The 144179-nt window shown below is 36.4% G+C and overlaps 2 protein-coding genes across 2 annotated transcripts; one reads left to right on the top strand and one right to left on the bottom strand.

Moving 5' to 3' along the window:
• The first annotated feature begins 32623 nt into the window (after nt 1-32623).
• On the top strand, nt 32624-111484 carry LOC131860195 (uncharacterized). The gene is made up of 4 exons (XM_059214573.1): nt 32624-33012; nt 110407-110803; nt 110936-111133; nt 111221-111484. The coding sequence occupies exons 1-4, from the start codon at nt 32624-32626 to the stop codon at nt 111482-111484; spliced, it is 1248 nt and encodes a 415-aa protein (XP_059070556.1).
• A 6888-nt stretch (nt 111485-118372) lies between these two features.
• LOC131065046 (ethylene-responsive transcription factor ERF024) lies at nt 118373-120104 on the bottom strand. The gene has a single exon (XM_057999417.2). The coding sequence runs from the start codon at nt 119765-119767 to the stop codon at nt 118919-118921; it is 849 nt and encodes a 282-aa protein (XP_057855400.2). The 5' UTR covers nt 119768-120104; the 3' UTR covers nt 118373-118918.
• Nucleotides 120105-144179: the final 24075 nt, after the last annotated feature.

The following is a 144179-nucleotide window of genomic DNA, read 5'->3' on the forward strand; positions in this document are numbered from 1 at the left end:
GTTCAGGAAGAGGGCAGTATGCAAAGGCAGGCCTCACCAATTCCAATTCCCTAAAGACCTTATCAGAAATGAGTTTGATTTGGATGAGAAGGAGCTAAGGAAAGAGAAATGGGTGGCCTATAACAAGGCTCTAGATTTTGTGCATCAATTTGACACCAGCTATGACCCTTTGTCTAGTTTTCACCCTTTTCAGGAAAAAACAAAATTCTTAATTCTTTCTTTTGAAGATGTAATGCAAACATTATAAGAGAAGAGGGAAGTAGTGATTAAAAATAACCCTGAGAAGGAAAGACTAGTTTTATCTAGGTCTACGTCTGCTAAAGAAATCCCTCCTGGTGACTATGTGCTACATAGAAAATCCAAGTATAGTGTGTTGGTGCCAACAATAGGGGAACCTTTTACTTTAAAAGGAAAGAGGAAAATACAAGATTTCATTGACATTAAGGAATCCCCAAAGAAGCAAATGGTGGGAAAGGAAGTGAAATCTAATGAGCCCTTGTATTCCCCATCTCAATCCCCTATTCATATAGGAGATGAGCAGGCAACAACTAAGCAATTGTTACAGTTAGGGAGTCTTGGGGAGATAGCATATACCTATCATGAAATAGAAGATGGAATGCCTCAAGAGCTAGAAGAGGTCGAGATGAACATAACCACCAATGAGTTCAAAAACCAAGAACTGGATCCTACCATTAAATAGGCCAATGAGGAATTCTTAGCTGATAGCAACTTTGTTACCTTAGGAGATTTCATGCAATTTGTGTGGAAGCAGAATATTGATAAGTTTAATGCCAGATGTGAGAAGAGGAAAAGTCAGCAGCCCCACAAGGATGCAGCTGTGGTGGAGGAAGAAATAAAGCAAGAAATGGTCACTGAATTTGAAACCATCACTCCTAAGCAAGGAAGGGAGATGGTAGCAAAGGCTGGTGTACTCATTCTCCCTGAATGGGATATAGTAGATGCCTTGGCTCTAGAGGTAGCCAAGAAAGAAACCAAGCCTATGGAAGGAGTAACCTTCAGCAAGGATAATACTGCTTTGGTCATGTGGTCCCTGAAAAGAGATGAAAATAAAAAGAAAAAGGATACCCCAGAGTCAAGTTACCTTGGAGGTATGATAGTGAAGAGAGTGCAAAATACTGGAGTGGTGGAGGCTGCTAGCATAGTCTTAGAGACTGCAAAGTTCAGTGTTGCAGTGGCAGAGAAAGAAGCAATGGAAAAGGTAGTTCTGCAAACTAAGTTAGAAACTTTCCTAAAAGCTTACAATGATGCCAAAGGAGAGGTAATGAGCCGAGACACTATTATTACTAATTTGAAAAGCCAATTGGTGGGTCAATACCATCAAGGTGAGTCCTCAACATTGATGATTTATTCTTCTCCTACACAGCCTCCCTCTACTAGCCCTATCATTGAATTTCCACCTTCTCCTGCACCTTCTAGTTCCCAATCAGTTGAGATCACTCCCCAGGAGTTGGAGAAGCTAAAACAAGCTCAAACCCTATTTGCAAATAAATATGAAGAGAGAGTCAGGGCCACAATTTTGAGTTTTGTTGACACTATAGGATCATCATTTGTGTACAATAATACGAGTAATGTTTTGGATATGTGGAATGAGCTAAATGGAGACAAGGCTGTTCTAATGCCTATTTTGGACAAGTGGAAGCCTAGGGAGGAGGACCTATAACTCATATGTGTATCTTATGATGAGGCAGGGGTTGACCCCATTATCAAATCCACTTGTGACATGACAAAGGATCTGGCAAAGTTAGCAGAAGGAGTAGATAATGCAGAGAGGAAGATCAACTTGTATAAGAAAGAGTACACTGAGCAAGTATTTGAATTATTCCCAGGGGATTTTGCCAGTCCAACTCAATTGAAGGAAAAACAAATATGGCTTAATTAATTAGGAGCCAACCTATCATTAAGGATAAGGGAATCATTAATATAGATGATACTTCCCCATTTGTCAGAACGGTTGAGGAGATAGAGAAAATTAAATCACACTATGGTTTCCTAAATTCAGAGGTTAATAAAATGAGGAACTCTTGGAAGAGATTAGCCAAGACAAAAGGGAAAGTTTTTAACTTCTCATGGCCTACTGATAACATGTACCAGGAGTGGAAAAGAAAGTATACTGTGCTGGATGCAAAGTTTCAAGAAGAAGCCGCAGAATGACAACCGCGGGAAAGGGGCCGTTAGAAAGTGGAAAAGATTTGATACTTATTGTTCAAACAAGAAGTTTGTTGTAACAAACCATTTGAAAAGGTCTGAAGCTTGTATGCATCCATGCTATTATAAATGGATACTAGGACTAGTAAAAAATGATCGCAAGAATTTGTAAAGAAACTCTGCAGAAATTTATCTAGGTTTTTTCTAAGATCATAGAGAATATTTTTGAGTTTTGTAAGATTTTTATTCAAAATGAATATCAATATACAGACCATAAACTTTCAAGCCTAGAATTTGTGTTGTCTTCTGGTGTTCTTTCAAATATTTACTAGTTTCATTTGGGTAATCTAGGGTTATTCAACTGAACATGGATTGTAATGCAGTCTTTATAGATATGTTTCCTAGCTTTCTTCTTTAGGAGAGGAATTAAATACGTGAGGAATATCTCTATCAGTATGTTATTTTGTTTGAGACTTTGAATCTGATGAACACTGTCTAGTCTAATAAGGAAAGACTCTTATATATGTCAGGCATGTATGGGGTTGATAGAAGCTGAAGTGATGATATGTATGGAGATGTTTAATTGTGAAATCCTTGTTTAATTTAGATGACTCTATGGCCTGGATTAGGCACTGGTATCAGTTGTAGTTCTCTTGCTATATTTCTTGTAGATCAATACTGAACATGAGCATAAGCTTTCTTTCATTATTTCAGTTTGTGTTTGAGGTGATAAGATTCACTAGTTTTGGACTGGTTTACTGTGGATCTATTTAAAAAGTGTAAAATTATTCACAAAAGGTATACCCGCCTGAACTTGGGATAAGTTCAAAGTGTAGAAGGTTCTTGAAACCTTGTCATATGTTGCTCTGAGGTTCTTTTTCTCTGATCTTTTCATTTGCAGACAGAGTTGTTATTTTTCTTATAAGGGATAAGAGGGGAATCAAAATTTGGGAACAATAGGACTTATTAATCCTAACAATTGGTATCAGAGTGTGGTCCTCTATATTCAAAAGCCTAATAGCTTCAAGAAGATTCTAACACTGGTACAGATGGAGAACTTAAGAAAACAATTGGAAGGAGCTCTTGTAGACTATGATGCAGAGAAGTTGAAGAATATCAAACTTGAAGATGATCTAAGGACTACACAGGAATTCATTCAAGGACTTCAGAAGAATCTTACTATAGCTCAAAATAAAAGAAAAGAACTTCATGAGAAGATGCAAAATGATAATGATGAAAAGGAAACTCTTAATGAACTCGTGAACAAGTTGAGACAAGAAAATAGTAATATGAAAAATGAAATGCAAGATATGACTATGAGGTTTTGTAAAGACATTGAAGACAGAAAGAAGAATGAAGATGACTTGACTAGGAGACTCAATGATGCTAGAAATGAAAATCTAAGACTCAGTCATGAAAATGATATGTTGAAGACAGATTTGATTCACATGCAACATGATAAAACTGAACTTATGAGACAAAAGGGAATTCTAGAAAATGAGTTGGCTACTGCAAATCAACACAAAGAGAAATTCAAGAAATGCTCAGAAGAATTTGATAACATGCTGAAAAGTTAGAAACCTAATGGAGATACTAATGGACTTAGATTTGAAGTTGGAGAAAGTTCTAGTATTGCAAACAATCATGATCATAGTAAACCGGTAAGACAACCTAGTGCTTATAAATTTAATGGGAAATGCTTTACCTGTAACAAGTATGGTCATAGAGAAAATCAGTAGATTCGGAAACAATCAGAACATCAATGCACCCACCGGTCAATGTTCCAAATGCAACAAAGTTGGTCATATTAAGAAAATTGCAGAATGAATGTGAGATGTTATGTTTATGGAAGATTTGGGAAATTATCTAATCAATGCATAACACAAACCGACATAGGATTTGGAAAGGCTATTTAGAAGAATAATGTAATTTGTTATGCTTGTAACAAAATTGGACAAATTGCAAAATTTTGTAGAAGCAAGACTTTACCGGCAAATAATAAAGGACCCAGTCTGAAAGGCAAAGAAAAGGTAGATGACGTAAAGCACGAATTTTCAAAACAATGGATTAGGAAGATAGATCAGAATGTTGATGAGACTATTTCTTCACCGGTAGAATAGAGTATTACTCCACCGGCAAGAGATTCTTCATCCAACTGAGAAGTAACCCTCTGGGGGTATTGCAGCAAATTGAATATCATGCAGATTACCCTTGGTCAATGGTGAGAAGATAAATTTGTTCTCTACCAGTAGATGTGTTAATTTTTCACTTAACCAGTGAGCATTTAATGTAGTTGTTGAAGGAAAAGTCATTATAAATCATCGGTTTTCCCTCATTTTTGATTCACCAAGCATTCAAATTAGAAAAGAGCACAAAATTTGAGCAAAGGCATTCAAGGCAAAGGTGTGAAGCAATTTCTTTCAAGCATTTAGACATTATTAGGCAGCTAAAGGTATTTTTCAAATGGCTTCTTCTTCTGCTCCCAAATTTATTGCAAACCCTTTTATCGTGGAAAATGTAAAACACCCTAGGCTCGTGTTCAAAATTATTCCTGAAGTAGCTAAGCAAGATGATTCCATAGGCGCATTTTCAAAGATTCCTAAAGGTGTAGCTTATGTTGAAGACCCTAGGATATATATTCACTGCAACATTGAAGAATTAGGTTCTAAGGAATTGTTAAAAATGTTTAGAACCGTAATTTGTGATGAAAATGGCACTGTTAAACTCAAGCACAAGATTGTGGAGACTTTTGGTTTTGTTGAAATATTGAACATCCCTGAATTTCTAGAAGAAGTAGTGAGAATTGTCCTAAGTAGGGCACATGGAGAATTTCTTTGGTTAGACTCTGTCTGCAAATTCACCTAGCAAGAAATTAGGGTAGTAACAGGCTTACCCTCAACCGGCAGCAGATGAGACAAAATAAAGAAGGTTCCTAACAACAAAGTCATCACCCTAACTAGAGCAACATCTGATAGTAGATCTCTAAGAGTAAATGACATCAAGGACATCAATGTGATATTCATAAGTATGGTTTTAGGTTACAAAACTACTCATGCAAATAGACTTAATTCAGTTTCTAGTATTTGCATTAATAGTGCTTATGAAATGGTGAACAACAATGCAAAAATAGATGTGTGTGAATGGCTGAAGGATGAACTCATAGATAATTTAAAGAAGATTAAAGGTGATAAGAAAGGGACATTTTGCTTTGGTAATCTCTTAGTATTCTTAATGTTGTATTTCACAAAGGAAATCCCCGGTATAGGACAGAAAGACTTTGGATATGAAATACCAGTAGGTAAACAATTACAGGAAGCTTTCACCGACATTGGTACTGCTAAGGAAAACAATATAACTGAATATTTTAAATCTTTTCAAGCCAAAATGAAAACTAGAGAAAGACTACAACAGAGTGTAGTGGATAAATATGATAAAGAAATATGTTTTGTAATCAAGAAGGATGAAACATGGATGGAAGTTGTACTACCTAGGACTGTATGGGTAACAAAAATGGGTTATGAGGTAGATCTCAACATAATTGAGACTTATGCAAAATCCTTGTTAGATGCACCTAGAGAACCAATAGAAGAAGTTTTTGGTAGTGCTGAAACAATTGAAAGCAATGTGAAGACAATGAAACAAAGGAAGAAAAGAGAAAAATACATAAGAGATGCATCGAAGTAGGTAAAGGAAATCAAAGAAAATGTTATGAACATTACTGGTATATGAGCTAGTGAGCTGGAAGGACTACAACCAGAGGAACACATTTCATCGGTTGGCACATCTTCTGATAGTGAGATACTAGCTGAATTCAAAAGAGTTGAAAGGAAGAGAAAACCTTCACTAGTACCCTCTCCTCTACCCAAAAGAACAAGGAGCTTAAGGAAGAAACAATAGGCAGTAAGGCAACTGGCTACGAAACTGATTCCCAAGAAGAAACAGAAACCGGTTATACCACCATTGGATAATTTGCTAAATGAAATAACTAATGATGGTAATTTGGCTAATGTGAGCAAATTGTATAACACATTCAAGGATTTAGAAAAGGAAAGCATTGAAAATAGTATAATCTTACATCTACATATATACAAGAAAGTTCTAATTGAAATTGTGGATGACTTGCCTAACGAACTATATAGAAGATTAGATGCAAAGAGGATTGCAGTAATGGAATTGGACAAGAAACTTAAGGTTGAAAAACTTCTAGTTGTACATCCAGTTAACTCAAATGAAGAGATTGATGACCTAATTTGTGAGGCTAATAGATCTGTTTTTGCTAGTGGTCACCGGAAAGTAAGTTTGATGGCAAGTAGAGTAAATGAGATTGCAGAGGAAACTGCTGATAAATGGGATATCTTTTTAGTGGAAAAAGAAAAACAAGAGGAATTGAACCGACCAAAGAAAAAATTCAAATTTTATCAAAAGGATAAGGACAAAGGGAAAGGTAAAGTTGGTGGAATACCGAACATCAAGATAACTGATAACTTGCCACCACCTTTGGATACTGCACCGGTACATTCTATTGATCCACCGGTTACTGAAACTGAAGGTGTCACACATGATAACACTAATCTTGAATCAGAAATTCTATTCACCATGAATGTAGATACTTAGGAAGTCAACATTGTTGTGGATAAGGACAATACAAAGGTTAATGATGATATTGCTGGTAGTGGAAACATTGTTGAGCAATCGACAGAAATTGTAGAGATTGAGATCCAAATAGAGAAAACTGAGCAAAATTTACAAGTTGAGCAACCATTGGATATTGGAATAAATACTAAAGGTACAGATGCTAACATAGAGAAACCTACTAAGACAAAGATACCGATAGTTAAGCACACAGAGAAACCGATAGAGAAACCTATAGAGGCATAGGTACATACTGAGGTAGTGAAATTGGTAATCACTGAGATACCTAAACAATCAGACATACCTTTACTGGTTGAAATGCAAACTAAGACTGATCTACTAGAGGATAATACAAGAAAAATGGTTATAAATGTTGGAAGCATAGAGGTAATCAAGGTAGTTGGTCAGACATCTGGTACTTCATCAAGTGAATTCAAGCCTACTAATGTGATAGAGGTAATCCTGGACTCTATCAAGAAGATAACTTATTGTAATGCATTGGCTTACAAATAAATTGATGACACAATACCAATAATTAAGTTGATTGCACCAAAATGTAATATAGATCATGTAAAGGATTCTTTAGGTAAGTTGGACACATTGACTAAATTCATTACTGACAATGTAATAACAGTTGATAAGGTGAATGAGGACACCTTCAAAGAGAAATTGAAAAGGAAAAGGATAAATTATTTGAGGACAAAATAAAGAAATGCACAGAACACATAAATACACTTTTACTGGCACTCAATACTACAATTGTGGAATATAAAGAGTTGTACAGAGAAACATGCAAGCCACATCTTTTGACAAAGGACATAGAAAAAGAAATATGCAGAGTACAAACGAAAATAGATGACATAGCTGATAATATAATTGGTTCAGCTGAACCTATATCAGTTATTGAGCAAGAAATAGTAGGTTTTGAGGAGAAACTGGAGAAATTTGAGAAAGAGAAGGCAAGGATTAAGGCTAATTCCAGAGAACTTAAGTATAAACTTGGTCCTAAGTTGGACAACCTTATCTCTCCGAGAAATGAGATCTCTAAGGCATTACTTCAAGGAGAAAGATCATCGAAAGAGCACATGCATCATCTCGCCGACATGATCCAACAGACTGAGGCAACCTTAAATGATAGCAACAAATTCATGTAGAGTTTAAATTTGGTTTTGGCAGACATATTTCAGATTGTAACCAACCGGTTACAAACCTTGAGGTGAAATTTTTGCACTCGTTTGACAATTTTGACAACCTTTATCATTGATGTCAAAGGAGGATTAGTGGACAAAGAAAAATGATTAATCAGAGGAGATCATCTACTCAGGGGGAGCATATCTTTTTGGTGACTTTTTGGACTTCGCTTTTTGAAAATAGTTTTTGGATTTTTCTCATGAGTGTTGCCATCAATGCCAAAGGGGGAGATTGTTGGCATTCTACACTCTTATGAGAATAGTGGTATTGTCATTGATGCCAACCATCTGGAAACCTTCTAGCACTCATCTGGTAAAGCCACCAGCAGACACCGACACCGGCATATACATCTACATACACCAGCAGATACTTCACCGGTAGTGGCAACAGTGCATACCGGCACCCCAGCCGACAGGGAATAAAATTTTTCTTATTGTGTTTAAATGTAATTATCTTTTGTAAAGTCGACAAGGCATATTGTAAAAGACTCATATATATATATATATATATGAGATCTTATAGGTCATTTTTTAGTAGAGTTGTGTATTAAGGAAGTATGCATGGATGATATTTTGATATAGTTGACAACGAAGGTTTTGGTTATAGAATGAGCTTAAACTAGTACTAAACCTGGCATAGTTGATGCGGATTTGAAGCAATACATCGTATTGGATTTCATAATCCACTTTTGTCGTTAGTGTGACTCTTATTAGGCAGTGAGCTCTAGGCAGTTGGCCTCCCTGCTGCATGTGTCGGCCCCTCATTGTAAGTAATATTTATTCATTGGCCAGTGAGTGAATATTGTGGGTCACAAATCCCACCAAGTTTTTTACCACACTGGGTTTCCTCGTTAAACATATTGTATTATGGTGTGTTTTATATGTTGTCTTTATTGTTCATGTTTACTGCATTAATTCTTATTTACTGGTACATTGTTTTGAAATGCAAAGTTCTTAATCAGGTTAAATATTTTTCTAACCTATTAGATACTGATTCACTCCCCCCTCTTAGTATCTTTGGGACTATCATTAATCCAAACAACTTGGTTATGTCAAAGACATGGTTTGGACACTTGTTTTGGTGATTTGGTTATTGGTCTAATCGAGCTGGCATATTTTCTATTACCGGCAAATTGGTCTAGGTTATGGACCGGCATGCGTTATCTATTCTAGATCAGTATGACACATTATGGAAATGATTTATTGATTGCTTATTATTGTAAATGCATTGAGCCGACATGATGCATCACATATTGATTCATTTGTAATTGATTTAATTAGAATATTCTTAATGAGTTGACCTACACATTTGGTCTTAGGTTTTGGTATATATGTAAGATCTCATTTGTGAGATTATGTGAGGAATGGAATGTAACATGGTATGGTAAGGTTGTGATATTTGGTATATGCAAATATAAGTAGAGATACTCACGTAGACATCATTGAAGATTCAAGGAAGGTTTGAAGAAGATAATCAAAGCTTAACCGGTACTAAATCTAGCATTGGAGATGCTATTTTGAGCAGTACATTATCTAGGATCTAACCATCCTATTGTAGTCATTGCGACTCCCATTTGAGCAGTGAGCTCTAGGCAGTTGGCTTTTCTGCATGTGCAGACCCCATTTGTACACACATACTATCTATAGTAGTATCTTCTAATTGTGGGTAAGGTTTCCCACTGTGGTTTTTCTCCTTACAGGGTTTCCATGTACAAATATATGTGTTATTTGTTGTGGATGTTGTTTCTCTTTATGTTTCATGCATTAAGCTTCACCGGTATTGTTATTATCTATTAATATGTTTACCAGCATTAAGTTTGGTTTACTAGTATTAAGCATTAAGTTTTATTAAGTTATGTTTGGGTTGAAATTAATAGACAACTGATTCACCCCCCCCCCTCCCAGTTGCCTCCAGGTCCTAACAGTACGTGGAAAACCATGGTGGGAAGCCTACCCATAGTCAGATGATACTTCTATAGAAAGTATGTGACACAATAAGGGGCATGCACATGTAGGAAGGCACACTTCCTAGAGCGTATTGCTCATTACAAAGGAGTCTCACTGACTACAGAGAGGTTATAACCACCTCAAGATAATTGGACAACAATCTAGAAGAGTGAACCGCCAAAGATAGCATCTACCATGCCTAATTACAGTCCTGGTTAAGCTCAATACCAGAGGCCTTTGACCTCTTACTTAAATCCAATTAGATCACCTATGATCAACCAAATCTCCTTCGCATATGATATTTCATTCCATGACCATGATACACAATCTACAATGAGATCTTACATCAATTTATACAAACCCTAAGGCCTAAACCAATTAGGTTAGCCACCTAAAAGATATTACAATAAGATCATTACATACATCCATATTAAATTGAAATTCCATGTCGGCTTAAGACTAAAACAACATTAACCAATCCATAAAACATCCCGGTAATGTGTAGAGAACATGTTAACATGATACCGGTCCATAACCTAGATAGGTGCCAGATGTGTCCACCATGCCAAAGTGATGTCTCCAATCAGTCAAGGCATGATCAAAGATCACCTTCTGCATTCTAAATTCCATCTAGAAGGCGCACCAACACCACTTGCATTCTGTTAAAGTTCTTAGTAAAAGCTCTGCCGGTAAAACCTTAAACCCTTATCGGTAACAAAATATCTTCTACCAAGTAACCAAAACCTATTTGCTGGTAACCAACCATAACAACTAGTGTTAACATCAATGACAAAACATAAATGCAACACATAATCAATTCCTCCATATTGCCAACAATCTCCCCCTTTGGCATTTATGGCAACACTAGATGTGAAAAAGAAAACATCTAAGTGCCAAGAAGTGCCAAACATTTCTCATAGAAGATATAACAATGAAAAACTAAAAAATCCCAACAACTCCCCTTGAGGAGTGTAGTCTAATATGAAACTGATCTAAATCTTTCTCCCATAAACATTATTTATCACATATAACTCTCCCCCTTTGACATCAATGCCAAAGATATGACATAGATATCAAAATTTTATGAATCTCAAAGTTGACTACTCCCCCTAAGTAGTAGCACCACTACATCAACCCAGAGCAAAGGATAAAGCTGATGATGCATACCAGACTGATGGTCTGCTCCATCAATTAAGTTTCTGCAAGAGGGGTAGATACCCCTAGCTTGTCTCTCAAATACTCAAATTATTCCTTAGACAGTGGTTTAGTGATTATATCTGCAATCTATTCTTTAGTGTTCACATAAACCAATTTGACTTCCTTTTCTTCCACCTTGTCCTTCAGAAAGTTATATTTTATTGATATGTGTTTAGTCTTGGAGTGAAATACCAGATTCTTAGACATGTCAATAGCTACAGAGTTATCACAATAAATAACTACCATTTCACTATAATTTACCTTGATATCCTTCAACATTTGCTTCATCCACAACACTTGAGTGCAATTAGTTGTTGCTGCAACATATTCAACTTCTACAGTAGATAAAGAAATGCATGACCAATTTTTGTTGATCCATGAAACCAATTTCTTTCCAAGAAAGAAAGCTCCACCAGAAGTGTTCTTGTCATCAGTATCTCTTACCCAATCTAAATTTGTATTTGCACATAAAGTGAAGTTATCAACTCTAGAATACCATAAGACATATTCCATTGTTCCTTGCAAATACCGGAATATCCTCTTTACTGCACATTCATGATTTTCTTTAGGATTACTTTGATATCTTGAAACAATACTTACTGCATTCATAATATCTGGTCTAGTCTGAGTTAGCTATAACAAGCCACCAATCATAGACTTATACCTTGTCGGATTTATCGGTACAAATGTATCTTTGATAGATAATGTTTCACTTGTCACCATAGGAGAGCTTACCGGTTTGGAATTATCCATACCAAATTTATTCAATAATTCCCTTAGATACTTAGCTTGACAAATAAAGATGCCTTTTTCAGTTTGAGTAATCTGCAAACCTAAGAAAAATCTCATCTCACCAATCATTGACATTTCAAATTCATTCTTCATATTATTAGAGAATTCCATGCACAATTTATCTTCAACTCCAAAAATGATATCATCAACAAATACTTCAATAATCAGAATATCATCATTAGTGATTTTATAATATAAATTACTATCAGCACTACCTTTAGTAAAACCAAGCTTCAAAAGATATTTATCCAACCTTGCATACCAAGCTCTAGGAGCTTATTTCAATCCATATAAAGTTTTCCTTAACCTGCAAATGATATCTTTATCATCTGTCAGTGAAAATCCATCAGGTTGTTCAATGTATACCTCTTCCTCAAGTTCACCATTCAAAAATGCACATTTAACATCCATTTGATAGACCTTATAGTTCTTATAAGCTACATAGGAAAGAAATAGTCTAACAACTTCAATTCTAGCTACACGTGCAAATGTCTCACCATAATCAATTCCTTCTATTTGAGAATATCCTTTACAAACTAGTCTAGCCTTATTTCTTACAACTTGACCATCCTCATTTAGTTTTTTCCTAAAAACCCATTTAGTTCCAATAACATTCTTATTTTTAGGCTGGGGAACTAAAGTCCAAGTCTCATTGTTCTCTATCTGATCTAATTCATCTTCCATAGCCTTTAACCAATGTTTATCTTTACAAGGTTCAATAACAGATGCCAGTTCAATTTGAGAAATAAGACATACCTCTTCATTTGCTAGTCTTCTTCTTGTCATAACTCCCTTGTTCGTATCTCCAATGATTTGATCTTCAGATTGATTTAACCTTACATACCTTGGTGTCTTCTTAACTTCAAGTTCACTGTTATGATCATCATTCATAGTTGAATTTTTTGATTGTACTAGTGTAACTATCTCAGTGTCTTGTACTGGTTAAGGCATTGTCGGTTCAGTTATGATCATTTCTACTGTCGGTTCCCTATCATATGATATAGATTGATTTTTTTATTTCTCATCCACTTTCACATTAGCACTCTCCACAATTTTCTGCAATCATTTTTAATAACATCTATATGCTTTGCTTTGATTGAATATCCAAGAAATATCCCTTCATCACATCTAGGATCAAATTTCCCAATTGAATCATCCCTTTTGATATAACATTTACTTCCAAAAATTCTAAAATATTTAACAGTAGGTGTATGTCCAAACCATAATTCATAAGGGGTCTTAGTGGTTTCACCTTTGATGTGAACTTTGTTGAATGTGTAGACTTTTGTACTCACTGCTTCTCTCCAGTAGATGTGAGGCAATTTGGCTTCCATCATCATAGTTCTTATTGCATCCAAAATGGTTCTATTCTTTCTTTCCACTACTCCATTCTGCTGAGGAGTCAGGGGTGCAGATAATTGTCTCCTAATTCCATTTGTCTCACAATAACTGTTAAATTCATGAGAAGTGAACTCACCACCTTGATCTGATCTCAGACATTTGATTTTCAATCCAGTTTCTATTTCCACCTTTGCTTTAAAGATCTTGAATTTTGTTCATTATTTTAAGCAATGCTCAATGTAAAAAAAGCGTAGGCAAGATGTCATCTTGGTGTTGTCCCTGATGGCCCACTTTTTTGTTTGAAGTTAGGGGGAACGCATATTTTCCAAGTGGCTCAAGTTTTAATGACCAAGCATTTCTTTGGCCCCAACCCCATATCGTGCGAAGATAGGGACACTTGGCACTTCTGCATTTCCTATTCTATTTATGTTTCTACACTCTTTTGTGGATGAACCTGGAGCTGCCACGTATTTTCCATGGTGACTTGTCCCTCATGTTGTGGTTCATATCAAGGATTTCTATTTGGGTAGGTATCAAGATCACCATGATAAGGTGGAAGTAACAATCTTAGAGGCAGTTTTGCTGGGTGCATTCCTGTAGGATGCCACGATAGTTTTTCTGGTCAGAAGCGATTGTGGGAGGATGGCTAATGCTTTGAACTATTAGCTAAGTCAAGGGCTCTATTTAAGCTTTTGTTTTTCCTGTTTTAAGGGTTCAAAACTTTTATGAAAAGAGACAATTAAGTATTCTAGATAGGAATTAAACCTTGGAGCTATTGTTGTTTTCTGAGGAAAGGATAATCAAATTGTGTTTGTGGCCTCTGTGATGCCTATCTTTCAGTATATTGTGATAGTTTTCTGTGCATTCTTGTGATTCTGATAACTTTGCAAATATATGCATAATACTCCGTCGATTAAACTATGTTTTGCACTTGTTATCTGGTGGATGCATGATGTATGTTTCTTTATGTTAAAATAAATCTTGGTTGTATCTTGATTGCGGTTCTATTCAGATATTAAGATTGTTGAATGGGCTTTAAAACCGAATGTTTCTAGGTTTTATATGTTGTTTATGCTTTTCCAAAATGTTATGGTGCATCGCCTAAATAGTTTAGATCATTTTGTTTTAAGTTTCTTCTTCCTCTTTTCTCCCAATCACAAGGAAGAGATAGCTTCTTAAATCCAGAGGTCATTCAGTGAGTGTTGCACAATAGGTCCCCCATCACTAAATTTCCCATAAGGTTGTTCGCTTTCAAGGTAAAATTTAGAGTCAACAATTCTTTTTTTGGCACGCCCGATGGGACCATAATTTCAAAAAATCCTGAGCTATTTTATGAGTCATAGGCCCGTTACTAGGAGTCAAATAGCCCTGAATCCCAGTTTACTCCTTTCACCCCTGGTAAATGTTTATTCAGCTACAGCCTCTTCTTTATAGAGTTTACCTATCTTCCCCACAGTCGCCCTTGTAGCAATAACACATGTCCCTCCTAGAAATTTTGTGACATGGAATAATGGAAGCCCTCTCATTTCCCCCACTCCACCTATAGTATGGGGGCCAATTCCCTTTCCTGCACTAAAATCCATCCCTAAATTTACTGGAGAATGGCACAAGACTCCCAGGGAACATCTACAAGATATAGCCAATGTTTGCACCGTCCATGGTATCACCGAGAAACATATAGCCTTAAGATTTCTCATAGCCTCTTTCAAAGAAAGGTCTCTAAATTGGTACAAATCCCTGGGTCTGAATACTATAGCGGATTGGGATTAGCTGGGTGACCGCTTCTCTCAAAGATTCTCTGACAAGGCCGATAGATCATCGTTGATGCACCAGTTGATTACGATAAAGAGGGCCCCTCAGGAAGCACTAACGGAATTCAACTTAAGATTCCAAAGAACCTGGAAAAGAATACCCCTATCTGCCTACCCTCCTACGGATATGGAATTCATTTTTTATCTAAAAGCCTTCAATTCTGACATATCAGTAATGATCCAGTCTCTAGGAGGCAATACCCTCCCGCAAGCATTCAAAATAGCAGTCCAAGCAAAAAATAACCTGATTGATGTAGAGAAGCTCACGCCACACCCCCTCATTCCAGTCTTTCCTGAGCTATCTAACCAAGCCTCTGAAGAGGCCATGCCCAGTACATCTACTCCTCAATCCATGTATATGTACCCCAGCCCCCAGCAAGCATATGCCCCTCCACAATCGTCTTTGGCCACAGACGTCAATGACATGAAGAATTTTTTGAGAAATTTTTCCAATGAGATTGTTAATCTAAAAAGGGCCCAAATATCACCGCTAGACCCCCTTTTCAATGAAATTTCCAAGGGAATACATCAACATACTAGTAAAACCAGTATGCAAATAACCATGCTAATAAATCCACCCAGCCAAACAGTCAAATAGTCTCGGTCCCCAATCCTTTGCAGATCGTTTACCCCAACAGTAGTAAGGAGTTAACAGTGGGGCAAAATAATCTAGCAGATAATACTAACTCTTGGTGTTTTCCATGCAATAATGCTCCCACTCCCAGAAATTGTTCAAGAGGTAATTTGCAGAAAAAAATCATAGAGCAACGGAGTCTAGGCATGATACCAGATGAGTCAGTCTATGTGTCTCTTGGCATGGATAATGCATCTCTCATTGACCAAATGCAAGGTATGTCAATGCAACAAGAGGAAGAGATAGCTTCAGACCATACACTATTCTCTTGGATGGAGGACGAAGATGTCATTCTCACTAATGGCACAACTACCTCAAAGGAAGGGCCCCCCCTTGTGCAATCAAATTACAACCTCCACTCAAAAAGGCACTTCACTAGGGAGAATACCAACACACCGGGGATAATGTCCACAGATAAAGCTCCTAAAAAACCCGCGGTTTCTCCCACATACCCAGGGAAGGAGTTTATCCCCTATAAACCAAGATAGCCAAAAGCGTCGGTGCCAACAATACTAGACGTGGTGGAACAATTGAAGAAAGATCTGGCCAACGTCTCCTTGTGGGATCTAATTAGTATCCTGTAACAAAAGAATCGACTAAAAGAGGCCTTGTCCAACATCAGAAAAAATGCAAGCGGAAATGCCACCAAAGCTCTACAGATCAATGAAGAAAGGTTTCAGCCCTCTATGAACAGATCATGCTCTCCAACTGTGTTAACTAATGAAGCCATGCCTCCTAAGTCTCAACTGGAAGGTAGGCACAAACCAAATCCTTTCTACTTGACCCTCATAGTTGGGGATAAACTCTTGCATAATTCTATGATAGATTCTGGTGCCAACACTACTATCATGCCTAAGAAAATTGCTGAGGTTTTGAATATCAAATACGATCATTTAAATAGATGTGTTATGCAATTAGATGGGAATAAAGTCTAGATCGTAGGTCTTATCAAGAACCTTCTACTGACATTGTTTGCATGTACTAGTGTCACCATGCCCCAAGAAGTGGTTGTCATCGACATCTCGCCTATTTTTGGGCTTTGCCTTTCCTAAGAATTTACAGCTAAAATAGGAGGTTACTTGTCCTTAGACTGGTCCCACCTTATCCTGCGCACTCAGTGCGGTACCAAACTCAAAATCATTTCAGAGCCCCTTCATGCTGAACACGTAGTAGATTAGGCCATGCTCAATTTTGAACCCACTAATACTTCCATCTCAAACAAAGAAAGGAAACTTGTAGAGCTCCTGGAGGATGAAGAAATGATGGGGGATATTCCACCCAATTAGGAGATTTTCCTAAATGAATTCATAGACTCTGATCCATACTCCAACTACCATACCACCAGCTTAAATACTTACTACATTTTTTATTTAAACCAGGTCATCCCAAAACTTACCAAGGAACCATTTTCTGAAGAAGAGTTATCCTCTGCACTCTGGACCCTACACTTTGATGTTGCAAGATGCAAATTAGGTTTAGGAGCCAGGATTTGCCTCACTTCACCTTCAGGTGAATGAATCTTGAAATATTTTCATCTACAATTAGCATGCTCAAGCAATGAAGCAGAGTATGAAGCACTGATCCAGGGCTTGAGCTTAGCGGAGAGGATGGGTATTAAGCAATTAAAATGTATGGGTGATTCTGAGCTGGTGGTGTACCAGGTTCGAGGAGTCTCTAGCACCAAGCATGTCTGTATGAGGTCCTACCATCAGAGAACATGGGATCTAATTGAAATCTTCAATGCTTTCAATATCCAGAGAGTTCCTCGAAAAACAAATGTTATTGCTGATCAGATGGCTACAATTGGATCGCAATTTGACCCTGCAGCGGACCTGCTCGCCAACTCCCAGACGGTCTGTGTGGTTGTTCGGCTAGCTATTCCTAACAATGACACCCACTAGAAAGTCTTTGAAAGTGATGAGAAGATTGCCTTGTTCATTCAAAACTCAGGGTTGTTTGCAGATCAACTGCAACCTAAAGTGAAAGAGGCTTATGGGGACCAAATCATCTAGCTGAGATCCAACAAGCTTCCTAACGGGTTGATCACCTTGGAAAAAAATTTTGACCATGATAAGCGAAAGCTTACAGCTGATAAAGGAGACTATACCAAAATATTGGTAGGAGGTGGGAGAATGCTCAAAGTTGGAAAGGAGGTTCCTCCATAGGACCGAAAAAGATTGACTCGATATTGTGATGAATATGTGGGTGTACTGGCATGGTCCTATGAATATTTGAAAGGTTAAAATCCCAATATCATTCAGCACACCATCGAGCTCACTGATGGAGCCAAACCAGTCCCACAGAAGTAGAGACCAGTCAATCCGAAGATTGAGTCCCTCATGGTCCAAGATTTGAAAAAGCTGATAGAATCCAGAATCATCTACCCCATCAAGCATAGTACCTAGGTATCCAACCTAGTGCAAATCAGGAAAAAGAACGGGGAAATACAGCTTTGCTTGGACTTCAAAGACTTAAACCAAGCATCTCTAAAAGATCACTACACTTTGGCACCATTGGAGAAATTACTAAGCATGATGGTGGGATCACAAATGTTCTCAATGCTAGACAGTTTCTCGGGCTATAATCAAGTCTTGGTGAAGCCAGAGGATCAACATAAGACCACCTTCACAACCAAATGGGGAACATTTGCCTATCAAAAAATGTCATTTGGGTTGTCAAATGTCGGTGCAACTTTTCAAAGAGATATGGACCTAGCCTTCAAGGATCTTATAAAAAAAAACACCCTTATATATTTGGATGACTTAACAGTGTTTTCAAAGCGCAAAGAAGATCATTTCGATCATCTTGAGCTAGTGTTCCAAAAGTGTCTAAAATTTGGGATATCTGTGAACCCAAAAAAATGTATCTTTGGAGTCCTCAAGGAAAATTACTAGGGAACGTAATGTCAAAGGAAGGGGTCTTTATTGACCCTAATCTAATTAAGGCAATAAAAGATCTCCCCTTCCTGTCAATAAAAAGGGGATCCAGTCTTTCCTAGGTAAGGTTAACTTCGTTAGCTACTTTATTTCTGATTTTGCAAGAATGGTAAGGCCTATCACCCTGATGCTCAAGAAAGAAACACATTTCAAATGGACTCTCAAAGCTAAAGAATCTTTTGAGAACATCAAAGATGTTATCTGCTCAGTCCTCATGCTATCCAACCTGGATATATCGAAAGACTTCATAATGTATGTTTACTCAAGCCACTATAGCATTGTTATGGTCCTGACCTAGAAGGATGCAGAAAAAGGGAGTGAGCACCCTATAGCCTTCCATTCAAAAACTCTAAAAGAATATGAGGCTAAGTATAATTTCATTGAAAAGAAAGCTTTGGCCATAGTTAAGGGCCTGAAAAAATTTAGGCACTTCATCGCCTGTAATAAGACTATCATGTATGCTACCCATCCTTCAGTCAAAGAATACATCATGGAAGGCGACATCACCGAGAAAAGGGTGAACTGGATTACTAAAATCTTGGAGTACAACATTGATGTTAGGCCCACCAAAATAATCCATGGCAAAGGCTTGTGCGAATATATAACCCAATAATTTTAGCCCCGAGAAACGAAGATGGTCGTAGAAGAAGCTATGATGGTTACCTCTGAACCATCAGAGACATGCTGGATGGAGGCTCAAAAACATTTCATGAAGATGGGAAGTTTTCCTGAAGGTCTCCCCCCTAAAAAGAAGAGATTCTATAGACTTCAGAACAGTGGCTTCCTCTTGGTGGATGACATACTTTTCAAAAGAAATTTTGATGGAATCCTACTCCACTACGTGAACCAATCCCAGGGTGGCAAGGTTTTACATGAATTCCATTATGGTTCATTAGGAGGTCACTTTTCAGCACAAACAACCATCATCTAGATCACTCATGCCAGATACTTCCGACCCTCTATGTTCAAAGACGTGCACACCTTGGTAAGGGAGTGCAAAGAATGCTAGTATTACAATGGCATGAGTAGAAAAGCAGCGATGCCACTCAGGCCTATAATTGTAGAGGAACCTTTTTCTCAATGGGGACTCAATTTCAGAGGGATGATCAATCCCCCAAGCTCGGCTAGACATAAGTGGACCCTAACCACTACCAACTACTTCACCAGATGGTTTGAAGTTGTTCCCCTAAAGAATTCATTAGAGACCCAAGTGTTGATGTTCCTGGAGGACCTAGTGTGCCGATATGGTCTACCAAAGACCATAATCTCAGACAATGTGCATGCATTTGTAGGTTCATGAATCACCCAAATTTCCCTTAGCAGAGGTATTTACCTCAAAACCTCCTCAAACTACTATCCGCAAGGAAATGGGCTCATCGAGTCCACTAATAAGAATCTCATCAGACTCTTAAAAAAGATAGGCTCAGAGTACAAGAGGGAGTGGCACCACCACTTGATGAGCACATTATGGGCCAACTGGATAACACCCAAGCAGGTCTTAAAGAACTCCCCTTATAAGCTGGTCTATGGTAACGATGCAGTGTTTCCTGTGTCTCTAGAAATCCCAACCTTGCAATTACTTAAGTCTGTCGAAATAGCAGAGAATGGTCCTATGGATGTAAGGTTGGAAGAGATTATGGAACTAGAAGAGGCCAGGGAGGCAACATTTGCATCTCTCTAGAACCATCATCAAACCGTCAAGAGGTGGTTTGATAGTAAAAAGAGTTTTGACCCAAAATTCAAACAAGGCGATCTTGTTTTGAAATACAATGAAAGAGCATCCAAGCCCGGTCAACATGCCAAGTTTTATGGGTTATGGGAGGGACCCTTCTGCATCATAGGTTGAAAAGGCTTCAATTCATTTGACCTCAAATATATGCAAGGGGACTCTCTCAGGATCCCAGTCAACGGGTTCCACCTCAAGCCTTTTCATTAAGCGTTTTTTCTCTTAATGTATATAATGTAAATAAGTGCTTTTGTGTGCCTTATTTATTTAATTATTCTTGATCATTTTCTCAAGCAGGAAAAGTAAAACCACATGATGCACCATAATTAAACAAAAAAAAAACCATTATATTACGGGTGGTTTTTATAATTTTTGGGTAGGCCTCTGGCCTTTTTTTTTTACCAAAAGAAGAAAGATGAAGCCCTCAAAGCCAAGGCTTCCGTTTCCTTAAAAATCCTCTCCATCTTCATCATCCTCCATTTGGAAATTAGGGTCTCCACTATCATCTAAAGTATCATCCCCTTCTGACCACTCATAGTCAACAAAGCCACCAGGCGCCCTGGCCATGGAAATAACAACCAGATTTGGTTGAATGTGCGACATCAAGACCCTTGGAAAAATGTAATCCCTGAAATCAGTGTACCATTAAGTACCATCCGGGATAGGGACTATCAGATGGACCTGAAGGAGAAACTCTGCAGCAAGCTCTGCTCGAAAATGATGGGATGACAGTGTCATCTTCCTCAGACCATCGATAAGCGGGTGCCAAGTCACCTCCTAGCTAGAAGTAATGAAGCCCCTCAAGTCAGACACTAGAGGGAGGCCCCTATAAGGGATGTGGTATGCCACTACATCTTCCAGCCCCCCTAGATAATCTTGGGAGAAGAGTACCTTGGTGACTTCTAAGGTCAATAGCCCAGCCATTTTGGAATCTAGCAGCAAAGCCACAAAACATGAACAAATGTATGTGTTGACATAGTATTGGTCCATGTTATCTATAAAGTCCTCACCAACCACCCATTTGATAGCAACAATAATCGAGGGATTCTTCTGCCTTGTCATCATCTGTAGCCTCCAGTCAAAAATATTCCCAAGGAAAGTGACCTGAGCCTTGTTGGGACCTATAAAATTTTGATGAATTTGGGAGGCCCATTTCTAATTTTTGCATCTGCTATCAAAGGACTACCTAATGGGTTAGATTGATAAGGATTCATTTCAAGGAAGGACAAAACATAACCCAGTTTGCATCCTCCCCTCACGCAAAAAATCCAAGTAAATGCCATTGGCTGGTGTATTGCCAGTGCCCCTGCGTGGTTCTTGAAGAGGCTTATAAAACTTCAAGAAAAAGAAAATAGCAGGAGTCACGTGATAGAGGAAAAGGAGCCAGAGGGTTTTCAAGCAAAGGGCTAGGCATAAACCATTTATCCCACATTGGTGGTGGGGAGGAGAATTTTAGTATTTAAATGAAGAGCCACACACATTCATAGTGTCAAAGCTTAAGGGATTTTGACAAGGAGTTAGCTCAGCGACCCGGTGGACCCCACATGCACGCACACATCTGGAGGCAACCAAATTTTGTAAGAAGAAAGGCAAAATAACCAGTGGGCAAGTCAAGGAAGATCAATAGAGATCGCAATTGATCCATTGGTGGTCGCTAGGTCACGATGGGAAGTTTCTTGTTAGCATATCCATTGCCCAGGTTCAGCGGAGGGTCTGGCCTAAAGTGACGTGGTGGTTAAGGTGGCACCTAGTTGGATCCAAAGATGAACCAGTGGATGACACATGGTGGGCCTAACAAAAGGGGTGAGCAACAAAGACCAATTTGAGACCTCATGAGCAAGTAGATCTGCAGTTGATCCAATGATGGTTGCTAGGTCATGATGAGAAATTGCTAGTTGGCATATCCCTCGCGACCCTGCGACAAAGAAGAGCTCCATTCCAGCAGTGAACCATCGTTGATAGTTAATTCAAGTGGTTAAGGTAGATGATTCATTTTGGTAGTTAGTGGAGGTTGTCCTAAGGTGTCAAAGTGGAGAGCCCAGAATGAATACCCTTGCAACAGGTGGCACCCAGTTGTGAACTCCAGAGCCAATCAAAGGGTGCCACATGGTGACACCATGGCATAAGAGAGAGACACTTAGAAAGAGATAAGGATCGAGTAGGTTGAGAAAGATCCAATAGTCAGCCAAGTTGATTGAATGGTGGTCACTATATTGTGATCAGGAGACGTATGATGTTTATTCGTAGTGACTTGGTGACCGAGTGCTAGGGCTCGCTAAGAGAGCAGATCATGGTTGATCGGACGGTCGTGGTTTCATATCAGCCATGAGTCTAGGGCATGCTAAGGTGGCAGGACTGGGACCCCAGAGCCAATCAGGGGATGCCATGTGTTAGGCACGTCAAAAGAGAAAGTAATAGAGGGGCTAAGGGTCGAGCATATCAACAAAGATTAACAGTGTTCCGAAGGGGATCAACAGTCATCGCCAAGTTGCAACAAAAACTTTCTCAGTGGATAATAGTTGTGACTTGGTGACTAAAGGAAAAATTTACTCAGAGAGAAGGCCTCCTGATCCGTTGGTGCCAAAGAATTTTAAATATTCAAAAGAAATATCGGCAGAGCTATGCAAGTTGCATATGACATTGCTTCAAGATGAAAATGGGTTGGTGAGAGGTACCCAAGAGATCTACAAGGAGATATACAAAGAACATAATGGTGCATCGCTTTGTGATAAGAACTCATGAATGCTCTGGTACAAGATGATCCACTGACATTATGAAGCTTTCGGTTGTTGCAACCAATTTTTGGTAATAGGAGCCTACCCTTTCGGCCATTTTCCAAGTGAATGCCCAGTGAATTAATGAGGCATGCATCCCAGAAGGAATGTTAGGTTTCTCCCTCAACTGCAATGGCACAAAAATATAACTTTTGCAATAAATGACTGTTAGGGAAAGATTTTTCTTCGAGGTGGTCCAAAGCTTTTTGCATCCTGATTTCAATAAAAGGATACCAAGGCTACCTAGAAAAGGGGACACAATTTTTGTAGCTAAACTCTGGCAAAATTAATACAGGCCTTTGTCTTAGCAATTTCTGGGTCAAATATGAAGTACTTGTAACCTTTTGACAGAGGAATGAAATATATAGTCTAGAGAATTTAAACTCAGACTTATATTGACTCTGTATCATTGTACTAGTATCTATTCCATTTAAGAAATCAAGGATCACTTATTTGAAATGATTTGCTAGGCATTTAATGAAGTTGTTTTTAGTCTTTATCTCTAGGAGGAAAATATAAATATACTTTAAACAAAGTCATTGATATCAGTACTTTTGTAGTCGATTTGATGATGAAGTCTGGTGCAGATTAGGACTCTGTGTATGTCAGGCATATTCAGAGTTGATAGATCAGGAACTTGTGATTTGTGTACTAGTTTCTCTTGTCAGGTTCTGTTATAGATGACTCTGTTTCCTGGATAAGGCACTAGTTAATCTGTTGGTTTTTTGTTACATTTTATGATCCTTCTTTTCAAAAGTCAAATCAATATCCATTTACTTTTATGTTGTAGGTTTAGTTTGTTCCACCTATGTAATGCTCCAATCTAGTTGAGATATCAATATAGATCTAGCCCATCTATAGTAACCTCCTTGTTGTTGAGCCCTTGTGAGATTTATCTGCTTTCTATTAATGTTGTTATGTGTGTAAAGGTTCTGATTTAATGCATCAAAGGTACACCCACCTAAGTTTTGTAGAGTCTGAAGAGTATAAGGATTGTTATCCTTGCTATGTTGTCCAAGCTCTGAAGCTTTTCATTGATTGAGACTGGCTTTCTCATAGATAGATTGCAAGTGAACTTGGGTGTCTCTTTTTGAGACCAACAAAATGGTGACTCTGCTAGGGAAATATGAAATTTATTAAAGATACTTTCCTTTGTGAAGGAGGTGGAGACTATGTATGAAAATCAATGTATAATGTTAGAAGGTCTGAGAAAGATATCACCAAATATCAAAACAACAACTGCAATATCCAGGTATTTGCCAAACTTGGTATTTAAAGATTGTAAGAATTTTTGTTCCTTACCAAGTGAGTTTCAGCACTAAGAAGGAAAAGGAATAAGTTAGGTTGCATTCTCCTATCAGCTTAAAAGAATGGTTGAAGCATTTTGAATAATAGGGAAGATAGACTCTAGCTACAATAATTCTTATTGGTTGAAAATAGTGAATGTATTTAAGTAAGGTCGCAACTAGTAATGGATTGCTGTAGAAATTTCTCTATTAAAGGTTATGTGCCATTTTGTTTTGATGGCATACCTGGTTACCCGAATTGGATTCCAAGTGACATTAGGAAGCACTTACCATTGTTTAATGGGAACCAGAAACAATCAACAAGAATGCATGTGCAAAACTTTGTTGATTTAATGAATGACTATGATATCTACCATGAGGATATTTGCATGAAGCTGTTTGTGCAGAGCTTGAAAGGGGATGTCAAGATTTTGTTCTCATTTTTGTAGGAAGCTTCTATTCCCTCATGGGAAGAATTAGTTGCATATTTTCTCAAGAAATTTGCTAAGAGAGTGAACTTTAATGATATGTTGAGGAAGCTGATGGAGATTAGAGTTGAGGAAGGTGAATTAGTGTCAGCCTTCAATGTCAGATTTTCCAAAGCACTGGTTGAGATCCCACAAGGGTATAGATTAAATGATGAAGTGTATTTAGTGATTTATTTGGATGCCTTTGGAAGTAAGATGAGTTACAGGTTGAGGGATAAAGAGCCAAAGACATTACATCAGGCTTTTATGACAGCCATGGACATAGAGAAAAACTTAAAATATGGTATTCCTAAAGGATTTCTACCTATCAGTGTCTGCTATCATGATATTGGAAATTCTAGTTGTGTTGAAGATGAAGTGAGAGAGTTTTTAGATTTCACTTCTTGTAATCATGTTGATGATTATTCTGATATGAAAGTTGAGCACAAAATTATTTCAGAAGATTTTAATGGTACACATGATTGCAATGAAAATACATCCCACATTGATGAACAAATTTATGAAGAATGTCACATTGAATGACATCATGCAACTCTTCTTGAAAGGATTGAACAACTGAATGCATCAATTAATGATGACATGAAGGAAATTGAAAATACTCACCATTTTTAGCAGAGGCTGAAGAGAAGTCTTATGACAAGGATTATCAACAAAAGAATGTGAGAACCACAGTCATGAAGATATAGCTGAAGACAGTAGTAATTCTTTTGTTGATATAAATATTGATGTGCATGATCCTGAAAATATTTCTACATATGCTGATGAAGAGCTTATTGTTTGTGAAGATCTGGATAATTGTTGATATGCCAGGAGCAATGATGGAACTGTTGAAGTTCATTGTTACCCTGATATACATGTTGATATTCCTTTCCAAGATGTTTCCAATGAAAATGATGGTCATAGTGTCAATCCTTGTGATTGTGACAGATGGAATGTTGAAGACAATTTTTTTTCTTCCTTTTTAGATGAAGATGATTGTGACAACATAATGGATGATGTTTGCAATAGGCAAATTTCTAATGATTTATTTGATGTTGATATAGATCATATCCAGCCGTGGCTTTGCCATAATGTTCACACAAGGGGTTTGCATTTTATTTCTAACCCCTTGTATGAAGAGGTGTTGGATATGCCAGATGTTGTAAATGATGCACCTATTCATGAGGCTGACACCATTCCATGCAACAAAAACATGTTTCAGGATGAAGATTTTTGTAATGAGCTACCTGCTAGTATGTTTGGACCCCATCTTGAAGTTTTTCATGCAAAGATGAGTGAATGTTCAAATCTTATTTCAGATTATATGTTTTGAGCCTGAGGTATATTCATTTTTTCAAAATGGGATATCAAAGATGTTGATTTATTGCATGTAGTATATGATGAAAAGAATGGATATGTTTCAGTAGTTGATCATGAAAGTAAGGTCCAAAATTATTTTCATGATGAGTAAGCATATAATGCTGACTGGAAAAGCATGTTGAAAGATGTGTGTCACAACACAAACACATCTCTCATGATTAGTATTTGCTTCAGATTGCATACATTACCAAGTGATGAGAATCATATTTTTGATAAGCGAAAGAGTTGGCTTCAACTTTGATGGCCCAGGGCCATTTTATAAATAATTTCTTTGCTATACAATTTCTTTGTTTTTTGTTGTGGTTTTCAATAAGGAACCCCTATTTTGGAGAGTGAAACTCATTGAAGATTCTAAAAGAGGAAGAAGTGTCCTATTTTTTTTGGGTGGTCTGCTCTGCCAAAGATTTTGAATTCTTGTGTTGATCTTGCAATCAACCATCCCCAGTCAGAGCCACTATTGGGACCTATAAAATTTTGATGAATTTGGGAGGCCCATTTCTAATTTTTGCATTTGCTACCAAAGGACTACCTAATGGGTCAGATCGATAAGGATTCATTTCAAGGAAGAAAAAAACATAACCCAGTTTGCATCCTTCCCTCGTGCAAAAATTCCAAGTAAATGCAATTGGTTGGTGCATTACCAATGCCCCTATGTTGTTCTTGAAGAGGCTTAGAAACCTTCAGGCAAAAGAAAATGGCAAGAGTCATGTGACAGAGGAAAAGGACCTAGAGGGTTTTCAAGAAAAGGGCCAAGTGTAAACCATTTTTCCCACATTGGAGGTGGGGAGGAGCATTTTAGTATTTAAATGTAAAGTCACACACATTCATAGTGTCAAAGCTTAACAACTTTTGACAAGGAGCTACCTCAGTGACCAGATGGACCCCATTCACACGCACACATCCTAAGGCAACCAAATTATGCAAGCAAAAAGGAAAAATAACTAGCGGACAAGTCAATAAATAATAACGAAGATCACAGCTAATCCAACGGTGGTCGCTAGGTCACGATGTGAAGCTGCTCGTTAGAGTATCCATCGCGACTAGGTGACAAGGCGGGCCTGGGTCTAGTGGAGGGTCCGTCCTAAAGTGACGTGGTGGTTAAGGTGGCGCCCAATTGGATCCAAAGGTGAACCAATGGATGACACGTGGTGGGCTTGACAAAAGGAGTGAGCAGCAAAGACCAATTCGAGATCGAGCGAGTGAGAAAATTTGCATTTGATCCAATGGTGGTCTCTAGGTCGCGATGAGAAACTGCTAGTTGGCATATCCCTCGCCACCGCACGACAAAGAAGAGCTCCATTCAAATGGTGAACCATGGCTGGCAGTTAATTCAAGTGGTTAAGGTAGGTGGTTCATTATAGCAGTTAGTGGAGGTCGTGCTAAGGTGTCAGAGTGGAGAGCCCAAAATGAATACCCTTGCTATAGGTGGCACCCAGTTGTGAACTCCAAAGCCAATCAAAGGGTGCCACAAGGAGATATGCAAAGAACATAATGGTGCGCCGCTTTGTGATAAGAACTCATCAATGCTCTGGTACAAGATGATCACCGATATTATGAAGCTTCCAGTTGTTGCAACCAATTTTTTGTAATAGGAGACTGCCCTTTCGGCCATTTTCCAAGTGAATGCCCAGTGAATTAATGAGGCATGCATCCCAGAAGGAATCTTAGGTTTCTCCCTCAACTGCAATGGCACAGAAATATAACTTTTGCAATAAATGACTGTTAGGGCAAGAATTTTCTTTGAGGTGGTCCGAAGCTTGTTATATCCTGATTTCTATAAAAGGATACTAGGGCTACCTAGAAAAGGGGACACAATTTATGTAGCTAAACTCTGGCAAAATTAATACAAGCCTTTGTCTTAGCAATTTTTGGGTCAAACATGAAGTACTTGTAGCCTTCTGATAGAGGAATGAAATATACAATATAGATATTTAAACTTAGACTTGTATTGTCTCTGTCTCATTGTACTGGTGTTTATTCCATTTAAGCAATCAAGGATCACTTATTTGAAATGATTTGCTAGGCATCTAATGAAGTTGTTTTCAATCTTTTTCTTGAGGAAAATATAAATATACTTTAAACAAAGTCATTGATATCAGTATTTTTGGTGTGGATTTGATGATGAAGTCTAGTGTAGATTAGGACTCTGTGTATGTCAGGCATATTCAAAGTTGATAGATCAGGAACTTGTGATTTGTGTACTAGTTTCTCTTGTCAGGGTGCATTCTGTTATAGATGACTTTCTTGCCCAGATAAGGCACTAGTTAATCTGTTGGTTTTTTGTTACATTTTGTGATCCTCTTTTCAAAAGTCAAATCAATATCCATTTACTTTTTTCTTGTCGGTTCAGTTTGTTCCTCCTATCTCATTCTCCAATCTAGTTGAGATATCAATATAGATCTAGCCCATCTACAGTAACCTCCTTGTTGTTGAGCCCTTGTGAGATTTATCTACTTTCTATTGATGTTGTTATGTGTGTAAAGGGTTTGATTTAATGCATCAAAGGTACACCCACCTAGGTTTTGCAGAGCCTGAAGAGTAGAAGGATTGTTATCCTTATTATGTTGTCCAAGCCTTGAAGATTTTCATTGATTGAGATTGGCTTTCTCATAGATAGATTGCAGGTAAACTTGGGTGTCTCTTTTTGAGACCAACAAGCCTTACTGCTGACAAGTCTAATAGGAGTATCCATTTCCTAAAAGAAGCTTTGTCTTTGAAGTTGATACTTTGTAAAAGAATGTTTGAAAAGACATATTTACAATGAATTCTCAGCTCAAGGTGGCAAGTGGTAAAGATGCCAGTACTCCTAAACTCTAATTCTCCTGTCATTCCTCATCAATTCGCACAAGTAGGCGAGATCTGATTCAAAGTTGGCAAACATCTTGCCTGGTTACTTGAAGAAAGAGATGATGTAGATAGATGCCACGTGTATGTGTAACTACATTGTGTTTTAAACCATAAATCCTGCAGGACTGTCTTAACTTGTGTGAACCCTGCTGGCTATTGATTTCCTTCATAAAGGAGGGGATCTATCTGGATAAGTAAATTTCCTCAAGTGGCTTTGATTAACGGCAGGCTAAATATTTTTTCTCTTATAAATCATAGATAGCAACGCTCATCCCCTTCATGGTTAATTGCGATTGCAAAATGAATTGGCATACGTGCAAATGGACGCTTGTCATTAAGCGTCCCCTTTCGCAAAAATCTAGGCATGCAATGCATGAAATGAAGGAGGCCACAAGATATTCATCTTATTGCTCTTTTTGTAACCGAAGTGCCCAAGACTTTGAAAGATTGATAGAGTGGAGCTCTCTTACAGAAAATGGAAATAGAAGCTACTTCCTCAAGTGTTGCTTAGGGAGGATTGTGGGTAGATGTTTTTGGGGAGCTCTCTTATTCTTCCCACACTATTCCGCCTAGGTTGGAATATCCAAGAACCAAGGCCAGTTCCAAGATGGTTACCTGCAACATGTCCGCAGTAATAGATTCTTATGAAAATATTGTCAAGCTTGAGCTCCACAAGCAGTCCAACAACCTTAGAGAGGTTGCATGCAGTAGAGTGCTTCATCACAGAGCCGAGCCACAATCCATGGCAGCTCATTTCTAGAATAGTGGTGCCCCCCAGTTCATGGTCCCTATTGTTCCTTATTGCCTAGAGTTTGTGGTTGTGTGCGCTAACAGGTTTGACCATGCTTCCTGCTCAATTAGCGGCTCTTTCTTAAAAGTAGTGATCTCCCTGAAAGCCATAAGGGATATGATGTGTTGCCCCATTTTTGAGGGGACAAAGGTGTTCTGTGAGACTACTATGGAATAATTTTGGAACACCAGAAGAGATGCCCTCTCTTTTTTCCATAGTGCCCTCAATCAAAGTATGCCTTCAAGACTCCCAAGGCTTCCTCTATCTTATAGTGACCTAAAGCATGATGATGTAAAAGATATCTTATCCACTATTGCATGGCTATGCGGTCACAAAAATGACTAGGAAATCACAGCTCCTATGATGGGTTTCCTTTTCAAATGCTGGAAGTAGAAGGGGTCTTTCCATTTTAACTTCTCTGTCTTCATAGCCAAAGCAATGGTAAAGCAACTATCAGGTTTTAGTAGTTGCGGCACTTCAAATTCACCTCGGTCCTTGTCCATCTACTCCTACACCAAAATGGAGTCTTCTTCAGCCAATATATGCAATTAGCTATCTGTGACGAGTTGGGGAACAAGATGTTGGTGTCAGCTTGGATGCCCAATCTATTAGCTTCTTACGATGCCTATCGATTCTCTAACTATTTCTTAACTCCAGTCCTTAAGGATTTCAAGTTAATCCTAAATGAACCACTTTCCTGCTTCTCTTAGATTCAAATGAACTAGATGTACAATGAAATCCCTCCCTACAACTATTTCCTAGCTAGCAATTTTTCTTTTATCTAAGTGCATGGGTTCTTGGAAGAACCCTTCCACCTACCTACTTATGTCATGAAAAGGACCCTCTCCCTTGAAATTGTATGACAATTGGTAAGAATCGAAAGGGCCATCAAGGCGGGAAAGCATGACACCTCCATCACTGAAGACCGCAAGGCAATTGGCCCCATCACTCTGGTCCAGAGGAACATTGCGGAGGAAGTCCTAACATCCAAGATGGTGCAACTCGACTTAGTGGAGATTGATTATTCTTGGAGTTATGACCCAGATGGGTGTCTTTGTAGAAGGAAGAATGCAGTAAAGCACGAGCCGTGAAGCTCATGGGAAGGATGCACAAATCCATAGGTGGATGACCCAAATCTATATGTGGGTCTCAATGGTTTTCCCATCGTAAAGTGGTCCCTATGGTTGAGCTTCTATTCAGTCATGTAAAAGTATAACCCCACAAATCCCATTCCCCAAGAAATGCTAGAAGTCATGACTTTAGATTCCTGGCCTAGAAAGAAGAGGGAGGTTTTTTGGATCTACCAGTAGGAAGTGAGTCAATCTAGGGCTAATATCAGGAATGCCCCCTTGGACTAGTGTTTCGAGCTAGAATGGCACCAGTGCAATAAATCTGATGAAGAGATGGGTGATAGTTCTCCACATGAGTACTCATCTCCTGAGGTGGCCCAACGACAAGATGTAGAGGTTATAAGTATCGAAAAGCAAGATACCGAGCCTCATATTCTTATTCCTCTCACTAGTTCTACTCGTAGACCTCATTCCTAGGCAAGTAAGAGACAAGCTAAGAAATAGGCGCTCGACGCTCCTTCTCGTAAGAAGAAAAATCTGGATTTGGCAAACAAAAGCTCATCTTCTCAAGCCCCAGAGGTCCCCTCAGTTCCTCAGAGGCTGGTGACTTCCATGGTTCAGGTATGCCCTTCTATGCCTTTTCCTTCTACTCATGTTTTTCCTTCTACAGCTACCCATTTTGTTACAATGTAGACCCAAATTCCCACCGCCCTTACACTAGCACCTGCCAGAATACCGATTGACCCTTAAGAAGTGTTCCGTAGGTCTCCATTTCATTCCTGGCCCCCATTGTTATTCCCATGGCATTTTCCTCATAGATTCCTGAAACAGCTACCGTCTTACATAGGCTTGGCTTTGGAGTATCCACTCCTCCCTCAAATGTTGGGGTAGCGTCCACTGATCCGTTCCCCTCAGGAGTCTCTCCCTTCATCCCATTGTTTTCTGCAACCATGCTTGCATGCCCTATTCAGACCACTTTTGGTGGTCCTATTTCTCGATTCCCCTTTGCAATTCCTCCTAGCGTAGCATTTGTAGGCCAAGCCATTGCCAACCCTGATGATTTCTAGTAGCAAGTTACTTATTAAAAGACCACCCGTATTGGTAAGACTGGTAAATGAAAAGAAAAAGATGGTGCTAGGCCATCCCATCAGCACTTGTAGATGCATTTCAGCAAGGAAAAGGATAGTGTTTTCTTTGCAACCATGTTCCCTAAGGTTGACAAGCCGAAAGCCCAAATGAGACCCAACGATTGAACTCTACATGCTATTGGTATCAACCTCCTAAATGCTACAACATTTGACAAGGTTGAAATGATGGAAGAAACTTCAAAGGTCATTTCTTCGAACTTCATTAAAAAGAGTCATCACCTGGAGAAGATGCAAGTGGAGAATGTGAACCTCTAAGAATCTCTGGCCCAACAAAGAAAATAAGACAAAGCTCAGACTATCGAGATCAATTGCTTGTAGGGATTGCTGATGCAGGCTAACTTGGAGAAAGGAATGTTGCAGTCTACCCTTAATAATGTGAGTTCTTAGCTGAGAGGTCAGGAGACAACAACGAATGTAGCCTTAAAGGAATTGCAGGAGAAAGACCAACAAATCCAACAGCTAAAGGAAGCTTCTAGAGATGTCACCCAAATGCAAGCACAGTTGTGTGAAGAGATCCATCTGAAAGAAGAATACGCTCGGCAACTAAGTGACATCCAAGTCATTCTTTCAGAGGAGAAAGCAAGGTTTAAAACAGAGCTGCATGGAAAAGAAGATAGTCTAGAGAAATTTGAGAGTAAATTTCTAGACATGGAGGTTTTATTGCAGCGGGAACGAGATCTCGTGTCTCAACTCCAACAAACTCTACAGCATGGAAGTGCCAAAATCCTTTCTCTGGAGGATCAAGTGGTTCTTGAGCAAGATAGGTGCAAAATGATTCAACAAAAAATAACAACAAAGAGCAAGGAGGTCTCTCAGTTGTTAAATATTCCTTCTACCATAGAGGTCTCCCAATATTTTTCTCTGATCCTGGCAGAATTGTATGTTTCCCATTGGGAAAGAATTAAGCAGTACATCCCCTCATTGTAACCCATGTTCAGGTTCATCAAAGAAGCGAAATACCTCTACACCGAGGTGGGAGCCCTCATCAATAGCTCCACGGCTGTCATTGGTCCCAAAATCCTCATGGCATAGGACTTAATCCAGATGTTGTATGCCACTCAAGATGAAGAGTTGAGAGCAAAGGGAATAGCAAGCCATCATCAATTGATCAAGAAGACTAATGTCTTCATAAATCACCATAGAGTGATCATGCATGTATCAGTCGTGCTTGAGCCATTACATATCTTAGTCCCGAACATCAAGAAGCACATAGAGAGGTTTGTTTCATTTGGGCTTGCCTTCTTCATTCCCTGTGGATGGTTCTGTACTGGGGATTGAACAAGTGTTAAATCAGGTTGAGCATTTGCAGCAAGACAGGACCTCCCTATAGCACCTAAACAATCCTATCTCGGCAGAGGAAGTCGAGCATCTCCTGCACCCCCTAGCCCAACTCTACGCGCTCTTGAAACTGGTCCATTATGAACTAGTAGGCCTACCATTTGATGAGATAATGTGTTTGGATGAACATTATCAAAACCTAGAAGCATAGGTATTTCCCTCTGAGGAAGAATGGTCCCCATTACAGCAGGTCTTTGATTTGCTCTACCCTATTGTGACATAAAGTCTGGTCTCCGAACCAACAATTTTGGGTTCTATCATTCTACAAGTAGAATGCCCCCTTTTAGTCACCAAGAAATGTTAACATTATTTTAAGCAATGCTCAACATACAAAACATGCAAGCCAGATGTCATCTCAGTGTTGTCCCTGATGGCTCGCTTTTTCTATTTGAAGTTAGGGGGAACACGAATTTTCCAATTGGCTTGAGTTTTGATGACCAAGAATTTCTTTGGCCCCCATTCTATATTGTGCAAAGATAGGGACACTTGGTGCCTCCACGCTGCCCATTCTATTTCTATTTTTGTGCTCTTTTGTGGATGTCCCTGGAGCTGCCACGTGTTTTCCATGGTGACTTTTCCCTCTGGCTCCGATTCACATCAATGTTTTCTATTTGGGCAGGTATGGAGATCGCCACGATAAGGTGGAAGTAAAAATCTTGGAGGTGGTTTTGTTGGGTGCATTCCTGCAGAATGCCATGATATTTTTTCCAGTCAAAAGTGGTTGCAAGAGGATGGTTGATGCTTTGAACTGTTAGCTGAGCTAAGGGCTCTATTTATGCTTTGTTTTTTCTTGTTCTAGGGGTTCAGAACTTTTATGAAAAGAGACAATTAAGTATTCTAGATAGGAATTAAGCCTTGGAGCTATTGTTTTTTTCTGAGGAAAGGATAATCAAATTGTGCTTGTGGCCTTTGTGATGTCTGTCTTTCAGTATGTTGTGATAGTTTTCTGTGCATTCTTGGGATTCTGATAACTTTGGAAATATATGCCTAATACTCCACCGATTAAACTATGTTTTTCACTTGTTATATGGTGGATACATGATGTATGTTTCTTTATGTTAAAAGAAATCCTGGTTGTATCTTGATTGGAGTTCTGTTCAGATATATAGATTGTTGAATGTGCTTTAAAACTAGATGTTTCTAGGTTTTATGTGTTGTTTATGCTTTTCCAAAATGTTCTGGCGCATTGCCTAAATAGTTTAGATCATTTTGTTTTAAGTTTCTTCTTCCCCTTTTCTCCCAATCAAAATGAAGAGTCTTCTTAAATCCGGAGGTCATTCAGTGAGTTTTTTGCAATAGGTCCTCATCACTAAATTTCCCATAAGGCTGTTCACTTTCAAGGTAAAATTTAGAGTCAACAAATTTCTCAAAAGCTTCAGACTTCTCCCTAAGAAAAGTCACCCATATCATTCTAGAATAATCATCAATTATCAGGATGAAGTATCTATCACCTGGAAATCTTCTAGTCCTTGTTGGACCACATAAGTCAGTATGAATCAAATCAAGCACATCATTAGATTTATCATGTATGCTCTTAAAATAAATTCTAAGTTTCTTTCCCAATTGCCATTCCTTACATACCAGATTATGAGGCTTTATAATCTTAGGTATATCTCTAACTGCCTTTATTGAATTGATCTTAACAATAAAATCAAAATTAACATGACACAACCTTTTATGCCTTAACCAACTCTCATCAATATGAGCAATCAGACATGTCTTATTACCAGTGTTCAAGTGAAAGATATTACCTCCAGTCTAAGTAACAGTTACAATCTCTAAACCAGATTTGTTAATGATTTTGCATTTTCTATCTTTAAACTAAAGTTGGAATCCCTTGTCCACCAATTGACCAACACTTAAAATATTATGCTTTAAACCTTCTACATAATAGACATTATTAGTATTATGCTTGTCATCCAGAGAAATAATACCTCTACCTTTGATCATACATGCTTTGTCATCTCCAAATATGACTTGACCGCCATTGTATTCTTGCAAGGACAAAAAATTTCTTTTATCTCCAATCATATGATGTGAGCATCCACTATCAATTACCCATTCATCCTTGTCTTCAACTTTTTTTTGCCAGGGCCTTTTCTTCATTCTTGATAGTCGGTTCTGGTTCATCTTCTTTTAAAGCATAGAACACCCATTCCTTTCCATTATCAGATCCACTATCAGAGTCTGATGTTGGTTCATCCTTAGAGTCATCACTTACTCCTTCCTCATCTGCTATGTAGCATTGTTTTCTTTTCTTGAATCCATATCTGTTCTAATTAGGCCTAAATGATTTTTTGACTCTTTCTTCAAATCTTGCATTCTTTTCAGGACATCTAGATGCAAAATGACCAATCTTATTACATGCAAAACATTTAAAAGGTTCTTTTCCTTCATACTTACTTCATGTTGGTTCTTTAGGTACTCTTCTAGCAAATAAGGCTTCAAGTTTCTCAAATTCTTCATCCTCTTTCCTCATATCTTCCAATTCTTTTGCATATAAGGCTTTCCAGTCACTTTTGTTGGTAGATGATGATGCATGAAAAGCAAGTTCAAACTTTGCAGCTCCAGAAGGTCCAAATTCTTCAAGCTCAAAAGAAGATAATTTCCCAATCAGAATGTCTTTGTTAACTAAAGTGTTTGCAATTGTTCTCAATTCATTAATTGCAGTCGCCTTCATCTTGTAATCTGGTGGAAGGGCTCTCAATGCTTTGGAAACTATTTCATCTTCACTCAGAGATCCTCCACAACATTTAATTCACATGAAAATCTCATTTACTCTTTCCATAAATGTAGCAATTCTTTCATTATCTTCCATCTTCAAGTTCTCATATCTTACGCAGTAACCATTAAGTTTAGCAATTTTGACAGTAGGATCACCTTCATTCAGAGTTTGTCATTTATCCCACATAACCTTTGTGGATGATTTATTAGTCAATCCCATGATTTGTTGATTAGTAAGTGCACACAAGAGGGCTTCTCTAGCTCTGCAATCATTTTCAATATTTTTGTCCAATTCTACAAGAGAAGGATTGCCAGATGTCAGATCATAAGGTGTATATCCTTTCTTAGTGATCTCCCAAATATCCTTGCCAAGACATCTAAGATGAGTCTCCATTCAGATTTTCCATATCCCATAATTTTTTCCATCAAGCTTAGGGATTTCTCTTCTAAAAATAGTTGTCGGTGGATTTGAAGTATTAGTTGTCATAGGATCTACCTCAGGCGGTTAAGCTTCTGCAAAAGATGACCAAACCTCTGATACCAATTGTTAGGATAACCAGTTGACAACTGAGAGGTGGGGGGCTGAATCAATTATCAACAGATTATATTAATCAAACCACTTTATAACCTTTAACCAAAGCACATAAACATTGAATACCAAAATAACAAAAATAGATACCAGTAAGAAATTAAACTTAAGAATGAAACAAAGAATTAACACAATGCAACCATACCACATAACACCATGATTTGTATGTGGAAAACCCAATAAAGGGAAAAACCACGGTGGGAATCCTACCCATAGTTAGATGATACTTCTGTAGAAAGTATGTGATACAATAAAGGGCCTGCACATGCAGGAAGGCACACTACCTAGAGCGTACTACTCATTACAAAGGAGTCTCACTAACTATAGAGAGGTTATAACCACCTCAAGATAATTGGACAACAATCCAAAAGAATGAAGTACCAAAGATAGCATCTACCATGCCTGATTATAGTCCCGGTTAAGCTCAATACCGAAGGCCTTTGAACTCTTACTTAAACCCAATTCGATCACCTATGATCAACAAAATCTCCTTCGCATATGATATTTCATTCCATGATCACGACACATGATCTACAATGAGATCTTACATCAATTTATACAAACCCTAAGGCCTAAACCAATTAGGTTAGCCACCTAAAAGATCATTACATACATCCATATTACAATGATATGCCATGTTGTCTTACGACCAAAACAATATTAACCAATCCATAAAACATCTCGGTAACGTGTAGAGAACACGTTAACATGATACCAGTCCATAACCTAGATAGGTACCTGACCTAATCTGTGTCCACCATGCCAAAGCAATGTCTCCAGTCAGTCGAGGCATGATCAAGGATCACCTTGTGCATCTTGAATTCCATATAGAAGTTGCACCAACACCACTTGCATTCTGTCAAAGATTCTCAGTAAAAGCTTTGCCGATAAATCCTTAAACCCTTACCAGTAACACAAGATCTTCTACTAGTAACCAAAACCTATCTAGCGCTAACCACATAACAACTAGTGTTGACATCAATGACAAAACATCAATGCATCACATAATCAATTCCTCCATATTGCCAACAAATAGTTCTCTATATCCCTCATGAATGTATCTAACAACTAATATCAATATTCTTTGATGAATATATATATTAAATATTTCTCCAATTATACTGTATACATCCAATTAAACCTTTCAAGAGTTTAGGGATACACAACATGTATATATGACTTCCAAGGTTAATGAAAAATTAATCCTAACATCCTCCCACTTGACATTATATATTATAAATACATTTATAGGAAACATTAATGAAATTGTGTACAAGATCCATTCCCCATTTCCATCCTACACCAAGAGAACTTATTTATGGTCACTAACTTCATGAAGGAATATATAACATTTTATTCATTGTCAAACTTCTATAATATGACTTTATCATTCTCCACTATATCCTATATAAAGTGAAATTGAACATCAATATGATTAGTATCCACATGATACTTGGGTTTCCTAGCTAAAATAATTGTATTTTAACTATAACAACCAATTCTATTAACTCTACATTCAAAACCAAAACTTATAGAAAGTCTCTGTAACCAAACCATCTCCTTAGAAACATGTGCAATATTCATATACTCCACAATTTTGGGGAAAATAAACCATGTGATACCTCTTACTCAATTAACTTAATGTAATTCCAAATAAATAAAACCCATAGCCACTAATGGACCTTTGACTATCCAAGTCACCTACCAATCCACATTCAGAAAGCCATGTATGTACAATGAAATAAACATTATTAGTACCATGATAACACAAATAATAATATTTATTCCACATAAATATCTATAAACCTCTTAACATGATTTTAATACTCCTTACTAGGGCTAGACATAAACCTACTTAGAACTCCTAGTGCTTGGGTAATAACTAGTCTAGTACAAATATTGTGTATATTATGCTAACAATAAAACTGGAAAGTGGAATATTAGACATATCCTCAAAAGTATTATCCAATTTAGGATGCATATCAAAAGTAATATTAGTGATAATAGGAAATAGAATACTGTTTTATTTATAAATAATGTATACTAAGCCAATATGAAATTTTAGAAACATATTTACCCTAAACTAAGGAAAAATTTCCATGTACTTCATCCCTATTTATCTCCATGCCAAGAATGTATTTTGTGTTGGCAATAGTGACTATGTGTTGTCATTTATGTCAACACTGTGCTCCAATTGGATATGGTTCTTTCCCGGTTGGTTACTGCTATCCCGGTTGGTTCCTGGTCCCGGTTGCACTTGGTTTTGGCTAATTCTGATCGGGTATGATCATATCCTTGGATTTAGTTTTGGATGGTTACATGCTTGTCATTATTGGCATTTGGCATAACTGATGCAGATGCAAGTGATGCAGTTGAAGATGGATGACTGCATCGGTAAAGGATAGAAGTCTATTTGTGATGAAGAGATTGAGATTCTATCAATTAATGACACGATTAGTTATTTGTGTTATCATTGATGGCAAATAATGTCAAATGATGTTCTCGATGATCCTGATGCTTTGTTTTATCATCTAAGTGATTTGGTTTACCGGAAGATGGGGTTTACCAGAAGAGAACTAAAGTCTGTGAAATAGGACTTTAACCAGTAAAGTAGAGATGTTTTGATTGAATCAGTCGATCAATGATGATTGGTGATTTGGAGTTTGGATGGTGAACTTGTATCATGGAAAGGTGTATCTAACCAGAATCGGAACTTGTGAAGAATACCGGAAGGCATGTTTCAAATTTCTAATGAAGTTTGGCTAAGGCTTTAGTAGGGTTTAAGATTGGTGAAGAAATCATCAAACCAGTAATGATTTATGTTATGATGGTGATCGACAGTGAGTCTACATGAAGTTGGTAACACGAAACAACCTATGCGAAAGATTTAAGTGTTTTTTTGGCGCAATTCAAGGAAGAATTTCTTGGGAATCAATGAAATGCTTAGTAGAGTATTTTGAGGGTTTGACTTTGGTACAAATTGGATTTCCATGATGGGTTATGATCAACCAATGGATGATATTGCATTTTAATTTATTGTAATGATCTGTATATCAATCTATGATGATCTCTTATGATTTTAATTGTAAATTCATGATGTGATTAGGGTTTTGTGTTTGACCTAGTTGAGATGGCTATTTAGGATGGCATAGTTTATGATTATGATGTTGGTGGTCTTAGAGAATGTGTTAAGCTATCCAAGTGAAGTGTGAGATCTACAGAAGAGTTGGAGAGTGTTGTGTATAGCTAGATCTGATCAAACAAGTAGAGAAGTGCAAGTAACAGATCATTTTCTTACTGTTGTTCCCTAACAGTTATAGTAGGTTAAATCCCTTAACTGGGTAGGTCCTAAAAGACCTTAAACATTTAAGTCCCCTAACAAGGAATCTCTCAAAAGAGTGTTAAATCCTCTCATAAGGTTGATCCTAATAGATCATCAAGCTCCTAACCGGGCTGCTAGGCAAATCCTTTAACCAAGTGACTCCTAACAGGGTCTGCTCCTAACCGGGCATATTGTAAGCTCCTAGTAGGGCTAAGCTCCTAACAGGGCATACTTCAAAAGAGTACAAATAGTTGTGGGTGCCAACTCCCACCGTGTTTTTTCCCTATTTGGGTTTCCACATCAAAAAATTATGGTGTTCATATGTGGAATATTTTTCATGTGATGTTCTTGTTTATGTTTCATTTCATGCGTTATTTCTGAGACACCGGTTATGATGTTTTATTATAAGTTTATTAGAGGTTATCGGTACTGATAAGCATTGTTTGAGAAAGTATTTGATCTAATTGATAAGGTTAATGAGTTGGTAAATGATCAAGTTTATATGATTGCTTTGGTAGTGAAAGTATTGATAGTTGTGGTAAATGATTTGATATATGGGTTAAGAAAATTTGATAAAGAGGTTATTATATATGATTAAAGAAGTTGAGATATTTGTTAAATGGTTTCATATCTGAGATAAGTTTTTGTTTTAGCTAAAGTTTCAATTGGTCTTAATACTAATTCACCCCCCCCCCCTCTCGGTATTAATTAGATCCTCATAGGATTAATAGTCATTATCAGTTGGTTCATGATTTGGTGCTCCTGAAGCTATCGTTTATGTTCCCAGTTGATATTCTTGGTACTGGTTGGCGATATTTGATGATTTGGTTAAGTGATTTTGTTCTAGCTTACTGAATTGGTTCCTAACATGCTGAAGGTGCTTCTTGATTGTGTTCTAATTATTTGGTGGCTTCCAATTGGCTGGCATGATGATTTGGTGGTCCTATTTGGATCCGGTTGGTTATTCTGTGTTATTGCATAGAGAGTTTCTACCGATTGGTGAAACATGTTGGAGATTGGTCTTATGTGATTTCTAGTGGATATAATTATTTGGGAATTTGAATTCGGTCCATGTTATGTAATGTAAATCATAATATTGGTCTAACGGTATTGTTTGATGTAGTTTTTATAATTATAAGTTTATGAGTTTAGGGTTTATCCTACCTTGTTATCAAGGTTGATGATCTGTATTTATAGGTGACTTATTCATGTAATTTGGTATGTTATGGTTATGTCTGTATTATCAAAGAGAGGTAATTGTGTGAAGAAGGTTATATCATTTAGTGAGGGTTGTGAAGGTTTTGGTATTATAAGGAAGACATATGTACTTAACCAAAACTATATCAAGCATTAGTAGATGCTATTTTCATAGTTCATTTTCTCTAGATTGTAGTCCAATATTTATGTAAGTCAGTGAGACTTCTTTTTATGATGAGAAGTAAGCTCTAGGCATTTGGCCTAATTTCAAGTGCAATCCCCATTGTAATTATTTCACATACTACTATAGAAGTATTATCTTACTGTGGGTAGGGTTTCCCACCATGGTTTTTCCCTTTATCAGGTTTTCCACATAAAACATATTGGTGTTGTGTGTTCTATGCTTTCATGTTTTATCTTTCACTATGTTGTCCTTATCTTGCTCTGGTAAAAGGTTTATAATTTGCTTCAACTGTTATACTTGTGGAAAACTAATTCATCCCCCTACCAGTTTTCCTCCGGTATCAGAACATTCTAACAATTTGTATCAGAGCGAGGTCCTCTCTATAGAAGCTTAACCGCTTGAGGAGATCTGATGGCATCAACTTCTACATTTAATCCCTACCAGAAGGAGAACTTACTAGATTTGATGGTACAGATTATAAATTATGAAAAGAATGAATGAAGATTCATCTGAGATGTCTTGGAGCTGAAGTTTGGGAGATAGTAGAAAAAGGGTATACACCTCATGATCCTAATTCTATAACATTGACACCTCCTAATGAGAAGAAAAGAGTTGATAATTATGTTAGAGAGAAAGAAGTATTCTTAAGTGCCCTATCAAATGAGAAGCTATTGAATGTCATAGAATTGGAAAATTCAAAGAAGATCTGGTTGAAGCTTGAAACTCTTTATGAGGGTGACCAAGCAGTTAATATTACAAAAATTGAAGGTTTTTGGGTGAGCTATGAAACTTTGAAGATGGAAGAAGATGAGAAGATAGGTTATTTCATGGATAGAGTGAATGAGATTGTCATGGGAATCAAATGTTGTAGTGGAAATGTCACTGAGGATGAGGTTGGGTCAAATATTCTGAGAGTTCTACCTTCGGCTTACAAAATTAAGGCTACTACAATTAATGAACTTCGGACATCAAGTACCCCTATTATGAGAGATACATTACTTGGGAAGTTGACTCCTTTTGAACTTGAGGAACTTGGAGATCAGAGTGCTACTAAAACTGAGACTACATTTAAAGCATCTATCTCTAGTAAGCAAAAGATAGTCTGGAAGGAGTTATATGCTAAAGATTTGGAAGACATTGAGAGAGAAGACAAAGAACTTGAAGAGTTGGAAGCCCTAATTGCCTGAAGAATCCCTAAAGGTCTGGCTAGAAGTAAGTATGAAGGAAAAGTTCCTTTTAAATGTTTTTCATGGAATAAGATTGGTCATTTTGCTTCTAGATGTCCTGAAAGAGCTGCTAGGAATCAACAAAGATTTATGAGAAGTTATAAGCCTAATCTGGAATATCAAAGTAGGCCTAGATTTAGAAGGAATGAAGATAAATCATGTTACTAAGCTGGAGATGATGATGATGAGGAACCTATAAGTGGATCTGGTAATGGAAGCTCCGGTAAAGATTGGGTCTTTATTACTATAAAGGATGATTCTCTGGAACTTGTCATTGATACAACTCATACTGAGGAGAAGGCTCTAGATGCTAAAATTGAAGAGAAGGATGAATGGGTTATAGACAGTGGCTGCTCACATCACATGACAGGTGAAAAGAGGAAATTCCTAACTCTGCAAGAATTTGATGGTGGACTACTTAGATTTGGAGACAACAAGGCATGCAAGATCAAAGGCAAAGGAACTATATCCTTGGATGGTAAGACTAATACTGACAATGTTTATTATGTTGAAGGTTTGAAGCATAATACTTTGAGTGTAGGTCAGATGGTGGATAGAGGATTTCATTTACAATTCAAAGATGTAAAGTGCAAGATTACCAATAGATATGGATTGGAAATTGCCTCTGGAACTTAGAACAAAGGAAATATCTTTCATTTGAACTCCAGTGAGAAGGCTTCCTTCATTGCTCCGATTGATGAAAGTTGGTTATGGCATAAGAGGATGTATCACGTGAATTTTAATTGCATAGTAAAGATCAGTTCAACACAGGTTGTCAGAGATTTGCCCAAGATTATTAAACCTCATAATCTAGTATGTAGAGAATATCAAATGGGTAAGAAAGTTAGAACTTCTTTCACAAACATACATGATAGATCTAATGAAATTCTTGATCTTATTCATACTGATCTATGTGGACCGGAAAGGACTAAAAGTTTTCAAGGTGATAGATACTTTATGTTTCTTATTGATGATTATTCTAGAATGATGTGGGTTGCATTTTTGAAAGAAAAATCAAGCTCTTGACAAATTTGAAATTTTCAAAGCTATGGTTGAGATAGAAACAGGATTGAAGATAAAATGTTTAAGGTCGGATCAAGCAAGTGAATTTACATCTAGTGAGTTTAACAACTTTTGTGAGAAGCATGGAATCAGAAGGCAAATTTCTGCACCTAGAACCCCACATCAGAATGGAATAGTGGAAACGAAGAACAAAACTATCTTAGATGCTGCAAGGTCAATGATGATGGAAGCCAAATTGTTGATATCTATTGGACAAAAGTTAATACTATGGTATACACTTTCAATAGAGTACACATAAAAGGTGATACCGGTAAGGCTCCTTATGAATTATGGTTTGTTCATACTCCTACTGTCAGATATTTTAGAATTTTTGGAAGTAAATGCTATATTAGAAGAGATGATGCATTAAGGGAATTTGATCCTAGAAGTGATGAAGGAATATTTTTGGGTTATTCTACTAAGAGTAAAGCATATAGATGTTATAACAAAAGATGGAATAGGATAATGGAAAGAATAAATGTCAAGGTGGATGAGAAAGGAAACAATCATATCAAATCATATGACTACAGACCGGAAGATGAATTTGTCAGATCAAAACTGATAGTGAAAGAATCAGTTCAGAGCATTGATCCAGTTGCTCTAGTAACATAAGAAAATTCCACAGTGATTATTGATGAACAGAAAGAGTCAGAAAGTCAAGATAATCCAAAGACTCCCAGGTATGTGAAGTTGAATCATTCTGAAGATTTGATCATTGGAGACAAGAGGAAAGGTGTGATGACAAGAAGAAGGTTAGCTACTAAAAAGGTATGTTAAATTTGTCAAATTGAACCGAAATATTTTATTGAAGCAAGTAAAGATGAGAATTGGATGAAAGCAATGGAAGAGGAATTAAATCAGATAGAAAATAATAAAACATGGTAATTGGTTCCTAGGCTTAAAGATAAAAATCTTATTGAAACTAAATGGGTTTTCAGGAATAAATTAAATGAGGAAGGTCAGGTTGTAAGGAAAAAGGATAGATTGGTTTGCAAAGGATATTCATAGGAAGAAGGAATTGATTATGATGAGACTTATGCTCCGGTTGCAAGAATTGAAGCAGTAAGACTATTTATTGCCTATGTTGCACACAAGAACTACAAGGTATATCAGATGGATGTTAAATGTGAGTTTCTGAATCGAGATCTTGAAGAAGAAGTATACATTGAGCAATCTGATGGATTTTCTTTATTAGAGGACAAGGACATGGTATGCAGATTTGCTCTATATGGACTCAAACAAGCCCCTAGAGCATGGTATGCTAGATTAGTCAAATATCTTTTGAAACTCAGTTTTAGAAAAGGTAATGCTGATACTAAATTATATTATAAGATTGAGCATGATGAGATACCAATCATTGAAGTATTTGTTGATGATATCACTTTTGGAGGAGAAGAAAATTTATGCATAAAATTTGCTAATGATATGAAGAATGAATTTGAAATGTCTATGATTGGAGAGATGATTTTTTTCTTAGCTTTGTAGATCACGTAGACTGATAAAGGTATGTTCATTTGTCAAACTAAGTATGTGAAGGAATTGTTAAATAAATTTGGTCTTGAAAATTCAAAACCTATTGGTATTCCTAAGATAACTGATTGCAAATTGACTAAGGAAGATGAATCTCCTAGAGTGAATCCAAGTAGATAAAAATCAATGATTGGTGGATTTTTGTACTTAACTCAGACCAGACCTGATATAATTAATGATGTCTGAATTACTTCTAGATTTTAGTTTGATTCTAGATGAAGTCATGATATTGTTATTAAAAAAAAATTCAGATATTTGGCATGAACAACAGAGTATGGGTTATGGTATCTAAAGGATGATGATTTCAGATTATGTGCCCATACAGACTCAGATTGGGCATGTGATTTTGATGATAGGAAGAATGCTACAGGTGGTGCATTATTTCTTGGGAATAAATTGGTCTCATGGCTTAGTAAGAAACAATCATGCACTTCATTATCTACTGCCAAAGCCGAATATGCAGTTGTTGCAACAAATTATACTCAAATTTTATGGATGAAGTAGATGTTGAAGGATATAAGGGTAAGTTATGATGAGCCTATTGTTATTCAACTATGATAATACTACTACTATTGATATGTCATAGAATCTGGTATTTCATTCCAAGTCAAAACACATTTCTATAAGGTATAATTTCTTGAAGGAAAAGGTTGAAGCAAAGGAAGTCAGATTGGTTTATGTGCCTACTAAGGAAAAGATTGTAGATATTCTAATAAAATAATTGCCTAAAGATACCTTTGAATATCTCAGAGATCAGTTGGGGGTCACCACCCCTCCGGCAAAGACTTAGAGATGCAGGAATGCATCAATCTGGTGAGCTTACTAGACATATATTCTGATTCGGGTTGATGGGATGATGTTGCTGCTCAGGGTGTGTAGTCAGTTGTCTAGTTCAATATTTTGGTTTGGCATCATCCCTTTTTCATTGATGTCAAAGGGGGAGATACTATTCATGTGAAAAAAATAAAATCTTAGGGGGAGAGATATTTTGTTTGTTCTTGACTCTTTGGGGAGTTTGTTGGCATTCCTTGGCACTTGGATGTTTTTCACATTCAGTGTTTCCATCAATGAAAAAGGGGGAGATTGTTGGCAATAGTGACTATGTGTTGTCATTGATGTCAACATTGTGCTCTGGTTGGATATGGTTCTTTCTCAGTTGGTTATTGCTATCCTGGTTGGTTCCTAGTCCCGGTTGGACCTGGTTTTGACTGATTTTCATCTGGTATGATCAAATCCTTGGATTCAGTTATGTATGGTTATTCAGGATGGTTACATACTTTTCATATTCAGTTGGTTCATGATTTTGTGCTCCAAAATCTATCGTTTATTTCCCGATTGATATTCTTGGTATCGGTTAGCTTTACCGGTTGGCGATATTTGATGATTTGGTTAAGTGATTTTGGTCCGGCTTACTGAATTGGTTCCTAATGTGCTGAAGGTGCTTATTGATCGTGTCCAAATTTTTTTGTAGCTTCACATTGGCTGGCATGATGATTTGGTGGTCCTATTTGGATCTAGTTGGTTATTCTATGTTATTGCATTGAGGGTTTCTATTAGTTGGTGAAACGTGTTGGAGTTTGGTCTTAACGTGATTTCCGACGGATATAATTGTTTGGGAATTTGAATTAGGTCCATGTTATGTAATGTAAATCATAATATTGGTTTGGTGGTATCGTGTGATGTAATTTTTGTAATTAGAGGTTTATTGGTTTAGGGTTTAGCCGACCTTGTTATCAAGGTTGATGATCTGTATTTATAGGTGACATTTTCATGTAATTTGGTATGGTATGGTTATGTCTACATTATCAAAGAGAGGTAATTGTATGAACAAGTCTATATCATTCACCGAGGGTTGTGAAGGTTTTAGTATTGTGGAGCAGACATCTCTGCTTAACCGGAACTGTATCAAGCATTAATAGATGTTATTTTCACAGTTCATTTTCTTCCGAATTGTAGTCTGATGTTTATGTAAGTCAGTGAAACTTATTTTTTTCATGAGCAGTGAGCTCTAGATGATTGGCCTGATTGCAAGTGCAATCCCCATTATAATCATTTCACATAATATTGCAGAAGTTTATCTGACTATGGGTAGGGTTTCCCACCGTGGTTTTTCCCTTTACCAAGTTTTCCACATCAAAATTTTTGGTTTTGTGTGTTTTGTGCTTTCATTTTTTATCTTTCACTGTGTTGTTCTTATCTTGCTCCAGTAAAAGGTTTATAATTTTCTTTAATTGTTATACTTGTGGAAAACTGATTCACCCCTCCTCTCAGTTTTCCACTGGTATCAGAACATTCTAAAATTTTGCATTCCTTAAAAACTTCATATCAAATGTTCTAGAAAGATATTTTTTAATTCCCTTATCAGCACATTTTTTATTACTAATAATCCACATATAATATATTGATTCAAATCTAAGCATCAACAATTTTAACATAAACACAATGATCCTCCTCACTCATAGAAAAATATAAATACAATAATAAAGCATAAAAAAAATTGTGCTACATATTAGTAGACTATTTTAGACCATACAATGATATTTTTAATCTAAAAACCAAGTTTCCTTAACTCTTAACAATAAAACCATTAGGATACCACATATAACTATCCTCCTTAATATCCCCATACAAGAAAGCAACCTTAACATCCATTTATCAATCTCAAAATAAAGAGGCAACAAATATAATAAGAACGAAATAGAAGTTAGCCTTAAAAAAAAAAAAAAAATTTTACCAAAATCAACTTCCTCTATTTAGAGGTATCCTTTGGCCACCATCATGGCCTTTTACTCTAATCACCCATTTGCACCAATTTTTTAACCATAAATTCACTTGCATCCAATGGGTTATTTTTCTTTGGTCAAACTAACAGGATCTAAAGTGTCACAACTATCCAAGATCATCATTTCCTCCTACATGGCCTACATCCAAGACACACCATCCTTCAAAAAGATCCTCCCTAAAAGACCTAGGATCGTGATCAATACTCAGTAAATTATATAGACAATGAAAATATAATGGGCATTTTGTCAGATAGATTCCATTATCTCATGGACCTCCTCAAGGTAGGATTAAAGGGTTGTGAGTTTTATTTTGTATGCTTAGTCTCAGGGTAAAAGCACAAAGTTGTGTCACACTTTTATAAAGGAAATGGCTAGTGCTAATTCAACTTTTTAGATTGAATCAATAGAAAGTGAAATATAACTTTTGAATTTGCAAATGATGTAAACTAATCAAATGTATATTTTTTTGTGTATTTTACGTTTGTAATTTAAAAAAATAAATAAATAATTATTTGAATATACTTTATTATAAAGTACACACTATAATTGAGTTGTTGATAAAATGCTGAAATTGAAGTTATACGAGGCGTCAGACTTTATATAATAAATTTTACCTTTTTTCTTCAAATTTTTTGTGTATATTGATAACTTGAAACTTTAGTGCAAAAATATATATTTTTAACTATTTTTTATGTATATATATTTTTCAATAAATTTGGAAAGTTGCATGTACTGAAATATAACTCTTTCCATTTGGCATCACCTCTTTTCTTAATTATCTATCCAAATTAGAAAAGAATTATACTATCTTGACATGGACTCTTTTCTCTAGTGCATTTTAATTTTTTTAATTTTTAAATAAATTTTAGTATTTTTCCTTTACAAGATAATCAACCTTATAAATATTTTAGTGTTGATGACCTACTTTTAATGAAAATAAAATATAAAATATAAAAAATAATTAAAATATTTAAAGATATGTATTTTGGAAAATTCAATTATAGATCTATAAAAGGGTATTTTTTACATTTCAAAAAAACATTTTTTTATAAGAGTAGGAGTTTTTGAAATATCAAGGTTTCCAAAATAAATAAATAAATTGGTATTTAGACCCAAAGTGGTATAAAATATACATTTAGTAGACAAATCCAATTGGAAAAGTTGTGGCATGTATATAAGATAGCTATAATGAATCTCTATAGACTATATGTTTCACTAAAATTAATTTTTAGTTAGAATTACTTTAATTTACTTGTGTTGATAAGTTGGCCTGAAACGTTGCACGGTTTTGTGCTTTTACCTCTCAAAATATTTATTTGAACCCTATTCTTCATCTCCATGCTCTAACTAGTTAATATTTTCTTCCACATCTTGATCTTGATATTTCTCAACCTCGATCTGAAAATTCACTATTTTTTGTTCATCCTTTTTATTTGGTCTTTTATGACCTAATAAAGCTCTTAAATCCATTAAAATAACATTTATCAAATAAATATTTTCTTAGATTAGAATATGTTGGCAACAACAATACAAGAAAACTGAGAGGGGGGTGAATCGGTTTTCACCGAATTAAACAATTTAAACCCAATCTCCGCTTTGATCAGTTGTAGCAAAAATAAAGATAAATACAATAATGGCAACACATATAAAACCAAGATTTTGACATGGAAAACCTGGCTAAGGAAAAAACCACGGTGGGAACCTACCCACAATAAGATGATACTTTGTAGTAGTATGTGTAAATATTACAATGGGGAATGCACATGCATTCAGGCACACTGCCTAGAGCACACTGCTCAAAATATAATGACCCAGAAGGCTACAACCCTCAGGGAAGGTTCACTACCTTACAATAATATTTGAAATACAATCCGATTTAGATGAACTGAAAGAATAGCATCTCCAAATGCCTAATGACAGTTTCAGTTAAGCACAATTTTTTTCCCTTCAACACTCTCTGCTCACTACACCACACTGAAAGATGAATTCTCTTATTCACACATACACCACTCTCAAATAATGTAGAAACAACCACCATACATCACCTATTTCTAAATTACATGAGTATAACACCTATTTATACAAATCATCAACCTTGACTACAAGGTCGGCTCAACCCTTAACATGTAATTATAAAATTACATCACACGATACATTAATCAACCACCAGACCAATACAATACCATAGATGACATAGCATGGACCAAAACAAAATCCTCAAACATGAAACACCACCATAAATCTTGCCAAGATCATCTGCAACATGTTACACCACCGAAAAAATATCGCATAACACGAAGAATATCACTGGACCCATAAGATCTTCAATAACATGCACAATGATCAATGTGGACCAAAAAAAACAAATAGGACATGATTAGGAAACACAAACAAGCATATTAAAACCATCTGCAATAGCTGCTCCAACACCACTTAATCAAATCTTCATCGATCAACACAGTAACACTCAACAATAGCAACTCAGACTAGAAAGATAACTTGCAAAGTACCAAATCATCAACCATCTGAATTGAAGATACAAAAGAACATTCCAAACATTCTCCCAAATCCACAACCAAAGATATGATCATACCAAAGCTCAACAGATCAAATACCAGAAAACTGCAACATAGCCAACTCAACTCTTTGCAATCATCGGAGCACCAAAACATAGGAATATGTTGACATCAATGACAACAACATATCCTAGTAGTATTAATATTCAACAATGTCCCCCTTTAGCATTGATGGCAACATATGAATGTAAAAAACAATCAATTAAAAGGAATAAATCATCACCAACAATCTCCCCCTAAGGTCATGCACACAAAGCTTTAGAGATAAGATAGTTTTTCACATTCTTCTCTCCCCCTTTGACAACAATGTCAAAGACAAAATATAAATCATTATTCTCTCCCTCTGAGAAGGAAAATCTCTCCCCCTTAGGATAAACTCACAAATTTGAACAACTGAATCACTCACTGACTACTCCGGCTGAGTAGTAGCACCAACTCATCAATCTGGATAAGAAGATAAGACTCTGAAGTCCACCAAATTGATGCATCTCAATGCATTTAGTTCTTATCAGGAGGCGTAGATACCCCTAACTTGTCTCTCAAATATACAAATGTATCTACAAGCAAAGTTTTAGTAAAAATATCTGCAATATGATCCTTTGTAGATACATACTCCAATTTGACTTCTTCATCACTGACTTTCTCCCTCAAGAAATGATACTTTATTGATATATGCTTTGTTTTAGAATGTAGTACCGGATTCTTGGAAATATTAGTAGAACTTGAATTATCATATTATATAACAATAGACTCATCATACATAGCTCTAATGTCTTTCAACATCTACTTCAACCAAACTACCTGAGTACAGTTGCTAGCAGCAACAATGTATTCAACTTCTATAGTAGATAGAGATATAACATCTTGTTTCTTACTGGACCAAGAAACCAACTTCTTTCCTAGAAATAAATCTCCATCGGTAGTGCTCTTCCATTCATCAACATCACCTTCCCAATAAGCATCAGTATAAGCACATAACATAAAATCATCTGATGCAAAGCCAGGCAACAAACTAGTTGAAAACCTTCTCTCACCCACAACTACTATGTCCAAAACAAGTTTTTTTTTTTTTCAAGGTGTGAACAACACACCTACCAAATAATCAACTCACAAAACAATTTGTGTGACCGGATCCATACTGGTTTAGTATCTTTCAGTGTCGGTATGATGAAAACACTCTACCCTTGTGTGAATGACAGACAATCTTCCAATACCAGTGGGATGGAAACCTACTAGATTTTGTCTATTTCTGGTCCAACCAACACAAAACACCCATAAGATCTGGTTATCAGATGTGTTAGGGAATACTTATCTCACAACTTTCCTATTGTCTAATAGCCCTACCAGTTGAGTTCTCCAAACACAACTTAACATAATTCCAAAAGACAAGACAAAATAAAGGTATATTTAGATACCCTTTATCTAGTTACACAATTCCCCAAAGGCTTAGACTCTAACCACAAGTTAAAAGGTTTGTACCCTTACTATCCTTCCAGACCTAATTAAGCCAATTAAGCCTAATTTACAAAGCAAGTACCCCTTGTATTAGTCACCTTATTAAACCAACACTTCTAGAAGGTGGGGTAAGGTGTCAAACCACCAAATCTAAGGTTTCAAGACTTGGTCCCATCTTCTTTATCTTCTACAAGCAATTTCCACTTCTACAGTTCAGGCGGTCACATAGAGATGCCCGCCTAGGGTCAATTAAATCTCTTCGAGATTGGATCCTCCCTACAAAAAAAAACCAAAATATTACGATACAATGGCCCTTCTAACATTTTCCTCATGGTTTGTTTGGTCCTCTAGTGAAAATGTTAGATTAAGGGCATCTTTACAATGAAACCCTAGGTGTCAGCAGGGTTTGTGACTAGTCCAGTTGGATTTGGATGGATCCCTACAACTTGATTGTTAAAAAACCTCAAAATTGATTCAAATGAAAGGTAAGAGACTTACCTACATCATCCAATTGGTTTCACACATCCACCAATCCGTACTGATCAGAAATGAATAGCAAAAATGTAGAATTTCATAAAACTCCAAGTATATTGTATTGCTCCAAACTCCAAAACATCATTAAATTTCATCAACTTCTACAACTACACCAACAAAAACCTAGAATCAATCAAAGTTGGAATAATATAGCCTCCCTAATGGTTTCCAACTACTTTTCAAACTTTGCAACCGTTGGAGGATTAGTTATCTCTTTTTACAACATTTTGCAATGACAACAAAAGCTGTCAACTTGCACTTTTCAAATTTGGTGACTCCAAGGTGTATTCGACCTATTCCAAGGATTGGTCTGATGTTTCTAAGACCAATATTTATTTTCCTAACTCATGCCTAGACTCCTACTGACCCACATGGTCATTTATCCATGGTGGCTTATAAAATGCAACCATGGCAATGCCTTACATCAATTGGGTCTTATTGACTCACAAAACTATCAACCTATTACTGATGATTATTTTCACCTCATGGGTGATATTGGGCTATTTTAGACTTCATTTTTGTCTTTTGGTGCTCTTGCACCATACTACCCGAGTGATTGAATCTCAAGTCCACTTGAGATGAGTTCTTGCAATGCAGTCCCATGTTTCTTCATCTCGTCTTCATCCATCCATACTGCATCTGCCTTAGGGAGTCCTTGCCACTTGACAAGGTATTGTTTGTAGACCTTATTCCTTGTTTTTTTCACAATATTGGTGTCCAATATCATTTCAAGTATGTTCGCAACATCCTCCACTAGAAATGTACCATCTTCGTGCATCATACCTTTAAATGGCATCAAATCTGCAACATTAAAGATTGGCGATATCTATAGGTAATTAGATTTCATATGCATTGTTCCCAAACTTCTTAAGTATTGGACAAGGTCCAACCTTTCTTATCATGAGCTTTGTGTTATTCCCTTTTGGCAATCTCTCCTTTTTCAGATTTGCCCATACCATGTCTCCAACTTGGAACTGCACATATCTCTTTCTTCTATCAGTCTTCTCCTTGTACTTATATGTACTTCTCTACAATTGCATTCTGACTTGGTCATGAATCTCCTTTATTCCTTCAAAAAATTCTTCTCCACAAGAACTGATATGTTCAGTTGAGGGTAGATTTCTCAATTCCAGTACACCTCTTGGATTTAGTCCATAGACAATTTGGAAAGGGCTTCTTCCGGTACTCCTATTGACCAAATCATTATAGGAATATTCTACTTGGGAGATGATGGAATCCCACTTTTCACCATGCTTCTTGGTGAGGCACCTTAACAAATCTCCGAGTGGCCTATTGACCACTTCTATTTGGCCATTCATTTGGGGATGATAAGCTGAACTAAAAGAAAAGTTTGTGCCTAACTTCCTCCATCAAGTCCTCCAGAAGTGTCCTACAAATTTCACATCTCTGTCTGACACAATGTTCAAGGGTAAACCATGTATTCTCACAACTTCATTAAAAAAAAGGTTTGCAACATATGTAGTATCTCTTGTGCTCTTGCATGGAAAAAAATGTGTCATATTGCTAAACCTGTCAACAACCACAAAAACATTGTCAAAACCTTTTTAAGTTCTTGGCAAACCAATCACAAAATCCATGCTCACACTTTCCCAAGGTCTTGAAGGAATGGGAAATGGTTGGTATAGTCATGTGTTTGTTGTTGTCCCTTTGGCCTTTTGACACACAACACATGAATCCACAAATTTTCTAACATCTGTCTGCAATTTAGGCCAATGATAAAATCTTCTCACCAACTCAATAGTTTTGTCCAATCCAAAGTGTCCCCCCATACAACCATTATGCTTCTCCTAAATTATGTTATCCCTTATTGAACATTTAGGAATGCATAACTGCGATCCTTTGAAAAAAAGACCATCCTGAATCAAACAATTAGAATACTCTAAATGATACTGGATATCAAACTCAGTGCATGATGAATAATGATGAACAGCAAATACCCTAACTGGTACTAAGAGGGGGGGATGAATCAGTACATACAAAAACTTCTCAACAACTTATCAAGTTAAAACAATGATAACCGGTTGTCTTCATCACTGAACTTAACCATGGCAATACCGGTTAAACACAGTAAGACTTTAGACAGTTAAACCAGTAAAACTGAATACTTCAAATAACATTCAACACATGATAACTACATCACCAATATAATCATGCATGTGTTGTATCAGTAATACCATAACCATTAGCTTTGCATGCATATTCACCTACACAAAGACTGCTTAATCATCACATGAAAAATGCACAACTCATGACATACAGATTTTTCACGTGGAAACCCAAATGGGAAAAACCACTGTGGGGATGAATACCCACAAGATTATTTTTGAACTCTTTTGAATCTCGCTCTATTAGGAGCCTAGTCTGGTTAAAGACTTTACAATAAGGTTTTGTTAGGAACTGATCCTGTTAAAGATCACTTGGTTAAGGGATGGCTATATACCCTATTAAAGGTTGAAACCTTGTTAAAGGTTACCTTGCTAGAGGATTTGAAGAACTCAATGATCTTGAGTCACCTGGTTAGAGGATTTACAATAAGCCTATTAAAGCTGCCTGGTAAAGGGATTTTCCTACTGTTTAAATGGTTAGAAGACAACAGGTAAAGCTCTGATCTGATAATAGCACTACATGCTAAGGCAGATCCTTTTCAGTTCCTCTACTCTGCAATCACACTCTGCAGTTTTCCACTCACTGGTCTGGCAAGTATCTCATCACTCGGATACACAACACAACATTTGCCAACACTTACAATATCAAAACTCATCGACCTTATAGACAACAATTAGGTCAGTAGCATAAACCCTAAACCTTAAAAATTTTAGGTTTACAATTACAAGCGGTCCAATCCTAACTGTTCAAAACACTTTTGCATAGAATAAAACAATCTCAAATAGATCACAAGTCATTCTACATCATCCATTCTTCACCGCATATGGAATTTAGTAACCCATCACACTCTCTTCAAATACCGCTAAGAAGAATGTTCATTCCCAAGGTAGACATTTAATGTAATCGATCTTCACATGCAAGATCCTCAAGGAAATCTTTCATGTGCACAAAACTGACGTGGCATCTCAATCTCATCCTTATCTCTTAGTTAACTCATCACAGAATGTCACCGGTTGGATTGCACAAGCTAGATTGCCAAACTGGAAACCCTAGAGCTGAGACTACCAACCAGTAGTCACACTTAATGAAACCCTAACACCAGTCCACTTCATCCCTTCATACTAGTTCTCCTACTTGAACATCAATAACAACTTCTTACAATCTTTATACTGGTTCACCTTCACTTATTGACATCAATGACAACATACATTATCATCATATCATCATACCGGTTCATCATATGCCAACAATCTCTCCCTTTGGCATTGATGGCAATACTTAGTGTAGCATTGCAACTATATAAAAAAAACAAAGACCAATGAAACTATAACATATATCTTCATCATCAGATATCTTCTCCCTCTTTGACTAAAGTGGAAGCACAAGCTTCCAAGCTCCACTAGGCTACTCCCCCTATGGAGTAGCATCTTTCAACACATCAATCCTAAAAGATTTGACACTGCAGTACCTCACTAATGTGGAGCACAAAACTTTATTTTACTTCATGAAGGGGTAGAACCCCTAATTTACCTCTCAAATAGGTAAATGTAGTCTTCAGTAAGGGCTTAGTGAATATGTTTGCTAGCTGCTCCTTACTGGAAACATGTTCTAATACAACCTCATTTTTTTGAACCTTCTATCTCAAGAAATGATACTTGAGCTCAATGTGCTTAGTTCTACCATGCAATACTGGATTCTTGGAAATATTTATTGCACTTGTGTTGTCACAAAAAATACTCACCGGCTTAGATATAGGTATTTTGAAACCATCTAATACATGTTTCATCCAGATTGCTTGAGTGCAGCTCATAAATGCTGCCACATACTCCACTTCAGTTGTAGACTAGGAAATACAGCTCTACTTCTTACTCGTCCACGAGACTAGTTTTCCACCAAGAAAGAATGCTCCACCGGTTGTGCTCTTCCGATCCTCCACATTACCTGCCCAATCTGCATTGGTAAATACTTTGAGATTAAAATCACCATTGTATGGATACCACAATCCATAATCAATTGTTCCTTTCAAGTATCTAAGAATCCTCTTGACTGCTACCAAGTGGGATTCTCTTGGACTTTTTTGAAAATGGGCCACAATATCGATTGCATGAGCAATATCTAGTATGTTGTGTACCACATAGTGCAGCTTAACGATCATTGACTGATACTCCTTCTCATTCACCAATGTTGAATCATCTTCCTTAGTCAATTTGCAACCAGTGACCATTAGTGTACCAACCATTTTTCTCTCCTCCATGCCAAAGGTCTTTAATACCTCTTTGACATACTTGGACTGGGTAATAAATATACCCTCTTTCATCTATTGAATCTGTAGACCAATGAAGAACTTTATCTCTCCATTCAGAGACATCTCAAACTCTTTGTTCATTTCATCTGCAAATGCATGGCTCATTTCATCATCTCCTCCAAAGATTATGTCATCTATAAACACTTCACAGATCGAAATCTGATCACCTTCAGATTTTAGGTAGATGTTGTTGTCCTCACTTGTTCTCTAAAATCCTATCTTCACAAGATGAGAGTGTAATCATTCATACCATGTCCTTGGTGTTTCTTTCAATCCATGCAGGGCCTTGTGTAATCTACACACCATGTTACTATCTTCTGATAAGGAAAACCCATCTGGTTGCTCAATATACACTTCCTCTTCTAGGATTGCATTCAACAATTCAGACTTCACATCCATTCGGTATACCTTGAATCCCTTAAATGTTGCAAATACAAGTAGCATTCAAACACCTTCCAGTCTAGCCACTGGGGCAAAGGTTTCTCCATAGTCTTCTCCCTCTTCCTGAGCATATCCCTTGCATACAAGTCTTGCCTTATTCCTTACAACTATACCTTTGTCATTTAGCTTATTCCTAAAGACCCATTTGGTAGCTATGACATTCTTTTGTTCTGGTCTAGGTACCAAAGACCATGTTGCATTCTTTTCTATCTATTCCAACTCCTCTTCCATTGTATTAATCCAATATTCATCTATAAGTGCCTCTCTAGTGGTTTTAGGATCATATTCATAAATCATGCAAGAGTTTTCTTTCACCTTTCTTCTTGTGGGTATCCTTGCATCTTTATCTCCTATGATCTGCTTCGGATCATGATGTAGTTTCACATATCTAGGAATGACTATAGTTGGTTCTACTTTCTTTTCCTCTTCTTCTTCTTCTCCATCTTCTTCTTCACCTACTACAACTTCTACTGGTATAGGAACACTGAGGTCTTTGCTTGTTTCTTTCTTAACCGGTTCCCAGAAGGCTACACGCGATTCATCTTCCACTTGCTTGTTGCAGGTTTCCTCAGGCTCCTCAGGGGATTCATCAACCCTGACATTGATACTCTCAACAATTTTTTGAGTCCTATTGTTGTAGAACTTGAGATCTTTTCTCTTAGTGGGATATCCAAGAAATATTCCTTCATCACATTTAGCATCAAACTTGCTCAGATGCTCACCTCTCTTGATATAACACTTACTGCCAAATACTTTAAAATAACTCATAGTGGGAATCTTCCCAGTCTAGTAATCATAAGGGGTTTTATCTTTACCTTTCTTGATGTGTACCCGGTTCATAGTATAGACTGCAGTGCTCACCACTTCTCTCCAAAAAGTGTGAGCAACCTTTCCTTCGATCAGCATTGTTCTAGCCGCTTCAACTATAGTCCTGTTATTCTTTTCTGCAATGCCATTTTGTTGTGGTGTCCTTGGGGTAGACAACTACCACTTGATATAGTTCTCTTCACAGTACTTGTTGAATTCATCAGAAGTGAATTCACCTCCTTGATCAGTTCTTAGGAATTTTATCCTTTGACCACTTTCCTTCTCTACCAATGCTCTAAAGGTTTTGAACTTTCCAAATGCCTCAGACTTGTCTTTCAATAATGTGATCCACATCATGTTAGGATTAATGACAGTCCCAAAGATACTGAGAGGGGGAGTGAATCAGTATCTAACCGATTAGTAGAATATTTAGACTTATTGAGAACTTTGCATCTTAAAATAGTGTACCAGTAAATAAGAATTAATGCAGTAAACAAGAACAATAAAGACAACATAGAAAACACACCATAACACAAGATGTTTAATGAGGAAACCTGGTGTGGGAAAAACCTCGGTGGGATTTGTGACCCACAATATTCACTCACTGGCCAATGAATAAATATTCCTTACAATGAGGGGCTTGCACATGCAGGAAGGCCAACTACCTAGAGCTCACTACTCAATAAGAGTCACACTGACTACAAAAGTGGATTATGAAATCCAATACAATGTACTGCTTTAAATCAGCATCAACTATGCCAAGTTCAGTACCGGTTTAAGCTCATTTTATAACCAAAACCTTCGTTGTCAACTATATCTCTTTATACAAAATATCATCCATATATTCTCTCCATGCATATATCTTTCTACTCCAAATGACCTATAAGATCTCATACATATATATGAGTCTTTTATAATATGCCATGTTGGCTTTACGAAAGATAATTACATTTAAATACAATAAACAAAAGTTTATTCCCTCTCAGTCGGGGTGCCGGTATGCATTGTTGTCATTGTCAGTGAAGTGTCTGTTGATGTATGTAGATGTCTATTGCGGTGTCGATGCCTACCAGTGACTTTACCAGATGAGTTCCAGAAGGTTGCCAGATGGTTGCCAACAATGACAACACCACTATTCTCATAAGAGTGTAGAATTCCAACAATCTCCTCCTTTGGCATTGATGGCAACACTCATGAGAAAAATCCAAAAACTATTTCCAAAAAGTGAAGTCCAAAAAGTTACCAAAAAGATATGCTCCCCCTAAGCAGATGATCTCTTCTAATTAGTCATTTTTCTCTGTCCACTACTCCCCCTTTGACATCAATGACAAAGGTTGTCAAAAATTGTCAAATGAGTGCAAAAATTTCACCTCAAAGTTTGTAGCCAATTGGTTACAATCTAGAATATGTCTGCCAAAACCAAAATTAAACTCTACATGAATCTATTTTTGTTGTTTAGGGTTGCCTCAGTCTATTGGATCGTGTCGGTGAGATGATGCATGTTCTCTTCCGGTGATCTTTCTCCTTTAAGTAATGCCTTAGAGATCTCATTTCTCAGAGAGATAAGGTTGTCCAACTTAGGACCAAGTTTATACTTAAGTTCTTTGGAATTAGCCTTAATCCTTGCCTTCTCTTTCTCAAATTTCTCCAATTTCTCCTCAAAACCTGTTATTTATTGCTCAATAACTTATATAGGTTCGGATGAACCAATTATGTTATCAGCTATGTCATATATTTCCTTCTGTACACTGCTTATTTCCTTTTCTATGTCCTTTGTCAAAAGATGTGGTTTGCATGTTTCTCTATATAGCTCTTTGTATTCCAAAATTGTGGTGTTCAGTGCCAGTAATAGTGTATTTATGTGTTATGTGAACTTATTTATTGTATTCTAAATAATTTATCCTTTTCCTTTTCAACTTTCTCTTTGAATGTGTCCTCATTCACCTTATCAAAACCGGTTAGATACTGATTCACCCCCCTCCCCTCTCAATATCTTTGGGACTATCATTAATCCTAACAAGTAGTAAACGGGAACAATAAAGACAACATAGAAAACACACCATAACACAAGATGTTTAATGAGGAAACTTGGTGTGGGAAAAACCTCTGTGGGATTTGTGACCCACAATACTCACTAACTGGCCAATGAATAAATATTACTTACAATGAGGGACATGCACGTGTAGGAAGGACAACTGCCTAGAGCTCACTACTCAATAAGAGTGACACTGACTACAAAAGTGGATTATGAAATCCAATATAATGTACTACTTCAAATCAGCATCAACTATGCCAGGTTCAGTACCAATTTAAGCTCATTCTATAACCAAAACCTTCGCTATCAACTTTATCTCTTTATACAAAATATCATCCATATATTCTCTCCATGCATATATATTTCTACTCCAAATGACCTATAATATCTCATACATATATATGAGTCTTTTACAATATTCCATGTCAACTTTACAAAAGATAATTACATTTAAATACAATAAACAAAAGTTTATTCCCTGTGGGTTGGGGTGCCGGTATGCATTGTTGTCATTGTCAGTGAAGTATCTGTTGATGTATGTAGATGTCTATGCCAGTGTCAGTGCCTGCTAGTGGCTTTACCAGATGAGTGCCAGAAGGTTGCCAGATGGTTTCCATCAATGACAACACCACTATTCTCATAAGAGTGTAGAATGCCAACACATCATTCTTGAGCAGTCATCAGTAAGAATCATGAAATGCCTATCTCCCTGAATACTTCTAGTTTTCATTGGACCACACAGATTGGTGTGCAAAAGATCAAGTAAGTTCTCTATTGAAAAAGACTTACCTTTGAAAGATGAGGAAGACATCTTCCCAAGTTGGCATTCTCTACACAAAGAATTCTCCGGTTTGTTCAGCAAAGGCAATCGTCTTACTGCCTTGATCTTACTCGCCTTTACAATATTATCAAAATTCATATGACAAAGTCTCCTATGCCATATCCAATTGTCATCAAACTTTGCCATCAGACACTGACTAATCTTTGCATTCAACCAAAACAAATTACCTCTAGTCTTCTTACTAGTGGCAATAAGTTCACCACTCTTTCCAATTATACTGCAGACTCCACCTTTAAACTCCAGAATAAGTCCTTTGTCATTTAGCTAAGCAACACTCAAAAGGTTATACTTAAGACCTTCTACCCAATAGACATCATCCGCGCTTCTCTTTCCATTCAGTGAGATGGATCCTTTACCTTTCACCAAGCATGGTGCATCATTGCCAAACCGAACAACACCTCCATCACATTTTTCTAGAGACACAAACTTTCTTCGGTCACTAGTCATGTGGTGAGAAAACCTGCTATCAATAATCCACTCATTAGAGTTATCAATGCGAGAGACAAGGGATTTCTTGTCAGACACTTCTTCCTTTATAGCTACAAACACTATGTCCTCATTCTCTTCATCCTCAGATTCTTCATCAGTAACACCTTCATCCACTACAACAAGACAATTTCTCCTACCTCCCCCTTTATACTTTCTAAACCTCTCTAGTTTATCCTTATTGTTATTGTTAGGATATTTAACAGCTATATGTCCTATCTTATTGCAGGAAAAACATTTTAAAGGAAGCTTACCTATGTATTTTTTGATGCCTTTTGAAAGTCTCTTGGCAAGAAGAGCTTCAAACTCCATCAGAATATCATCATCATCCATATCTCTACATTGCCTGGATTCATAACTGGTACTTACTTCTTTTCCTTTTCTGGTTGGTGCAGCAGATGCTCTAAAGGATGACTCAATCTTCTAAACACTGCCATCATAGCTATTCAACTCATATGCAGTCAACTTTGCAATGATAGAGTCTAAGGATACCTTGGTTTTGTTGATAGACCTTAGCTCCTGAATAGAAGCAACTCTGATTGCATAGACCGGTAACAATGATCTCAAAACTTTACTGACAATGGTGGCATCATCAATTGTTCCACCAGTGCTCTTGATATCTCCAACCACAGTCTTGATCCTTATGCCATATTGTTGAATGGTCTCTCCTTCAACCATCCTCATGTCTTGAAATTTTCCTATAAGGCTCTCTTCCTTAGCTTTCTTGACATGCTCATCACCACCATAAATGGTTTCCACTATGTCCTATGTCATGCCCAAACTTTTGGGCAAAAATGGAACAACAAATGTTTTTTAAACAACCTAATAAAACTAATTAAGCTAAAATAAAATTGCAATAATTAAAGTCTTGTCTTAACTATGTTTCAATTCTTTTCAACTAAAGTTAATCTAACATCTAAATCAAGTATGGGAAAAATAAATTAAATTAAATGTGGAATTTTAACTCTCCAAAGGAATTATTATTACTTCATCAATTTTAATAAATAAATTTATTTAAACAAAAATATCTAATTTAATTGACAAGAGATATTATTAATCTCCAATAATCTTTTAATTGCTCTAGGAATTAAATAAATTAGTCCTAGCACTTAGATTATTAAAACCTATTATTCAATTTAACAATAATTATATTGTGTCTAAAAATTCGACTAAAGGGCCAAATAAATCCATAATGTAAATTGCCCTATAAAATTTAATCTCAAAAAACCTAAATTTAGGTGGACAAAAAAATAATCCCCTATGGCCAAATAACTTACAAAAATCGTTATAAATTCCTAAAAGATAAAACTCCAAAGGAATTAAAATTTAAACAATCATAGTCAAATATTTATATACCTATATGTTTATATAAAACATATATAAAATATAAATATATTAATTAATTAATTATTCTAAAAATAGACTTATACATTCATATATATATATATATATATATATATATATGTAGACACCTAAAAATGGTCAACGCTTGCAGGATCATACTTTAACATTTGCGCATTGCCTCATTTTAGGTTTTTGCATCGCATTAACATTTCTCCTATGTCACGCACTTGGTTTTTATCATTTGCGAGCATCGAGTCTTTCTTTTGCATTCTTCATTTGTCTCGCTTTCGAATTTAGTCTTGTCGATAACAATCTTTAATCATGATTTTGATCGATCTTTTCAATCTCTTATCAACTTGTCAATCTCGTCGTTTGGCGATCGATTTGTCATCGATTGTTGTCTATCTCAATTATGTCAATTTGGATCAATTTGTCATTGTTCCTCGTCAATTGGCGTATTTATTAATCAAATCATTTATCACATTGGTCATTTATCAATCCAAAATCAAAATCATGATCGACATTAATTATCTTCAATCAAGACCTAATTGTCATTCTCATTGCTAATTCATCTTCTAGGGTTTCATGATTTAATCATTTAACCTTGTGTGTCATTTCTTCCTCTAGGATTAATAAATTATTTATTTATCCTAAGTCTTCTTGTCACAATTAAATGTTCATTTAATTGGCTAATTATTCCTCCTTGTGAATTAATTAATAAATGAAAGATTATTAATTAATTTACCTAATTTTATCATTTTCTAATTTCCTAATTTCTAATTTCTAATTCTTAATTTCCACCTATTTTCTAATTTCCTAATTGCAATTTCACCTAATTAAATTGTCTTTAGTGCTCCCTATTTTTGTGCTTCATGCGTCATACTCTTGATATAGCAATTTGTCATAGAATTTGTCTTGACATAGCAATTTGTCATAGAATTTGTCTTGACATAGCAATTTGTCATAGAATTTGTCATAAAATTGTCATAAATCTTTGCATAGCAACATGTCATAATTTTGCTATTCTTAATTTGAATTTCCATTTGAATTTCATCATGCTAATCTTGTTCATTTCTCCAATTTCTCTATAAATTGGATGATTTTCTTCAATCAAATCCCTTAATCTTGAATCTTGAATCCGAATCCTTAATCAAACTACCGAACTTATGCTTCTAGTACTCTTGAGCTTTTCATCAATCTTGCTTTCAATTGTATGTGCACTTGTAGGTGAGATCCACAAATCCATTGAAGAGGAAAGAACAACAATGGAGCTGCATGGAAGGAGCATTCAATTCTGCATTTGGTTTGCATAATATTTCATTTTGAATGCTTTGTTTTCATATCTCTATTGAGTGTGCTTAGGATTAGGTTCATTTGCAATGAGTGCTCTCATGATTAAGTTATCATGTCTTGTGTTTTGATTGATCTACTTATCTTGTGATGATTCCTAATTTCTATGCTACATTAATTGGTGAACTCGACGTGAATACTAACCTTCTAACCCTTTTACTGTGTTTTGGAGTGCTTCTAAGTTGATTTGCAGGTCAAAAACCCAAAAACAGGGCCGTGCAGTGCATTCTGGACACTTCTGTGCTTGTGTGAAGCATTCTGCGCCTGTGTTGAGCATCTTGCACCTGTGTATGCAACATTCTATGCTTGTGTCAGACATCTTGCGCCTATGTCATGAGTTCTGCGCTTGTGTAAAGTCCAGAACAGAGGTGAAAAATGCAGTGTTTACTTGAAGTTTTTGGTGTTTTTGCATTCTGTTTTCTGTGCTTTGGATTTTGGTACTAATTATTTGTGCAGAATCTTGGCATACGTATGGCAAAGACTAAAAATCAAAATAATAACATTTTTTGTGTAGATTCGATGGTCAAAGACAACAAATCAAACCTCTAACTTGGGTTTTGCAGGTTGCCTTGGGGAAACAACCAAATTGTGTGCTTGAGATTTTTTAATTAGGCACTTAGTGATTTATAAATAGGTGGGAATGAACATTTGCTTGCTTTTATTGTTAAGTGTGACATTGGAGTAGGAGAGTATGCTCTCATCCTTCTTAGGGTGATCAGAAATCCAGATCTTCGATACCATGCTTGTGTTGTTGATTGAGTGTCTCCATTAGAGGGCTTGCCTTCCCGACCACTTTGCTTTTGCAAGCAAGTGATAATCGTGAGAAGGGAATGACCCAAAGTGAGTATAGCTAGAATTACTTGGCATTCTAACTCACTATAAAAAAATACCCGATGAGCGAAAGCTTTGAAGGAAGTGTTACGTGGGAATTGCAGTTACTTGGGAAGTGATGACCCTTGGACTCTTTCTCATATCAACATCTAAGTAGGGCCTCTTGGTCTAAATTGCGCTTGCGCAACTACATTTGTTTGGTATCTTGATGGGCTTAATGTCTCAATCATGCTTGCATGACATCAAGGAGTAACACTTAACAGAAATCCTTACTAAACACCTTGTTTTTAGAGGCCAAAAACCCTTCTAGTTGCTTGAGAAGGACAAATTCGGATACTTGGAAGAGATACTAAATTCGCCATGGGGAGATTCCATGGGGACTGATGCTTGGCTGCCCTGAGAAGTGAGTTTCATGGAGGGGAGCCCGTGGGGTCAAGCATCTATGTATTCTCCTTGAATCCCATAATGAGTCTACCTCTCAAGAACCTAATGTCTTTGCCTACCCTAGGGAATGTGGAAATGAGCATGATTGTCTTGAGTCTAAGTTGTAACATCTTGTATTCTTTGATTGTCAAAAGTTGAATTTCATCTCATTTCAAAAGCAAAACAAATTGATCTAACATAAGATTAAACATAAGAGACATTCATCCAACAAAAATTCAACAAGATTCAAAGATCATCTTCTTCAAACATGGTTATCCAACATTGTTCAAAAACTTGTCTCAACATTTATGTCACTTATATTTAGGTTCATCCTAGGTTGCATTTTGCAAAGTCATTGTCAAATATCAAGGTTAGGTTTCACCTAAGTCATGCTCCTTTTGCATATCAATAAGAGTCATCCACTTGCATGTGTCCTCTTGCATTAAAGTCATATCATTATCATACATTTATATTTGCATACCCTAAGTCTCTTCACTAAGCTTAGGTCATTATCATATCATATTAGGGTCATTTGCATAGCAATTGTCCCTTAGCATATAGTGTCAAAACTAGGTCTTGTCATACTTGAGTAATCCAAATCTTTGATAAACCCTAAGTCATTGTTAAGAAGTTTAGACCTTATCAAATCTTTTGTCCTTTTGTCATCAATATCATTTCGTCAAACCTAGCTTAGTATCCAAGCATATAGGGGAGACATTGTCATTTTGTCCTTTTGTCACTTGGTCCTTTTGTCCTTTGAGGTCTAGACATCATTTCAATTTCCTAAGGGTCTCTTTTTAGATTTGCATTTCAAAAGTTTGTCAAAATCTTCAAAAACAACCAAAAACATAGATTGCATCTTCATTTATCTAGTTGGCATTTAGTTGCATATCATATACTGTCTTTGAAAATTTTCAAAAAAAACATTTGCATAAGTGACATGCCTATTGAGACAAGATCAAGATCTAAGAAGATGAGTGAACCAATGTATCAACCCATGGACAACATAGCAAATTCGCAGTTTCAAACTAGTCAGACAGTGCAAGTTGAAGGTTCATCAAACACATCTCTACCACCATATGGAACGGTTCAACTCGGACCACCACCATTATATGAACCATTGTTTGTACCTATGAAACTAGGACAGGGGAGTGTCCCACCTACTCCAAGAGGAAGTCCACCTTTTGATTGGAATCAACCAAACTTGCAACATGACATTCAAACTCAAACGTTATATGAAGAACAAAATTTTTCGCAAGGATTTTGTTCAGATCAAGGCATCCAACAAGAAGCGAATCCAAATGTCCAACCAGATTCTTCATCTGATTCTGACTCTTCTGATGATGTTGACGTGTTCTTTCAAGATCCAAAAATGACAAAAAAGATGGATAAGTTCTTGAACAAGGTCTTTAAGATGTTTCCACAAAAGTATCTTAACATGATGAGTAATGTGACCTCTTTAAGTGAACAAATCAATGTGCAAGAACAACAAGGCGCTGAGTTGTTAAGTTTCTCTCCGCATCCAAATGAAGAAAATGCACAACAAACAACTCAATCTACCTTGATGAGCAAATGTGCTTCAAAGGCATTGACAGTGACTATTCCTCAAAAGTCACCATTTGAGACGATAAATAATCCATTATTCAATACAACGCCTGTAATACAAGATCAAATGAAGACCATGCAAATATCGACAATGGTTCCTCAACAAGAAGTGGTTCCTCACATGCATAAAATTGGATCAACATCTAAGATACAAGAAAGTTTCACAACTGGAATGCCTAATGTCAATAATGTCCAAAGCAATTCCACAATGCAACAAAGTTCTTATGTCCCGCTAAGTTCAATATCTTTGCCAAACACTATTGCGACAGATCCTTCAATAATGGCTACACAAAGAGCTACGAGTAGTGGTTTGCACCACCAACAATTGTTGCAACAATTGAATAATATAAAAAAAGTGCAATCGAAGGTACAAACAAGCAATGTACCACAACAAGAAGTTCACATTCGACAACAAATTGCAGCGCCTTCGCTACCATTACAAGTTAATGCAAACTTGCAACCATCACAATGGATTGGACAAACAACACAGCAAGTTAATGCAAGTGCTATACCCCATCCTAAGGAGAAGCAACAAAAACCATCTAAACAAAGTTTTTTACAAATGATGGGATATACACCGCGACAACAATTGGCACAAAGTCAACAAATTCCAATTCGTCAGCACCAACAACATGTGCCACAATATGTGCCATGGCAAGCAAGTTATCCTACTTCACAATCGCAATTGGTGCCTATGCAATATCAACAGCCTACTCAATTGCTATATCAACCTAGGCTCCAAGAAGCACAACAACAAGGTCAATATCAAGGCATAGCACAACCACAACAACAAGAGATGAACCAAAAACTTTATATGCAGGAGACGCCAAAAATGACCATTGCAGAGTATCAACAACCGATCAGAAATACGATATATCAACAAAGAATACCAATTGGGATTAATGATGGACCTCTGCAATCTGATACAATTGCGCAACAACTTGAGAAGTTGCAACGAAAAGTTGACGCATTAGAAACTAAAGGAACAAAGAAGTTGTATACCGATAAAGATTTATGTCCTAATCCATTTGACAAGAGTGTATACATGCCTCCATTCCCTAAGCATTTTGAGGCACCCAACTTTGAGAAATATAGAGGGAATGGCAATCCAAAAGATCATATTCGAGCATTTTACGCGGCATGCATGGAAGTAAGCTATGAGGAGACATATTTAATGCGGTTATTTGCACGAAGTCTCACTGGACAAGCTATGGATTGGTATTCACATCTGCCAGGAAATATAAAGACTTGGTCAGAACTGGCGCAAAAGTTTATATCTCATTTCGTGTTCAACATCGATAGTGATGTGACTATGTCGGATTTATGCAATACCAAACAAAAGCAAGGTGAACCATTAGTGACCTTTTTGCAACGATGGCGAAGCTTGTATAGTCGTTCTTCTCTCGATATACCTGAAGAACAGCAAGTGAATCTGTTTATCTAGAATCTGGTCCCAGAAATGATGTATGAGCTAAAATTGAAAAGTCCTAATACTATAGAAAAACTCATTAAGAAAGGAATGAGTATTGAAACAACTCTTGTAGCTAAAGGAATTATCAAGCTCAATAAGGACAATGACAACACAAATTATTCAGGGGACAGAAATAGATTTTGGTATAAGAACAAGAACGTCACCAATGATGGTGTTGTTGATGCGAGAGCGGTGCATGCAAATCAACCCCCATTCACAATTAAGAAATTGAGTGTTCCTAACATGTCAACTATGGAACAAAATCATGCACCAAGGAGTAATGTTACTCAACAGCCACAATATCAACAGCATGCTCAACAGCCACAATATCAGCAAAATGCTCAACAACAGCATATGCAACAATATAATCAACAACAAGGCCAACAACAAAATCAACAACGCAAACCCTTCCGATCGCTGGATGGGCCTCCTCGACAGTTTACGCCATTGGGAGAGCCTATTGAATTAGTAATGAAGCAATTAATACAAGCAAAATTTATCAAGCTACCAGATATTAAAGCAGAACCAGCGGTAAAGCCGCATTGGTGGAATGATAATGCGTACTGTGAGTATCATCAGTCCAAAGGACATAAAACTGCTTCATGTTTTCAACTAAAACATATGATTCAAGATTTATTGGAGCAAGGAGTAATTGAGATAGATCCACCCCACCCGACCTCTAACACTGATCATACCATTTTCAAAACTCCTTTGCTTGATCATGACAAGGGCAAAGCATCCTCTTCTAATTTTGCTCAAATGGCCAATTATGCAAATACCGGTTATCACAATGTTATTAATTGTTTTCATGCGTCAAATGAGTATGTATCCACCTTGAGAATAAAAGGATAAGATCCTTCTTGTGCGGTCACCACTCGTCGATCCAAAATAGTCTTGAAAGGAGCTCCTTCCGCTCCTCCCAAACCAATTCCTACAAGTCAGTATAATCTTTTGGATCATCTAGGAAAAACACCTGCACAAATATCCATTCTAGAGTTGTTGAAAATGTCTCCCATGCATCGTGCAGTCCTAGATAAAGCTTTGACTGAGTCCACTGTCCCAACAGATATTGATGTTGACCAATTTCAAGTGCGGATTGCACATTTAGCCATTTCCCAAAGTGTCGCATTTTCTTATAGTGATATCTCACCTGATAAGCTTCCCCATAATGACCCTTTGCACCTAGAAGTCTTTGTCCATAATTGCAAAATCCGGCGAGTCTTGATAGATGGTGGAGCAGGTCTTAATATCTGCACCTTGAGAGTGGTCATTGGCCTTGGATATACAGAAAATGACATTGATGCTTCCAAAAGGATAACGATCAAAGCTTATGATGATGTTGAACGCCCATCCAAAGGGATAATTACACTGCCTATCAGAGTTGGTCCCGTGATGGAAAACACTTTCCTACAAGTCCTAGATCTTGACCTCCCTTATAATATGATCCTTGGCCATCCATGGATCCATGCCATTAAAGTAGTTCCATCCACTTATCATCAATGTCTAAAATATCCTTACAATGGAACTGAGATAACAATTCCAGGAGATCCTAATCCATTTCAATTCTGTGCTACCTTAAAGGATACTCCTCGGCAGCAGGTCCCAGTCAATAGAGAGGCCAAATCAGACAGTTATGTGGATCCCAATGCATTGTTAGATGCTGTCAAAGGAAAACTGAAGATACAAGACCAAGGGTGTGGAGAATATTCAATGGACCAAACATTCCTCATTGGGAATTTGCTGATGTCTCCAAAATCATATGGAAAACCGCATTTATTGCAAAAGGAATCCAAGGTCATTATTCAGTATCAGCCTCCTACTACATTTGCAAGATGGGGAGAACTTGACAAAGAAACTATAGATGATGGTGTCATAGATTGGCTCTATAAAGATCCAACTGAAGCCCCACCTGTCAAGCTGCTAGTGGAATTATATGGCAAAGGATTTACTATGCTGCAAAAGAAAGGATACGATGGCTGCAGTGGCTTAGGCCTGAACAACAATGGAAGGCTAGAACCTGTCATACCTACAAGGTGACCCCCAACTTTAGGGTTAGGTTTTGTACCGTTACGAATTGGATCCACATCTACCAAAAGGTCCACGTGTCGAAAAGGGCGTGATTCGGATGATGAAATAACACCTGAGGATACCCGACCCGAGACTGATTCTAATGAATGGGAGTGGAGTTCTTTTTCGTCCAGCTCCTATGCCCTTGACAATATCTTCATTGACCCTGATAACTTGCCTATGGAGGATAAACATGAAATAACTCATCTTCCTAAAACATGTCCTCATGCTTGGATAGAATCATTTTGGGATCCAAACTCTGAATCTGACACAAGCAGTTTGGATAGTGACACCACAGACATTCACATTTTTACCATATCAGCCCTCTCTATCCTTACAATCAATGATGACATGCCCCTCATATATCCCCAACTTATCCAATATGACCAACAAGAACCGCTCACGTTGGACTATTTTCAAAATGACGAAGCAATTGCAGAGTTCCTGGGACTACGGGAAGGCATACCGCAGGGCGATCATAAGGCAGGATTTTCTATTGACCTAGATTCAACGGCATATTTTGGGGAGTCAACTCCCTCTTCTAGTCATGAAAAGGAAAAAGAAAAAGAAAAAAATCAAAAGAATAGATCTTTGAGTGAAAACCGTAAGGCGCTCTCTGATCATACAAAAGTAAAAATAAAAGACGTACCTGCGGGTGAAAACCTTTCTAAGGCGCCCAAAGGTGGAAGAGTGGACGTACCCCTATCAATTCAGGACAAATCCACATTGCTGGTAGAGATGACCGAGGAAATCAATTTGGGTACACCTGATAACCCTAAGGTCATTCACTTTGCTGCCTCCTTGTCAAAACAAGAGAAGATTGATTATCTTAATTTCTTTCTAGAGAAGAAGATCAGCTTTGCGTGGTCCTATGCAGACATGCCTGGCCTCGATCCTGAGTTAGTTCTTCATCATTTGCCATTGAAAGCAGATGCTAAGCCCGTCAAACAAAAGCTTAGAAAGATGCATCCTTAGGTGGCTCTTTTGGTCAAAGAGGAATTGAAAAAATTACTAGATGTGGGCTTCATCAGACCTATTGATTATGCAGACTGGATTTCAAATCTAGTACCAGTTAGCAAAGTAACTGGGGGCATCAGAATCTGCACAGATTTCAGGGACCTCAATAAAGCATGCCCTAAGGATGATTTTCCATTGCCAAACATAGACATCATAGTGGACATGACGGCTGGATATGAGATGCTTTCACTAATGGATGGTTTCTCCGGTTACAACCAAATCCGCATTGCACCTGAAGATCAACATAAGACCGCATTCACATGTGCTTGGGGCACCTATTGCTGGAACGTGATGCCCTTTGGTCTCAAAAATGCCGGTGCAACATATCAAAGAGCAATGATGACAATCTTTCATGATTTCATGCATACTTTGATGGAGGATTATGTGGATGACTTGTTATGCAAATCTGTTACCAGAGATAGTCATCTAGCCATCTTGGGCCCAATCTTTGATAGAATGGAGACCTACAAACTCAGGCTCAATCCAAAAAAGTGTGTCTTTGGTGTTACAGCTGGCAAATTACTCGGATACATTGTTTCTCACTGAGGCATCGAGGTCAATCCCGCCAAGGTCAAAGCGATCATGGATATGCCTCCACCTTCCAACCTCCGGCAATTAAGAAGTCTGCAAGGAAAGCTCCAGTCAATTCGTCGCTTCATAGCTCAGTTGGCCGACAAATGTCATCCATTCCAACATCTACTGCACAAAGGTGTCACTTTTAAATGGACTGAGCAATGTCAATCAACTTTTCAAGCTCTCAAAGACTATTTGTTGTCGCCACCCATCCTAATGCCTCCTATCAAAGGAAAGCCCTTTTTATTGTATATCTCTACAACTGAAATAGCATTAGGCGTTCTCTTGGCCCAACAAGATGAGAATGGCAAAGAGTGAGCTATTTACTATATCAGCCGGACACTGGTAGGATATGAGCTAAATTATTCAACTATTGAAAGGGCATGCTTAGCAGTGGTATTTGCAACACAAAAGCTCCGACATTATATGCTAAGCCACCAAACATTGTTGATTGCCAAAATTGATCCTTTAAAATATTTGCTCAGCCGAGTAGCTTTGATAGGTCGCCTAACAAAATGGGTCATGATTCTCAGTGAATTTGACATTGAGTATATGGAGCGAAAGGCAATAAAAGGGCAAGTCATAGCAAATCAACTGGCAGATGCTCCTATTTCTGACGATCATCCCATGTTGACTGATTTCCCAGATGAATCAGTCTTTTCTCTCACACCATCTAATGAATGGAAGTTATACTTTGATGGGTCCCACACCAAGTTCGGATCCAGCGCAGGCATTTTGTTTGTCACCCCTCAAGGTGATGCTATTCCAAAGTCTTACAGAATAACTTTCCAATGTACCAATAACATTGCAGAGTACGAAGCATTGGTTACAGGACTTCGAGTGGCAGTCCACTGGAATATCAAGCATTTGCAAGTCTATGGAGATTCTCAACTAGTCATCAGACAAGTGAATGATGACTATGAAACAAAAGATGAAAAGCTTATTCCTTATAAGCACATGGTAGACTTCTTCAAAACAAAATTCACAGCTATCCATTTCAGTCAAGTGCCAAGAATGCAAAACAAGTCGGCAGATGCGATGGCTACAATCGCTTCTATGTTGAATATACCTCATAATATAGACAAGTGTGAATTCCTGGTCGAACAATTGCTAGTCCCCTCTTTTGACATTCTGACAGCTGATGTGATGTGCATTCTTGTTGGTCCCAATTCCCCCTGGTACAATGACATATATCAGTATTTGAAATCCCAGACCTTACCACCTAACCTTTCTGCTAACCAACGTCGAGCCTTTATTTGACAAACAGCCAAATATGTCATCATCGTCGACACCCTTTACCGCTGTTCTTTTGACCATACCCTCCTCAGGTGTTTGGATTCTGACGAAGCACAAACGGCTTTACACGAGGTTCACGATGGTATATGTGGGGGCCATTTCAATGGTCTTAGCTTAGCCAAAAATTTGATTCATGCTGGGTATTATTGGCCTACTTTGGAAAAGGATGTTCATGATTTTGTTAAAAAGTGCTACAAGTGCCAGATCCATGGAAATTATATTCATGCACCAGCTCAAGAGCTTCATTCTGTTATATCTCCATGGCCCTTTTCTCAGTGGGGTTTGAATCTTATCGGCAAGATTCAGCCAACATCTGCAAATGGACATAAGTTCATTATTACAGCTACAGAATATTTTATAAAATGGATTGAAGCCATCCCCATGACCTATATCACTAGTGTCCAAATTTCAAAATTCTTTCTGAATTATATCATATGCAGATATGGGGTTCCCCTTGCCATAGTCACAGATAATGGTCGACCCTTCAAGAATAAAGATGTTAAAGAGCTTTGTGAAAAATTTCATATTCAACACCGTTTTTCTAGCCCATACTATCCACAGGGTAACGGTCAAGCTGAAGCATCAAATAAAACCATTATCAAGATCCTGAAGAAAGTTGTCAATGACGCTGGTCGAGATTGGCACGTACAGTTAAATCCAGCACTATGGGCCTATCGTACTTCTGTCCGCACACCTACTGGCGCAACACCTTATTCTTTGGTGTATGGTGCAGAAGCCATTTTACCCTTGGAAGTGGAGATTCCTTCCTTGCGAGTTTCTTTGCAACACCTGATTGATGATAAGACACACAGAGTCTCTCAGTTGCATCAGCTTGAAATGTTAGATGAAAAGCGTCAAACAGCTCTGACACATTTGCAAGCATACCAAAATCGTCTCCATCACTCTTATAATAAGAAGGTCAAAGGGCGACACTTCAAAGTGGGAGACCTGGTTTTAAAGGCAAATCCCAAGAATGCACAGTCTACTGACGTAATCAAGGGCAAGTTTGAACCTAATTGGGTTGGGCCTTTCATAGTAACTGCAGCCTATGGCTCGGGGGCATATCAGCTTGCGACTCTAGAAGGTGAACCTCTGTCTGATCCTATTAATAGCATGCATCTTTGCAAGTACTGGGCATAGTTTTCTGTCAGATATTTCTTCAAATATGATCCTGAAAAAATACAAAAAAATGAAAAAAATACAAAAAAATGAAAAAAAGCAAAAAAGAGAAAAAAGTAAAGAGCAAAAAAAATGATTCGCCCTCTAGTGAAAACCTGGCAAACAGGTGCTTTGGGCAAGTACCATGGTGAAAACCTGGCAATCAGGCACCATGAGTAATGAGATTATTGCTCCGTCATCTATCATGACTTCTAGCCATGCTTTTTCTCGGCCAGTTATCATGTCTATCTTTGTCTCAACCCAATGTTTTATTACAGGCCTGTTATTGGTCAACATCACTGTCTTGCTTACTCCAGTGTCTTGTAAATATGTTTTGGTCCTGGTTTATGTGTCTTTCAAGTGCGCATTGGGTGCTTTTCCCTCGTCATGATCAATCACTGGAGCGTTTAAATCCAAAAAGTCCTGAAAAAGGTCTTAAAAATTTCAAAATGTTCTGAAAAAGGTCTTAAAAATTTCAAAATGTCCTGAAAAAATCTTCCAAAAACATTTTAAAATGTCCTGAAAAAAATCTTCCAAAAAAATTGAAAAATGTCCTGAAATAATCCAAAAAAAAATCGAATAATGTCCTGAAAAAAATTCAAAAACAAAAAAATTGAAAAATGTCCTGAAATAAAAAAACAAAAAAATTAAATAATGTCCTGAAAAAACCCCCTAAAAAGTCAAATAAAGTCCTGAAAAAATTTCAAAAAAATTGAAAACTCCAAAAACAAAAACACACATTTTGCAATAACATTATTCCTTTTGTGCATAAGACGAATCACTGAGCATTCATCCCATGACCCTCGCAATCCATTTCACACTGTGCTTTAATGAAATCATGCTTTAACCAGATGAACTTTTTCAATCAAAATCAAACAGTCAAACTGATCAAAATTGTCTTCTCAATCAAATATCAACATCAAATTCATTTGTCCTTGTCTCTAATATCGTGGGTCTTATACAGGGTGTGGTATACTCAAAACCAGACTGTGTCCTGTCTTAGACGGGGTACCGCATTTCCTGCAACCAGACAGCATGATCGTCCTATCAGCACTTTCAACTTTTGACAATGAAGATCAAGATGTTTGTTAAATTTGCTTGAATTTGTGCATCTTATCTTTTTATTGATTTATCTTTGGCTTTGGTCCTGTTCCTATGTTGCTCGATGATGTCACTGCGTGATTTAGAGTGACCGGGATGGTTCATGATCCTTTTCTTTTTTGATTGCGAGTGTTGCTTGTCTATGATGTGTCTGTCTTTCACAAAAAGGGTTGCATTTCAGCTCTGGCCTTCAATGCCATGATGCTACGCATCCATTTTGCTACATTAAAATAAAGGTTCTCACCTACAAAGTGCATTACTGAAAGCAAGTTTTTCTTCATCTCTAACTGTCCTCTATCTCATTTCTTCTTACTAACATTTCTTCAGTTAGTCTTGTCAGTCTGTTTGCTCCTATCATTTTCTATCATTTTTATCGATCAATTGGCCTCTTTTCCGGATGTTTCCAGCCAATTCCTCGAGGGGGCATGCATATGTCATTATCATTGTCTAGGGCATTTTCATTATTGTTCTTTGAAACAACGCTGAAAATTGCATTGTCTCAAAGAGGGGCAAAATGTAGACACCTAAAAATGGTCAACGCTTGCAGGATCATACTTTAACATTTGTGCATTGCCTCATTTTAGGTTTTTGCATCGCATTAACATTTCTCCTATGTCATGCACTTGGTTTTTATCATTTGCGAGCATCGAGTCTTTCTTTTGCATTCTTCATTTGTCTCACTTTCGAATTTAGTCTTGTCGATAACAATCTTTAATCATGATTTTGATCGATCTTGTCAATCTCTTATCAACTTGTCAATCTCGTCGTTTGGCGATCGATTTGTCATCGATTGTTGTCTGTCTCAATTATGTCAATTTGGATCAATTTGTCATTGTTCCTCGTCAATTGGCGTATTTATTAATCAAATCATTTATCACATTGGTCATTTATCAATCCAAAATCAAAATCATGATCGACATTAATTATCTTCAATCAAGACCTAATTGTCATTCTCATTGCTAATTCATCTTCTAGGGTTTCATGATTTAATCATTTAACCTTGTGTGTCATTTCTTCCTCTAGGATTAATAAATTATTTATTTATCCTAAGTCTTCTTGTCACAATTAAATGTTCATTTAATTGGCTAATTATTCCTCCTTGTGAATTAATTAATAAATGAAAGATTATTAATTAATTTACCTAATTTTCTCATTTTCTAATTTCCTAATTTCTAATTTCTAATTCTTAATTTCCACCTATTTTCTAATTTCCTAATTGCAATTTCACCTAATTAAATTGTCTTTAGTGCTCCCTATTTTTGTGCTTCATGCATCATACTCTTGACATAGCAATTTGTCATAGAATTTGTCTTGACATAGCAATTTGTCATAGAATTTGTCATAAAATTGTCATAAATCTTTGCATAGCAACATGTCATAATTTTGCTATTCTTGATTTGAATTTCCATTTGAATTGCATCATGCTAATCTTGTTCATTTCTCCAATTTCTCTATAAATTGGATGATTTTCTTCAATCAAATCCCTTAATCTTGAATCTTGAATCCGAATCCTTAATCAAACTACCGAACTTACGCTTCTAGTACTCTTGAGCTTTTCATCAATCTTGCTTTCAATTGTATGTGCACTTGTAGGTGAGATCCACAAATCCATTGAAGAGGAAAGAACAACAATGGAGCCGCATGGAAGGAGCATTCAATTCTGCATTTGGTTTGCATAATATTTCATTTTGAATGCTTTGTTTTCATATCTCTATTGAGTGTGCTTAGGATTAGGTTCATTTGCAATGAGTGCTCTCATGATTAAGTTATCATGTCTTGTGTTTTGATTGATCTACTTATCTTGTGATGATTCCTAATTTCTACGCTACAATATATATAAAGATATAAGATCCCTAAAAAAAACTAACATTTAAAACCTAAGCAAAATAATGGGGAATACCCTATTCAAAATTTGAACGGGTTTCCCCCCCTTTAAAATTTTCTAAACAAAAATAATAAAATAACAGGATGAAAACCCTAAAAGAAATAGAAATTATAAAATATACTACAACCTAATATTTTTTTGTTTTACCATCTTACCTATCTACCCTAACCCGAACCGGGTTAGGGTTTTATTTTTGTGTTATGCAGGGAAGGAGAGGCAATGGTGGTGGCCGAGCGAAGGGGTGAAGGCCGAATGAAAGATTGGATGTTGCATTGTGGGCTCCCTCCCTGGACGCCACTGTGCATACACGCAGTGGCGGCAGTGCCATCCACTGTGTGCACCCACAGTGGCGACTGGTGTCGTCCACAGTGTGTACACATAGTGGCGGTCAACGTCGTCCACTGTGTGTAAGCACAATGGCGGCCGCAGGCCAGCCACTGTGTCTACACACAGTGGCGGCACCACCCGTGTCGTCCACTATGTGTAAACACAGTGGCTCGGCCCGTGAGCCGTCCACTATGTTAACACACAGTGGTTCGGCCCTTATGCCTTCCCGATTTTTTTGTTTATTAAATTCTTTTTTATATTTTTTTTTTTAAATTAAACATTATATATATATATTTATATATATATATATATATATATATATATGTACATATAAACATGTATATATATATATATAGTTTTTAGAGGTATAACTGTTCTATATATTATTTTTTTTAAATATATATACAGGGATTATAATGACTGACAAAAATAGAAAAATAAACCAGCAACTTAAATAGCTAGATATTTCCTTCTTTTTTTTTTGTATAACTCTTTTTTAATATGTATGAATACATATTTGAATTTAAAAATACATGGCATTTAAACTTAACCCTATTTTTTTTTAACAACTATTTGGATGTCTAGATTTCTCTTTCATGTCTAAATCCATATCTTTTTTTTTTTAAGACATTAAAGCAGAACATTTAATCTAACAGATTTTAAATAAATGTATTTCTCTCTATTTTAAGAATCGTATAGATAATTTTTTTAGACCTAGTTTAATTCATCTAGATTTATTTTCTGCAATATTTGTAAGGAATAAAATGACAGATTTAAATAATTTACAGTAGCATTTAAATAGACTAGAAATAACTTAAGAACATTTGGAATGCAAACTATTATTCTTACAATCCAAATAACTAGGACTAAATGTTATTTCTAGCTTACAATACTTAGGTTTTCTTTGAAATAAATTTACATATCTATCTATATTTCCTGCATTATTTAAGATGGAAAAATGATAGGTTCAATATAAATGACAACAACATTAACATAGTTTCATTACGCTATTTCTCCTAGTTAATTTAGCACAAAGAGATAAAATGGCTTTCTTTAACTTTCAAGAAATAAAAGTAATAGATTTTCCTCATACTATAGAAACTTGACCCCAATATATATATATATATATATATATATATATATATATATATATATATATATATATATATATATATATATATATATATATATATATATATATATATATATATATATATATATATATATATATATATATATATATATATATATTTATTTATTTGCAATATCAACTTAACCAAAGAATACTTAGAATACAATATTGACAACATTACAAATGGGTGAGATACCCAACTAGTCTCTCATTCCTATTAAATGAGGACCTTAAATAAAATGAATACATTTCTTTTTGAAAATAAATACAACATGTAACTTTTCATTTACATTTTTGCAACTAAAATATAATATTACATCTCCCATTCTTTTTCTGCAATTTAAATAAAATCAGCAACTCCTAGCTTTCCTCTTTTTTTTTCTTTTCCAAGCAACCTGCATACGAATCTTAAGGCTATGACCATGGAGAGCTCACCTCCCAGCCTAGGCTTACTAGAAGCCACCCCCGAGATTGGAGAACCAAGCCCTAGATGGGTTACACTCAAACAAACACAAACAAGCAAGGGAAACAAAACTCAACAAACACTTTCCCATCCAAGGCTAAACTTCATCACAAAAAGTGATGTTTCACAAGGGTGGAAGTGGACCAAATACCTTGAGGAGACTGTAAGAATGGTAGATCACAAGCCATCTCATGGAAACCAAAAATACAACATAAGTCCATTAACCTCACATCCTTATGCCCCCCAAGGCATACATGCCATACTTTCTCCCCTTATGACCCTTGAATGCATAAACAAGGCTATGTAGCAAAGGTCACATAACAAACCCTTGAGATCACTCTCATAATGAGAGCCTCTCACTCTAAGGCTGTCAAACTCCTTCCACCCCCAAGACCATCCTACTCTCCCAAGAGTAGAAGGCCTTGGATACTCCCAAATCACAAGAAAAATGCATAAAAGAATAAAAGAAAGATCACATAATATTTTTACAAAGGAAATACAAGAAAACAACATTTACATGCAAGCAATCTTTAAAACATAAATATTCAACATGAAAGGAAGAAGATGAACCAACCTTCAATCTGCCCAAAGGTTTGCTAGAACTAGTTTGAGGAAGAGCAACCCAATTCCATAATTCTTTCCTCTAACACTTAGCCAAAATTCTATCCTAAAACTATTCTTTTCAAAATTGCAAGATCTCCAAAGATGGAGAGTGGGTGATTAACTCTCTAAGTCCCTAATCCTTGCCTAAGAAGGCCTCTCTCACTCTTCCCAACCTCTTGGATAGAGTGAGGGTTCCCATTGGTTGGTCTTCCCAACCTCTTACAGGTTACTAAAACTAGAAAGAGAAAAGGTAAGAGAAGGTGGGGAAGAGAAACTGACATCAGAAAGGAAGGTTATCTAACCTAGGAGGAACATTCTAAGTTGAATTTTCGCTCATCTTGGGAAAACCACTTTTTGAGGTGACTAAACAGTCACATGGGAGTAGTATCATTTTTAAAAATACCCCTAACCCATAGGTATACCCTATGGACCTTTGGAAAAACCCTTAAACTAACCCTAGGAGTCCAGTTGACCCCTTAGAAACCCATCTGAAGTTAACCTACGGATCAAACCTGAGTTGACCACTCCAAAGACTCACTACCCAAGGCAAATTTGGGACCACACTCAAATATTTGAAAAGAGCTTTGGTTGAAACAATCTCCCTCCAAGAGACAAGTCAAAATCAAGACACTAATCAACACGTGTCAAGTGACACAATAAAATACATTACATAATTACACATGTAAATTGTCTCTTGTTGGATTTAAACAAATTAATAAATACACTTTAACACACATGCAACATTTACTTTCAAGAATAAAATATGATACATATGGGGTGTTGTCTCTCCAAATAGACAACCTTTGGTTTTATGAACGTACATAGGTCTAGGTTTGGTTCTCCATAATGTTTCTATGGTCACATGGATAATTTTCCTGCGCATCTCAATTATACATTAGTATTTCCCAATAATCCCATATAATATTCAACACATGAATAAGAATACACATCAAACACTCTACATACAATTGACATTAAACAAATCAATATATCATATATCCAAATAAATCCACATAAGCAATTATCATAATCCTCATAATTTTGATCCATACATAAGATATGCATCCTATTTCTATCATCATAATAAAGTCCTACAAATCCAATAATGACATACATCATCTCAAAGTTATCCTGTCATATAGAGTTCTATATCTATAATGCATAGAAATGAAGCATCAATATACATCAATGTTATCCAAATAATGGGATCATATAAGTTCTAAATCCATAATGCATAAAAATAAAGCATCCATAATAGTCTCAACATGAAAATCACTGAAATGCTAGGATGAGTCGAGGTAGGGCCACACATCCTATACATCCTTAGGAGTGTCCTTATCTTGTACATTAATGAACTCGATATCGGACATGCTGCTAATAAGGGCTTCCATGACTTGCCCATTTTCTTGAATCTCTCTTTTCTGATCATCGGTTAGAGTGCCAGTGGGGATTACATAGGCATTCTCAACATAGCTCCAGTGTTGAGCACCCAAAAGCTTGATATAAATCTCCATTCTATCCTTCCATATTTTGAAGTCATCTTTATTGAACTTAGAACCTTCCCTCTTCATCATTAAAGTAGGATCTTTACCTCAAGCGGCTAACCTTATATCACCGAGGACCTGGAGTTTCTTTGATACCAATTGAGGAATAATGATGAACAACAAATACCCTAATTGGTACTGAGAGGGGGGGTGAATCGGTACATACAAAAACTTCTCAACAACTTATCAAGTTAAAACAATGATAACCAGTTGTCTTCATCACTAAACTTAACCATGGCAATACCGGTTAAACACACTAAGACTTTAGACAGCTAAACCAGTAAAACTAAATACTTCAAATAACATTCAACACTTGATAACTACTTCACCAATATACTCATGCATGTGTTGTATCAGTAATACCATAACCATTATATTTGCATGCATATTCACCTAAACAAAGACTGCTTAATCATCACATGAAAAATGCACAACTCATGACACATAGATTTTTCATGTGGAAACCCAAATGAGAAAAACCATGGTGGAGATGAATACCCACAAGATTGTTTTTGAACTCTTTTGAAGCTTGCTTTGTTAGGATCCTAATATGGTTAAAGACTTTACAATAAGGTTCTGTTAGGAACCGATCCTATTAAAGATCATCTGGTTAAGGGATGGCTATATACCCTGTTAAAGGTTGAAACCCTGTTAGGTTACCTTGTTAGAGAATTTGAAGAACTCAATGATCTTGAGTCACCTGGTTAGAGGATTTACAATAATCCTGTTAAAGCTACCCTGTAAAAGGATTTTCCTACTGTTGAAATGGTTAGAAGACAACAGGTAAAGCTCTGATCTGATAACAACACTACATGCTAAGGCATATCCGTTTCAGCTCCTCTACTTTGTAATCACACTCTGCAGTTTTCCACTCACTGGTCTGGCAAGTATCTCATCACTCGGATACACAACACAACATTTTCCAACACTTACAATATCAAAACTCATCGACCTTATAGACAATAATTAGGTCAGTAGCATAAACCATAAACCCTAAACATTTTAGGTTTACAATTACAAGCGGTCTAATCTTGACTATTCAAAACACTTTTGCATAGAATAAAACAATCTCAAATAGATCACAAGTCATTTTGCATCGTCCATTCTTCACCGCATATGGAAATCAGTAACCCATCATGCTCTCTTCACATACCGCTAAGAAGAATGTTCATTCCTGAGGTAGACATTTAATGCAATTGATCTTCACATGCAAGATCCTCAAGGAAATCCTTCACATGCACAAAACTAACGTGGCATCTCAATCTCATCCTTATCTCTTAGCTAACTCATCACATAATGTCACCGGTTGCATTGCACAAGCTAGATGGCCAAACCGGAAACCCTAGAGCTAAGACTACCAACCGGTAGTCACACTTAGTGAAACCATGACACCGATCCACTTCATCCCTTCATATTGGTTCACCTTCACTTATTGACATCAATGACAACATACATTATCATCATATCATCATACGGGTTCATCATATGCCAATAGTGCATACCTTGTAGATGTCTTTGAAATATTCATCTACAGCATACATACCCTTGAGGGAATCAAATCCTACACTCTCCAACTAGATTTCTGAAACTATTAGTGCCTTCCTACTAAGAGAATCAGCAACTTTGTTTGAGACACCTTTCTTGTGTTTTATTGTAAAGGTGTAGGCCTGAATGGACTCAACCCACTTCATATTCCTATGGCTCAATTTCTCCTGACTATTTAAGAAGCTTAGTGTTTGATTATCTGTATACACAACAAACTCTTTGGGAAGAAAATAATGCCTCCACTTCTTTAGTGTCTGAACTAATGCATACATCTCCAAATCATAGGAAGAATATTTCTTTTTAGCATCATTCAATTTTTCACTAAGAAATGCAATTGGCCTACCTTCCTGACTAAGTACTGTGCCTATTGCCAATTGACTTGCATCACATTCAATCTAAAAGATTATGTCAAAATTAGGTAAGGTATGAATTGGTTGTTGTAATACCTTCTTCTTCAACATTTCAAATACTTCATCCACCTCCTTGGTCCATGAAAATTTTCACTTTTGTCCACCCATGATGGTCTCTAACATGGGAGCACAAATCTAGCTAAAATTCCTAATAAACTTCCTATAAAAGGTAGCTAGGCCATGAAAACTCCTTACATCACCAATTTTTTTAGGAGTTGGCCATGTGAGAATGGCATTCACTTTATCAACATCTATTTTTAGATTTCCTATAGAAATCACAAACCCAAGGTAAGCCAGTTCTTCCTGCAAAAAAATAAACTTTTCCATGTTTATCATTTGTTTCTCTTCATTCAACCTTCTCAAAACCATATCCAAATGTTTTAGGTTCTCCTCCTTTGTCTTGCTAAACACTAGGATGTCATCTAGATATACTATGACAAACTTACCAATGAACTCCTTCAACACCTCATTCACGAGTCTCATGAAAGTGCTAGGGGCATTTGACAACCCAAATGGCATCACCCTCCATTCATACAATCCTTCGTTTGTTTTAAAAGCAATTTTCCATTCATCACTGGCTCTAATCCTTATTTGGTGATAACCACTTTTTAAATCAATCTTGGAATAATACCTTGCACCTCCTAAACAATCAAGCAAATCTTCTATTCTAGGCATAGGGAATCTACACCTGATGGTTATCTTGTTAATGGACTAGGAATCAGTGCACAATCTTCATGTTCCCTCCTTCTTTGGTGCTAAGACAGTCGAGACTGCAAAAGGGCTCAAGCTCTTCCCTATTAAACCTTTATCAAGTAACTCTTGGATCTGCCTTGCAACTTCCTCATTTTGTTGGGGATTCATTTTGTAGGTTGGCTTGTTTGGTAAAGTGGCATCGGGAATGAAATAAATGCAATGGATTATCTCCCTTATTGGTGGTAGGGTTCTTGGCAACTCTTTTGCAACTATGTCCTTGTATTTTCTCAACATTTCCTACACCTCCTCAGGGACTGTCACCCTTTTCTTTTCTACCTTGCCATCTGAAATGGGCTCTTCTTCTTGCCTTGGTATTGTCATCACTACAAAACAAGGTGTTCCCTCTTCCTTGATTGTCGTGAGGAACTCTTTTCCTTCCATGATCATGATCTTGGCCTCCTTCTCCTTTGGATCCTCACTATTATCAAGAAGGGGTATCAATTCAATCACCTTTTCATCTTTGGTGATGGAGTAGGTGTTCTTGTATTCATGATGACGGGCCTTGAGGTCATATTTCCATGGTCTCCCAAAAAGAAGATGGCATGCATCCATCTCAACAATATCAAATAGAATTTTGTCTTTGTATGCTCCTATATGAAATTCAACCCATGATTTCTCTTCTACCAAGCTCTGTTTTCCTTTAGTAAGCCAAGAAACGTTATATGGAAATGGATGAGGAATTATTCTCAATTTTCGTTTCTCTACCATTTCTAAGGATACTAAATTTTTAGTCAAACCTGAATCTATTACAACCTTACATACCTTGCCTCCTACTTTGCATGTGGTCTATAAGAGTGTCTTCCTTTGTGGAGATTCAATATTGCTTGGTACCTTCAACAATGTTATCCTCATCATCAAGGCTTCTCCTCTCTCTGGAAGTCCATAGGAATCAAGTGAATTGACACTCTGACAATCAGTGTTTTGAACCAAATGTGTTCTCCTCTCTCCTTGGGAGCTTGATGTGGTCTTCTCAGGGCACTTAGCTATGGTATGACCTACATGATTGCAGTTGTAGCATCTGAAATTCTTCGATCTTCTTCCACCAAATATACCTCTATGGTTGGGTCTTCTTCCTCTAAAACCCCCTCTTGTGTTACCATCCCCATCCTAACTTTCTTGATTAGCCTCTCCTTATGGCCTAGGACTCTATCCTTTACCATTCATAGGGCCTCTGCCTCTAAAGTTTTTGCCCCTTCTACATCTATTATTCTGATCATTTTTTCTCTTTAGCTTCTCCTCTGCTCTTAGTGCTAGTTGAAAGCACTTATTCACTGTCTCCGGTGCTAGTATGTTGATCTCATCTTGGATACTATATTTCAATCCACTAAGATATCTTGCCACTTTCTCTGGTTCCTCCTCATGGTGTTTGGTCCTTAGACTCAACCTATGGAACTCCTCAGTATATGTACTCACATCAAGGTCTTTTTTCCTCAAACCTTGCAACTTCTTGTAGACTTGGACTCCATAGTCTACCGGGATGAATTACACCTTCACTTTCACCAACATTCTATCCCATGAAGCTATCATACCTCTACCTTTCATCACCCTCTTGCCTTGGAGGTAATTTCACCAAGTGAGTGTTGCTCCTTTCATCTTGTACTTAATAAAGATAACCTTCTTATTCTCAGGGGTCTCTTTGCATTCAAAATAGTTATCCAATGCCTCAATCCAATCCATCACTTCTTATGCATTCATTTTCCCACTAAACATAGGGATGTCATCTTTACCTAATGACGATTCTTTGCCAATGGACTGTAGGACCTCACCAAATTATCTTTGATCTATAGGTAACTTAGCGTCCTTCCTTGGGGTCTCTTCTTCTCCCCCTTGTTCTTCTTCATCAGAGTCACATTCACCCTCCTTTCCTTTTCCTTTGGCCTTCTCTAACTCCCTCACTCTGTTTTCAAACATCTCTTCAAACAACTTATTGATGGCATCTTGAGACATACTCTTAGGAGGCATGTTTCTAGCCTCTCCCTCACTTCCTTCCATGGACATACACCATAAATCACTTTACCCAAATGATCCAACTCGCGCTCTAATACCAATATGATGCAGAGCCAGGCAACAAACTAGGTGAAAACCTTCTCTCACCCATAACTACTATGTCCAAAAGAAGTTTTTTTTTTTTTAAGGTGTGAACAACACACCTACCAAATAATCAACTCACACAACAATTTGTGTGACCTGATCCATATCGATTTAGTATCTTCTGGTGTCGGTATGATGAAAACACTCTACCCTTGTGTGAATGGAAGACAATCTTCTTGTACCAGTGGGATGGAAACCTATTGGATTCTGTCTATTGGTGGTCCAACCAACACAAAACACCCATAATATCTAGCTATCAAATGTGTTAGGGAGTACTTGTCTCACAACTATCCTATTGTCTAGTATCCCTACCAGTTGAGTTCTCCAAACACAACTTAACAAAATTCCAATGGACAAGACAAACTAAAGGTATATTTAGATACCCTTTATCTAGTTACATAGTTCCCCAAAGGCTTAGACTCTAACCATAAGTTTAAAGGTCTGTACCCTTACTGTCCTTCCATACTTAATTAAGCCAATTAGGCCTAATTTACAAAGCAAGTAAACCTTGTACTGGTCCCCCAACTAAACCAACACTTCTTCAAGGTGGGGTAAGGTGTCAAACCACTAAATCCAAGGTTTCAAGACTTGATCCCATCTTCTTTATCTTTTGTAAGTGATTTCCAATTCTATAGTTCAGACGGTGACATAGAGATGCCCACCTAGGGTCAATTCAATCTCTTCGAGCTTGGAGCCTCCCTGGAAACCAACACCAAAATATTATGATACAATGGCCCTTCTAACATTTTCCCCATAGGTTGTTTGGTCCTCTGGTGAAAATGTCAAATTAATGGCATCTTTACAGTGAAACCCTAGGTGTCGACAGGGTTTGTGACCAATCTGATTGGATTTGGATGGATCCCTACAACCCAATTGTTACAAAACCTCAAACTTGATTCAAATGAAAGGTAAGAGACTTCCCTAACTCATTCAATTTTTTTCATACATCCTGTTGGCATATGGACACTCCAATGAGACAGTATATGTGATTGAAGGTTTTGTCAGTGATGGCAACCTTGCAATCCTATGGCACCGGCAAGACAGTGCACCGACATCAACAGATCACTCTACATCAGCACCAGCATCGGCACAAAAGAAAATATGTATATCGGCATAGAGGTAGATAGGATTTTTGTTATGTAATATTTTATTTATTATTGTAAGCCGACTTGGCAAATTGTAAAATGACTCTTGTATATAAAGGAGATCATTGTAAACATTTGAAGAGGGAATGTAACAAGCATAAAGAAAATTATTAGGCAAACATAATGTGCGAATTACAGGTCAAGGGTATATGTAAAGAATAGAGAAAGAACTAGTACTAAGTCTAGCATTGGAGATGCTATTGTAAAGAAGTACAAGTCATTGGATTAGTATAATCCTTGTTGTAAGTCAGTGTGACTTCCCATTGAGTAGTGAGCTCTAGGCAGTTGGCCTTCCTGCATGTGCAGGCCCCTATTGTAAGTAATATTCTCTTATTGGCCAGTGAGTGAATATTGTGGGTCACAAATCCCACCGAGGTTTTTCCCACACCGAGTTTCCTCATTAAACATCTTGTGTTATGGTGTTCTTTTCATGTGGATATTCCTGATTCTATTTATTGCATTAATTCTTGCATACCGGTACACTGTTATTTTATGTTCTGCATGTTTTAACTTAAGAAATTCTTATTACCGGTTAGATACTGATTCACCCCCCCCCTCTTAGTATCTGTGGGAATCCTAACAATTGGTATCAGAGCTTGGTCCTCTATTTTCAAAAGCCTAATAGCTTGAGGAAGATCTTGACACCAGTAAAGATGGAAAATCTGATGAAGCAACTTGAAGGAGCTCTTACAGACTATGATGTAGAGAAGTTGAAAACAATCAAATTAGAAGATTATTTAAGAGCAGCTCAGGATATCATTCAGGCACTTCAAGAAAATCTTACTGTTGCAAGAAATAAAAGAAGAGAACTTTGTGAAAAATTGCAAAATGAGAATGTTGAAAAGGAATCACTTAATGATCAGATAGGCAAGCTGAAACAAGAGAACATGACAACAAAAAATGAAATGTAGGATATGATTATGAGATTTTGCAAAGAGATTGAGGATAGAAAGAAGAATGAAGAAGAATTGACCAGAAGACTAAGTGATGCAGCAAATGAGAACACAAGACTTAGCTATGAAAATGACATGTTGAAGACGGATCTAATGCATACTCAGAATGACTCAAATGAACTGATGAGACAAAAAAAAATCTTGGAAAGGGAACTGGAAACTACAAATCAACATAAAGAAAAATTAAAGAAAATCTCATAGGAACTTGGCACCTTGCTGAAGAATCAAAAACCTAAAGGTGACACTTCTGGAATTGGCTTTGAAGTTGGTGAAAGCTCTAGTACTGCAAATACTCAGGATCACAGCAAACCGGTAAGACAACCTAATACTTATAAATTCAATGGAAAATGCTTTAACTATAATAAGTATGGTCATAGAGAAAATGAATGTAGATTTAAGAATTATCAGAATATCAATACACCCATCGGTCAATGTTCAAAATGCAACAAAGTTGATCACAACTTTGAAAACTGCAAAATGAATTTGAGATGTTATGTTTGTGGAAGATTTGGACATTTATTAGATCAATGCAGAACACAAACCGGCATAGGTTATGGGAAAGCTATTCAGAAAAATAATGTAACTTGTTATGCATGTAACAAGATTGGGCATATTGCTAAATTTTGTAGAAGTAAAGGTGCACCGGTAGACAACAAAAGTGATAGATTGAAGGGTAAAGAAAAAGTTGAAGAGGTTAAGCAAGAATTCTCAAAGCAATGGATTAGAAAAGCTGATCTAAATATTGGGAATACTCCTCCATCGGTAGAACCAACAAATGTTTCACCGACAAGACAAAGTGATGCTTCACTGGTAGGATAGAGCAGTGCTCCACCGATAGGAAGTTCTTCATCTAATTGAAGAAAATTTCCTTGAGGGTTTGGCAATCTAATGATACATGTGCTATTATTCCCTCAGTTAGAGATAAGAAGTTGAAAATTACTTATTATCGGCAAACAATGTTAAGTGAATACTTAACCGGCATGCAATTAATGTGGTAGATGGCGATAAGACATTATAAAAGTAAGGTTCTGGCTCCATTTCATTTCACCGTGATTTCAAACTTTCAAGAGAGCGCGAAGATTCCGAGCTAAGGCATTTTGAGCAAGAAGCAAGCACACTCCAAGCATTCATCCATCCAAAATAGAAAAAGGTATTTAATCATGGCATCCACCTCTGCAATTGAATACATAGTGAACCCTACTATTGTTGAAGTAATTAAAAGACCTAGGCCTGTATTTTAGTTAGTCCCCGAGATAGCAAAGAAGGATGATACCTTAGGTGCATTTTCTCAAATCCCTAAAGGTGTTGTATATGCTAAAGACCCTAGAATGTACATCCACTGCAACATTGAAGAGTTAGGAGATGAGAAAATCAAAACCATGTATAAAACCAAGATATGTGATGATACCGGCAATGTTAAAGCTGAACACAAGGTTATTGAAACCCTAGGATTCACATAAATCCTTAACATTCCTGAATTTCCTAAGGATGTGATTAGGACAGTGTTAAGCAGAGTTCATGGAGAATTTTTCTGGTTAGATGCAATTCATAAGATCACCAAGGAAGCTATGAAAGCTATCACAGGGTTACCGACCACCGATAAAAGACCAGACAAAAACAAGAAAGTTTCCAATGATTTAGTTATAGACCTAACAGGTGCAACATTCGATAAGAGATCTCTAAGGGTTAATGATGTAAAAGATATCAATGTGAGATTCATAAGTATGATATTAGGTTACAAAGCCACTCATGCTAATAGACTTAACTCAGTTTCAAGTTTATGCATTAAGAGTGCTTATGATATGGTAACAGACAATGCAAAAATTGACATCTGTGAATCGTTAAAAGATGAACTGATAGACAACCTTGGAAAGATAAAGAAGGATAAGAAAGGAACTTTCAGATTTGGAAATCTGTTAGTATGCCTAATGCTTCACATAATAAAACAGGTTCCCGGTATAGGTTATAAAGAACTAGGATATGACATACCGGTAGGAAAACAATTGACAGAACTGTTCAATACCATGGGTGAGAACAAGGAAAACAACATTCATGACTTTTTCCAAACATTGAAGACAAAAATGAAGAAAAGAATAAGGTTATCTCAGAAAATAGTAGACAAATACAAAGATGACATATGATTTGTTATTAAGAAAGATGAAATATGGATGGAAGCAGTCATCCCAAGGACAGTTTGGGTAACCGAGATGGGCTATGAGACAGATGATCACATAGTTGAAACTTATGCTAAAGCACTTCTGGAAGCCCCCAAAGAACCTAAGGAAGAAGTATTTGGTAGTGCTAAGACCATAGAAAGCCAAATACAATCTAAGAAAAGAGTAAAGAAGGCAGAGACATTTGTGAGGAAAGGATCCAGACAAGAAAATGCCATTAAGGAAGATGTACTAAAGAAAACCAGCATAACAGAAGATGAGTTGGCAGCTCCACAACCTGAAGCTCATCTATCACCGGTAGGTACTTCTTCGAAAGGTGACATGCCAGCAACTTTTAAAAGAGTTGTTAGAAAAAGAGATCCCTCACCGGTAACCACTCCTTCACCTAGAAGGACAAGGCAGAAGCAACAAGCAGTGAGATCTCTGGTTAGAAAGGTCACAACCAAGAAGAAGCTAACACCAAAGAAAAAGAAAAGGACAAACAGTGACTTGGCACCTCTAGACATATTGTTAAATGAAATCACAGAGGAAGGAAAACTGAAAAACATAGAGAAAATTTATGACACTCTATCTGCTGATGAGAAAGGGCAAGTTGAGGAAAGTGTGATACTGCATATGGACATGTACAAGAAGTTTTTGATGGAAGTAGTCAATGAAATTCCTGATGATTTGTACAAAAGACTTGAGGCCAGAAGGCAAGCAGTGATTGAATTAGATAAGAAAATAAAAATAGAAAAACTACTTGTTGTATATCCGGTAAACTCTCCCAAGGAAATTGATGATTTGATTGCTTAGGCAAACTGGTCAATATTCTCTACTGCACACCGGCATATTTCACTGATGGCAGGAAGAGTTACTGAAGTAATAGAGGAAACAGAAGATGGTTGGGATATATTCCTGGTTGACAAAGAAAAACAAGAAGAATACAGGAACCCTAAGTCTATTAAAGTATATCAGAAGGATGTCTTCGGACATGTAGTGTCACGGTTAAAACACTTCATTGGTGAAGTGGCCACCAAGGTTCAAATCCCTGCTGGGCCACTATGCTTGCAAGGCCTTGTGCCTTCGCTGGGTCATTGTGCTCGCGGATTTGAACAAGTGAAGTGTGGGGATGAGGTCCCCCATTTGTGGCCTCACTGGTTCATAGCTCCAGGTCAAAAGCGTTCAAGTGAAGCCAAAGGGCATGTCGTGCCAGCATCACCAGTCATGTTAAAAAGTTTACCAGGCATAGTTTTTTTTTTTTTTTTTTAAAAGTATATCAAAAGGATAGGGACAAAGGGAAAGGAAAAGTTGGTGGACCTCCAAGCATAAAGGTTAAACACAACCTACCCCCACCTATGAAAATTACAACCACTGAAGACCAACCGACAGCAGAAAGTATGGATGTAGAGGATAACAATCCTAATCCTGAAGTCCTATACACTGTAAATGTTGATACCCAAAAGATCAACATAATAGTTGATAAAGATACAACTGACAAGTCAGATATGGCTAATGAGCCTTTGGTAACAAGAGAAACAGAGAAACCGACAGAGGATACAGGGAAAAAGATAGAATCTGAGACACATACAGAGAAACCAACAAAGCTTAAGGCTTCAGAATAGGTTCACAAGGAAACAGTGCCACCGGTAAGTAGTGAAGTAGGAAAACCAGTGCTAAAAGAAATGCAGACACAAACTGACCTGCCAGAGGTCAATACAAGCATGGTTACTTCCACCGGTACTTAGTTTGTTGGGTCTTCATCAACATTCAAGTCAACAAATGTGACTGAGGTATTATTAGACTCTATAAAGAAAATAACTGACTGCAGTTCATAGGCTTATAAAGCAATAGATGATTCAATACCAATTTTGAAGATAATTGCTCCTAAATGTAACATAGATAATAAAGATTCTTTAGGACAATTGGATACATTGTGTAAATATATTTCTGAAAACATTGAGAAAATAAAGGAAGAATCAATAAAGGACAAGGTAGAAAAAGAGAAACATAAATTCTTTGATGAAGAAATAAAGAAGTGTAACAGAGACTTTGACACACTTCTACCGGAACTATGTAGTTTGTTGAAAGAATACAAAAATCTGTATAAAGATACATGCAAAACAAACTTTTTGACTATAGATATTGACAAGAAAATAAGCAAGACACGGGATGAGATAAATAAGCTTACAGACAATTTTGTCAATTCACCAGATTCATTATCAGTTTTTGAAGACAAGATAGAAAATTTTGAGGAAGAATTGCTCAAACTAGAAAGAGAGAAAGAAAGAATAATAAACAAGGCAAAACACTTGAGATCTAAACTGAATCCAAGATTGGACTATTTAGCATCTCTGTGGAAGGAAATTTTGGAGGCATTAGCACAGGGAAGCAAAACACTGGTAGAGCATTTGCAGCATCTCATCGGTACTATGAAAAGGACTGAAACAACAATAAAAGACAGTAAAAAGTTTATGGATAGTATAAACTTAATTTTGGGAGATCTTTTTCAGATAATAACTAACCAGCTACAGGGTTAAGGATATGGATAAGATATAACTACAAACTCTACTAACATCTTGACAACCTTTTTCATTGATGCCAAAGGGGGAGTAGTAGGATGAGAAAGTTAAAAGATAGGAATCATATGCTCAGGGGGAGCTCTCGTATTTTTGGTAAACATTTTTGGTAACCTTTTGGACTACATATTTTGGACACTTTTTGAAATTTCTCATGAGTGTTGCCATCAATGCCAAAGGGTGAGATTGTTGGCATATGGACACTCCAATGAGACATTGTATGTGATTGAAGGTTTTTTCATTGATGGAAACCTTGCAATCCTATGGCACCGACAAGACATCATACCGGCAAAGCATTACACAGGCAAGACAATGCACCAGCATCAATAGATCACTCTACACCAGCACCGAAGAAAATATGTATACCGGCATAAAGGCCAACAGGATTTTTGTTATGTAATATTTTGTTTATTATTGTAAGCCAACTTGGCAAATTGTAAAATGACTCTTGTGTATAAAGGAGATCATTGTAAACATTTGAAGAGGGAATGTAGCGAGCATAAAGAAAATTATTAGGCAGACCTAATGTGCGAATTATAGGTCAAGGGTATATGAAAAGAACAGAGCAAGAACCAGTACTGAATCTAGCATTGGAGATGCTATTGTAAAGCAGTACAACTCATTGGATTAGTATAATCCTTGTTGTAAGTCACTGTGACTTCCCATTGAGCAGTGAGCTCTAGGCAGTTGGCCTTCCTACATGTGCAGGCCCCTATTGTAAGTAATATTCTCTTATTGGCCAGTGAGTGAATATTGAGGGTTACAAATCCCACCGATTTTTTTCCCACACCGGGTTTGCTCCTTAAACATCTTGTGTTATGGTGTTCTTTTCATGTGGATATTCTTGATTCTGTTTATTGCATTAATTCTTGCATACCGGTACACTGTTATTTTATGTTCTGCATGTTTTAACTTAAGAAATTCTTATTACCGGTTAGATACTGACTCACCCCCTCTCTTAGTATATGTGGGAATCCTAACACATCCACCAATCCGTAGTGATAGAAAATGAATAACAAAAATGCAGAATTTTAGAAAACTCCAAGTATATTGTATTGCTCCAAACTCCAAAACATCCTCAAATTTCATCAACTTGAACAACTTTGCCAAAAACAACTTGGAATCAATCCAAGTGGGTATAATATAGCCTCCCTAATGGTTTTCAATGACTTTTCAAACTTTGGAACCATTGGAGGATTAGTTATCCCTTTTTACAACATTTTGCAATGACAACAAAAGTTATCAACTTGCACTTTTCAAATTTGACAACTCCAAGGTGTATTCGACATATTCCAAGGATTGGTCTGATGTTTCTAAGACCAATATTTATTTTCCTGACTCATTCCTAGATTCCTACTGACTCACATGGTCATTTATCCATGGTGGCTTATAAAATGCAACCATGATAATGCCTTACATCAATTGGGTCTTATTGACTCACAAAACTATCAACCTATTACAAATGATCATTTTTACCTCATGGGTGATATTAGGCTCTTTTATATTTCATTTGTGTCTTCATTTATGTCTTTGGATGCTCCTACACCATCATCATTATTTGGATACCATAAACCATAATCAATAGTCCCCTTCAAGTAACTGAAAATCCTCTTCACATCAGTAACATGACTCTCTTTAGGATTAGCTTGAAATCTTGCACAAAGACAAATAACATGTATAATGTCTAGTCTAGTCTGAGTCAAGTATAACAATCTGTTAGGACCCAGAGGCAATTGAGAGCAAGGGGGGGGAGTGAATCAGTTGTCTATTAATTTCAACCCAAATATAACTTAATCAAACTTGATACATAATACCAGTAAACCAAAATTTATGTTGGTTAACATATTAATAGTAAATATCAATACCAGTGAAACTCAATGCATGAAACAGAAAGAGAAAGAACATCCACAACACATAACATAGATATTTATACATGGAAACCCTATAAGGGGAAAAACCACAATGGGAAACCTTACCCATAATCAGACGATACTACTGCAGATAGTATGTGTGTACAAATGGGGTCTGCACATGCAGAAAGGCCAACTGCCTAGAGCTCATTGTTGAATCACAAAATAAGAGTCACACTAACTACAATTGGATGAATAAATCCAATGATAATGTACTGCTCAAAGTAGCATCTCCAATGTGGATTCAATATCGGTTAAGCTCCGATAATCACCTTCTATATGGTTTTCTCATAAGATCTTCTATATTTGCACATACTATGTTACAATACCATAACCTTACATACCATATCCTTACATCTCACAATTGAGATCTTACATATATACCAAAACCTAAGACCAAATGAGGTCGTCTAATTAAGAATATTACAATAAAATTAATTACAAGTAAGTCAAGATGCGATGCATCATGTTGGCTCAATGTAATTACAACAATACCAATTGATTAAATCATCTCCATAACGTGTCATGCTGATCTAGAATACATAATGCATGTCGGTCCATAACCTAGATGAATTTGCCGGTAACAGCAAATATGTCAACCCGATTAGACCAATAACCAGAATACCAAAACCAAGTGTCCAAACCATGTCTTCGACATAACCAGGTGATCTCCATATGATAACAAGTCATCCTCAGTGTTGGTGAACAATATAACCTACTAGTGAACCAAATACCGGTGACTGTGCATAAGTCACTGAACTTGTCGGTGAACATAACCAAGGATCTCCAGAAGGATAAGTGTTGATAAGTGTGGACATCAATGACAAAACCAATGCAACACATCCATAATACCAACAATCTCCCCCTTTGGCATTGATGGCAACACAAAGATGGAAAAACATCTTAGTGCCAAAACAGAATGCCAAAAATCCAAAAACCAACAATCTCTTGAATATATCAATACCAGAAATCAAAATACTAATGTAGAGAGTATATATTTATCCCCTAATGAATAATCTCTCCCCAAAGGATAATGTTGTTTTTCCATAAATATCTCTCCCCCTTTGACATCAAATGCCAAAGCAATACAAATACCATATACAACCAGTTCATAGAACCAATTACAAATACCAATTGTTATAACCAACTACTCCCCCTGAGAAGTATCTCTCCTCCATCAAAGCCGGAAAAAGGTTTCTCTATAAATTATGTTGATTTGATGCCAAGAATCAACTATCTAAGTCTCTACTGGTGAGGGTATAGCCCCAAGCTTCTCTCTGAGATATTCAAAAGTTTCCTTAAGAAAAGTCTTAGTAAAGATATCTGCAATCTACTCTTTAGTATTCACATAAACCAATCTCACTTCTTTTGCTTCAACATTCTCTTTCAGAAAATTGTATTTGATAGAAACATGTTTAGTTTTAGAGTGAAATACCAGATTCTTAGATATATCAATTGATGTTGAATTATCATAATAGATGATTATAGGTTCTTTGCATTTTACCTTTGTGTCCTTCAACATTTTCTTAATCCATAATACTAAGTACAGTTAGTTGCTACTACAACATATTCTGATTATGTTGTTGTTAATAATCTACAATTATATTTCTTGCTCAACCATGAAATCAATCTGCTACCAAGAAAGAATGCCTCATCGATGGTGCTCTTTCTGTCATCTACATCTCATGCCCAATTAGCATCGGTGTATTCACATAAATCAAAATTTTCATTTTTAGGATACCATAAACCAAGATTTGTTGTGCCTTGTAGATACTAGAAAATCCTTTTCACTGTTGATTCATGATTTTCTCTAGGATTACTCTAAAATCTTGAAAAAATACACACTGAATTCATTATATCAGGTCTTGTTTGTGTCAAATACTGGAAAACCTCCAATCATAGATTTGTATCTTGTCGGATTAACAGGAGCTGAATCATCCTTCAATGATAGTTTATCAGTTGCAGTCATAGGAGTACTTACTGATTTAGAGTATTCCATACCAAATTTATTTAGTAGTTCCTTCACACACTTTGTTTGACATATGAATATACCTTTATCATTTTGTGAAATCTGCAATCCTAAAAAAAAATTTATCTCCCCAATCATAGACATTTCAAATTCTTCCTGCATCTTATTAGAAAAGTCTTTACACAATACATCTTCTCCTCCAAAAATGATGTCATCAACAAAAACTTCAATAACCAAGATGTCTCCATTAGTCACTTTGAAATTAAGTTTTTTGTCAGCATTACCTTTAGTGTAAACAAGCTTCAAAATATATTTGTCCAATCTAGCATACCAAGCTCTAGGAGCTTGCTTCAATCCATATAAAGCTTTCCTTAATCTGTAAACCATATCTTTATCATTTGTCAATGAAAATCCATTAGGTTGTTCAATGTAAACTTCCTCTTCAAGATCACCATTCAAAAATGCACATTTTATATCCATTTGATATACTTTATAGTTTTTGTGTGCTGCAAATGCAAGAAATAATCTGACTACCTCAATTCTGGCTACCGATGCAAAGATTTCATTGTAATCAATTCCCTCTTACTGTGAATATCCTTTACACACTAATATTGCTTTGTTTCTGATTACCTTACCATCTTCATTAAGTTTATTTCTGAATACCCATTTAGTTCCAATTACATTTTTATCTTTAGGTCGGGGAACCAATGTCCATGTATTGTTCTTTTTAATTTGTTCTAATTCATCTTCCATAGTTTTAATCCAATGTTTATATTCACATGCCTCAATAATAGATTTTGGTTCAATTTGAGAAATTAAGCATACCTCTTCATTTTCCAGTCTTCCTCTTGTCATAACTCCTTGATACTTATTCCCAATTATCTAACTTTCAGAGTGATTCAGTCTTACATACCTAGGTTTGTTCACTTGTTGTTGTTCTTCAGTCATTGTGGAATTCTCTGATGATGCCGGTGTGACTAGATCAACATTTTGTATCGGTGCACTCTTTATAGGTTCATTTGTGATCATCTCAATTGTCGGTTCAGAATCCATAGACCTTGAATTTCCTCTAAAGTGTTCATCTATCTTCACATTTGCACTCTCAATGATTTTCTGCAATCTTTTATTAAAACATCTATATGCTTTTCTCTTAGATGAATAACCAAGAAATATACCTTCATCACTTCTAGGATCAAATTTACCAATATACTCATCTCTCCTAATGTAATATTTGCTTCCAAATATTCTGAAGTACTTAAGAGTAGGAATATTACCAAACCATAATTCATAGGATGTCTTACCGGTTTCACCTTTGATGTGAACTCTGTTGAAAGTGTAAACCATTGTATTCACTACTTCTCTCCAATACACATGAGGTAGATTTGTTTCTCATATCATGCTTCTAGCTCCATACATAATAGTTCTATTCTTCCTTTCAACAACTCCATTTTGCTGAGGTGTCTGGGGTGCTGATAGTTGTCTTCTAATTCCTTTCACTTCACAAAATGTATTGAACTCCTTAGATGTAAATTCACCTCCTTGATTTGATCTTAAACATTTGATTTTCTTACCGGTTTCATTCTCTACAAGTGCCTTGAATAATTTGAATTTCCCAAAAGCTTTCGATTTCTCCTTGAGAAAAGTAACCCAGCACATTCTAGAATAATCATCAATAATTAGCATAAAGTATCTATCTCCCTATAGGCTTCTTGTTCTTTCCAGACCACACAAGTCAGTATGAATTAAATCAAGAACATCACTGGTTTTCTCAGAAATACTCTTAAAAGTTGTTCTAACTTGCTTTCCCATTTGACATTCCTTACATACCGGATTAAGAGGTTTTACAATCTTAGGTAAATCCCTTACTACCTTAGATGAACTAATATTTACAATGCAATCAAAATTCACATGATAGAGTCTTTTATGCCATAACCAACTTTCATCAATATGTGCAATCAAGCATGTCTTTTCATTGTTAATCAAATGAAAGATATTACCTCTAGTCTAATTACCGGTTGCAATCTCCAAACCAGTTCTATTCATGATTTTGCATTTACCATTCTTGAACTATAATTGAAATCCTTTTTCAACTAATTTACCAACACTCAAAAGATTATGCTTCAAACCTTCAACATAATAAATATTGTTAGTATTGTGCTTACCATCAAAATATATAGTGCCTTTTCCTCTAATCAAACAAGCTTTGTCATCTCCAAATTCTTACTATACCTCCATTGTATTCCTGAAAAGATAAGAATTTACTTTTATCACCAGTCATATCATGTGAACATTCGGAATCTATAATCCATTCATCCTTTTCTTCAATTTTAGTTGTCAGGGCCTGCTCTACCAGTGGAACAGTAGGTGTCGATTGACCTTCTATTATTGCAAAAAAAGCCCATCCATTGTCTGTCAGTTCTTTATTAGAATCATTAGTAACTCCTTCATCGACATAATAACATGATTTGTCTCTATTCTTCTTAAATCTGTATCTCTGATATTCAGGATTAGGCTTGTATGTTCTTTTAGCTTCTTCTCTCAATCTTGCATGTCTGTCAGGACATCTAGATGCCATATGACCAACTTTATTGCAATTGAAACATTTAAATGGTGCTTTACCTTCATACTTACTTCCAATACGAGCTTTAGGCATTTTCCTTCCAAATAGTGCTTCAAGTTCTTCCAGTTCTTCATTTTCCCTCCTGATATCTTAAAGTTCTCTTGCATTAAGTGCTTTCCAAATAGATTTATCAGATGATGATGATGATGATGATGCTTTGAAGGCTAAATCTATTTTAATTGTAGCAATAGGACCAAATTCCTCAAGCCCAAATGCTGAAAGTTTTCCAACCAAGGTATCTCTAGATACTGATGTATTAGGCATAGTTCTCAACTCATTAATAGCAATTACTTTCATTTTGTATGCCGGTGGCAATACTCTCAAAACTCTAGAAACAATTTCATCTTCACTTAAGGAACCTCCACAACATTGTATTCCCAAAACAATTTCATTAACCCTTTCCATAAAAGAAAAAATTCTTTCATCTTCTTCCATTTTCAAATTTTCATACCTGACTCGGAAGAATTCCAATTTTGCAATTTTAACAGTGGTATCTCCTTCATTCAGTGTCTCCAGTTTATCCCAAATAGCTTTAGCAGTAGATCGATCTGATAATCCCATGATTTGTTGATTTGACAAGGCGCTCAAGAGTGCTTCTCTTGCTTTGCAATCATTCTCTTGATCCTTACCCAATGTTGGTGGATTAGGTTGATTCGATGTAGGACCAACATAGCCATTCTTTGTAACATCCCATATGTCTTTTCCAATGCAATTCAGATGTGTCTCCATTCTGATCTTCCATATACCATAGTTATTTCCATCAAGTTTTAGACTATCCTTCCTGAAAACGTTAGTTGCCATAGAATCTCCTCAAGTTGTTAAACTTCTGCAAAAAGAGGACTAGGCTCTGAAACCAATTGTTAGGACCCGGAGGCAACTGAGAGGGGGGGGTGAATCAGTTGTCTATTAATTTCAACCCAAATATAACTTAATCAAACTTGATACATAATACCGGTAAACCAAACTTGATGTCGGTTAACAGATTAACAATAAATATCAATATCGGTGAAACTCAATGATGAAACAGAAAGAGAAACAACATCCACAACACATAACACAGAGATTTGTATGTGGAAACCCTATAAGGGGAAAAACCATGATGGGAAACCTTACCCACAATCAGATGATACTACTGCAGATAGTATGTGTGTACAAATGGGATCTGCACATCCAAAAAGACCAACCGCCTAGAGCTCACTGCTGAATCACAAAATAAGTCACACTGACTACAATTGGATGAATAAATCCAATTATAATGTACTTCTCAAAGTAGCATCTCCAATGCTAGATTCAGTACCAGTTAAGCTCTGATAATCACCTTCTCTATGGTCTGCTCATAAGATCTTCTATATTCACACATACCATGTTACAATACCATAACCTTACATACCATATCCTTACATCTCACAATTGAGATCTAACATATATACCAAAACCTAAGACCAAATGTGTAGGTCCGCTAATTAAGAATATTATAATAAAATCAATTACAAGCAAGTCAAGATGCGATGCATCATGTTGGCTCAATGTAATTACAACAATACCAATTGATTAAATCATCTCCATAACGTGTCATGCTGATTTGGAATAGATAATGCATGTCGGTCCATAACCTAGATCAATTTGCCAGTAACAACAAATATGTCAACCCGATTAAACCAATAACTAGAATACCAAAACCAAGTGTCCAAACCATGTCTTCGACATAACCAAGTGATCTCTAGATGATAACAAGTCATCCTCAGTGCCAGTGAACAATATAACGTGTCGGTGAACCAAATACTGGTGACTATGCATAAGTCACTGAACTTGCTGGTGAACATAACCAAGGATCTCCAAAAGGATAAGTGTTGATAATTTTTGACATCAATGATAAAACCAATACAACACATCCATAATACCAACACAATCCACCAACCATAGATCTCTACAAAGTTTGATTAAATTTTTGAGATTCATCTTGCTTAGACAACTTACATCCAGTCATCATAGGAGTTCCAATAGGTTTAGAATCATGTAACCCAGAAAATTTCAACAATTCCTTCACATACTTAGATTGATAAATGAATTTATACCTTTGTTAGTCTATCTAATCTATAATCCTAAGAATGATTTCATCTCACCTATCATAGACATCTCAAACTCTTTTTGCATATCATCAACAAACTTCATACTCAAATCGTCATCTCCTTCAAAAATAATGTCATCAACAAAAAATTCAACAATCAAAATGTTATAATTATCAACCTTAAAGTATAGATTACTAGAATCATCAAATACCTATCCAATCTAGCATACCAGGCTTTAGGGGCTTTCTTCAATCCATATAGCGCTTTCTTCAATTTGCATACCATGTCTCCTTCATCTGATAATGAAAATCCATCTGATTGCTCAATGTAGACTTCCTCTTCCAAATAACCATTCAAAAAGGATGACTTAACATCCATCTGATATACCTTGAAATTCTTGTAAGAAACATATACAAGAAGTAATCTAAGAGCTTCAATTCTAGCTAATGGAGGAAAAGCCTCCTCATAATCAATTCCTTTCATCTGTGAACATCCCTTACACACCTATCTTTCTTTGTTTCTAACCACTTCACTGACTTCATTCAATTTATTTTGGAACATCCATTTAGTGCTAATCACATTCTTGTCTTTAGGTCTCGGAACAAGCTCCCATGTGTTATTCTTCTCAATATGATTCAACTCTTCTTCCATTTCTTTTATCCAATTCTCATCTTTACAAGCTTTAGCAACATCTTTAGGTTCAATCTTGGAAATCAAGCATATCTCTTTAGCAACAATCTTTCTCCTAGTCATCGCACCTTTAATTTTATCACCAATAATTTAATTTTCAGAATGATTCAATTTTGCATATCTCAGAGTCTTCTGATTGTTCTGATTCTTAGGCTCTTGAACTTCTCCACCGATACCATCAATATTTGGATTAACTATCTCTACTAGAGCATTATTCTTTAAGATCTCAGTCTGTATGGGCTTTGAAATAACATCTTGATCATCAAATTCATATCCACGTGCTCTGATTTGCTTCCCATGATATTCATCAAACTTCACATTTTCACTTTCTGCTATCTTCTTCAACCTCTTATTGTAACACCGATAGGTCTTTCTTTTAGTAAAATAACCCAAGAAGATTCCTTCATCACATCTTGTATCAAACTTCCCTATATCCTCATCTTTTTTTATATAACATTTGCTTCCAAAACTCTAGAATATCTAACTATAGGAACATAACCAAAAGATAGCTCATAAGGAGTCTTACCAGAATCACCTTTTATATGCACCCAATTGAATATGTAAATAGCAGTGCTAAAAAATTATCTCCAAAAGGTTTGTGCAACATTTCCTTCAATCATCATAGTCCTAGCAGCATCCAAAATGGTTTTGTTCTTCCTTTCAACAACTCCATTCTGTTGTGGGGTTCCAGGAGCAAATAACTATCTTATAATTATTTTCCTCACAAAATGAATCAAACTCACTGGATGTGAATTATCCTCCTCTATCAAATCTTAGACACTTCAGCTTCAACCCTATTTTTGTCTCTACCTTAGCTTTGAATATCTTCAATTTTTCCAGTGCTTTTGATTTTTCCCTTAGAAAAGTAACCCACATCATTATAGAGTATTCATCAATCAACAACATAAAATATATGTCACCATGCATGCTTCTCACTCTTGTAGGACCACACAAAACAATATGCACAAGATCTAATAAACTGTTAGATGTATACATCTTACTTTTAAATTAAGTTCTTGTTTTCTTTCCCAACTAACATTCTTTACATACCGGATTAGAAGGCTTTACAATTTTAGGCAGATCTCTAATAGCTTGAGTAGAACTTATCCTTATAATGTAGTCAAAATTAACATGACACATCCTTCTATGCCACAACTAGCTTTCATCTATCTGAGCAATCAAACAAATTTTCTCACTGACATTCAAGTGAAAGATATCACCTTTAGTCTTAGTTGTTGATGCAATCTATATACCAGAGGCATTTAGAATCTTGCATTTACCATTCTTGAATTGCAGATCCTGTCCCTTGTCAACCATCTGTCCAATACTCAAAATATTATGCTTCAGACCTTCAACATATAAGACATCATTAGTATTATGCTTACCATCAAAGGAAATAGAACCTCTACCACGAATCACACAAGCTTTATCATCTCCAAATATGTACTATACAACCATCATACCTCTCCATATTCACACATTTTCTTTTATCACCTGTCATATGATGTGAACAATGATTGTGAATTACCCATTCATCTTTCTCTTCAATCTTAGTAGCCAAAGCTTTCTCCTCAACAATGTAGCTTGTAGAATTCACTAGTATTGGATCATCTTCCTTGATAGTAATAAATACAAATTCATCTTCTGAATTCCCATTCTCAGATTCCTCATCTGTCATACCTTCATCAGTAGCATAATAACATCTCTTCTGATATTTGTACTTATGGTTAGGCTTATAGGGCTTATCGTACTTATCATGCTTCTCATATCTATCATTCAAGGCACTTAGCAATGCTTCCTTAGCTCTTATGTTATGTTCAACATCCTTGATCAACAACAACAGTAACCAGACCATTCTGCTTGGAACACTGTAGGTATTCTTTGTAATCTTCCAATAATCATCTCCAAGACACTTCAAATGACATTCCATCCAATCATTCCATACAATGTTTCGTTTCCATGAAATCTCAGACTCTCCTTTTTTAAAACATAGGTTTCCATCTCATATCTTCTGGAGTAGTCAAGATTATTCCAAAGGATCCATCTCTAATACCAATTGTTGGCAACAATAATGAAGGAAAACTGAGAGGGGGGTGAATCAATTTTCACCAAATTAAACAACTTAAGCACAATCTCAGATCTAATCAGATGCAACAAAAACAAAGATAAACACAATAACAACAACATACATAACACCAAGATTTTGACGTGCAAAACCAGGTTAAGTGAAAAACCATGGTGGGAACCTACCCACAATAAGATGATACTCTACAGTAGTATGCGTAAATATTACAATGGGGAATGCACATGCATTCAAGCACACTTCCTAGAGCACATTGCTCAAAATATAATGACTCAAAAGGCTACAACCCTCAGGGAAGGTTCACTACCTTACAATAATATTCGAACTACAATCCGATTTAGGTGAATTGAAAGAATAACATCTCAAAATGCCTAATGACAGTTCTAGTTAAGCACAATTGTCTATCTTGCAACACTCTCTACTCAATACACCACAACAAAAGATGAATTTTCTCAATCACACATACACCACTCTCTAATAATGTAGATACAACCACCACACATCACCTATCTCTAAATTACATGAGTTTAACAACTATTTATACAAATCATCAACCTTGACTACAAGGTCGGCTCAACCCTTACACATAATTACAAAATTACATTACACGATACATAAATCAACCACCAAACCAATAAAATGCCATAGATGACATAGTATGGACCCAAATCAAATCCTCGAACATGCCACACCACCAAAAATATCGCCAAGATCATCTGCAACACGTTACACCACCAAAAATACCGCATAACATGAAGAATATCACCGGACCCATAAGATCTTCAATAACATGCACAATGATCAATACAGACCAGCAAAAAAAATAGGGCATGATTAGGAATACTAAAAAGAACATTAAAACCATCCGCAATAGCTCCAACAACACCACTTAATCAAATCTTCATCGATCAACACCCTAACACTCAAGAACACTCAACAACAACGAATCAGACTAGAAAGATAACTTGCAGAGTATCACATCATGAACCATCTGAATTAAAGATACACAAGAACATTCCAAACATTCTTCCAAATCCACAACCAAAGATATGATCATACTAGAGCTCAACAGATCAGATACCAGAACACTGCAACATAACCAACTCAACTCTCTGCAATCACCGGAGCACCAAAACACAAGAATATGTTGACATAAATGTCAACAACATATCCTAGCAGCAACAATATCCAATAGAATATCCGAAAGCTTATAACCTTTTATTTTCTCACCATATCGTACAAACATACATTTCTAAGATTTATGATGAACAATTTAGATTACTTTTCTAGAGGCCATGAACATAATCCTTACAATTGAAGACCCTTAAATGTTAAACAAATATTGTAATGACCATACTGCTTATGCTATTTCTCAATGCCTTTTTTGAATTATCTTATAATTGATTTTCTTAAATATTTCTAAAATGATCCGCTAGATAATTAGAAGATAATATTTTTAATTAAATATTATTTCATTCCTTTTATATCAAGATTTATTTCCTAAATAAGAAAGGATAAGATATTCTATTAAGATATACATAAATATATTCCAATAGTATTATTTAGAATAATGATTGAGACCAAACTTTGAAATTCAAAGGATAATACTAAATTTGGTTTGGATTATTCATAATACTATCTAGGATAATAATCAAGATAATTATGAACTTTAAAGAAAAATTTTAATTTCAAATCCTATTCAAGATAATCTCAATATTTTGAAGATAATATCAATTTTCTTTTCTTTTCAATATTTTTAAATGAAAAAAAAATTACTCAGAAAAAAGAGGATATTTTTTTTATAAATTTTTGAATTATAATACTTTAATATAAAAATATTTTTAAAAGATATATACTTAATTTCAATAACTTAAGAATTTAAATACTAATTATCACATTAATAAATACAATATTAACTACTATAATTTTTTTAAAGTACTATCACATCTTGAGTTTAACTACTCAAAGAAGGATATGGTCAATGTTGTCAAAGAATTTTTTGGTTCTAGAAGAATCCTTAAGGAAATCAATTCTACTTTTATTGCTCTAATTTCTAAGGTGGCGGGAGTTGATTCTATGGGAAAGTTTAGGCCAATAAGTCTTTGTAATTCCTTTTACAAGATCATTTCAAAAGTCATGACTTCCAGACTCTTGGTTGTTCTCGCCTTTGTTATCTCTGAGGAGCAGAAATGATTTATCCCAGGTAGGCAGATTTTGGATTCTATTATTCTTGTGCATGAGAATATCCATTCTCTTAATGCTGCAAATAAAGCGGGTTTCCTGATAAAATTGGATCTAGCTAAAGCCTATGATAGAGTGGAATGGTAGGTTCTTTTCAGGGTCATGGAGGCCATTGGATTTGATGAGAAGGTAATTAAAGTTACAAGAGAATTGATATATACCCCAAACTTTTATATTCTTATTAATGGTTCTTCATCTATATTTTTTAAATCTTCTAGGGGACTCAGGCAAGGAGATCCTATTTCTCCTATTCTTTTCACAATCTTGGCGGAGAGTATGAGTAGATTGATTCAAAAAATGAAAGTGAATAAAACCATCAAAGGATTGCAACCCTCCTCTGCTAATGTGTTCTGTACTCACCAACAATTTGTTGATGATACAATTTTGATGGGATATTCTTCTGTTGGTGAGTTTGTTGCTTTCAAAGGTTCTCTCAGCTCTTATTCTTTGGCTACTAGTCAGCAAGTTAATTGGGAGAAGTCTGCTATTTATTTCATAAATACCCCAATATTGAGGCAGCAGAGAATTGCTAACATTATTGGTTGTAAGGTGGAGTTGCTCCCATCTACCTATTTGGGCCTCCCTCTTGGTTTGGTTCCTCCAAACTCTTTCTGGAACTCTTTAATTGACAAACTCAACAAGAAATTGGAAGGCTGGAAAGGATCTATGCTATCTCAGGTTGGTAAGGTTTAGCTTCTTCAAGCTACTCTTCAGAATCTTCCTTATGCTCTTAGCTTGTGTAGTATACCGGTTAAATTTGATGAAGCCTTAGAAAGGATTCAGAAAAGATTTCTTTGGTCAGGGGTTGAAGACAAGAAAATGATAGCCTTGGTTGCCTGGGACAAATTTTGTAAGCCTAAGAGTAAGGGGGGATTAGGTATTAAAGTTCTTAAAACTTTTAACAAAGCCTTTCTTGCTAAACAGATTTGGAGGGCTTTTGGTATTAAGAAAGATTGGAGTAGGGTGTGGTTTGATAAATATATTCATAACCAGTCAATTCATTCTCTTCTCTACTCTGAAGATATCCCTGTTGGTTCTTTCATATGGAATAGTATGATCAAATCTATAAAAATTGCTAAAGCTGGAGCTGGATGGGTCCTTGGAAAAGGTGATAAAACTAGGTTCTGGGAGGATGTTTGGATTAAAGATGAACCTCTCTTTAATTAGGACTGCAGCCAATTCATTGATGAATGCAAAAGGATGTATGGGTCTATGGTTTGTAATTATTGGAAGGAGAATAAATGGGTTAGACTTGATGTTATTTATGCTGGTTTTTCGCTGCTCCAGCAGGATCTGTTGTCCTTTTCTATTAGTAAAGATTTTGATGATGTGTTTCTATGGAAGAGAAATCCTAGGAGAAACTTCACTGTTGCCTCTGCTTATAAAAATACTATTACTCAGGTTTGCAACCCAATATGGACTAAAATCTGGAATAGATTCCTCATTCCTAAAGTTAACATGTTTTTTTGTCTTGCAGCTCACAACAAGATTCTTACCATTGATGACTTGGCTCATAGAGGATTCATGTTTCCTAACAGGTGTGAGTTATGTCAGAAAGAGGCAGAATCTGTGGATAATTTGTTTATCCATTGTTCTTTTACCTGGGAAATCTAGAGTAAAATCTGGATGCAATGGAAAGTTGATTGGGTTATGCATAATAGTCTGAAGGAAGTCATCTTGTAATGGATCTTTCCTACCAAATTTCCTCTTATTAAGACCTGTTGGTCCTTTGTCCTTCCTATGACCTGTTGGTATATTTGGAAGGAGAGAAATAATAGAATTTTTAGGGAGGCTAAGTGTACATCTCAGGTGGTTTTTTAAAAGATTTGCAAGGCAATTAAAGAAAATATAAATACTCTTCACAAAAACAACAAGCAGTGGAGCTATCTTAATATGACTAATAATGAGAAAAACATCCTCATTGAATGGAAATTGATTCACAAAGTCTGTAAATCTGATATAAAGAATAGGAGAGAAAATGTTGTTTGGAGATTTCCTTTGCATAATTGGGTTAAGGTGAATTTTGATGGTGCAGCTAAAGGCAATCCTAGGAAGTCTAGAGGGGGAGGAGTCATCAAAAATTCTTATGGTTTTTGTGTTGCTGCAATTGCCTCTCCCTTTGGAGTTCAAAACAATCATGTTGTAGAAGCTCGGGCAATGTTAAAATGCCTCCAGCTTGCTCAGATTTTTAACTTTAAAAAAATATGGCTGGAAGGGGACTCTCTCAATATTATATAGGCTATCAAAGGCACTAGTTTCCCCTCTTGGAATATTTATAATATCATTGAGAGCGCTAAAAAATTATTAGATGCCTATGATAGTGTTTTCATTTCCCATACTCTAAGGGAAGGCAACAAGGTAGCTGACTTATTAGCTAATGAGGGGGTTTATTTAGAGGAGGACACTAAATATATCAGAGAAGTTGCTTGTAAGAAGGTAGTCCGTGAGAAATTATTATTTGATCGAATCCATGGTACAAGTTAAGTTCATTATTACTTTTCTGGGTTCGAATATCAAAGATAGATATTCGAGTTATGTGAAGTGTCAGCTAATGACCTATTTAAGGCAGTGTGATTATGATAATTGGTGTGACGAGGCTAATCATAATAAGTGTCGGTTCATTTTGAATGTCCTTAAAGACTATTTGAATAATAAGGAAATTACCCTGTTTATCAAATCCAACATTTTTTTCCAGAGTCTGAGCTTAAGTCCAAGAATCCTGTTTCTTCTACATTTGAGTATCTCATGCTCTAGTGAGGGTTTCAACCTGAATCACATTATGGGGGGTAATCTTAATTGAAATGAGCCCTCCATATGTGACAACTGGAAAAGTGAACGAAAAATATGGCAGAGGCTGCACAGATATGGTTTCATTGACTACATGGAAAAACTGCACTGGAGTAAAAAATCGATGTCTCAAGGTTTCGCCAAGGGATGGAGAAATAACAATGTCACTCTGTTTGGGTAGACTTGGAAGCTGGATGAAGACTTGGTGGCGGAGGTTATAGTTTTACAAAAGGAAGGTACCAAATTTTACAGAGACTGCAAGTTCTCGGTGGAAGCCACCAAGAACTTCCCTAAAAGTGATGAAGAGAGGGTTTGGCTCACCAAGAAGGACAATGTGTCCTACTATCTCCCTCAATAGGTAAAATATTTTTGGAAGAAGATGTTAAGATTTTTAATGGAATACCTAACGGTTGATGGTAGCTTTTCGAAGGTTTACAATTATCATTTTGTTATCCTAAACCATTTTTGCCATGGTGTGAAGATCTCTTTGCCTTTCTATTTAGCTTCTTCTCTTAAAAATAGGTTGGCTGAACATGCCAGAAAACCTAAATCCTATCCCATTGCTCACCAAGGCCTCATATTGCTATTTTATGAGCATTTGAAGGGTAAAGCTCGAGCTAATAGGGAAGATCCTTTGGTGGAAAATGCCCACATTTTCGAGGGTCATGAGGGCTCTGAGTCTGATGAAGACTCGTCTAACATTCCTCTTCATAAGAAAGTGAGGGTTGTTGTTGAAGCTAAAGATGACATGGAAGTGAAAGTTGGTTTTGAGGAGGAACAGGAGAAGGCGGTTGAGGTTGAGGCGGAGAGTGAGAAGAAAGAGGTTGAGGGAGAGGAAGAGCACGTGCAGAGAAAAGAGTATTTTGAAGAGTTAGAAGTCTCAGATAGCAGGAATGAAGCCCAACACACTACAAAGGAGGTAAACCCTAGGTCTGTGAGCTCTACTCTAGGTATGGAGACCATAGACTCCATTTTGAACACTGCCAGAAATAACACTCTGGAAATTTTTAACTTCTAAAAATGGGTGATTGAAAATATCTCCAATATTCAGAAAAAACAGAGAGATTTGGATGATAAAATTCAAAATTTGATTAAGGATACCAATACTATAGGTAAAAAGGATACGACGGTGGATACCAGTGAGGCAGAGGATGAAGAAGAAATGCAGGATTGGCCGGAAAAAGAAATGATTAAGGGATATTTGAAGCATCTTGAAGATGTGATTATAATCCTCAAAGAAAAGGGAGAGGTTGATAATGAAATTATCATCAACCGGATTACTAAAACCGAGAAGGCCTTGAAGAAATTTATGGAGCATAGCCTTGAGGTTTTGAAGGTTTCATCTCATAACATGAATGCTCTAGTTGCTTGTTTGGAGAAGAACAAGCAAAACAAAGAGATGGTGATCATTGATGATGTGTCGACCACCAGTTCTGCTCCTCACTCCTCCAGACGAAGAACAAGGCAAACTACCAGTGATCTAGAGATGAAGACTAAAGATACCCATCAGATGCAGGATAACAAAGACTTGAAAGAAGTTGCTAATGCTATGATGATGCTAGCTAAGAACGCGGAAGAGTCTATAAAAGTTTTTATCTGAGATGTAATCAGGTCTTTGTTTGCCAGTCTCTTGCTGGCTTTTTGTTGTTCTTTTCCTTAGCTATTGTTTTCTCTGCTGGTCTTTCGTAGCTTTTCTTTCTTTGTCCTTTTCTCTCTAGTTTCTTTAATGCTTTTCTTCTTGTTATGTAAGTGGGTTTCGGGTCCCTTAAAACTTGATTTTCCTTAATCAAAAACTACTCAAAGGATTTAATCATAATTATTCTCACATGTTAATTTAGTTAATTTTTTCTACTAATTAGTTATTATTTCCTATATAAAAAATATGTCAAAATTCATAAATTCAAAATACTAAGATAGATAAACATGAGTGCTAAGAGGACGCTGTGACTTTCATCCCTCCTTATTTTGTCCATTGTCTTGATGCAATTTTTTTAGCAGTCTTAAATAAAATATAACTATTATTTTCCTAATAGTTTTCTCCATAAAAAATGGGAACAATTATTGTAGTTCAATTGTATCCGCCCATGTAGCATTCGCTTCATTATATTGATCCCTCTGCACCTTACTCTGATTGACCACCCTGATGTACACTCGATGTTGACATTTCTCCAGAATTATATGACTCTACTATTATGCCCTCCAGTTCTTGGACTTGTATTGTATTCCAATTCCAAAATATGTTAACATCATGTACATGCTTCTTAAGGAGGGATATATGGAATAGATCATGGATACTACTCAATTATGGGGTTAGGCCTAGTCAATAAGCAATTGGATTTATCTTTTCCAATATTTCAAAAGGCCCCATGTATCAAGGGGCTAGCTTTATTTTCTTCCCAAATATTATCGAACTCTTGTGGGGTCTTACTCTTAGGAAGACTTTCTCTCCAACTTCAAATTCTCTTTATGTCTTATTTCTATCTGCATAACTCTTTTCTTTGTTACTTTCCTTCTTTAGCCTTAGCATTATTACCCTTGTTTGATTTTCCATTTCCTTCAACATATCAGGACCAATTATTATTCTATCTTCAAGGTTATCTCTACTTAATGGATTTTGACATGAACTATCATATAATGTTTCGAATGGTTCCATACTAAAGCAAGACCGGAAAGAGATATATGCAAACTCCACTAATGATAGATTTTCTAATAATTGCATATTTAAGATTGGTATGTTTAATTATATATATGAATAAATTAATTATACTAAATAATATTAAATGCAATATAATGAACTAACTTATTAATTTTAACTACATAATAAAAAATAATATTTGGTTGCACTAGATTTGAAAAATGGTCAAAGTCATCTTCAAAACTTTCACCTCTTTCAATTGTAGTGTAGTTGGAGGCTAATATATGTTAAATAGAACTAAAATTCTATAAGACTATTCATCAACCTACTCTTTTGAATCACAATCTTTCCAAATAAAATCCATACACAAAGAATAAAAATATGTCATCTCTCTTGCATAAATAATTCATGAACTCGCATTTGTAACTTTTGAATGAATGTAACTAACTCCATCCTATTATTATATAATAATCTTCAAATTTTATAATGTTACCTTGTTCCAAAAATATTTATAAATTGTAAAATTACCTTCATTATCCAAATCTATTATTGAATACCATTCCATGATTGTTGTTAGAATTATCAACTTAACACCACCTTGGTACTTCAACTCTTCTTGTTCTATGGATCCTTTAATACATGCTCTCACATGATCATGCTCCCATTTTTTAATCTCAACCTTAGTGAAATTTAAAATATGTTGAAAACCATTAACTATATGCATCTACTCAACCAATAGATCATTTAAAAATTATTAAATCATGATGTGTACTTATCTAATTATATAATATGTTGGATGAATATAATATTCTTATCCCTTAATTTATCATAGAACATCTAAAGCAACCCTATAAAATAGAATAAGTATGGTAAACACTAATGTAGATATGATACTCCCTCAATATCTAGATTTATTTATGCTCTCATGTGTATGAATGAATTTTATATATACAAAAATAGTAACATAGATAGAGCTATAAGACTAGGATTGGACTCCATTCTATGATTGAAATGGAGAACTCTTTGTTCAATCTACAATACACATAATGGTACCAATAAGAAATGGGATAACTTGCATTGCTCATCTAACCATAAAATTTTGTGTACATGCATTGCATATTACTCATATGAACATCGTTTTCTCTTGAAATTTTCATAAATTTAGTTACTATTATATCTTTACTCATTAACTCACATCTCTTTTACTCTTTGCCATCTTTTACAATACATTTTACTAATTATTTTGTTTCTAATCACATGTGTGCTCTTTGTATAGATATAATTTAACAAAAATTATATACTACCATAAGTAACACATAATCTATTCAAATATGATTATTTTTATTTTAATTATTATTATTTTTAATATAGAAAAGTTATCTATGCACTCTTTCACATAATGCACTTGAAATAAAATCTCTTGATGAATTAAATGGAGCTTCCATCGTACATTCTTGTAAAAAATAATTAGTGTGCAAGGTAACATATATAATAAAAAATATCATAATGCATGGAAAATTCAATGTATGCCTTACAAAAAAATGTAGAATTTGAATGATTTATTTTAACATAAAAGAGTGTGTTTATTTCAAAACACCTTTGACTCGTTTGTATTTAAAGACAACTCTTCATATACTTGATAAAATCATTTTTAGTCATATCTAAAAATGTTTAAGATGTGATTCACATTTTTTAGAACTATTTCATTTCCTTACAACATCTTTTTTATTAAGTGAAACTATTGTGCTATTTTTATTTAAATATTCAATTAATTATCTCAAGGCATCAACTACAATCTTATCTTTTCATAAGAATCTACTTGACCTTCAACTCTTTCTTGCCTTCTAATGGATTTTAATAATATTTTCTATTTATTTATAGTGATCTTCTGTTTTGCTAATTATTATTATTATTCAACCTTTTTTGCTAATTATTTTTTTTTGTTTTTGTTTTATTGCTTAGAATAGTTGATGTTAGAACACATCATATGGTATTACTGTCTTTAGAGAATAAATTTGAACCTATGATGGTATGCATTAATTAGATGTCTTACAATAGATTTTTCACCATTGATATTGGATGATCTTAGACCAAGGATCCTTATAATGTTTGTAAAATTAAGATTTTATCATTTCAATAACAATTGACACTAATGTTGTTTTATTTAACCTTTCACAAAATGTTATCCATAATTTATTAGCAATCTTTGATAAGTGTGTTGGTATTAAAAATGTAGTAAAGTTGTGGTCAAATATTGGTAGCACTGACTATGGTTGTGAATTGACTCTAAAGATTGATAGCCCAAATCTCTATCTAAATAGAATTTCTATATACACATGATTAGTGTTTTGGAGCATGATCTTGGCCTCATCCCTTTTTTAGGTCGGAACCTTGCACTCAGCAAGGCTTGATCCCTAGTGGGCTCATTAAGAACCTTTCAACTTCACCAACTGATCAAAGACCCATTGACAAGATTTATTGATTTGATAACTAATCACTCATGATTTTAGACTCTCTCCAGATATATTTTCAAGTGTTGTCTTTCTATAAAAAATTGTCATATTCATATGACAAATAGAATATGGAATAAAAAGGTGTGGTTGGAGTTACACCTTTCCCATAGATGGAGCTGCTATTATATGAAGTAAAGTTGACCTTAGATTTTTATATTTGATCTACCCATATCATAATTGAGTATATGTATTAGTAAGTTGGAAAAGAAACGAAAGTACTGAATGTGTTGATGATTGTAATACTAATTTAGAGAAATGGGTGGTCCTCAAGGATGAAATGGTATGTAATCATTGATTTAATCTGTAGTTTACCAGTAACAACTGCGACTTTTCTTGTGTTTTCCACTGCATTCACATCACTCTCGCGAAGAAGATGGTACTTGCCCGCAATCTTCTGAAGAAACCAACTTTTATTTTGACTTTTCTGTTGTTGCGACCCAAAATAAGTTCTTTCTGTTACTCATTACAATAATAAGTGAGTTTAAAGAAGGAATTCGAGGCCATTTGCATTATTCTTTAAAACTTAATGTTCATTTAACAAACATTTTTCACATCTCAAAAGACAATAATGACTAAGTAACTTAAATTATTTAGAACATCATCAACATTTGGTTCACTTAATGCATATGAGTTTAGTTGAAAACCTTAGCATTTCTAAGCTTGCAAGTTCAATTCTCTTTTGTCCTCAATGTTTATTATATTTCATGTGATTTATTTTTTAATTCTTAGAGATAACATTGTTTTTGGGTGGAATTTGACACCTTGCAAATAATTATTATCAAGTTTATTATATATTTTTATGATGTATAAATTTAGTTTTCTTTATTATTGAAAATAATTATATTGTGAAAAGGTACATTTTGGGTGGACACTGACATCTTATGAATGGCTATTATCAAGGTTGTTATTATATTCTTTATGATTTGTAAACTTTATTTTTAATTATTAAAGATAATTTTATTTGAAAGAGGTTTTCTTTCAGTAGAAATTGTTAGCTTGAAAATAGTTATTGTCATTATGATCAATGGGACACACTTTGTTTGTCATGCTAAGGTCATTTTATTGCTTATGCTCTTGAGGGTATATGGAGATTATAATGCCATGTCTTGCATATAAAGATCTTGAGAGAGTAAAAAATGAGGTTGGAGGATTAATAAGAGTATAGTTCTAAACATCATTCTCATTTCAAATTGGTTCCTTGTTTATAGAGTGATAACACTTCTTGACAGGGACAAATCTTCATGTCATCTTTCATTTTTGAGATCAATATAGAGAATCTTTCGAACTTGTGAATGGTGTTCTTGTCTCTAATCACATGAAGAACTTGGCATGGCTGTCTTTCATTTCTTAAATCAAGTGGGACTATATTTTGAAATTGTGACTGGTGTGCTTCTCTCTAATCACACGAAGAGTGGTGTGGTTGTCTTTCATTTCTTAAATCAAGTAGGATAATCTTTTGAGCTTGTGAATGGTATGCATGTCTCTAATCACATGAAGAGTGGTGTGGTTATCTTTCATTTGATAAATCAAATAGGATAATTGTTTGAACTTGTGAATGATACTCTTGTCTCTAATCACATGAAGAGTGGCGTAGTTACCTTTCATTTCTTAAATAAAGTGGGAGAATATTTTGAATTTGTGAATGGTGTGCTTGTCTCTAGCCACCTGATGAGTGATGTGGTTAGCATGTGCACCCTTAAAAGTACATTATTGTTTATAGTATATATGTGATGATGGAAAATGTATGTATTCCTCTCCATGATTGTTCATTATTATTGACAATATATATTCATAATAAGCAATCTTGATGAAGAATAATCTATCCTCCTCATTCATCATGTGACGTTCTGACTTTTGCATTCACCACAACTAAATACCAATATTCATAACTTCATCTTTAAAAAAATTATAAAAAATAAATATTAAAGTGATGTATTAACATATTAAATAATGAAATGAATTTGTTAATAAGAACAGATGATGTTGCTTGATGATGTTGCTTGTTTAATGTTATATATATATATATATATATAAACATCAAGAACCTATAAAAGATCTATGTACCAAACAAAGAATATTCTATAATAAAAGGCATTGTATACCAAACAAATAATATCACATTTCTTCTATTTCCTGGCTCCTCCCATTTGAATATCAACCACACGTACAGGGAGAGATCAATTGCAAAGGGAGACAGAGACCCAAAAAAACAAAAACAAACTTCCCATGGAAGTTCCAAAATTGTCCTAGATATATTAGGATGCTACTGTAATTTGCATGCTGCAGTTTAAGAATTCTGTTTAATATGAAACGGAAAAAGAGTGAGCGTAATCATAGGAACGAGAGGTCCAAAATGTGAAAAACATCGTCAAGAAATATTTGATTACGATGGTACGTGAAGTTTAACTTATTGTGAAAAACTTGGCATTCTGTGGACGAACATACCCTAGCCACTCGCCACTCGCCGCCACTATTTCATGCCTGGTACGTGCCTCCTGTAATCCGTTATGACCCACCTGTTCCCATTCTAACTAACTATACGTTATGCCAAGTTTTCTGACAGATTTCTTAGTTAATGATATCATATTTTTACAATTCTTATCATGTCTTTTTCAGATGTTTGACATAGAGAGTTATCTAAAATATTGATAAAAAAATTCAGTCTATTCTATATTTTTTTCAATTTGTTTATGATTGTCATAAAATATGATCTGAAATATTGATGCAATCTAATTTCTAAATAACAAAATAAAACTCACACACAATCTAATCCATGATCAAGTTTCTGAGGTTTCAATTTCTGCAGATTGCCTCATTCTAATGCTACTGTGGATTAACCAAATTCTAACATGGAAAGTGATCAGAATCATTGATACAAAAGCTCAAACAATCTTAATACAGAAACATCATCAATCAAGATTTTGAATCATATACCCATAACAAATCTAGTTCAAGCTCTGCAGATCACTCCCATTCTAATGATGTCCTGAATTAAAAAAAACTCATTTTTTCTTCTTATGTCTTCTTTGACAATAAGAGATCATGAAATATGATCCAAAATGTTAATAAAAAAACTAACACACAATCTAACTCTTTGAACTCTACAAATCACCTCATTCTAATACTACTGCAAATTAACCAAAAATATTGAGTTTACTCAATAAACAATCTAACATCTAAAACAAAAAACAAAAAAAAAACAATAACACTCAAATTTCTGAATCATACACCCATGACAAATTCAGTTTCAAGCTCTGCAGATCACCACCATTCTAATGCTACCGTGAATTAAACAAAAAACTACAACACTCAAATTTCTGAATCATATACCCATCACAGATTCAGTTTCAAGCTCTGCAGATCACCTTCATTCTAATGCTACCGTGAATTAACCAAAAAACTACAACACTCAAATTTCTGAATCATATAAAAATCACAGATTCAGTTTCAAGCTCTGCAGATCACCTTCAATCTAATGCTACCGTGAATTAACCAAATTCTAGCATGGAAATTAAGTAAAGAAAGGCCTAGGTTATACATTTTAATAATCCGGGAGGCCCAAGACAAGGAAGCCATTCCAAGCATGCTGTACTGTACAAGTAACTAACTACTAGTGTAATCATTTTTATATATGGTTTGGGCAATTGGGCAAACCCCATTGCCCAAACCGAAACATTTCTCCAGCTCTCTCTGTACAACATTCTTCATCTCTCTATACATATTCATATATAGGATCCACCCTAATAGTCATAACTTAGCTGAGTATTTTCTTGCTCAGTATGTTGAAACCAGCTCTTAAAGGTCAGAGATGCTGAATATAACTCAGCTGCACCTATAACAGAAACCTAATATAATACATATGTATGTATATCATGTATATAGCAAATCATTTGTAATTCCAGAGATCCAGTTCAGAAGCTCCTTGATCACTGTCACCATCGTCGTCTTGATCATGGTGCTGCTGGTGCAGTCGGGGAGGAGAAAGCATCATGCCTTCCGCCATGGCAGTGAGCACATTGGGCATGTCAAAGATCATATCTTCATCCACGAAATCGGCGGCGGGCTGCATGTAAGTAGAGGAAGTGGAACCTTCTGCTGGGGGCACGGCGGCGGGAGGCGGCGGAAGAAGCGGTGGCGGTGGCGGCGCGAAGGCGGCAGCGGCGGCAGAGGCGGCGGCCTGAATGTGCCTGGGGGAAGAGGAAAGCGGCACAGGCATGGACGAAATGGAGTCGGGAAAATTCAAATAAGCGGAGTTTCCCCTCAGTGCAAAAGCCGCAGTATCATAAGCCCGAGCGGCCATTTCAGCAGTGGGGAATGTCCCCAGCCAAATTCTCGACTTCTTCTTCGGCTCCCGAATCTCACACACCCATTTCCCCCAGTTCCGCCGCCGCACACCACGATAAATTGGGTGCTTCGTCTCTCGAGCTCTCCTCCTAGTGCCGCCGCCGCCGCCGCCGCCGCCACCGCCACCACCGCCGCCACCGCCGCCATCGACATCGCCTGAGGCTCTCTCTGCCTCCGCGTCTTCCTCCTCTTCTTCTCGCTCTTCCGGCCCTCTTTTGGCGGCGCCGCCGCTTTCCGCCGCCTCATCCTCCCCTTCTGCGCAAACGAACTCTTGAGAAAAGGGGAATGGAGTAGCACTAGAAATACGGTGTTTGTGAAGATTGGGATTGTATTGGTCACAAATACAAGATTGGAAAGAAGATGATCTTGTGGCAATATAGTGCACCATCATTTATGGATTGGATTTTGGTAATGGTGCAACTTATCTTTTTGTTTTTCCCGTTGTCGGTTTGTTTTTCGTTGTGGGTTATTTAAAGGTAAGAGTAATGGGGGTTGGTGGTCCGCGAACTGGACGCAGTGGGCGACTGGCAAAAACACGGTTACGCGCATTGTTTTTTGATTTTTCAGTCTCCAGCTGGTTTATGATTCATTTCCCACAAAGATTTTTTCCTTTCCCACAAAGATTTATGATTTTCCCAATTGTGCTCGTCCGACTCCCATTTTTGGATTAAGACATGTTTGCCGGCCATGGCTCTTCCCCTCGCGCTTCCTACGCCCTACACTAGTTGAGCCTCCGGCGTCGCAATAGTATCAGGATTGATTTCCTTTTGCAAATAATCATACTTCATGTACGACATATTGGTCCTCAAAGTTTGCGATATTACTTATGGCTTCACCGTAAATAGAGTTTTTTACTTTTGATTGGTCCTTTTATTGGGTGATTGATTGCATCATGAAGTAATGTTATCAACGAGGATTTACATCAAATTTGGGAATTTGTGGTGTTTGAATTAGAATATTGGTAAAGGTGGAAGATAGAAGGGTGGAGGGCAATTTGTGTGGATGGAGAGTAGTTTCTGGATGAAGGTTATAGTGGTGTATGTTAGTGTAATACTCTATAAATGGTCATCTAAATTATGGATCCCTAATCTCGACTACATCATCAAGGTTCTAACTAAAGGTAATTAATTCAATTTTGAGCACCTAATTAATTAATTTTTCAATCACCAATGTCACATGGCAAATAAATCATTCTATATTAATTTAATATTTATTTAATTAATTAATCCTTCCAAGTAAATCATTTTAATCAATTATCCTATTTATTTAATTAAATATTTCGGCATATTTAATTAATAAATAAATTTGTCATTAAATCACCAAAATTGAATTAATTTACAAAAATGAATTAATTTACAAAAAAAGAAATTAAATTGAGAAAAGTAATCAACTTGAGATATTTCATTTTCTAAAATTGAGATAACTTGAGAAATTTCAGAAAATCAAGAAAAACAATAAATTGAATAAATCATTTTCTCTAAAAATAAAACTCAAAGCAAATCTTGAGGAAAGAAGTTTAGTTGCATTGAAGAGGCTTTTTTCTAAATAAAGATCTTGAGCAAATAAGAGGAATGTGCATAGAATCAACTAATTTTATCTCAAGTGCATGGAATCAACTAATTTTATCTCCAATGCAAACTCAAACTTATAATCTCAATGCATTCAATCAAGCTTTAATTGAAATTTATCTCAAGATTAACTCAATCTAATCTTCTCTGAAATTGAATCAAAGCACCCAATTATTTCAATTCGCCTGGATTATGCTTTCTCTTGAGGAATCTCAACCGCACATCATTAATCAATCTTCACCGTTGCTCTCTCTTTAGATTCTCTATAAATTCAGTCTTTCATAGTCTTTCATCTCCCATTCAAGACACCCTAAATATTTATTGTTATTATGCAGTTTTTGCTCTAGAGTCATTGAGAGTATTGTGCTTTGAGATTATTGCATCTTAGCTTTTTGCATATTTAGCTTGATCTTGCATTTATTTAGCTTAATCTTGCATCCATCTAGCTTAATCTTGCATCCATTTAGCTCAATTTTTGTTCTCATATAGATTAAATCTTTCGTCTTGGTGTATTCTAGTCACTAGTATTGTTTAGACAAATCTGAGAGCAAATCTATACTTGCATCTTTTAGAAGGCAATAGGTCGATTTGTTATGGTTTTTATATTCATGATTATATCTGTCCAAACACTATAAATTCATCCTTTCATCTCTCATTCAAGACACCTTGGAGATTTATTGTTATTATGTAGTTTTTTCTCTAGAATCATTGAGAGTATTCTGCTTTGAGATTATTGCATCTTAGATTTTTGCATATTTAGCTTAATCTTGCATTTATTTGTTGGCAATTGAAACTCAATTGGTTGGTTTCACTATGTTGTCATTGATGGCAACATGGTATTGTGTTTTGGCTTCATGTTTTGGTTCAATTGTGTATCAACAGGCACTTCATAAACACTACACCGGCACCGGAACCGGCACCGACAAGACAGAAGGATTTCTTTGGTTACCGACAATGCAGACCGACATGGTTTAGAATATGGTTATCGATATTGGAGACCGACATCTCTTGGATCCGACATCAGCAATTGGTTTTAATATTTATGCATTTATGTTATCTTGCTGACATGTAATTTGATATTGTATATATCTTTATAAGCCGACATAAGGCATGATAAATTGTATAGGGTATATAGGTCAGTTGGATTAGATCATTTTTATATGGACATAAGATAGAAGATTATGGATATGTGAGTGTAATATGATGTGAAATATATCAGAGAAATTATGTATGTGAGGAAATTCATGTAAGGGTTATTCCGGTAAAAGGGTTTAGGGTTTCAAACCGAAACAGACAGAGCTTAAACCAAAACTTTATTCTGGCATAGAAGATGCTATCTTAGCAGTTCAACACTTCTCTGAATTGTAGTCTGGAATTTTATGTAGTCAGTGAGGCTCCTTTTGTGATTGAGCAGTGTGCTCTAGGCTGTAAGTCTTCCTACAAGTGTAGGCCCCTCATATTTTGTAATATATCTTCATATGGCCAATGGATTGATATTGTGGGTCACAAATCCCACCATCAGTTTTCCTCTTTTAGGTTTTCCATGTATAATTTTGTGTGTTATGATTCTCATTTATGTGATTGGCTTATTGGTTGCTTTAATTTCAATTTTGTATGTACCGATATACCGGTTGGTGTATGCATGTTTTAATAAGGCTAAAATTAATCATTTTGGTATAACACTGATTCACCCCCCCTCTCAGTGTTATTGGATTCCAACAATTGGTATCAGACCCTTGTGCCTTGGAGGAAGTTTAATAACTTGAGGAAGATCTTGAATCCGGAATCCATGGATATGGCTTTGGAGAAGCAACTTGAGATAGCACTTGAAGATTATGATGCTAAAAGGTTGAAGAACTTAAAGCTACAAGATGAATTGAATTCTGCTAAGGAATTCATTCTTGTCCTACAAGAGAGGCTATCATCTATTCAAGCTAGGAGGAAGGAACTTTTGCAAAGTCAGAATGATAAAGATGATGATGCACTTAAGGAGTAATGTCTTAAATTGAGTCAGGAGAACATGGTTATGAAAAAAGAAATGCAAGTTATAACCATGAGAATGTCTAAGGAGATTGAGGACAGAAAGAAAAAGGAATAAAATCTTGTTGTATCTGTGAAGAACAAATTTGAAGAATGTGGTAGGTTGGTTCATGAGAATGATATGTTGAGAACTGATTAAGTACAATCCTAGAGTAATGAACAAGAACTTGAGAGACAAATGATAATTTTGAGAGAAGATCTAACTATTGCAAGTGAGTATAAAGAAAAATTTAAGATTATCTCAACACGGCTAGATGAGTTATTGAGAGACAAAGGCAGATTGGAGATTCCAGTGGACTTGGATTTGAGCAAGGACAGAGTTCTGGTACTGCTAATGAAGATCAAAACCATAAGGCACCGGTAAGGAAATTTAATTCTTATAAATTCAATGGTAGATGTTTTGTTCGCAATAAATTTGGTCACATGGCTAGACAATGTAGAAACAGAGCAAATCAGAACCTTGATTTTGCTCCCGGTAAATATTCTAAATGCAATAAGTATGATCATAAGACAAAAGTTTGCAGAATGAATGTTAAATGTTATGCATGTGAAAAATTTGGACATATGGCAGTGTTGGTCAAGCGATTTCACTGGTTTTAGCAAAACAATTCAAAAGAACAATGTTATATGTTATGCATGTAATGAGGTTAGACATATTGCTAAATTCTGTAGAAGCAAAAATCCACCGGTTGGTAATAGAGGATCAAATGAGAAAGGAAAAGAGAAGGTTAGTGAAATTTGGCAAGATCATACTTAGTGATGGGTTAGGAAGACTGAAGAACAATCATCAGATGGAAATGTCCCGGTTACTTATCTGGTAGAAGAGGTTGATCCTACACTGGCAGGTAGCTCATCCGGTAACTAAGGCAGATGCCTTAGGGGTAGGCGAAATTCATGAAGATGATGCATGTACCCCGGGAAGAGTTTCTAGAATATGTTCCAGATATTGGAGATGATTATCCAGTATGGATATGTTATGTGCGATATCCGGTATCTTTCACTAGTAGTCATTTATGTCAATGGAACATTAGGGTTTTTCATGGAGGTTAATAGTTTGAATCGGCTTCATTATTGATCACCTTGCATTCAGAGCAATTTCAGAGCAATTAAGAGCGACTAAGATCGATCAAAGACAATTCAGAGCTATCAGATTTCTTCTTGAGTGATTTCACCGGCGTCTGGAAGAATTTGTTGGAGGCTTTCACTGAGAGCGATCAAAAGGTATTTATCTTTAAACATGGAAGTGGGATCATCATCTATTCCTATTTTTGTTGCAAACCTGACTGTAGTAGAGGTCAAGGACTGCCCTAGGCCAATTTTCAAGTGGTATCCACATGTGGCTACCGTGGAAGATTCGGTTGGAGCATTTTCTTGTGTTCCGGAGGGAGTTATCTATGTAGAAGATGTTAGGGCGTATATTCACTTTCACATTGAGGACTTTTGAAATTAAGGGTATGTATATAAGTGAGCTGATGGGAGAATCTGGAAAGATCAAATACAAACACATTGAAGACAGGGTTTACCGGTATTCTGGAATTTGAAGATGAGATAATTAGGTATGTTTTGAGTAGAGTACATGGGGAATTTATATGGTTAGATAGACCTTACATGATCACCAAGGAAGCCATCCAAGCAATCATTGGTTTACCATTGGTTGGGCAACATCCAGACCAGAAAGTTTTGAATGATTTCATGAACAAGATCACTGATGTGACATCTGACAGGAGGTCTATGAGAGTGAGCACTACTACCAACATGAACATCAGATTTGGTAGCATGATCATCAGGTATAAGGCAACTCAGTCAAACTGACTGAATTCTGTTTCAAGTTCATGCATTTTAGCTGCATACAAAATGATGAGAGAGAATGTGAAATTGGATCTATGTGGTTGGATGGTAGATGAGTTGTTAATAAACCCAGGGAAGATTAAGGGAGAAAAGAAGTGAACCTTCCAGTATGGCAACTTGATAGTTTGCTTGATGTTATTTTTCATGAAAGATACACCCAATTTTGGTAAAAGGCAATGGACATTTGACATTTCGGTAGGGAGACAATTGAAACAATCAATTGCTTCTTTAGGAAGTCAGAGAGATGATAAAGTTTGGGGATATTTAAAGGCATTTCAGAAATCTATGAGGTCTAGGGTAAGGGTACCTGATCATATTATAGAAAAATATTCAATCGACATATGCTTCATGGTGAAGAAGGATGAAACACTTATGGAATTAGTTAAGCCACGAAATATTTGGATTGAGGAAATGGGCTATGAGGTGGATGCACAGATTCTTGATGCCTATGAAAAAATGTTGATTGATGCACCTATTGATGAGACAGAGAAGCCCTGTGGTACTGCACAACAGAAAACACATGAGGTTGAAACAGAGTTCAACCGAAAGAAGAGAGAGAAGAAGGAAGGAAAGGCTAGCAAATTTGTTGAGAAGGTCTCATAGGACATTAAGGCATTAATTGATGTTGTCCCAAAGAAAGGTAGGAAGAGGAAGAATCCATAAGTACACATTGAGCCTGTTACTGCAGAGTCTGAATCTGAGGATGACACACCATTGGCATTCAAGAGGGTTGTAAGGAAGAAAATAGAGGAAACAAAGGTTGAAGCTACAAAGCAATCGGTTAGGAAGGTTACACTCAAAATACTGGCAAAGAAGAAAGCACCAAAAGTAACCAATTTAGCTGCATCTAGTACTGCAAAGAGGAAGAAAAAGAATGACACTGATATAGCTATTCAATCTGGTAAGGTTCCACCTAAAACTTGTGTAGAATTAGTAGATGAAATCACTAAAGATGGCATATTAAAGAATGTACAGTTCTATTATGAACACTTAGAGGAGGATGGACAAAGAGAGGCAGAGGTAGTAGTCCTATTATACTTGGATATTTATAAGAAAGCCTTAATAGAAATTAAAAATCAAATACCAGCTGAGTTGTATAATATGTTAGATGCTAGAAGACTATCAGCTATACAAGAAGATAAGCATATTAAAATTCAAGAGCTATTATCTGTTTGTGTTACTATTGCTCCAGATGAAATGGAAAAGACACTTGAGGTGGTAGATAGAAAATTATTTAATAGCAAACATAGAATAACTAGTTTGATGCTAGGAAGGGTAAATGAAATAATAAAGGAGACTCAAAAAGCATGGATTAAATTCCTTGGAGAGAATAGAGGATTCTTTACTTCATTGGAAACCAAGACAAACACTATAGACACCCCGATTGAAGGAAAAGGAAAGGGGATAATGGGTACTTCACCCTTAGTTTTAAAAAATATTAAGATAGTGGAAATCTAGCCCCCGGTTAATACAAGTGTATAGACAAATATATAGATACCGGTTAATACAGAGAGTGAACTGTTATCACTGTTTTAAAAATGGATGTTCTCGGTCCATAATTGGCTAATTTTGTTGAAATTTTGAGTCTAGTATTGGACTTGTTACCTCTATTTTGTTGTAAGCCAATGGGAAGGTTTAAGGGTTTTAAGTTTTAACCTTCAAGGTGTCTGAGTAAAAACCTGGTTCTAATTCTGCGTTACTTTTTACCACTTAAGTGATGGGTCCGTTTGTTATGAGAAGTGTCCCCCCATTGTTATTTACCTAGGCAGTCCCTTAAATATTTTAAATTTTATACGCCTAGTACTTTGCCTTTTTTCTAATGTTTATCGGGCCCTGTAAGTGTCATGCAACTCTTTGTTGATCCAATGGCCCGTATTGATTCGTAGCTGGGAGATGCTCGTGGTTTACCTATTGCAAAGCAGCAAAAAGATGGTAGGCCTGGGCGAGGTGGTCAATTGAAGGAATAAAAGCAGTGCAAGTCCCTGAGATCTAACGCCCGTGTTATTTCGTGGGATGAAGATGATTGAGTTTTACCCTCCACGAAATAGCGAAAAGTGGCAGGTCCCAGAAGCAGGCAGGTTTTCCAAAGAGTAAAGTGTGGTTGGTTCAGAGAATGATCAATGACCCGGGTTGATTCGTGGCCAAAAGGTGCTCGAGATTTAGCCTTCGTGAAGTAGCAAAATGACATGGCAGTCCAGTTAGCAGTCCAGGTGGTTTAGGTGGCAAATCAGAAAGTCACACGTGGCCTCGAGGTTAAGTAAATCAAAGAATAAACTCGATGACCAGATGGATTGACCGTCAGATAAAAGAATTGCATCTTGATTGTGATCCAACGGCTCGCATTGATTTGCTAGCCCGAGATGCACATGGTATATGTTCTGCGAAACAACGAAAACACATGGCGGGTCCCAGAGACAAGCGATCTTCCTTAGTTAAAGGGTGATCGGATTGGAAAAGGATCAACAGCTCATGTTGATTCGCAGCCGGTTGATGCACGCGTTCTACCTTTCGCGAAGTAGCGAAAAGGTGGCGGGTCCCGCTAAAGGTGGCAGTAAAGGTGGTAGGTCTAGCTGGCGATGACAGAGCAGTGACGGGGCACTCAGTTGGCAGTCCATAGTGGGCCCGGGCGAGGTGGTCATAGAAAGAATAAACAACAAGTAAGTTCCTGAGATCTGATGGCCCGCGTGGATTCGCGAAGATAAGATGCTAGTAAGTTAGTCATCGCGAAGTGGCGAAAAAGGCCAATGGGCCCAAAGGATAGGTAGGACACAAAGTTAAAAGTCGATCAAGTCTGTTTTGATCCAACGATCCTTGTGGTTTCATAGCCGCAAGCTAAACAAAGATTAGTTTTTCGCGAAGTAGCGAAATGAGATGGAAATCACATGAAAGCATGACGTGGCATGACAGTTGATGCATTTCGTAGAGTTTAATAGTGATGTGTTGAATGCCACATGGCTCTAAAGGGTAGTTGAGGGCCCGCCTAGGTGTAAACGGTAGTTATGTGGAGAATAGTGAAGCAAAACACATGGCAAATTTAGAATGGAACCCAGAGGAACTTCCTGAGCTAATTGATGATTGCCACGTGGCATTTGTTAACTAGTGACTAGGTAAAGTAAGTGATCTCCAAAAATAAAGGGCCCACTTGAAAGGTTTAACGTTTGTTAAAAGGTATTCACCTTGTTCTTGATCCAACGGTTCTCATTGTTTCATGGCCTGAAGATGCCTGCAGCTTAGTCTCTGCGAAATGGCGAAAACCGTTAGCTGTCAAGATGAGGCACGGTTAGTTAGTAAGATTGGCGGTCCTGGTTAGAGTTAAAGATCGGGTGATTAGAGTTTGATCTAATGGTTGGCGTGGCTTCATGAAGGAAAAGTACACAAGTGTTAAAGCCTGCGAAATAGCGAAAAGAAGGTGGGGCCCGACATTGACAAAGAGAGATCAGACGGAGGTAAAGGCAGTGTAAGTTCTTGTAATCCAACGGCCAGCGTTGTTTCGTGAAAGAAAGATGCAAAGGTTTTATGCATTGCGAAATAGCAAAAGACCGAAACAGAGGAAAGACTCAGAGAAGTTATGATCCGTTGGAGCCAGTTTTGAATTCGATTTGGTGAATTCAATTCTGAAAAGATAGCCTATGCATGCAGAGTTAATTTCTAAAATATTCAATGCCAACTCGTCCTTTAGAGTCCACATCAACTTGATTGTTAGTATTGTTTCATCAAAGTTTGTTGTAGAGAAATTGGTGCGGAGCGATTCTTTTCAGGCGAATAATCAGGTTTTTTGTGCTTTTCTTGATAATTCTGGTCTGTTTCCAATCATTGTTGTGTGAATTATTTCATTAGAGGTCTGTGCTAGTTTCAAGTGGTATAGTTGCTTATTCAGAAATGGCACCAAGAAGAGAGTTGACAGGAAAAGTGAATTATCAAAACATGAACATCTGTGATGATTTTTTAGAAGAGTTAACCATGTCCACCAATGTCGGGGCTAAGGCCAAAGAGTTAGTACCAAAGAACCCTCATCTGAAAATTGGGGATGCCCTATATGATAAAGGCAATTGGTTAAGGGACCCTGAGATAGGAATATCAGGTTTAGGACTGTTCAAAGTCAGTTTTGGGCAGAGACATTCCCCAGCTCCTTTAAATAGCATATGGGAACTGGATGTAGGAAAACTTGTGGTCCCTAGTGTATTCATGGATGTAGATCTGTTGACCCTAATTGCACAGAATTATGACCCTATAGCAAGATGCATCAGGAATGTAAAGGGATTAGTCCTGATAGAAATACAAGATGATGAATTCAGGAACGTGTTTAAACTCAGTGAGGCCTCCAATTTGTTAGAGCCTATTGACTTTGAGTCATTAGCCCAGACTTATAATGCACAGAGGGATCATCTTAGGAGTGGCCCATTGAAACAATTCTTTGTTAAGATAGGGGGGTCAACAGTTGTAGGCCCTAGTATAATGGAACCATTCTCCCTCAATTTATTTACTCTGAGAGCTAAGGGTATGTATTGGGAACTATGTCAGATCTTTCGAGAGGATGCTGAAAACAACATGCCAACCCATTACATGTTAATGATTGCGCAAATTCTAAACCCCTCCCTGGCAATAACATTTGATTATGCCCCATACCTTACTGATGCAATTCATAAACGGATAGTAGGGATAAAAAATGGTAAGGTGGATAAGCCGTTGGATGGTATTCCATGTTAATGCACATGTTCTTGTTCAAAGGTGTTGATTACTTTGCAAAGGAAATGGACTTAATCAAGGTAAAGGATAAGGAAGAGATGCATGTTCAACTTTGGAGCACTCTCTTATCCTAGGATAGAGAAGATGCCAGTTTTCTGAAGTTTGATAGATGCTTTGCATCTAAGATTAGAATTCTTTTATGTAGAGAAAACCCTAGAATTCCTAAGGCTCTTTTGGAATTCCTCAGACCTAAGGAGTTTGAAGTGGATATTAATATTGTTCATAATTGGGGACATGTATTTGTACTCTCTTTCTACTGTTTTCAAAGTATATGGCTTCAGAGGAACCCCCTATCTACTACCCTATCAGGTCCCATTGAAGATAGGGATTGCAAAAGTGTTGAGACAGATTGGAGGAGCACAAGAGGCCAAGCTGACCAATAGGGGTAAAGGGACCATTTTCCCAACTATTACCATGGCCCACCATTTTGTAATCTCTAAAGGTGGATGGAAATATTTTGAAGAATTCTTTAAGCCATATAGGCTGTCAACTGTAGTTTCAAGATGTGCGGACCCTGAAGATGTTTTCAATGGCATGTTCAGAAAGAGAGTAGTGTGTAGAGGTAGGCCTCACCAATTTCAGTTCCTCGAAGATTTAATCAGGAATGAATTCAGCTTAGATGAGAAGGAACTAAGGAAGGAGAAGTGGGTTGTATATAAGAAGGCACTTGATTTTATCCATAAATTTGACAGTAGGTATGAGCCTCTTTCTGGCTTCAACCCTTTTGAGGAGAAAATAAAATTCTTGATTCTCTATTTTGAAGACCTCATGCAGACCTTAAAAGAAAAAAGGGAGGCTATAATGCAGAATGATCCTGATTGGGTTAAGCTAGTCTTGGCTAAGCCTGCCTTTGTTAAGGCTATCCCACCTGGTGACTATGTAATGCATAAGAAGTCAAAGTACACTGTGATGATGCCAATGATAGGTGAGCCTTCCACTTCAAAAGGGAAAAGGAAAATTGAAGATGTCATTGACATTCAGGATTCCCCTAAAAGGCAAAGAGTGGGAAAGGAGGTTGAAACTAATGAACCTCAATATTATCCATCTTAGTCCCCTATCCACATTGGAGATGAGCAAGCGGTGGGTGAACAATTATTACAGTTAGGGAGTCTCGATGAGATTGCCTATACCTATGAGGAGACCCAAGAGGGGATGCCTGAAGAGCCTCCTAGTGCTGAAATGGATTTGACTGATGGTGAGCTAAAGGGCCAAGAATTGGACCTTACTGTTAAACAAGCTAGTGAAAAATTCTTGGCTGACAGCAATTTTGTCACAACAGGGGCTTTCATGCAATTTGTATGGAAACAAAACATTGAACAATTCAAGGCTAGATGTGAAAAGGGAATGAGCGAGTAGCCTCACAAAGATACAAATTCAGTGGAAGAAGAGGTTAAACAAGAAATGATGGTTGAATTCAAAGCTATCACTCTTGAAGCTAGAAGAGAGATGGTGTCAAAGGCTAGTGTTCTAATCCTCCCTGAATGGGATATAGCTGATGCTTTAGTTCTTAATGCAGTAAGGAAGGAAACAAAGCCAATGGAAGGAGTGACCTTCAGCAAGGATAATGTTGCTCTTGTCATGTGGTCATTAAAAAAGGATGAGAACAAAAGGAGGAAAAATGCATTAGATTCTAGCCTCTTAGGAGGCATGATTGTTAAGAGAGTCCAAGATACAGGGGTAGTGGAAGCTGAAAGCACAGTTTTGGAAACTGCAAAGTTTAATGTGGTAGTAGCAGAGAAAGAGGCACAAGAAAGAGATAATCTCCAATTGAAGTTGGAGACTATCTTAAAGGCCTACAATGAGGCTAAAGAAGGAATAGCCAACATGGACAACATCATTACTAGACTCCAGAGTCAGTTGGCAGGTCAGCACCATCCAGGTGAATCTTCTACACTCATGTTAGCTGTCAAGATGAGGTGCGGTTAGTTAGTAAGATTGACGGTCCTGGTTAGAGTTAAAGACCAGGTTATTAGAGTTTGATCTAATGGTTGGTGTGGCTTCGTGAAGGAAAAGTACACGAGTGTTAAAGCCTACGAAATAGTGAAAAGAAGGTGGGGCCCGACATTAACAAAGAGAGATCAGACGAAGGTAAAGACGGTGTAAGTTCTTGTAATCCAATGGCCAGCATTGTTTCATGAAAGAAAGTTGCAAAGGTTTTATGCACTACGAAATAGCAAAAGACCGAAACAGAGGAAAGACTTGGAGAAGTTATGACCCATTGGAGCCAGTTTTGAATTCGATTTGGTGAATTCCATTCTGAAAAGATAGCCTAAGCATGCGGAGTTAATTTCTAAAAAATTCAATGCCAACTTGTCCTTTAGAGTCAGCATCAACTTAATTGTTAGTATTGTTTCATCGAAGTTTTTTGCAGAGAAATTGGTGTGGAGCGATTCTTTTCAGGCAAATAATCAGGTTTTTTGTACTTTTCTTGATAATTCTTGTCTGTTTCCAATCATTCTTGTGTGAGTTTTTCATTAGAGGTCTCTGCTAGTTTCAAGTGGTATAGTTGCTTATTCAGAAATGGCCCCAAGAAGAGAGTTGACAGGAAAAGTGAATTATCAGGACACGAACATCTGTGATGATTTTTTAGAAGAGTTAACCATGTCCACCAATGCCGGGGCTAAGGCCAAAGAGTTAGTACCAAAGAACCCTCGTCTGAAAATTGGGGATGGCTTCTATGATAAAGGCAATTGGTTAAGGGACCCTGAGATAGGAATATTAGGTTTAGGACTATTCAAAGTCAGTTTTGGGTAGAGATATTCCCCAGCTCCTTTAAATAGCATATGGGAACTAGATGTAGGAAAACTTGTGGTCCCTGGTGTATTCATGGATGTAGATATGTTGACCCTAATTGCACATAATTATGACCCTGTAGCAAGATGCATCAGGAATGTAAAGGGATCAGTCCTGATTGAAATACAAGATGATGAATTCAGGAACGTGTTTAAACTCAGTGAGGCCTCCAATTTGTTAGAGCCTATTGACTTTGAGTCATTAGCCCAGATTTACAATGCACAGAGGGATCATCTTAGGAGTGGCCCATTGAAAAAGTTCTTTGTTAAGATAGGGGGGTTAACAGTTGTAGGCCCCAGTACAATGGAACCATTCTCCCTCAATTTATTTACTTTGAGAGCTAAGGGTATGTATTGGGCACTATGTCAGATCTTTCGAGAGGATGCTGAAAAGAACATGCCAACCCATTACATGTTAATGATTGCACAAATTCTAAACCCCTCCCTGGCAATAAAATTTGATTATGCCCCATACCTTACTGATGCAATTCATAAAGGGCTAATAGGGATAAAAAATGGTAAGGTGGACAGGCCGTTTGGATGGTACTCCATATTAATGCACATGTTCTTGTTCAAAGGTGTTCATTACTTTGCAAAGGAAATGGACTTGATCAAGGTAAAGGATAAGGAAGAGTTGCCTGTTCAACTTTGGAGCACTCTCTTATCCTAGGATAGAGAAGATGCCAGTTTTTTGAAGTTTGATAGATGCATTGCATCTAAGATTATAATTCTTTTATGCAGAGAAAACCCTAGAATTCCTAAGGCTCTTTTGGAATTCCTCAGACCTAAGGAGTTTGAAGAGGATATTAAGATTGTTCACAATTGGGGAGACATGTATTTGTACCCTGTTTCTACTATTTTCAGAGTATATGGCTTCAGAGGAACCCCCTATCTACTACCCTATTAGGTCCCATTGAAGATAGGGATTGCAAAAGTGTTGACAAATTGGAGGAGTACAAGAGGCCGAGTTGACCAATAGGGGGTAAAGGGACCATTTTCCCAACTATTACCATGGCCCACCATTTTGTAATCACTAAAGGTGGATGAAAATATTTTGAATAACTCTTTAAGCCATATAGGTTGTCAATTGCAGTTTCAAGATGTGCAGACCCTGAGGATTTTTTCAATGGCATGTTCAGAAAGAGAGCAGTGTGTAGAGGTAGGCCTCACCAATTTCAGTTCCCTGAAGATTTAATTAGGAATGAATTCAGCTTAGATGAGCAGGAACTAAGGAAAGAGAAGTGGGTTACATATAAGAAGGCACTTGATTTTATCCATCAATTTGACAGTAGCTATGAGCCTCTTTCTAGCTTCAACCCTTTTGAGGAGAAAAACAAATTCTTGATTCTCTATTTTGAAGACCTCATGCAAACCTTAAAAAAAAAAGGGAGGCTATAATGCAGAATGATCCTGATAGGGTTAAGCTGGTCTTGGCTAAGCCTGCCTTTGCTAAGGCTATCCCACCTAGTCACTATGTAATGCATAAGAAGTCAAAGTACACTGTGATGATGTTAGTGATAGGTGAGCCTTCCACTTCAAAAGGGAAAAGGAAAATTGAAGATGTCATTGACATTCAGGATTCCCCTAAAAGGCAAAGAGTGGGAAAGGAGGTTGAAACTGATGAACCTCAATATTCTCCATCTCAGTCCCCTATCCACATTGGAGATGAGCAAGTGGTGGCTAAACAATTACTACAGTTAGGGAGTCTCTATGAGATTGCCTATACTTATGAGGAGACCCAAGAGGGGATGCCTGAAGAGCCTCCTAGTGTTGAAATGGATTTGATTGATGGTGAGCTAAAGGGCCAAGAATTGGACCTTACTATTAAACAAGCCAGTGAAGAATTATTGGCTGGTAGCAATTTTATCACAACAGGGATTTTCATGCAATTTGTATGGAAACAAAACATTGAACAATTCAAGGCTAGATGTGAAAAGAGAATGAGTGAGCAACCTCACAAAGATACAAATTTAGTGGAAGAAGAGGTTAAACAAGAAATGATGGTTGAATTCAAAGCTATCACTCTTGAAGCTAGAAGAGAGATGGTGTGAAAGGCTGGTGTTCTAATCCTCCCTGAATGGGATATAGCTGATGCTTTAGTTCTTGATGCAATAAGGAAGGAAACAAAGCCAATGGAAGGAGTGACCTTAAGCAAGGATAATGCTGCTCTTGTCATGTGGTCATTAAAAAAGGATGAGAACAAAAGGAGAAAAAATGCATCAAATTCTAGCCTCTTAGGAGGCATGATTGTTAAGAGAGTCCAAGATATAGGGGTAGTGGAAGCTGCAAGCATAGTTTTAGAAACTGCAAAGTTTAATGTGGCAGTAGCAAAAAAAGAGGCACAAGAAAGAGCTCATCTCCAATTGAAGTTGGAGACTATCTTAAAGGATTACAATGAGGCTAAAGAAGGAATAACCAATAGGGACAACATCATTACTAGACTCCAGAGTCAGTTGGCATGTCAGCACCATCCAGGTGAATCTTCTACACTCATGATAGCCTCCTCTCTAGCAAGACTCCCTCCTACTAGTCCCATTGTAGAATACCCCCCTTCTCCTATGCCTTCTGGTTTTCAATCACCTGAAAATGTCCAACATGAGTTGGAAAGGTTGAAACAAGCTCAAGCCTTGTTTGCAAACAAATATGAGGAGAAGGTGAAAGCCACAATCTTGAAGTTTGTTGACTCAGTCAAAACCTCCATTGTATACTTAAATATGAAAAGGATTCTGGAGGTTATGATCAAATTCAGAGAAGATGAAGCCACTTTGGAACCAATCCTTAATAAGTGGATGCCTAGAGGTAAGGAGTTGGAGCTCGTATGTTCATCTCATCCAGATGCAGAGGAGAATGACATTCTAAGGTCCACCAGTGAGTTTATAAAATAGATGAATATTCTCTCAGAGGAAAGGGCAGGTGTGAAAAGAAAAGCCCAACTTTATAGAAAAGAATATTCAGAGCATAAATTTGAATTGTTTCCAGGAGGTTTTATCAGTCCAATTCAGTTAAAAGAAGAGAAGACCTGGTTAGAAGAGGTGAACCACAATTTGTCCCTAAGGATCAATCAAATTATTAAAACTGATGAAACATCCTTATTTGTCCAAACAATTGAAGAAATTGAAAAGGTGAAATCTCATTACGGTTTCATAGAAACAGAAATTGGGCATTTAAGAGTCACTTGGAAAAGGCTAGAAGAGATGAAGCAGAAGGTTGTTATCTTTTCTTGGCCAAGTGATGATGTTTTTCAGGAATGGAAGGATAGTTATGTGGGACAGAAAGAAGATGCTCTAGAGCAGTTACAAGAGGTTGCAACAAAACAAAAGGCACAAGAGGCCGTAGATGTTGAAAAGAACTTGTCGCCATTTATTGGAGAGTATTTCGGTTTGTAACAAACTTTTTTGAAAAGGTCCAAAGCTTGTATGCATCCATAATGTTATAAATGGATACCAAGACAGAGGAAAAATGATCACAAGAATTTGTAAAGAAACTCTACAGAAATTTATCTATGTTTTTTCTAGTGTTTCACAAAAAACTATCTAAGTTTTGTAAGACTTTCCAAATTGAATATAAATATACAAACCATTAACTTTGAGCCTAAAATTTGTGTTGTCTTCTGGTATGCTTTCAAATATTTTACTGGTTTCATTTGGGTAATTTAGGGTTATTTCAATTGAACAGGGATTGTAATGCAATCTTTATAGATATGTTTCTTAGCTTTCTTCTTCAGGAGGGGAATTAAATACGCGAGAAATATCTTTATCATTAGGTTATTTGTTGGGAACTTTGAATTTGATGAACACTGTTTAGTATAACAAGGGAGGATTCTTATACATGTCAGGCATGCATGGAGTTGGTAGAAGACAAAGTGATTGAGATGCATGGATATGTTTAATTCTGAAGTTCTTGTTTAAAATAGATGACTTTGTAGCCTGGATAAGGCACTAGTATTTGTTAATGTTTTCTTTTCTAAATCTCTTGAGGATCAACACTGAAAATGAGCCTAAGTTTTCCTATATTTTTTAGTTTTTTGTTTAAGGCGATAAGATCCACTGGTTTTTGGACAATGGTTACTGTGGATTTTGTTTAAAAGTGTGAAAGTATTCACATAAGGTATACCCGCCTGAACTTTGGATAAGTTCGAAGTGTAGAAGGTTATTAAAACCTTGTCATATGTTGCTCTAAGGGTCTTGTTCCTTGATTTCTCCATTCACATACAAAGTTATTCTTTCTCATCAAAGGGGATAAGAAGGGGATAAGAATTTGAGAACAACATGAACAAGTTAATGTTGTACATGATACTAATATTGAGGATAATAGTCCTCCAGATACAAATGTACAGGTTGAGGTTACAGTTCCTACAGAGGAACCGATAGTTACACAGACTGCGCCAAGTGGTGAAGCCATCAGTGCAAGTGAGGATACTAGAAAGGATAAATCTTTAGAGGAGAAGAAAGGAGAATCCGGCTGTGAAGCAGTAGTTGGTCCATCATTGTTGTCAATTGACACCTCATAGGTCGAAAATAAAAACATAGCAGAGATGAGTCATACTGAACTCATGATGATGGCAGCACAAAAACTAATGAAGGAAGGATCTACAAATAAATGGATTATTGATCAATCAATCACTGTTTTACACAGACTAGTCCCAGAGTGCAAGATTGATGATGAAGCGAGCCCATTCAGCAAGCTTAAGATTATTACTAAGCATATTTTAAAGGATTTTGAATCCGTACAACAGATTTCAAACCAACAAGCAATGGAGAGGTTTACTCAGGCTAAGAGAGTTGAATTTGTTTAGGTAATTGAATTTGAGAAGAAGAAGATTGATGAGAAGTTGAAACTAATAGAAAATTACTTAAAGCAGTGCACAAATATTTATAAGGTATGTTGTAACATTGATATACTTACAACTAATGTGGATAAGAAGATAAAAGAACTTTGGGAGAAAATTGCAAATATAGCTAATTCTTATAGATTGATTTCATTGACCACATCAATTGATTGTCAAATTTTGATTTTGGAAAACCATATTTCTGCTCTTGAGAAGGAAAGAGAAAAAATTATAAGAAGAGACAAAATTTTGAGAGGCTTGGTGAGTCCCCAATTGGATTCACTCAATGTACATAAGAAAGAATGTATGGATATGGTGGGAAAGCCCACATCGACAGAGGTAAATGAGAAAGAGTCATTTGCACATATACTAAATGGACTTGTATCCATTTCTGACACTTTCAAAATAGGTTGGGATACCTATCTAGAGCTATTGAAGAAGGCTTATCTGGAAATTTTGAATTTTGTTAAGCTTCGGTAAGATATTTTGGGATATTCATTGTATAGTTTTTTGAATCTTTGACATTCTTTTTTTTATGGCATTGATGTCAAAGGGGGAGTAGTATAGATGTGAAAAATAGAAATAGTTGTATACATTAGGGGGAGTTATGGAGTTATGGAGATATAGAGATGTGGAGTATTTTACATTAATGAATTTTCAGCTCAAGGGGAGTAGGCAGGATGAAACGACAGATGAAACTTTGACCATTTTTCACATGAGTGTTGCCATCAATGCCAAAGGGGGAGATTGTTGGAAATTGATACTCAATTAGTTGGTTTCACTATGTTGTCATTGATGGCAACATGGTATTATGTTCTAACTTCATGTTTTGGTTCAATTGTGTACCGATAGAAACTTCACAGACACTACACCGGCACCGACATGGGCAGGACAAAAAGATTTGTTTGGTTACTGTCAATGCAGGCCGACATGGTTTAGAATATGATTATCGATATTGGAGGTCAACATCTCTTTGATTCGGCATCAACAATTGGTTTTAATATTTATGCATTTATGTTATCTGGCCGACATGTTATTTGATATTGTATATATCTTTGTAAGCCGACATAAGGCATGATAAATTATATAGGGTATATAGGTCAGTTGGATTAGATCATTTTTATATAGACATAAGATAGGAGATTATGGATATGCAAATTTAATATGATGTGAAATATATCAAAGAGATTATGTATGTGAGGAAATTCATGTAAGGGTTATTCCGATAAAAGGGTTTAGGGTTTCAGAATGGAACAACCAGAGCTTAAACCGAAACTGTATTTTGGCATAGAAGATGCTATCTTAGCACTTCAACACTTCTCCAGATTGTAGTCTATAATTTTATGTAGTCAATGAGGCTCCTTTTGTGATTGAGTAGTGTTCTCTAGGCTGTAAGCCTTCCTGCAAGTGTAGGCCCCTCCTATTTTGTAATATCTCTTCATATGGCTAGTGGATTGATATTGTGGGTCACAAATCCCACCGTGGTTTTTCCTCTTTGAGGTTTTCCACATATAATTTTGTGTGTTATGGTTCTAATTAATGTGATTGGCTTATTGGTTGCTTTACTTCTTTCAATTCTATATATACCGGTATACCAGTTGGTGTATGCATGTTTTAATAAGGCTAAAATTAATCATTCTGGTATAACATTGATTCACCCCCCCTCTCAGTGTTATTGGATTCCAACATTATTTAGCTTAATCTTGCATCTATTTAGCTTAATCTTGCATCCATTTAGATTTGTTCTCATATAGATTAAATCCTTCATCTTGGTGTAGTCTAGTCACTAGTATTGCTTAGACAAATCTGAGAGCAAGTCTATACTTGCATCTTTTAGAAGGCAATAGGTTGATTTGTTATGGTTTTTATATACATGATTATATCTGTTTAACCATGCAGACATTGATTTATTGAAGTTTTTGTGCTTTACAGCTTGCATATTACCACTTTTCACACACACATTTTTGGCACCCACCTTGGGGTAGAAGATTACAATTTTCAGCCTTGCAGATCAGCTCTTTTTATTTTTTAGATTTCTTCCGTACAAATCCTGCTAAAACTCGTACGAGTTTTTCTTAGGCATAGTACAATAATTTGTAACATATCGTACGACTTTGTGAGAAACCTCATACAACTATCTATTTTCTTGTACGATTCTATAAGTAATATCATATGTTTTGTGAGGAATAATCGTATAGCTCAATGAGAATAATCGTACAATTTTTTAATTTCTCGTATCAAAAGGCAAAGTGAGTTTTAGGGATTTCTCATTGAATTTTGATGGTATTAATGCTAACCTTGGCTTGTTTTCTATCTGCTTGAAAGATTTTTTTTCACAGCCTAACCAATTTTTGCAGAATGTTTATTGAAGAACATGCCTGTCACTCAAAAACAATATGACTACTAATTCATTGTTTTTGTAGGTTGCCCGAGGAGAATCAACCAAACATTGTGTATTCTTTAATTCATTTCTAGGCACTTAAATTGTGATATGGTTAATGAACAAATCTATTTTTTGTGTTTGAGAAGAGTCTAAAAGGTAGGAGAGTATGCTCTTGTCTGTATAGACAATCAGAAATCCAGACCCTTGAAGCTTTTCTAGTTTTGAGATTTGTGTACCTTTTAGTGGGTCTGTCATAGTGGGAAAAAGTAATCACCTTGTGAGAATGACCCAAGTGAGTACAACTAGACCTAAGCATTCCGACTCACTATAATAAATAGGCCTTTCAGGATTAAATTCTTGGAGGATGAGATTATTTGAGTTTCCTCTTTGAGATCTCTCATATTGGGCATTTTGTAGGGCCTCGCGGTCTCAATCACGCTTGCATGACTACATCTTGTTTTAGTACCTTGTCGGGCTATAGGCCTCAATCATGCTTGTGTGACTTCAAGTGGTAATTTTGAACATAAGTCCTTACTAAGAACTCTAAGATAGAAGCTACCCGGTTCACCTTCGAAAGGGGGATAATCTTTGTGTAAGAGAGATAGTGACTCTCCCAAGATACTTGTCATATCGTGCCCCCATTAGCATTTGGAGTCAGCTAACACGACATTGAGAATCCATTGCATGAGACTTAGCGCCCATATTATAATTAGCTATTGGGTGTGTACTTGAGTCTGCAAGCAAAGGTTTTCTCTCTAAACCAACTTCCTTAGAATTAGCATGTTGTGCTTGAAGTCACTTTACATCTTGCATGTTTGTTGTGTCTTTGTCCGAGAAATAGAAACTGAAACCTCGAAGCTGGAAAACAATCAAAACATCAAAAACTCAGTGGTCAAAACTTTGTTCTTGTTAGAAACTCCTCCATGTCCAGTCCTGTGTCAGAGTCCTAGGATGTGGTACCAAACATTTGATACATATGTGTTGAGTTTGGGATTTGAATATTCTAAATCAGCTCACTTTGTTTATTTTAAATCTAATGGTGATCATTTACTATACATTGCATTGTATGTTGATGATATGTTATTCATTGGTAAAGGGAAAGGTATGATTTCATAACTAAATGTTGGCAAGAGACACTATTATAATGATGTTATATGCATGGAGATTACTTAGGGGTTGTCATTGATGGCAACTTTTCCTAGTGATCCTATCAGGTATCCATAGAATTGCTTTACTGAAAGTCATTTTGTCCATAAGGAATAAGTCTAGAAGGTCGAACACAATCACCTGTAGAGAATGAGATTATGGTGCACATCTTGATTTTAGTGAATTATTTTTGGTTGGGATGATCTAAGGAGTTGGTTTGAGGTTCCAGATAGATTACTTCATGATTCTCACATCCGGTTTTGATTTATGTGCAAGTTTAGGGGCTCCGGTATCCAATGATTCTGGAAGAACAGAGTTATTATGTGGACAGCTGGGTAACGTGTGTTGTGGAACTGTAGGGATTATTTTGTGACTGGTGTTGTGTTCAAGGAGTTTGTTTCATTGTGTATGAAGCCTATGATCACATGTTTTAGGCCCAGAATATTAATTTATGATGCATTGATCCAACATGGGACTACACATTTCATATTTTATAGTTCTTGTGAAGCCAACTTGATGGAGATCTATTTTGGTGGTTTCGATAAATAAGATGGATTTGGGTGATCATTTTGGTGTGAGTATATGTGTGCAAAATTGTTTTAGGTGTGATTAAGTGCAGTTTCACATGTTCTTGAGTTTTGATGATTTGGTATTTTTCTAGTTCAAACTTGGTAATTGCCTTTATATCTCAATTATAGGAAAGTGAGTCCTCCAGAGTTACAACCCTATTTTGTAATTGAGCAGTGAGCTCAAGGTAGTGTGCCTAAATGAAAGTGGATTCCTCTTTTGTAATATTGTTTTACTACCTGGCCATAGTATAATAATATTGTGGGTTCAAATCTCACCGTGGTTTTTCCCTTTCTGGGTTTCCACTTAAAATTTCTAGTGTTATGGTTGTATGTTTATTTTCTTTGAGTTTCTGCATTATACTTTCTATCATTTGCATCTAGTGGTTTAAGAATCAATTTAATAATGTAATAAATTGCAGAACACTGATTCACCCCCCTCTCAGTGTTCATTAATTCCAACAATTGGTAGAAAATCCTAGTTCCTCCAAAGAAGCCTAACAACTTGAGGAAGATATGGGAGATTGAATCAATGGACTCCAGTTTGCAAAAACAACATATTGTGGCACTTGAAGATCTTGATGAAATGATGAAGGAAAAAAGAAGCCTAAAAACAAATCTGAGTGCAACTGAAGAATTCATTGAGACATTGAAAGACCAATTGAACACTTCTAGATAAAAGAGAAAGGAGTTGATGGATAAGCTGTAGGAGAAAGAAGAACAAAGTGTTGATAATCAAGCCCTACAAGATAAGAAAAATGAATGTGAGAAGCTGGCTAGGGAGAATGCGGTTTTGAAGAATGAGATGCAATATATTGTAATGAAGCTGACAAAGGAGATTGAAGACCAAAAGAAGAAAGGAGAAACCTTGACTCAATCATTGAAGAAAAAATCTGATGAGTGTTGCAGATTGACATATGAGAATGATCAGTTGAAGTTTGAATTGGTGGAAACAAAGAAATTTGATGGACAAGAACTTGAAAGGAAGATCATAATTTTGAGAGATGAATTGGCTACTGTAAATGAGTACAAAGAAAAAATCAAATATAGTTTATCCTGATTGGATGAGATGCTGGAAAGTCAGAGACATGGGAAAGATATGTGAGAACTTGGATTTGAGAAAGGATAATCCTTCAGTTTCGGTCAAAGCAATCATAAGAAGGACAAGAAACCTCTAGTAAGACAACCTAATGCATATACATTCAATGGTAAATGCTTTGTTTGTGGTAAATTTGGTCATATGGAAAGTCAATCTAGAAGTAAGATGAATAATGGGATGATGAAAAACATGATGAATAATGGTCCTACCTTTACTGATCAATGTTTTATATGCAACAACTTTGGTCATGAGTCGAACATGTGTAGAACTATGATAAATAATTTTTCAGAACAAGACATACTATGCTCGTGGGATGTTTGGACATATATCTAAGCAATGCAAAATGAGACCTAGTCAGATGTACTTTAGGCCTATGTAGAGGAATGTTGTTTGTCATGCATGCAACAAACCTAGTCATATTGCAAGATATTGCAGAAGCAAGAATGCTCCAATGAACAAGAAAAAATCAAGGGAATTTTTGTTTTAGGGGGTAGATTATCATGTGAATCTTTAGAACCCCCTTGCAGAGATTTGTAATCAGTCAAGGATGGTTGCAGATGATGGAGATTAACTATGCAATTGTTATCCGGAAGATTTCCTGGCGATTTGGTAATCCAGTGAATTAATTCATAAAATATAGTGTATCTGGAAGTCATTAGGGTTGTGCATTTATTACAACTTGAAATTAGGTTTTTGGCAGATAAAAAGGTGTTTCAATAGCTCATTCTTCACAATGCAAATGAGAGAGAAGAGTAGAGCAGTAGAGTGAAAGAGTTTTAGCAGCAAATTTTGAGCTTGTAGTAGTCAATCAACGATTTCTTGCACTCGGTTGATAATCAAAAGGTATTTTCTATTTGCGAAGCTATCTGTTCATATCCTTATTTTGAAATGGTATCTACATCTGTATTTGGTGTTGTAACTCCTTTGGTGGTCAGTATTATTGAGAGAGAAAGGATCTTATTCAAAAGGCATCCATTCAAATCCACTGAGAATGATCTGGAAGGTGCATTTTCTTTTGTTCTATATGGTGTAATTCACAATGAAGATATTAGGGCATACATCCATTGCAACATGGAGGAGCTTGGGAATGCAGATATGCTCTCATTTAACACCAAGCACATGATAGATGGTATAGGGAATTTGAAGCCAGAATTCAAGTCACTACATGATAAGGGTTTTGTTCAATTAATTCACTTCCTAGTGTTCGACAAACCTGAATGGATTTGATACATTCTGAGCTGAATTCATGATGAATTCATGTAGTTGGACTGACCTTATAAGGTTACCAAGGAAGCCATTGAAGTGGTTCCATGTTTACATGCAATCGATGAGATCCTTGGATTGAGGAAAGTATAGAATACAACGATAACAAAGGTTACCAGATCTCAGTTTGACAGTTGGTCTATGAAAATCAATGATATCATAGAGAAAAATATTAGATTTGTCTCAATGGTGATTGGATATAAGATATATCAATTGAGTAGGTAGAATTTTGTATCCAGCGTGACCATATTTGCAACCTATTGTCATGCCCAAAATTTAGGGCAAGAACGGAATTTAAAAAAAAAAAAAATAACAACTAAATAACAGTAAGTTCGCTAACACGAAACACACTAAGTAGTTTTGGTCTTAACTATGTTTAGAATGAACTTTATCTACTAACCTAAATAACAGAAATAATTTAAGATTAAATATGGATTAAAATGGACTAGCCTATTGTCGCTCAATCTATTTAATTTATAATTAAATATCAACTTCCCAATATTTGGTTCATAAACATTCAAGCT

This window comes from Cryptomeria japonica, chromosome 11, assembly GCF_030272615.1.
Source record: "Cryptomeria japonica chromosome 11, Sugi_1.0, whole genome shotgun sequence".
NCBI lineage: Eukaryota > Viridiplantae > Streptophyta > Pinopsida > Cupressales > Cupressaceae > Cryptomeria > Cryptomeria japonica.

Coding starts and splice junctions, on each gene's coding strand:
- LOC131065046 (XM_057999417.2), bottom strand. CDS start 119,767: ATGATGGTGCACTATATTGCCACAAGATCATCTTCTTTCCAATCTTGT.
- LOC131860195 (XM_059214573.1), top strand. CDS start 32,624: ATGCAAGCACAGTTGTGTGAAGAGATCCATCTGAAAGAAGAATACGCT. Junction 33,013..110,406: donor TCTCTGATCCTGGCAGAATT/GTATGTTTCCCA, acceptor TCTTAAAAATAG/GTTGGCTGAACATGCCAGAA. Junction 110,804..110,935: donor CCCAACACACTACAAAGGAG/GTAAACCCTAGG, acceptor TCCAATATTCAG/AAAAAACAGAGAGATTTGGA.